We start from the raw sequence: 144,179 nt of genomic DNA on the forward strand, positions 1-144,179 counted from the left end.
TTATTTTCAGGGGAGGGTTTACTTTAGCACGTGTGCTCAAAATCCCGATTGGGCTTATTATCCAGGGAGGTCTTATATTCAGGGAAACAGGCTATTACTGTTAGTTCATATATATGGTAAAAAAGATTAATTAAAGTTTCAGTTGTCACTTAAATACTATAGTTTTAATCACTTAAGCCCACTTTGGCTTTGATGTATTGTAATGGAGACCAAAACTGAAAATATTTTTAAATGATTGTTGCTTTCCAAAGCAATTATTGATCATTCAGTTACTTTTTATGAGTTTTACAAATATGTACTGTAACTTCTCTTAATAATAGACTCAAATCATGAGTGACAAAGGATATAGTGCCACTATATAACCACTAAACATTATACTTGAAGGATGATAGTTTTATTTGCAGAAGTGTCATACATGAAGCAGAAACTTGGAGAAAGTCAGCACCCACCCCCCAGAAGAATGAAATATTTTGAGGAATATTAAAAAGGCAGAATATTATATTGCCCTAAATGAGAAATGGAGAAACATGTTTTTTTTTAGAGTCAGGAAGCAGACTCACTCTTGATAGCCCCCACCCCCAGCAGATATTTTGTGCCCATTAAGAAAGAGCCTATCTACAAAACAAAAGACCTTCAGCTTCAGGGTGATGGGATTAAGAACAGGACATGACCCTTCGGGACATAATAGGATTAACCCACTACCATTTAGCAAAAGACACAGAGCTCACAACATTGCACAATCTCCTAAGGGTACTTCAGACATTGCATCATGTCAGAGCAGTCTAAACTTCAACCAAACATTGGAGCTCAGACAAACACCTAGGATTTGCATTTCCTCTTTTGCCTATAGAGCCAGCCATGATCCCTACATAATCCATTCATGACCCCATAGGAATCTGACAACAGCCAATAGAATATAAATGGACATGTTATTGCACAGGAACAGGAAGTTCAAGAGCAAAGCCCAAAGAAAGTATTAAAACCCCATTCTCAACTCCATGTGGTCAACTGCCTAGAACCCATGTGGTTCTGCTTCATCATTAAACCATCTTTCCAGCCAGTCTCCAGGTTTCCAGTATCTTTCTCCTGGCTTGGAACTGAACCAGATGGATATTTCTTCCCACAAATTTAAAAAGTGATATAATGATGGTGAGGAATGCAATATAGCAATATAATAAAACAGAGAAGAGTTTAATGAAGCAGTTATTTTAAGTGGTTAGGGCCAGCACACTAGAGTCAAAAAAATTTATAATCTCAGGGAAGGCTTGACTGGACCATAAAACTGAACAGAAGTTTTCCTATTAAAAAATAAAAAATAAAATGTAAAACTACAAAGCAACATTTCGTTGCAATTGCTTCATTATTAATTACATCTATTATTGTTGTTAGAAATGAACTGATATACGTATTAATATGTTCCCAGTTCTAATTCAGAGCAACATGAGAAATAAACATGCCACCTTACTTTTACGTTACAAGAATAATGTGGTAAAAATAAATACAATCTGATTTTCGACCTTCCCAACAGCCTGGTTAAGATTGCAGCTGTTTTTTTCACAAGTAATTAAAGTAAACAACTGAAGCATATGCTAAAAGTATTAACAATTTCCTTTTACAGAGCATGCAGGAAAGCCAGTTTAATATTATAATATCCCTCTCTCACATTGACTTTAAGCCTATTCACTGAATGACTAAAACATTCAATCCAAAAATTAAAAAATACATTTCTAGAACACTATGCATAACTTCTATTTTTCATTATTATACAAAAGAAAAAATGGCACATCAAAATTCATGTTCAGATAGAATGATAAATAGTACAGATATAGCGAGCTCTTAGTTAAAAATTTAAAAAATCATTAATGATTTTTACATATAATAAGTGAAGTAATTTTCATCAATGTTTGCAAAGATGGTGTGTCAGTTTGTAACTGGAAAGTGAACATGTATCTATAATCCAAGATTTTAAAGTTTGGATAGTTCCGACTTTGCAATGTTGCATGATTATTTTTAGTCTTTCAAATAATTAAAAATTCATTCCTCTTATAGCTCACATGCATTTATGTGTTTTTTGATGTATGGAATTCTTTACTGAGATGTTCCTAAATACAACTTTTGCTAATTTCAAATCATTTGCAGCAGCCAATGTCGGCTAATGTACATATAAGCAGGAAACATGCTTGCTTTTCTTTCAGAAAGTTCACACACTGTGCATCATCTTACAAACCAGGTAGCAACCAGTACTGATTCGTTACTGATGTTTCCTCCGTAAGGAGAACTGAGCCAAAACCAATTCCCTGATTACAGTAGTATAATTCAGTGTTTCTCAACCTTGGCAACTTGAAGATGTCTGGACTTCAACTCCCAGAATTCCCCAGCCAGCATTCGCTGGCTGGGGAATTCTGGGAGTTGAAGTCTGGACATCTTCAAGTTGCCAAGGTTGAGAAACACTGGTATAATTGCAGCACACGTGTTGTCAAATATTTGCTAGGACTCACATTTTAGAGAGTTAGGCATACATTTTACATATGACTGTACATATATTCTTACAGTTGAAGCAATCTATATATAAGGAGGTTGATGCTGAAATGTACATTGCTTGGGGCAGGTATTTTTTTTAACACAAATCTGACACATCATTAATTTCATCATGAATTTTTTTCACTTGTGCCTTTTGACCTTCATCAGCCCATCTCCTTTTGGTCTTTGCTTATATACCTCTGTCTCCCATGTACTGTATCTCTTCACCTTCTACTATGTGCATCTTACAGTTTGGGTGTCCTGGGCAGATTCTGTTGTGCATCTCTTGTGATCTACTACCCCAAAAAAGCTCCTTTCCTATCTTGGGAATGCTCTTATATACTCTTCACAGCCTCCCTCTTGCTACAACTTCCTGCTCCTCTCAGAAACTGAATAGTGAAAGTGAAAGTAGCAACTTCCTTATAGTTCCGTGATGGCGAACCTGTGGCACGTGTGGCACGCGGAGCCCTTTTTGTGGGCACGTGAGCCGTCAGTTCAGATCCATCATGCATGGCCACGTGCCTCCTGCCAGCCAGCTGATTTTTTGGGTCTCTAGTGCCTCCGGGAGATGCACGTGAATGCACGGTGGAGTAGGGGAAGGACACACGTACATGCGCAGAGGTGAAGGGGGAGAGGGGGAAACACATGCATGCATGTGGGGGTGGCGCAGCTCCCCCACGCCCTGTTTTTGGTGCCAGGAGGCTTCAGGGAGGCCTGCTAGCAACAAAATGGGGGTCACATGTGCATGTGCGGGGGGAGCGTGTGGGGATCACACGCATACGTAGGGGGTGGGGCCTGGGGGTGCATTGGATTATGGGTGTCGGCACACATGAACGTGCTATCGTGCAGGCATGCACACTTTTGGCACCCGAGCGAAAAAAGGTTTGCCATCACTGTTAGAGTTTATAAACTTTCCTTTTGTCTACACAAACCCACAAAGCCCTCCCAAAATAAAAGCGCCCAAAATTCAAGGAGCTTTAACAAAAATTCAAACATCCACTTCACTTTTAGCACTCCTGAATCTGTCTACTGCAAGGGGCGGTGGCTGCACCTACTTTTGAAGTGGAGGACTCTAACCATTTCATTTCATGGTTAGAGTCCAAAGGAGAAAACAAGCAATAGGAAAGCCAGAGAGGCAAGTCTGCCTGACAAGCTTCCACTATCAACATCCTAGTCATGATTTTTCTCAATATATTTCCTCTGTCCCTCTTGTCTTCCAGGATCCTCTGTATTACCGTATTTTTCAGAGTGTAAGGCGCACTGGAGTATAAGACGCACCAAGATTTTGAAGAGGCAAATTTAAAAAAAAACAGTTCGGCGCGCACTCTGCAGACCTCCCCAAAACAACCTGTTTTTCACAAAAACTGGCCCATTTTCCCCACACAAAAGGGCATGAATAGCCTTTAGAAGGCTTGTAGAGTGCTCCTGGGGAGGCCAAAAATAAGCAAAAAGGGGCCCATTTTTCGCTCATTTCTGCCCTACCCAGCCCCCAGGAACACTCTGAAAGCCTTCTAAAGTCTCTGCAAGGCTATTTTGGTGAAGGGGCCAGGGTTTCTAGAGGCAGAATAATACTGTGTTCAGTGTATAAGATGCACCCAGATTTTCAGTCTCTTTTTTGAAAAATACGGTAAATCTTTCAATCTACCTGCTTTTCCACTAGTATTGATTTCCAAGTAGGTGAGCCAAATGTTGCCTTCCACACTCCTTTATTTGAAAGTGTCCTCTCTGTTTGAAGGAATATTCAAAATCTGCCTTAAAAAGGGATTCTGAATTTATCAATCAGCAATCTGAATCTTGGCAGTGAAATGAATAAACCACCTGGCCACAGTGAGCTACATTATATTTTTATTTTCATTGTAATCATCTCATCCATATCCGGAATCCCTATGTAAAACAGCGAAGCAATTTTTCATGCGCCTTTTTATTTTTTGAGACAATGATAGTTTGTTTAGTTTTGGAGGGGGGTTGTTTTTGCTCTCCTAATTTTGCCAATTCTTTTGGTATTCTCTGATTACTGTTCCAAATTTGTTCATATAAACATTGAGGTAAATCTTCAAGAGAAGGACAAATTCAAGTTAATTTGATTTATTTATACTTCATCTGTAATTATGTATACTACTACTCACTGAATAGTAGTTTAAAGCACCTCAGATAAATTGGTTGAATTCTAAAACATATGTGTTTGAATTCTCTCTCACTTATTATTTAGATATTCTATTTCTTGAATTGAATTTGAAGAACATTGCTCCCACAAGTACTGTTTCAATTACCATTGGCTGTCTCGTTATTTGGATATACTTTTTTGGGGTTTAGGATTAGGACAAAGAGATAGACAATTTTTATTTTTTATTTTATTTAAAATAGTTATAGGGATGCCCATCTTAAGCAACTTTGCAGGGCTCACAATAACTATGTTATGATAATATAATTGTTACTTTGTTGCAATTATATAAATTATTGTATGTTTATTTGTTGCTATTTAGTAGAGAAACTCTCTAACTCCAAATATGTTGCTCCAAATAACAAAAGGACCAATATAGGTCATCTCATTCAACCTTCTGCTCATCACAATAATTGACTAAATCATTAGAAATAGTGGGGAAAAACACTCCCAACATATGGCCATTCAGCTCACATTCAAAAACCTTCACTAAACAGGAATTCAGATTTTAATTATACAAAAGTTTTAAGAATGATTTTAACTGAATTAAATACAATTTAGTTAGACTTGTTCTGTATGGATGTTTAGGAATAAATAATTGTGTCTTCTTAAAGATTAGGCAGTATGAGAAATCTAGAAAAAAATATTGTATATTTCATTTTCTGTTCTTTTTTTCATTGTGAATTTTCTCTGCTCAATTAGCAGCTTTCCTTTTTTGTAAAAGATGTGGCAGGAAATTCAATCATGACTAAGATTTTTTTTTTTACAGTACTTTAGTTGCATTAAAACAGTGCAAGGTCATTCTGCTCTCTTGCTATTTCCTTCTGCATTTCCTGCAAGCTTCCTGCAGTTCTTCTATGTATTTGAAAACTTCTTTTTCATATGTGGATACAATAAACTATACAACAAGCAGTAATCTCTCTTCTATAATCTCCATAAAATAAATGTATTTTATCCATTAACTATGGATTTCCAGCTGTTAAAAGTTCTGGAACTTATTATTAAATAATTATGTATTGTAATATACTGGTCACATTTACAAAAACATGCCCTGTAGCCAGGAGGCTGGTAAATATGCATGCTAGATATAGATAAATAACAAACTATAATGTAGATAAAATATATTGTGATACCCTGGAAAATTCAACCGTTTTTTTCCCTGAAATTCTTTCATAAAACTTGCTACAGAACTCCAAATTCAGCACTTTACGTAAGCAAATTCAGTACAAATGTTATATTTGCTCCAAGTTGGACCAGGCTATTCTATGTTCTAAGAGTCAATCCATTTAATAGGCAGCTTCTAATAGTCAGAAAAAATGTTTCAAGAAACTTAAGGCAATATTTTCATATATAAGGATTAGCTCCAAAGTTCTCCAAAATCATTTAGCACTCACAAGACCCTTAACTGAGTTCACTTACCTTCAAAATTAAATAACAACAACAACAATAATCCAAGAGAGGTCAAGAGAGCTAAATCTTGAAACCACCCATGAAATGTTATAAGATGAAGGTCCTTTCAATTAATATAATTCATTTCAATAAATACATTTTATTTGTTTGTTTATGAAATACATTTAATTTTAAAATGTAATTTATATATAGTATATGGTTGCCTGCAGTAATGCATGAAATTGCATGTGATGCTTTCCACATAAAAAGACTGCTGACATAAATTTGGATATTAAATCTGAAATAATATAATTTGAAAACTCTGGATGAACATTTCCACTTAGATGTTAGTTCAATGCATGACTTATTGGCTTGTTCTGAAGGTCTTTAACGTTTATCAGAGCAGTAAACACAGCAGAGAAGACTTTGACACCTAGAAAAACACAGATTATTGTTATATGCCAGTGACTCTGGTTCTAATTATCAAACTATGGGTTGCAGTATATACTACTGGTTCCTTATGGCATGAGCTCTTACTTTTTATACAGGGTATATTACTCAGGCTAATTTGTCACTACAATCATAAATGGATTTGTAAGCTTTTGATGACTGAAGTCTACAGAGAAGGTTCTTTAGGGTGCTGTATTTCGCCCCTCCCAAAGTTTTTATTCAGAAAGATAAAATAGCTACCTTTCTGCAAATTGCTTGGCACTTTGCCTGCTTTATTCACAAAGCAAAAAGAAATGGCTTGAGGTGAGCTAGACAAGACCAGACCATTTCAGACAGCTATTTCTAAATTCTTCCATACATGAAAAACTTTATACAAATAGAAAAGTAAAACAGCCAAGGTTAGAATCTTTCTCTGCTACTCAATGTTTATTTGTGGGGAAATAGCTACTTCAGTTTTCTCTCCATGCCTAGACATAAATACTTCTGGTCAACAGAAAGCGACACCCTGAGTATATGTGAGCAAGATGAGGAGGTGGTACAAATTGATAGTATAAATTCAGATATAGATATGGGGTTTCATTGTTGAATGTTGCATGCAACAACCAGCACAGCCGGCAAAAAAGGGGATAGAATTTTTACTGAGATTTTGTTGCATTCTATACGTATGGTAGGGACGTGGTGGCTCAGTGGCTAAGACGTTGAGCTTGTCAATCAGAAAGGTTGGCCGTTCGGCGGTTTGAATCCCTAGCGTTGTGTAATGCTCCCGTTACTTGTCCCAGCTTCTGCCAACCTAGCAGTTCGAAACCATGTAAAAATGCAAGTAGAAAAATAGGAACCACCTTTGGTGGGAAGGTAACAGAGTTCCGTGCACCTTCAGCGTTTAGTCATGCCAGTCACATGACCATGGAGACGTCTTTGGATAGCGCTGGGTCTTCGGCTTTGAAACGGAGTTGGGCACCGTCCCCTAGAGTTGGGAATGACTAGCACATATGTGTTAGTATGGTTAGTATGATGTTTCTATAGAAAACTGGCATCTACCAGATATATTATGCAGCAATTTTATTCACTTAGTATGCTATTTTTCAGCCATTCTTCTGTATATGCAGCCAAATGTTTACATCTTTCTATTAAAGTGTCAAACTCGATTTCATTGAGGGCCACATCAGGATTGTGTTTGACCTTGGGGGCCAGGGTGGGCGTGGCTAGCTCAATGTCACTCGTGTCGGCACGAGCGGTATGCCAGCAAAGTACTGGCCTGGAGTGCCTCTGCCAGCTAAAATGGCCTCCCAAGCTCTGCCTCTGGCTGCGACGGTCTCCTGCAACTCTATGCCAGTGAAAACGGAGCTTAGGAGCGGCCCTCTCGAGCTCCGTTTTTCACTGGTAGAGGGTTGTAGGAGGCAGTTACAGCCAAAAACAGAGCTTGGGAGCTCATTTTAGCTGGCAGAGGCACTGCCAGTACTTCACTGTTTCCAGAATAGACCCACAGGCCAGATCTAAGTACACCATGGGTCAGATCCGGCCAGCAAGTCTTGAGTTTGACCCCTGCTATAGGTAAAGGTTAAAATTTCCCTGTCCAGTTGTGTCCGAAGACATTTTCCATGGTGCTCATCTCTGTTTTTTGGCTGAGGGAGCCTGTGTTGTCCAAAGACATTTTCCATGGTCATATGGAATGCCTACATGCATAATTCCTGAGCATGTTTCTTAAAATGGACATTTTCAAAGAATGGTTCTGTCAATTGAAGTTGGGCAAAATCAAATCACAATGAATGAATGAGTGAATGAATGAATCGGTAACCCTAAACCTAAACCTAATCCTAACCCTAACCCTTAACCTAACCCTTAACCTAACCCTAAACCTAATCCTAACCCTTAACCTAACCCTAACCCTTAACCTAACCCTAACCCTTAACCTAACCCTAACCCTTAACCTAACCCTAAAGCTAACCCTAAAGCTAACCCTAAACCTAACCCTTACCTTAAGTTGAATCGGCTTGCTTTCAAAGCGCTATTTGAAGCGCCCTTCTTTCTCCGCGCTCGCTGTTGTCGCCCTGTTGATGACGTCAGCGACGCAGTTTAATCGGGCGCGGCTTAGTCGAGCGTGGTTTTGTTGTGCCACGGAATGAATCTAGATTTAGCATTTAACTAGGGGACAAATCTTTATATTGTGAATGTAAATATATGACAATTGCCTCTTCTGTAAGTAGCTTATCATATAAATAAACATAGACATTAAGTTTACAAAGAAATCAATACCTACTTTTAACCAGCAGCTCTTCCTGCAAGCAGACCCAGTTAAAAAGCAGGCCATATTTTATGGAGATTTCTTAAGAGTGCCTTAATAACGTAACACGATTTTCCCAGATAGAAAAACCACAAGAAGCAACAAAAACAAATCATAGCTTTGTTTTATTGCCTTATTAAATATAGCACAAGGTGGAAATCTTTAGTTATCTGAATGTGCTATCTTTCTCTTGCTTTGTGTTTCCTAAGAATTCTCTGAACTAAGCCTCAACTTGAATTGGCATTTGCACTCAGAATGTGTTACAGATCACATGCGTGCATTAAAAAAACAAAAAGAACACTGTTGCCTCAGTATCAAGAGTAAGGACTAGGAGAGGAGCTTTTAACTTACAACCTTTGAGTGGTATGCAGCCCTCCAAATAGGTTGCTACTACTCACAATAATACTTAGGAAACAATACTTAGGAAACTGCAAAATTGGATGTCTTTAATGGTAAGGAATCCATAAAAGGAGAGCAGCAGTGTTTCTTCCAGGGGTGGGATTCAGCCAGTTCTGACCGGTTCGTGCGAACCAGTAGTTCCGGCGATCAGTTGGCCCCGCCCACCCACTCCTGTGCTAGTCTGTCCTATATTTCCTTTGTTTGAAGCCCAGCTGATAGGTGCAGCAGAGCAGATGGCTGCGCCTCAGCTGTTTTAATCAACGGGGCTGCAGTGGAAGGTAAGTTTTAGAGCTGTTTTGGAACAAACTGGTTGCTCAGTGAACCAGTTGTTACACCGGTTGAATCCCACCACTGGTTCCTGCACATTGCCATGAGTGTAACCAATGAGGTGAGAGCAAGCCAGACTGACAGTCAAGAAGCAGCTAAAATTTATAGCAACACCGTGGAGTTTTCCAAACTTGGCTATGCGCTACAGATCCTCTTTTGAGCCGTGGTAGCGCAGTGGTTAGGGTGCAGTACTGCAGGCCACTTCAGCTGTTATCTGCAGTTCAGCGGTTCTAATCTCACCGGCTCAAGGTTGACTCAGCCTTCCATCCTTCCGAGGTGGGTGAAATGAGGACCCAGACGGTGGGGGCGATATGCTGACTCTGTAAACCGCTTAGAGAGGGCTGAAAGCCCTATGAAGCGGTATATAAGTCTAACTGCTATTGCTATTTGGGCTGAGAAGAAGCAACTCCACATCTGCACAGGTCAGGCCAAGGAATATCTGCTGTCATGTTTAAGGCCGGGGCCTAATCTTCTGCTGCTCTTTCCACTACTGCAGGTTTTCCTTGCTCTAACTTTAGGCTACGGAGAAATCAGAAGCCTGCATCCAAATGGGTCAGGCCAAAAGATGTTTGCCCTTTGCCCTGTATCAAGGCACTGAGTTAAGACTCTAGGAGTTTTTGGTCTGGCTTGATCTGGCCAGAGCTGCATTTTCTTCAATCTAAATCATGGGTGGGTTGGCATTACTGTTGGTTCGGCATGCAAAGTTTTCCCGACTCTTGGGGGCAATCCTCATCTCAATTTCAAAGCCGAAGAGTCAGCACTTTCAAACTGTTAGGCTGGGAGAAGCTGGGACAAGTAACGGGAGGTCACTCCATTACGTGACACTAGGGATTCGACCCACCAAACTGCCAACCTTTCTGATCGATAAGCTCAGCATCTTAGCCACTGTGCCCCTTCTGGGTATATAATGGTATTCAGCTAATATAATGGCAAAACTTTTCATGTTGGGAGACAAGATGTCTCTCAAAAACTTCTTTCCAAGGATATGCACAGAAGGTGCTATTGTCACAGGTATACAGTTGCTACCTCGGAAAGGCCCTTATAGTGTTTACCTCTTACATTTTTTAAAATCGCTGAAATATTACTGTAAATTTGAAATCTTTACAAAAATCTTTTGAAACTTAATTTGAAAATCAATTTTAGATTTTGAAATTGCCAGACTACATATTGAAGACCTGAAATTTGTTCAAGACACTAAGAGGATACATTTCCAAAAACCTAATATGACTAAAGGTGTTTAAAAAATGCCTGGTGCTACATTTTTAGTCAGAAAATAGCACTTTGAAAAGACTGGCTTCTCATCCTAGAGGTATTTGCAAGATACGCTTATCTTAATCATGGTTTATTCAGCGCCATTTTGGGAAACACTAAAATCCAGATTGGATTCACTTTGGACTGTTATTATTATTAATAATATTATAACTACACCTGGTCTTACAACAGTGCCTTACATTTTATAACAAAAACTTGTTATAAGCCTCTTAATCTTTTTAACAATTTATCCTTTCATTTCAGTATTAAATAATTTTCTATACTTTACTGTCTACATAATTGGGATTACATTACAAAATCTTGGAAATCAAAACGTTGTTTGATTTCCTAATATTCTTAAATTGATTACTTATTTACGTTACTTGATTAGCAAGTACCACTGTTACTTATGTCAGTATTTATAAGAACTGGTGGCTCTCCTAACTGCAATAAACAAGCTGCTAAGGCAAAGGGAAATTATGTAGAACCAAACTTGTTTTAAAACCTAACACGGAATGACATTTTTAACTATCTGGAGAAATGTTGACTTGAGTCTTATTTCTTACCTTATATTCATAGGCTTATATTGTCTAGAAATTACCTGCTTAGTATAAATTGTAGACCCACTGAAGCAATGGGGTCATGAAACACCTTCCTTGAACATTTTATTGTATTTTTGAAGGTAATTTGTAATAATGCTAATGCACATTGATAAATATTGCTGCTCATGGAATTTCAATAGTGTAGGCATGTACTGGAGTGGTTTACATCAGTGAAAACTATTTTAAGTAAAATAACTAAATATATAAAACCTCTGTAATTATTATTTTATTAGTATCAACCAGGAAATCAGATGTTCAATATTCTCCTGAGGTTATACATAAACAAATGCAAAATTGAAGTAAGAATCTTAAGTCAAAATTGTATAACAAAACAATACTCCATCAAAAAAGTGTGTAAAATTACAAGAATGCTATTTTTTAAACACTGGCACCATTATTTCATAACTACAGAATTCTCAATCAATCCCCAGATTATTCAGCCGAGTTCATAACTGCCAGCATTTTTATTGAAAATGCAAAAAATTTAACTTTGGTTTTCAAAGCAATCTATATTTTATCAAATCAGAAGTTGTTGGAATACCATGTTATATTTCACAGCTAAATGGAAAAAAATGTACTCCCCCCCCCACTGCTATTTTAACTTACAAAATGGGCAGACATCAAAAATGTTATAAAAGATAACAGAAAAAGATACATCTCATTTTAATTTGAGACAATACAAAATTTTGAAAATGGGCTAAAACTAGTGGATTGAAAACATGAATTTATACAAATCAATCAATGGTATCACTTATAAAAAACATTAGCAAAGTAAAGTATTTTATTGTGGGAGGTTTACTACCAGGAGTATCCATGGCATAAAGCCCACAATCATCACTTGACATGGTATCCTAAAAGGATTACAGTAATTTAGTATTTAACTTTACCTGCTTAAATAGAGTACTCTCCTCTTTATTAAAGTATTTGCAAATTCAATTTACTACTAGCCAATGAAGTCATACATGTAAATTCCTTGCAGATCAAAGTGAGAATATACGTAGTGGTTGCAGAAGTATCCTAAATTATTTTTCTCCTGGAAGTACTTCATGCCACAAAAATGGTATTCTAATTCTCATCCTTCCAAAACTGGCAAATTTATACAACTCAGTAGAATATTGTACATAGCAAAAGCTGAGCAAATACAAATTGGTTAAGAACATTTTTTTTATTGTGACCAGTTACATGGGGAAAAACATGTTTTGCATATTCCGGTATATATTTATTTCCTACCCTATCATGATTATATAGGGCATGTTGCTCAAAGCTCTTGTTATCATTCTATCAACTTATTACATGAAGAGACAAAATTCTGACGTGATCCCAAATGGGCAAAAACATAAAAAGTTAAAGTTTCCAGAGGGAAAAAAAGGGGAAATGTTGACTTTACAAGGGCACCTATTAAAAGGACAACAATACTAATTTTTTTAAAAATGTATTTACTTAGAAGCAATCAGAATGTCAACAGCTACAACTTTTTTCTTTTTTTTTTTTGCAATTACAGAGTGGTATTTCGTTAACAGAACAACTATTATTTTATGAGGCAGACAACTCAAGATGAATAATAAACTACATCTGCATGTATAACTAATTTGTGCTGTGCACCAACAAGAACCTGCTTTAAACTTCCATGCCAATTTACAACCCCCATTCTGTACTAGGCAACATTAGTGGCCACTGAGATACCACTAAAGGACAAGTCTACCAAAAGACATTTTTGGTAGTTTTGAACTATACAAAAAAAGAAAAAGGAAAAAAGACACTGTACAGTTTAAAAACAAATCTTACACAGCCTTATGCTTAATTTTTTTCCTTTCTTTAAAAGGAGTGAGTTGTGTACAGGGGGGTTAAATGCTTTTATAGACAAGAAAATCTGATCTAAAAGACTTATTCATCATCTTCTTCCTCCTCGTCCTCCTCTTCTTCTTCCTCTTCTTCCTCGTCATCATCATCATCATCCTCATCATCATCTTCCTCTTCTTTCTTTTTCTTGCTTTTTTCAGGCTTAGGAGCTACCTTTTTGGCTGTATCAGGCTTTCCCTTAGCTCGGTATGCAGCAATATCCTTGGTTTGAAAAGAAAAAGAATTTTGTTTACACAACATAAGCTCTTGTTTACAATGGGATCAATATTATTCAGTTTAAATGTAAATCAGCCAAAACTGTAATTCTGAACATAAAATGTTTGGATGTCACCAAAGGCTGATTGCAGTTACACTTCAAGTTTAATGAAGAATTTAACTTTTCACACACTTCACTTAAAGAGTAGATGGTGCCACCTTCAGCATGTATAAACTATATTCCTTTGAACTGCAAAGTAAAACCTAATAAGCCAATCCTCAAGTAATTCATTTTTATTTCATTTGTTTTTAAAACTTTTTTCATTGCCCCAAGTCTGTTTTTATATTCTAATTATTATTTTATATTGAGAAATATTCTGAGTGCTCCTAAAGTGTTGATGCTCAACTCATAAATTTATCAGGCTAATACCAAGCCTCATTCATGTTATTCAGTCCTTCCCTAGTCCCTATCCACAGCTGAAACATGGGAATACACCACATGTTATAATCCTACAAACAAAAGTGGTCTTTATAATATATTTTGGCAGGACCACAAATTTACATTCCAAATTCGTAAAATTCCTATTATAGTTGTGACAATTCAATAAATACTTTTTACATTTTCTAAGATAGGATCCTAATATTTTACATTAATCAACATGCAGTAAAGCCATAACATTATGAATCTATTGAAGTTGCTTACAAGATGCAATTATTTATCAATCCAAGTTACTTTTAAAAATTACTAGAGTCTTCCTAATACTTCAGCTTCATTTAAAAATATATTTTATTTAAATTCTGCCTTCATTATTTTTATAAATAACTCAAGGTGGAAAACATACCTAATATCCTTCCTATTTTCCTCACAACAACCCTGTGAGGCGAGTTAGGCTGAGTGAGAAGAACTGACCCAAAGTCACCCAGCTGGCTTTCATGACTAAGGTGGGATATGAACTCCCATTCCACTCAAAAGCAAACAAGACTAAATGCACTGATTTGTTTTTTCACCCAAATTGGAATTTTCATATGAAAAGTATTCAATACTCCCGGAAAAAAAAATGCAGAAACATATGGCTATACTCCTGATAATAAATGCCTGGAATTTATTATTAATGTTAAAATATGGATTTGTAATTTACCTTTTCATATTTCTCCTTCAGTTTACCAGCCTTCTTTTCAAAAGGCTGTTTATCCTCAGAAGATGTATTATTCCACATCTCTCCAAGTTTCTTTGCAACATCCCCAATGGAAAGACCAGGATGTTCTCCTTTGATTTTTGGACGATACTCAGAGCAAAATAAGAAAAATGCTGAACTGAAAATAAATTTACAGAACAATTAAGGTTTAACAAATAAATTTTGCATTGCAACTTCAAAAGAATTAGTATTTTTCACAAATAGTACATTATAACAGGACACAAAATAAGTGTAGCACTGTTTTCCAATTGTTAAATCTTCTGCGTGTATCAGTGTAATACTACTACATATATACAAACTATAAAAATCTACTTACGGAGGCCTCTTTGGTGCATTTGGATCCTTGAATTTCTTTTTTGACTCTCCTTTTGGGGGTACATAGGTTTTCATTTCTCTTTCATAACGAACCTTGTCAGCTCGTGCCATATCTTCAAATTTCCCCTTTTCCTTAGCGGACATAGTCTATACATGTAAAACATGACCAAAAAGCCACCTTTAATGAGAGTATCCTCCCTTCTACTTTGAAATGGAATCTCTTATGCATAAAAATATTTTAAAATTACATTTAAATAATTAAAAATGATGTTAAAATTGTATTAATATGTGTGCTTTGTATTATTATTTTAGCAAACAGTACCTTCCACCTTTCTGAACATTTCTTTGAGAACTCTGAGAAATTCACTGAAGCATCTGGGTGTTTCTTCTTGTGCTCTTCCCGGCAGGTTTGCACAAAATAGGCATACGAGGACATTTTACCTCTTGGCTTTTTAGGATCACCTTTGCCCATTTTTGAAGATTTCTAAAAGACAAATTAAAAATTTTGACAAACTATTTTGAATTTCATAGCAAGCAATTTGATTAAGAACGGTCAAATTTACATTGAGATAAAGCTGCACTCTTATCTGACTTTCGGTACAACTATTTATATTAAAAGTTATAATCAAACCTTCTCTGATTATCATCTAGTCTAGAAATGTATTAGCTCCTTATGTATGCGTACAGCCCCCAAACCCTTCCCTTCTGACAGAAGGGTTTTTGCTGTCCACCATCTTTTGAAATGTGGCCCTGGATAACAAAGGTCAACTATAGCCCTTAGCCTAGGAAACCTCTTCTGATCTACAAATTAAATATTGTTATAGCAATATATGCAAATCTGTAGGAAATAATTGGGAAATCCTCTGGAGATCTAAGGAAAGGAGAATCTCAGAAGTCTGCATAAACTATACAACATTAGGTTCCTGGTGCTGTAGTTACCAGCATATTTGGAGATAAATAGTAAAGATATAATCAGTGACAAATGCTCTATTTACAAAAATTATGTTATAGGATGCATGTTAATTTTTAGTGATAAGAATTCAAACAGCCTGGGCTTATACAAATTATTACTAGAGTTTCAAAGTGTATTTTCCTTAACTGCAAGGAATGTGTATACGTAACACATATCTATAAATTTTATGATACATAAAATTTGGGGGAAAATATTTTCTACTAATTTGGTTAGGAATCAAGATCTACAACTTCTGAATATTTTATTTCTTTCAAACGAAATTGCCAAATATACCATTTATTATATAACCCAAAACTAACCTCTATGCAGGTATGTATATACATTTACCTGAAAAATCTGCCCCAGCTATTTTCTGTACTTTTCATTTTCTTCTTCCATGTATAAAATCAAATAAAAACCTTTTTTTAAATCATGTTCCTTTACCACCTTTAATGAGACCTGTCATGATATTCATGCAGAAACATTGTCCTTTACTCAACCTTCTAGTGCTGTGGTATTTAATCACAAATACTAACTTAGTATTAAATTATCCATTTTCATGTGCAACAACCAATTTCACCAACAGATGGAAACAGGTCACTGTCTGTGAAGGGGCATGCCACATTTTAGAATGCCAGAACATTTTTGGCAGATTAAGACCAGCCACAACATTTCTGGAGATGTTTTCAAACCAGACTGACATGCTAATACATCACTTATTCTTTGGAGTATGTGAATATAATTGAATAATATGTGAATATAATACAATATTGTGTCAGAGGGGAATGCATGTATTATGGACTTTCCAGGCACATAAGCGCACAATGAGCATATACATAGACAGGAATTTCCATGTGCCACTTTAAAACAAGCTTATAATGAATATTAAAACTGATTAGGAAAATTGTGGATTTAAAAAAAATGGTTGCGAAGAATTCTTTCATTGTTTTTACATAATAGGCAATAAAATGACAAATGTAGTTCTGCAGACTTTTATAACTGAGCCCAAAAGATAAGTCCTACTTCTTAAAAACAATTGAGTTCTGAGCTGCCATCAACAGACTCAGAAAAAGATGTTGGTAAAGCAATAAAAAACTGCCCGGGGGTGAATTAAACAAGGACTTAAAAAAATATAACTACAGTAGTTTCCTACTACATAAGACCTTAAATCTGATCTAGCAATATTCAAGTTAAAATGTATAATTTAAATTAAGTATTTTGTTTTTTTCAGGTGTTTAAATGGTATTTCTTATTTGCATTAAACATTTCTTTTAAGGAGCAAAATACTGTTTCTGAGTTTTCTCAAGTATTCAAGAAGCACTTCTGCCTTAATTTGCACAATTTCAGTATGGAAATGTACAGTTCTGTCCAGTATTGCCATAAAAGCAATTTCCTACTAGTTTGGCCTGTGGACATGAAAATATTTTTTTCTAAACAAACATGTCCAGTCTAAAGTTTCTGTTAGGTAAACAAGACTAAAAAAATCACGCCTATATGGAAATAGAGGTCAGAAAAACTCTCAGCAAAAAAATAAGGTTATCTGAATTGGACTCAATAATTTAAAAAAAATAGGAAAAAAAGAGAAACACATAAAAATATGTTGCTATATTTAACTTACCCTTATCCTAAGAAAACGTTATTTTAAATAAATTTATTTCTAAATTTACAATATGAAAAGCTTAATACATCTTAAAACTTTCTACTTGTTAATTTACATCCTTATAATAAAGCATTTTTAAAAGTACAATATAAAAATAATCACACCTTGTAAACATTTTAAACATAACTTTATTAAGTAATGGAGTCGGGTATTGTATTAAAAAAAAGCTATGGGATAAGACGAAAGTCCACATTATGGGGTAAGCGAAGTATCACGTGCCGTTTTGTTTTTTTTAAAAAGGTTAAGTGAAAATTGCCTAATAACTAACAGGCATTCTCTTTACAAGGGCGCAAACTGCGCATAGCTAAAACCGTACAACTGAGGGAAGTCTTCTCATTCCATGTGCTTCAGTATTACATGGAGGAGCGAGGCGGGTTTTTTTTTTACAATGGCGCAGGCTCCTGCTTTTAAGAAGGTCACCACCGGCAGCAGCGATTCCTCCTTCCATTTTGTGCAAACGCCTTGCTGATGAGAGAAAGTCCCCTTGAAATGCGGTTCGCGGAAGCTCCGCTATGGCAGAAAGGCTCGGCTGGCAGCGGGCGCGCGGGACCCGAGCCCTGCCCGCTTGCGTGGCGGCGGCGCCTCTTAATAAGCGAGAAGCGCTGGCCGCCGTGCATGATTTGCCTTTGCAAGGCAAGCCGTTCTGGCAGGAAGAGAGGCCGCTTCTCGGAATGGCCGCTGCTTCATAGAGAATATGGCTCCTTCCTTTCCCTTTGTGTGTGTGTGTGTGTGTGTCGGTGCGCTCTGTACTCTGGCGCACACACTCAGCCATTGCAAGCAATGCGAACGGGCGGGGGGGGGGGCAAGAGAAGTGTCTCGTTTCTCCTAAAGCCCGCCAGAACCTCTTTCAGTTTTATTATTTTTTTTATTAAAGCCCCGATTAAATCCGGGAAGGGGGAGGGGGATGCGGTGGGGGGGTGAAAAAAAAAGAGGCATTTTTTTTTTTTCACCTGCGGCCGATCTGGACTTTTAAACGGTCGCCGGCGCTCTTTCTCGCCCAGGGAGAAAAGGCGCCTTGAAAAAGTTCCCCTGAACTGCGCCCCCGCCCGCCCGTCCGCCGCGCCTCCCCCTTCCCTGCCTTGCGCGCAAAGCCAGCCCTCCTCTCGCCTTGTTTTCTCTTCTTCCTCTCTACACACGGCTCTCGTCAGCCATGTTACAGCAAGCGCAGTTCCCGAGGTGATTTATCGCCCCGAGGCCAGCAACGCCCAGAAACGCTCCTGCAATTCGGCTTCCTGCGGGCGAGGCGACCCCCACCCCACACACCGCGCCCACTCCCCATTTTTCCTCGGTTTCCCCCTTTCCTTCCCCGTTCGACCGACCACGGCGCCCGTGTGGAGAGTCCGCCGCTTTCTCTCACCCCCCCCCCCCAAACCCTTCACAGACGCTGCAGCAAATGGCTAAGAGATGGCTCTGTATATCGCCGCGCTATGTATAAGCAGCTTATTCACACTTGGACCGCTTTCCGCCGCCCCGCTTTGCCTGGCTAAAACGGATCGAGTCCTCCCGAGCCCGACATTTACACGGATTTACGGCGTCGATCCCGATCGTGACTGTGGGGATTTTGGGGGCAAGGGGGGTGTTCCAGGATTTATGGTCCCTTATCCCCCCCCACTTCTCGAAACTCCCCAGGCGGCTTTATTTTTAATGACTTAACCGCCTTCCCGCCACCCTCCTCCGCCTCCGAGGTGACGAGGGAAAGTGTGTGCTCGGTCCCAGCCCCGATTTCCCCCCTTTGTGTGTGTGGCTGTGAGGAACGAATCCTGCCCCTTCGCACCCCAAAGCCTCACCGTTGCCAGGCTGGGAGCGTTGGCCTCCTCAACTCCGGTTGGCTGCTTAGCCGAGGACCCGCAATATACTTACCCTGTGCCACACTCTCGTACACTCAAGAACCGCAGTTCAAACAAGTCGCAAACACGCTCACACTGGCCACCAAGGCTGCCTGGATCTAGTATGTAGTCCAATGCACTGCAATGGCTGTGAGCTGGATCGATACGCAGCCTCCTCACTCTTCTCGGCACTGGTAACATTACTCTCAACACAGGCTTCTTGTTATTGGCTGCCGCCGAGGCAGGAGCTAAGCGGATTGGAGGAACACCTTCCATTGTCCTGACCAGAAGACACTGCTGATTGGTCGCGGCGGGAGATACGTCACTTGGGATTGAAAGGGCGCGCAAATGTAAAAATGAGTGGAAGAGAGATGGCTGAGGCGGGATGTACGGCTCTGAGGCTGAAACTGCTGCTCTAGTACAGTGTATGAAGAGAGCGGTTCATAGGCAACGGCATAACTTTCAGTGCAGGCAAAAGGAGCCTTACTGCTTTAACCGCACCGTCACCCGCACCCTCAAATAAACCCTTTTGCAGCCTGAATAAAGGGTTCTAAAAACACTCCTAACACCAATCCAGTCCTTGTTATTAAATACAGAAAACAACAATAAGGGAATCTTTAGTGTGATGCCCTTGTGCTAACTTTAATCAAGCGGCCCATGGATTTTAAGTATACATAACTTGCCAGCTAAATATATTTGGTAGTTTACCTCATTAGATCCAAAAGAATTGATCCAATCTTACAAAATAATCCCATTTCCTATATAAATAAACTGAGGTCTAATTATAAACTGGTGGAACACATCTACACACCAAATGCATATTGTTACTATAAAATCCTGGTCTTAATACGTTTTGAAAACTACTTTTTATACAAATATTCTAAGACAAGCTTTTACATAAGCTTTATCCAGGTAGACAGCACATTACATGACCTAAATAGGAAATCTATGAAATCCTTATATTTTACAGTCATTCAAATTCTCTCTGTGGACCTGCAGCTCAGCTGTGGATTTAAAGAACTGTCTTATTCACAGAGAGTATACTGAGATTCCACTACAAATCTTATTTTAAAGTGATTAAAACTTGCTATATGAGTACTTGCTCTTATTCATAAGCACAATGAAAAGAAGTTATATTCTAATTTTATAATATAAAGACTTCCAGTTTTCAAAATTTGTGCTCAAAATGCAAAATGCAGTAGTTCTCAAATGACTTATTGTTGACGATTTGGCCTTCCACACTTCTCACTTGCTTCTAATAGCTAACATGTTTCCCCTTATGCAGAATCCAAGATCCCTATAGTAGTTTGGATAGGTAATCCAAAGCATTACATACGATTTTAACAATTTATTCTACTCTCACTTCAACCATATCCATGGCATTATGACTGAACAGATCCAATATTTTAAATATGGAAGATGGGGGAGTTTTCAATGACCCAAGCAAGAAGATAGCCGAAGTTCAAATGGAGATAACACAGAAATGTGCTTCAAGTATCTTGAATTTCTTCCAGGTAAAAAGGGAAAGCTTTGTACTTGTGACTATCTAGTTATTTGAAGCTAAATCCTACAGTATATGAAAAATTGCTAAATCTACAGTACATCCTTAATATTATCCTTAGAAAGGTTCAATGTAAATTCCTGAAGACAGTGCTCCAAATCTCCAAGTATGTCTCAAATGCCATCCTCTGGGTAGAGGCTGGTTTACTTCAAGAACCTTGTGATTGCTAGCAATTTTTTAAAATTTTTAAATAAAATATAACTTTATCCAATGTCTCCGGTCCCCTTAATAATTTCTGGCTAATTCCTATTAATCTGGAACCAGAGACTATTGATAAACTCTCCCAACACCCTACTACTAAAGATTTTCCTGTCCATGAGTTCTGATCAAATGACAATACCTCTTAAACTAGAAATCTTGTATATGGAAGGAAAAAATAAGCTTAATTTAACTCCTAACACTACTAGGCCTTGGAATTGGAATCTGAAACAAGTCTGCAGCCATCCATATATATTTTACCATTTTGGAATTACCTAACCTGGGAAGAATAATCTCTCAGACCTAAATTAACATTTTCCATCTGCATCTTTACCCTGAAAGCTCAGGGATAGTCAAAATGGTTGAGCAAAATCGCTAAATACAGTATAGTACAGTATATGTGTATATGTATATAGTCAACTGTTATACTTGGTAAACTTCCCTGGCTGCCAAGATGAATTCTTCCTTATTTGTGGACAGGCAACCTACTAAGAACTACTAAATTCAAGCACAAGTTACAGCTAAAAGAAAGGAAGACTGGGGAGACCGACATATGTGAGGCTGCTACAAGGAAGATGGGGAGAAGGACAAATGGACTGGGCAGGCATAGGGCAACTAAAGGTATGCTGCACTTGAATTCAGGTACAATAGCAACAAATGGGAGGTAAGGGAAATCAGGCTGAGACACTGGGAATGTGAAAGAGGAAGGAACTAGGAGCAGTACTACTTGCATCAGCCTTGTGCTCATCATTTTGTGCTACTCTTCCAGATTCTTTCTCAGACAAAATGATCCAGGTTTTGTTTTGGATGGACCAAAACCAATCCAGAGTGGGATGGAGACCATTAAATGGCTTGTGTGATCTGCTGTCATTGGGGTGGGAGGTAGGAGGTGGAAGGGGTGATTTTGTTATATTGTACTATATTAATTTATTTGATTCATTATGTTAGCTTTTATTGTTTTAAATGTGGTTTTATATTCTGTAAGCCACCTTGAGTCACTATGAGCGAACAGGTGGAAATATAAATTCAATAAATAAATAAATTCAATAAATTAATTAATTAAAAACATACTTTTCAGTGCATCAGTTTTTTTCTATTTCATAGACACCTATATTTAAATGATAACAATATTGGGGTCAGAGGTTGTAATATGCAGCGATAATAAGTAACCAGCAAAACTGCTGTGCTATCTTCACTTGTGGAATTTTTATGTTACTACTGGGTATAATTCATTAATATGTTTTATTTACTATAACTTTTATGACACATCCATCAAACCAAGTTACAAGATAAAGGAAATTCCAGCAAAACAATAATATTGTTTTAATATAAACTTTACAATTTAATATAAATTGTAATATAAAATTAAAATTTTCCACAAATTGTCAACCAAGAAGCTGACCTAACTGAAGCCATTTTGACCATTTCAGTGTTGCCAAACTGGAGCTGAGGGATAGAGAGGAGAAAATTGAGATAGAGGGGAACATATAGCCAAAACAACATATTTTCTCTTGAGAACCAAGGACATTCTCACACCTGGCCAGAAGGCAGAGTGATGCCAATCAGCTGCCAGTCCATTCTGTGATTGGACCATGTGACTGATTGTTTTGAGAAAGTAGGACAACTTTTACTTTTAATTAGGTGAAAACCACGGGAGAACTCAAAGTCGGTTTTCACCAGATGTGTGCTAATATGATAATTCCAAATTTAAAAAAAATAGTATTTTTTGAGGAATATACATGCCTCGGAGTCTTGCTTGTTATTGATTTATTACTTGGAATCCTGACACAAATCTTGCATTATTTCATATTTTTAGATATTTTCTATTATTTTATCATCTTTCCCAGAAGGCTCTCTGAAATAAACAACTATTTACAAGTGTCTTATCAGGGAAGGGGTCTAAATTACTATTGGACAAATTATTCCATCAGAGGAAGTGGGGTTCATAGAGAATGCTTATTTTTTAGCCCCCTTCTCACCAGAATTCCTAGTGATTGGGTATCCAAACATATCTGATTAGTGCAGATTGTTTAGATAGTCTTTAACATACGGCTGGTCACTTAGTGATCATTTGAAGTTATGACAGACCCCAAAAGGGATTTATGATACAAATTTGAAGTTCTAACATCTATCCTCCAGTGAAACCACATTTGGGTCATTTGGCAACCAGACTGCATTTACAGCCATTTGCAATGTTGCATTGTCACATCACCACAATTTACAATGTTTGCTGGAGATCAGGGTTTCCAGCAAAACACACTACATAGCGAATGTGTTCACTTAATGACTGCAGTATTCGCTTAATGACCACTGCAAAAAGGATAATAAAATCAGGTGCAGTGATGTCTGACCATAACTAATGGCCAAAACTGTGGGCTCGAGTATAGTCATAATTCGAGGATTACCTGTATTTGGAGTGTATAGCATCAAAGATACCCACGTCCCAAGCCATATAGACAATAACCAGCACCTTGAATTGCATCCAGAAATAAACTGGTAGACAAGTACAGCTTACATTAAATAGGGATTAAAAGGTTGTACATGGTTTAATCCATTAGTTACAGACAATCATATTCTGTACCATCTGAAATTTCAAGATGGGCCTCGTGTACAATGTGCTGTAGTAGTCCAATTAAAAAATGTCAAAAACACGAGTGACTGTCATTAGAATTCCCATTCCAGGAAAGACTCCTTTGCACAATCATTGACTGGCATTGCCCAGGTAGGAAGAAATGGAATCATAACTGAATAGAATCACAGCTATTTGGAAGGTTGATAATACTGAAAACTGAAGGATTCAATAGTATGAGGAGAATCATGCTTCTCAATTCTATAAGAGGGCACCCATGGTGATTTTTATCACACGCCTAGGTTTCTTGGCTCAAAAGTCTTTATATAATCCATTTCCTTCTGAATTGTTACCATACCACCTTTTAAACAACTTTCTCTAGAAAAGAAAATTTGGAGACTGGACACCAATCATTTAATAAAGCCAGGTGTAAAGACGGCCGCTTAAAGATGGGCAAATAAGTTCTTCTTTTAAAATTAATAATTGGCTTAGTGTTTCCTTCCCATCCCCACAAAGGAAAGTGGCGAGCAATACAAGCAGTGATAGAAAGAGGGTAAAGCTAATGTGATAGTAATAATCTAATTATCTGCACATTGAGTTGAGATTAGGAAACTAGAATTGGGCAGTGATCATACGTGCCAATCTCTTTTCTCCTGTAACAGCTCATCCTTAGTTCCTCCCATACCTCCCACAGCTACTCAGTAATAATTCATTACTGCTTTTCACACTTTCCTACATTCATCTAACAAAACGCCCTAAATTTTACTTCTTTTATAGCACACACCTCTAACCCATCCTTTCCATTGAATGTTCATCTCATTCCAAAGTTGGGAGCCCTCCCTGTTTTCATCTTGAGTGGGAGCCTTTCTTCTCCATTCCTCATCTCCCACCAAAGAAATGCAACTGTCATTTTCATCACTTTCTTTGCCATTCCTCCAATGTTCCATTTACTACCATATTTTTCAGACTGTAAGACGCACTGGAGTATAAGGTGCACCATGATTTTGAAGAGGTAAATTTTTTTAAAAAAGTTTTTGCACTCTGCAGGCCTCCCAAACCCTCTGCACACCTAGTTTTTTGCCAAAAAAAAAAAAAAAAAAAAAAGTTGGGGGGAGGGCATGCAGAGATTTGGGAGGCTCTTAAGAGTGCTCCTGGGGGCAGGGCAAAAAAGAGCAAAAACCGGCCCATTTTTCCCAAAAAAAGGTCCATTTTTTGCAAAAACAGATCCATTTTTTGCAAAAACAGATCCATTTTTTGCAAAAACAGACCATTTTTTGCAAAAAAAGGGGGGGGGGAATGCAGAGTCTTTGGGAGGCTTGTAGAGTGCTCCTGGGGGCTGCGGGGGCAAAAACGACTTATTATTTGCTTTTTTTTTGCCCTCCCCAGCCCTCAGGAGCACTTTGCAAGCCTACCAAACCCTCTGCACGTCCATTTTTACAAAGGAGACAGGGTTTTGATAGGCCAAAAATGCTGTATTCAGTATATAAGTATAATCTTTATTGTCATTGTACTTAAATACAGCGAAATTTGTTATATAAGATTCACCCAGATTTTCTCCCTCTTTTTTTGGGGGGGAAAAGGTGCATCTTATACTCCGAAAAATATGGTAGGTCCCTATACTTACTCACACCAAGCTATAATCCTTGAATAAAATCAGGCAGAAAGGAGTCCATTCACCTACCTATACATCTGGTACTCAGTTAATTCCCAATCATAATTTTTCATTTCTTGTTCCTTCTATCTTTCTTTGTTGTCTTCCTGCAGCACTTTATTTATTAAATTTATATGCCACCCATCTCATTGTCAAGATGTGCTGTTTGTCATTTCCACTACTGCTCATGCTGGCTTCCACTTTTCCTCATGATAGATGCCAACTAACCTCCACCCACAAATACACTTATCTTTTGGCACAGCAGTCACTGCCACTGAAAGCCCAATTTCTGGTCTCTCCAATCAGTGCTACCAGCCCACAACTTGCAAAAAATGATAAACTTTCCAGGGCATGTACCTGCCTTCTTCCTGTCAGCTTGACAGAACAGGTATACATGTTATTGATTATCCACTCTCTGAACTTTTAAATACTTGTTACTGGCCCTACTCTTATGTCTGCAGAAATTCCTAATGCTTATAGAAGCTCCTTGTATCCAAACATTAGAGATCTGTAAATATTTAACATAAAATATATTATATTGGACAGGAAAAGAAATAAAACACCATAAATATCCGTTCCTGACATTTACAAAAGAAAGGCTTGAATGAAACAATAGGTTTTAATGAACACATCTAGAATGTCAGAGGAAAAACAAGAGAGAACACAAAACTTAAACCGTGAAATATTTGATAACCCATCAAAATCTCAAATTCAGTGGTTTTAGAAAAATATCTAAAACCTATCCTGTGTATACATTGTTTTTCAAAACAGGATGTCCACATTGAGGCCATCTGTTGCCTGAGGATGTAAAGCTGTTTTCATCTTAAATTACTTCTCTAAACATGCATATTCAAAAACATGTCCCATTGTAGCCAGTGATACACATATCACTATGTCACTGTATCAGCAAAGATGACTGTAAACTGTAAAAATTTACAAAAATTTTCTGTTGCATTGATCCTGAAAGGTTTGGGCAATGTGTATAACTTTTAACCTATTACCAAAGACAAAGTAATTTGCTCTGTAACTTTTGACCTATAAAACAAGCTCTTTCAAATTATATTTAAAAGGATGATTTTCTGGGAATCACACAGCTGGTTTGCCCCGGATCAGGCGATTCAGTAGTGGCGGAGGCTCTGCCCACCCGCCCAGGCACTTCTGCGCATACGCAGAAGCATTGCGTGAGCATGCAAATGCACACACGCGAACCAGTAATAAAATAAATTGAAACCCACCCCTGGAATCACAAGTAAGCTTTTAAAAATTGTCTATCTGTCAAACTGAACAGATTTATAACAGATGATTATAAAACATTGTCATACGGTTTCCATATAATGTGTTTCTTTTTCAAGTTGTATTTTGTCGTTGAATGAAAAAAAACCCAGGCTATAATAATTTGGTTAATTTTAAAACATTTAGTTTTATTAGATTTTTATCTCATATTTATTACTTTATAAAGAAGTCAAGATGGTGTACATACATAATACTCCTTCCATTTTCTTTTTTTTTTCAGCAACAACAACCCTGTGAGGAGGACGGGTTTGAAAGAGATAACTGGCTCAAAGTCATCCAGCTGCTTTTTCATGCCTAAAGTGGGACTACAACTCAAGAGTCTTGCTGTTTCTAGGCCATCACCTTATCCACCAACCCAAACTGGCATGTAAGCATTTAGTTAATTTGATTTTGTTAAAATCCACATGCAAAAGCAAACATCAATGTCAGAATAATAACAGGGAAATTTATTTTGTCAACATGTTTGGTGAAAAATCTTTATATTGGCCAATTATTTTGTTGGCTTGAGGTTGGTTGTAATCATTAAATTCTTCAATGACTATCTGAGGGACAAAAAAAAATAGGAGAGGCTTATCACAGATCTGTTATAGATGCTTATTTTTTGGGACACACCAGAATGAGATCTCTAGCAGTATTTCTCCTGGACTGAAATGAATTCCTTTTAGAGTTGCTGTAACTCTCCATTTAGTCTACACTCAAGAAGAATATCAAGATACATCTTTTTATTTACTTTTTGGAACAATTTTAATGTTTTACTATATGGTATTATTTTGTGTTGTTACTTTGATTAAATGCAATTACATATAGTTATCATTTTTGTAATGTTTCTTGAACTTTTAATGAGTAAAAGTTCAATTTGTATTATTACTTTAATTAAATGCAGTTAAACATAGTTGTTTTGTTATTTTTATTGAGTTTTGGTTCTAAGGTAAAAGGATAGAATAAAAATTTAAATAATATTAGTTTAGACCTACACACGTATGTCTGAAGGAACCTATTCTCTGCTTTCTAACATAGCCCTTGGTTAATAGCAATAGCACTCAGACTTATATACCGCTTCCCAGTGCTTTTCAGCCCCCTCTCAGCGGTTTACAGAGTCAGCATATTGCCCCCAACAATCTGGGTCCTCAGTTTACCGACCTCGGAAGGATGGAATGATGGGAATTGGGGCTGGAATTTCCATTGCTAATAGATATAGTCATTTGTGACCTCTTGCAAGCTATCTCACTGACTTTGCTTGTAGGGAGTCAGCAAAGAAGGTTGCAAATGGTGATCACGTAATCTCAGGACACAGTGAAGAGTAGAAATGGTTGTAGGTATCACTCATTCAGGGCTGTTGAAAGTTTGAATACAAATGAAAAAGGGGTCATTAAGCCAAGACCACCTGTACTGACATTTGTAAAAATATTCAATAGCAGCCTTCTAAATAACACAGGAATTAGTATAATGAGTCCACATTGTGTATTAACTTGTTTCTTTTAACATGAATTATTGAAAAAGCTATAGGTACTAGATTCTTACATTAGTTCTACAAACCAAATTTTATAAATGATTGTATCTAGATTCACACAATGCACTTGGACAAATCCTAACAAGCTACATTCTGATTTAACACAATCTGTGTATCCAATCAGTATTACAACATATGGATAACTGTTGAAATTGTGGCAATAACACAGCAAAGGAGACCAAAAAAATTCACATTACATATATATCAATAAGCAAAAGTGGATTTAGAAGTACAACTACCTTTCAGATAGATTTATTTACTTTTATATGTATTTATTTTGGGAGTTCTTAGGTTGCTTTAGCTATAATAGACTGTGACCGTATACATACCTGATACAGCAATCAAATTAAAACAATGCATATAGTAAAAAACCAAAATATCTCTGTACTATTAACAAATATTTCACATATAGATATCCCTTTGGAGAGAAGAATAAGTTAACATATCAAATCTCAAATGCCCTGGCATTTACAACTTCTCGAAAACTCTGGACCATGGGGACATATCAAATTTCATATCCAGTACAAATCAAGTATTATATCCATGATCCCATAAGCTTCTTACAAGAGCCGAGGTGGCGCAGTGGTTAAATGCAGCACTGCAGGCTACTTCAGCTGACTGCAGTTCTGCAGTTCGGCTGTTCAAATCTCACCAGCTCAGGGTTGACTCAGCCTTCCATCCTTCCGAGGTGGGTAAAATGAGGACCCGGATTGTTGTTGGGGGCAATACGCTGACTCTGTAAACCGCTTAGAGAGGGCTGAAAGCCCTATGAAGCGGTATATAAGTCTAACTGCTATTGCTATTGCTATTATTGCTAGATCTTCTGTTTTATTTATGTTATTGCTTAGTTTATTAGCTTTATTCTATTCATTATTACTTATCTAAATGTCGGTTTGTACTATTTTTAGCATCAACTACATAATATTATGAAGCAATATATTAGATATTCATGAACTTTATGTAATTATGTGGCTATTTCATAATTTATTTTATGCAATACCAATACTGGAAATCTCACAAAACTCAAGAAGATTAATAGCAGCAATTGAAGAAAAGATTCTCAAATTAGGAAGAGAAAACATTCCAAATTATGAGAAATCTAAACTGCTTTTGGTGACATAAACCTCTGTTAGAACTTTATTCTGTTCAACTTTAAAGTTTTCCATCAAATGTATGTTTAAAGTTTCCCAGTTTTCTGATGATATAAAATCCACAAATACAACAGACCACTATACTTATTTATTTATGCAATTTACTGCCCACCCATCTTACCATTGGGTAACTCTGGGCGGCTTATATTATTGTAATATTATTGCATTATTATTGCATTATTGTACGGCAATGTTAATAGTAAGAAAAGTTGGTATTTCAAATAGTTCATTTTGCACAATTCTTAAAAGCATCTTTCTATGTAAGAATAATTGTATGTCACCATGAAAACATCAGTGAGCAGTTTTTTTGTCTGTAATCAAATTTTAATTTATTTAGATATTATTTTTAGTGAATAATACTACATTCTTACAGCCTGTGACCTTAATTGTTCCTGCTCCTAAGTTATTTTGGTCATTCTTTTTGGCATTATTTCCAGTTCTGTAATATTATTTTTGAGGTTAGTGAACTGATCTTTATATATACTTTCCAAGAAAAGCTGCACAATAAATTTATATACTATAATACAAGCAGCTTTTTTACCCTTTTCTCAGCAAGTCAAACATGAAATGTACTGTTGAACAGCAGTTATAGTTTTTAATCAAACTATGTACCAGAACCTCATTAGTCCTTTCCTGGTCAGTCATTGACAAATCAGATCCTATCTGTATACAGGGGTGGGCTTCAAAAATTGCAGCAACGGGTTCGAGCTGCCTCGTTGCTGGGTGGGCGTGGCATGGTGGGCCTCCTGCACTATAGCCGGGGGGGGGGGGACTCCCTAGGCTCTGGAAGCTTTTCTTGAGCCTCAGTGAGGACAAAAATTGCTTCCCCCTGGGCTCTGGAGGCCGGAAACAGGCCCATTTCCCCCCTCCCTGAGCTTTCATGTGGGTCCTGCACTTACCTGGCATGATGAATAGGCCGCATGGAGACTCCTGGGAGGGGCGTGGTGGATGTGGCCAGCCAGGAGTGGCATTTGGGGGTTCGCCAGCTGGGCAGAATCCTAGCTAGAGGATCACCCCAACCCGTGAGAACCCCCAACAGCCCACCCCTTTATATATTTAAATTAGGGAACAGAGAGTTTGTGTTTAAAATACACATTTCCTAAATTTTGAAAAAAAAATTTGAGAATGCTTGAATTATCTTTCACTTTTAGCTATTTTAAATAATGTGTCCTATCGCCAGAAAACCCAGAAAAAAACATTCATTCATGAATTTGAAAAGGCCTGTTACTTTTTTGTCAACTGTGGAAAACTTTCCATTATTACTTTCCGTTATTATTCGCTATTTGCTATTATTTACTACTTGCTTTCCGTTATTAATCAGGTATTAATCTGCCTCTATTTATTTATTATACACAATTCTACCACCACTAACTATGTATTTTTACTGTGATACCTTCTTGGTCCTTGACATAAAAATAATCCAACTATTTAATTTCTGTAGCCATGCATCTCAACAAGTGACTCTAAACATCCTACATCACAGAGATATATCCCACATGCTTTGGTTTTCTGTTTTACTTTTTTTTTTTAAAAATGAAGACAACTGTATAACCAGTTTGGATAGCAGGATTATTGAAAAAGAAAGCAGGAAGTAACTGAGAAGAATTTAGAAGCTCTACCTATGGCTCCTAATCCTCCTTTAGAGATTTAACACACTAGATGTATTACTGATTTCAGAATAATTGTTAAGGATTACAAAAGAAAGGGGGGAAAAGTATGCACAATTTTGTTTGCAAGATCAAGTTTTTTAAAGCAACATTAGCAGATTGGAAAGTTATAAATAATTAATCATCATCAAATAATTAAATAAATAGAGGGTTACTTTTAAAGTTATCTTCCTAGATCCATTTAGATTCCCTATTAATAAATCTGCAAAACTATAGCATCATTTTTCTTATTAATCCTTTTTGTCTTCTTAGTAAGAATGGCATAAACCCTCAGGTGGAACGGAATGTGTCATCCAATTTTTTCAGGACAAATTGACCTATTTGATGTTATTTTGGAATAAGAAATAGAAGTTAATAAATGAATACATATAAAAGTGAAGACCAAAAATATCAACGTCTGTCTGTCTGTCCGTCCATCCGTCTGTCCGTCCATCCATCCATCCATCCATCCATCCATCTATCTTTTCCTCCAAACAGTTAACTATTAATTTGGAAGGGAGGGAATGTCATCTTAAATTTACTAAGAACAACAGAGGGCAATGTTGAAAACAAGGGACTGAGGTTTGAGGTATAAATGGCTACCTGCTAAAAAGCATGGATACCTTTGAAAGTGAACTAGATCAGCTGTTCCTTGAAACAGGTATTTTGCCTGGTGAATATAACCTTTTTGTTATACTTTTGTTTTTGTTATTATCTCTATTTTCTTTCCTTTACCTTTAAAAAATTATCTCTTTATCGTAAAAGAATTACCTTTTTCTTACCTCCCATTCATCTGGCTTTACTCCTAATTTTCTTTTTCCATTTGTGTTCTATATCAAAATCTATACAGGAAAGGATGAGCAATTTATTTGTATGTATCCCAATAGAAACAAAGACATTTCAAGATATTACTTTCAAGTAAAGAGTTTTGTGACATGTTATTGACTGATCCTTGCACTACAACACACTTTCATGGATTACAGCCCATCTCACTAGACACTTGTTATGACAAAGTTATCAACTTATTAAAGAAATGTGAATCTTTAAAATAAAACAACAGATTTACATATTCACCACTTATAATACATTTGTTTACTGCACTTTGTTGCAACAAAATTTGTATCCATATAAATTGCTTATATTCAGTGATCGTATTAATTCCAATTTTCTCTTTACGAAGCAAGTAGACAATTTTGAAGAAATGTTTACATTCACCTAGTAGGGGAAAAGTCCCACTGAGGTTGTTAGAAGCTGTCAGTAATCACATATGGAATTATATTGATATTTTACGAGAATTAGCTTATTGTAATTTAATCCTGTTTTAAAATCTCATGGTCTTCTGGTTTCTAGCCTGATATCTTAACCACTATACCAAACTGGGCCTTACATACAGGTAGTCCTTAACTTATAATTATTCATTTAGTAACCATTCAAAGTTACAGCAGCACTGAAAAAAATGGTTTATAACTAGTCCTTGCACTTGCAACATTCATAGCATCTCCATGACTATGTGATCAAAATTTGGACACTTGGCAACTGGCATATATTTACAATGGGTGAAGTATCCTGGGGTCATGTGACCTTCATTTGAAACCTTCCCAGGAGCTTCCAGCAAGCAAAGTCAATTGGGGAACTGGATACACTTAACAACTGCCTGATTTACTTAATAACCAGTGATTTGCTTAATAACGACAATTTGTAAAATTGCTTAACACTCACTTAACAACTGCCTTACCAATGGAAATTCTCATCCCAAATGTGGTTGTGAATCAAGGACTAACTGTAATAATAAAACAATTCCAGAATAAATAACAAAAATACGACTCTGTCCTATTTTAGTTGGACAGATCCAAACTAAGACTATAATTGTATATTTAGGTTGAACTCAGTCGCACTTCTAAATAAAAACATGTCAGTAAATGGGGAAGATCAGAATACGCTAAATTACAGACTGATTACTTAATGTCTTTTCTAGAGGAACTAGTGAATTACTACTGAAATAAATAAACATAAATAAAGCACAAGTTGAAGGCAAATATCACAATTCACAACTTTTAAAATTACTTTATTATATATTTATTTACCGAGAAAAGTACAAATTAGCTGGTTTCATACCCTGTTTCCCTGAAAATAAGACCTCCCTGGATAATAATCCCAATTGGGCTTTTGAGCTCATGCACTAAAATAAGCCCTCCCCAAAAATATTCCAACACAGCAGCAGCCATGAGGTGACCATGATCGCTGCCTCCTGCGCCTCAAAAATTATAAGACCTCCCCAAAAATAAGGCCAAGTGCTTATTTCCAGGATCGGGAAAACACGGTACATCCTAATGGATCAATGTTTCCAAACCACTGTGGCCAGATGAAGATACACACAAAGCCATGGCTCATATAATTCCATATGAACACTGCAGTTGGGTAGCCAATACATTTAAATTAATGGTTTATTGAATAAAGCACAATTAATGGGATTTACATGATACTCTTAAGACATTTATAACTTATAAACCATAATTTCTGTAGTTACCCAATATACAAAGCTAAAACCCAAACAAATTACAATTTGGTTTAGCCCAACAAATGAACTGGGATAAGAAATAAAGAATGAGATGACTAAGTTTGCAGACAACATCAGCTTAGTAAGAATAATTAAACCAAAAGTATTAGTGAAAGAATAAATATGAAAATACCAAGCATGGTTTAGAATAAACAAACGTAAAGTGAGCATATTAGAGCAAAATTCTGACTTCACTTACATACTGCATAACTGACCACGAAAGGGTTCTTGAGTTTATGGCAGATAGATCAACAAAAAAGGTTGGTTCACTTGTGCTCCTGCTGTGGAAAAGACACAATACAAGTGCTTGGAGGTAACTGTGAAATAAAACGGAATCTGTCCATATTATAACGCTTTTCTACCAATCTATGATACATCCACACTTGGAATATATCTACAAGTTTGCTAGAAGTAGCACAAAAAGGATACCATATAACTGAAGAAGTTGCAAATTGTCCAAGAAACTGGAACAACTACCCTGTGACAATTTGACAATTAGGCATCCTCACAATCCTGTAAATATTTTCTCCTCACAATTCAAACTTTAAAATTTAAAGTTCAAAGCCCTAATAGCTTAGATGCTGTAAGCTTGATAAATAGTCTATCTTGATATGAAACTGTCTGCACATTAACAGAAGCAGGAGAGGCTCTCTTGAAAATACCTTCACTTTCTAAGGTCCATTTCTTGTACACATAAAGGAAAGCCATGCAGGTCCCAAGTTGTAGAACGTAACTCTTTTTCAGTCTGTTTTTCTAATATCAGAAAAAGCACCTGGATCATTTTCTTCAGTCAGAGCTTTACCGTTTCAATTCAGTTTGATAATGACAGTTTGGTAGTGTACATTTTAAGTGCCAGTGCCTTCACTTTTGAGTATCTAAAAAAAAGGATATATATTTATATATTGTAAAAATAAGTAACAGAATCAAAGATGATTTAGTAAAGCTGAATATGAAAGATTCAGGAGAAAAAATGAGAAATGTTTCATGGAGATCTTAATTACAATGTGAAATTTTGTTTTTTTGCGTGGGGATGGGCAAACAACTTTAGTACAGAGAAATTCGTGGAGGATAAATACTCCCAGTTGCAGAGTACATATGCTGTTAGCCTTGTTTGCTACATGCCCCGTTGCCCAAACAATTAATTTTAACATCTTATTGTTCTTAGGAATGACTGACTAGACCTAACACATTTAAGGTTCCCAAACTCTTTCTGCCAAAGAGCCCTTTAACTAAACATGTTAATGAAGAATTCATGCACAAGTCTTAAACACAAGAAATGCATAATGCCTACCTCCAGAGAGTAAAGGGATCAGTTTTAAACCACGCTATTTAAAATTCATTAGTTGTTTAAAACTAATTTGCTTGTCCAGTTCTTAAGAAAATTACATAAAATACCGAGCTGATAAAACTGTATTTAGGAATGTAGAATACCTCCGCTCCCTCTCGGCAAACATATGGAATGAACCAGTTTTGATACCGTAAAATGTCAATGAAAGAGACCCCCAAAGCAAAAGTTTAGAGGAAAATACCTCGGGAGTTACTTTGCAGTAGTAGATCATCCCCTCGGGAGACTCAACAGGATTTATTTTTAAAGAATTGCATCTAGGACTATAGTAGCCTCAAGGCAGCGTACAGTGTTTAGTAAGAGAAATCCTCCTCTGGAGGAATGAATCTGGAGCCATGGCTTAAATCGGCAGTCTTACATTTCCCACGCCCCAAAACTAAGAGGGGGGGGGGATTGTTTTTTAAATCCCACAGAATAACTTTCGCATTAGCGGCCTCTTAACTTCCCCGCGCTCTCGGTGGGCGTTTCCCAAGGAAAAAGAAAATTCAAACCGCCGTATCTTCCAGGGGGCCTTTTTTTTTAACCACCACCACCCTCCCACCACGCGCCTCGCGCGTATGCTCGGAAGAAGAGGCGGGGCAGTTCGGGACCAGGACTCTTTTTTCGCGGGGAACGGTTTCAAGAGGACTCGCCGGAAGTTGCACCAGGCCTGAGCCGGCCTGAACGCGCTGCGAGCGTCGTCAGGTAATCGCAGCGGCGGGCGGTTTCTCGAGGGAGGCTTGACCCGGCGTGGCTTTCTTCGGGCTCAGCGCGTGGAGACCCAAAAGGTGAGCTGAGCCTTTAAATCGTGCCCGGGTTATAAGTTTCCTTAAGGGAGGGGGGGGAGCCTGTGCTCCCGTTTTGCTAGTCCCGGTTTTCGCCAGGTTGCTGCGTGGTCTGGCGTCACCACGAGTATCAACGTGTTCTGTATGGTGTGAGTAATTCCCTTGCCTGCGGTCCTCCACGGGTAGAGAAACGGGGCTTGGTGCATGCTTGAACACGGGGTTCCTGGGGTTCCTGCACTTTCGTGTATGCAGGTAGCTAAGAAAACTTCATTAATTAATATTTTTTGGAGTAATGATTTTTAATGATATAAAACAACGTGCACAGGTACAGCATAGGTGGTACCTTGCTCAATAGTAGTAACTGAAAGGGATCTTGGAGTCCTAGTGGACAACTATTTAAATAGGAGCCAGCAGTGTGCAGCAGCTGCCAAAAAGGCCAACACAATTCTAGGCTGCATAAACGGGGATAAAATCAAGATCATGTGAAGTGCTAATACCACTTTATAAGGCCTTGGGAAGGCCACACTTGGAATACTGCATTCAGTTTTGGTCACCACAGTGTAAAAAAGATATGAAGACTCTAGAAAGAGGGCAGAGAAGAGCAACAAAGACGGTTGGGGGACTGGAGGCTAAAACATATGAAGAATGGTTGCAGGAACTGGGTATGTCAAGTTTAATGAAAAGAAGGACTAGGGGAGACCTGATAGCAGTGTTCCAATATCTCAGGGGTTGCCACAATGAAGAGAGAGTCAAACTATTCTCCAAAGCACATGAGGGCAGGAAAAGAAGCAATGGGTGGAAACTAATTAAGGAGAGAAGCAACTTAGAACTGAGGGGAAATTTCCTGAACAATTAATCAGTGGAACAACTTGCCTCCAGAAGTTGTGAAAGCTGTAACACGGGAAGTTTTTAAGAAGATGTTGGATAGCCCTTTGTCTGAAGTGGTGTAGGGTTTCCTGCCTAATCAGGGGGTTGGACTAGAAGACCTCCAAAGTCCCTTCCAACTCTGCTGTTCTATGCTGTGCTATTCTATTTCTTTTCTATTCTAAATTCCAAACCGAATTGCTTAGAATCATCAGCTTTGGGCATACGCAGCTAGGACAGGGTTTTCACAAGCATCAATGTTCAAGATATAATGCCCTTCAGCTCTGTCCGACTGTAACTCCAGAAGTTTCTAAGATTAGCTGCATCTGGAGTTGTAATTCTGTGCACCTGAAGTTGATCAGATGGGTGAAAACTCACCTGTCATTTTCTTCCGTATGGAAATCAGGTGTTGGGTTTGCTACACGGCATGAATCTTAATAGAGAGCCTGGAATTCCCCGAAAGTAAACTTAATTGAACTCCATAGAATTGACTTCTGCACACCTGGTTTATCCATGAGACAGAATGCCACGGTTTTGCCAATTCCACCATTGATATGCAGTATATTTTTAAACAGCAACATTATTCTGTTTAAATGTCTATGGAGAGTCTCAGTCAGCCAGGTCATGGTTGTCTCAAAAGTGCTTTTTCAAAAGGCAGCTGTCTTTGTTTTTCCTTGAAGATGTTTCGCTTTTCATCCAAGAAGCTTCATCAGTTCTAACTGAGTGGTAGTGGGATTGGAAGGATTAGCTCTGTCAGACAGATTTTACAGCATCTATCAGAACTAATCCTTCCATTCTCCCAGCACATCCAATCAGAACTGATGAAGCTTCTTAGATGAAAAGCAAAACGTCGTCAAGGAAAAATAAAGCCCAGTTGCCTTTTTGAAAAGCACCTTTGAGACTATCCTGGTTAAAATATTTTTAAATTATGTTTAGTGACCTTGCATCAGATATTTCCAGCGAAATGTCTAGTTATAAATGAAACCTGGCGGGTTTCAATTAAAAAAATGATTATGGACCTCTGTTACATGGTGCATAGACATGTTGCTTTGGTTTTAGCATATGACTGGTATGCATTGATTTTACAATACTTAATCATGATATTAGTACTTATTTTTATTCAATTCTATATCTTTTAGTTTGGAGCACCTTACTAAGGGTATATATTTTCTAAATTTTACCACTACGTATTTACTACATGTTTCTTGGTTATCGTTGTGTTAATATAACAGTAATGAGCACAGACATCATATTGCTTCAGTGATAGTTAGACAATGCTTTAAAGTGATTAAGTGGTCAATGGTGTAGCACAAAGGAAGCTGGAAATATAGTATTTTGTGCTATATGATTTTAATGGTATGAAATTGAATTATTTGAATGCTGATTTATTCAATATGCAGGTAGTCCTCAACTTACAACCACAATTGAACCAAAAATTTGTGTTGCTAAGCAAGATAGTTAAGTTTGCTCCATTTTGCAGCCTTTCTTGCAACAATTGTTAAGTGAATCACTGCAGTTGCTAAGTTAGTAATATGATTGTTAAATGAATTTGGCTTTCCCATTGACTTGCTTGTCAGAAGTTCCCAATACCCGACTGCAACATTGCAATTGTCATAAATATGAACCAGATGCCAAGTGTCCAAATTTTGATTGTGGGGATGCTGCAACAGTCGTAAGTGTAAAAAAATGGTCATAAGCTATTTTTTTTCAGTACCATTGTAACTTTGAATGGTTACTAAACAAATAGTTATAAGTCGAGGAATATCTGTAATTGCTATTTATGTGTTTATGGACAATATTCCTTTTCAGTTGCACAGTACTACTACTTAATCTGAACTGCAGAAAACTTTCAAGGAAATGTAATACCCTTCGGTATGTTTTCTATCAATGTACTTAATCTATGAAAATTTATAGCACCGTGTAGCCATATTCATTAATTCATAATACTTTCATATTGTTTAGCACAGAATAGGATTAATAGTACAGTTGTGATTCTTTGTCATCATGGACATAGGCAAACATTTTTGGTGTTTCTGTCATGTGTATGTTCTCATGGTATTTATTTGTATAAATGCTGTATTATATCAAACTGAGTGGAACCATTTCAGATAGCAACTGTAATAGTGAAATTGATTAAACGCATCTGAAAATGGCATTTCTTAACATGCATCCCAAACATCATTACATTGGAGCAGTGACATTCTAACTCATATTTGTGTATAGCTAATATTAAATTCTGTTATACTTCCCATGCCAGAAAGTGCATTAAAAGTGATTGGATTTTTAATATTTCATAGCATTCTTCATGAAAAATCGTGCTTGCTTTTCATATCCAACATCACTGTTTTTCACTTCCTTTAATTGTTCATTATGTTCCACTGTGATAGGCTGCCAACATATGTTAAGAAGCTCCAATATAGCCATGTTGTCTAACTTATTGCCAAAAACTCCCCCCCCACCTCTACAATAAACTATGATATAGTAGAAATCACTATATTGTCAATATGTACAAGATATTTGTCAGTGTGTTTCAGGTAGCTACTTTGTTTAATCTACAATGATAATGATATTGTTAGTATTTTTTGTCAGAAGTTCACAAAGAAAGAATTATAGTCTATGAGTTAGAGATAAATAATGCTAATTGTAATCAAAATGTTTTTCCTCAAACTGTAGCTTTGTATCTCAACCTTTCAGCTTCCAGAACTAGCACTGATGAAGTTACCTACTTAGGGTAATGAAACCTCTGCGAGAAAAAAAGCAAGCTCAGAGAGCACCAACGACCCCTCATTTCAACCCTGAGCTACACATATTCTCCTTTACCTTCCAGCTTTGCCCAGTTTCTATAACAACACAGTGTAGAAACAATACTCTTTTTAACATAGTAGTAGAGTTGTAACATTGGAATATAAACAGCATTGCTCTTCTAATTTGAATTCTTAAGTCAATATGGCACAGAACAATCTTTATATGAAGAATCTGACTTCTAGATTGAAGAGTCTTACCTTGTCCATTGGTTTGGATTTCTTGGAGCTGTAACCATTCCTCTGGAGAAATGGAGAAACTCTGCTCTCCCCCACAGACATAATTGCAAGGTCATGATTGCAAGGTCATAGCACCATTACATTCTGCTATGAATTATGGTATCTCTGCATAGAGTATCTTAATGACACAGTTTTTATTTGCTGTGCATTGTTTGTACTTTTTGCACTAAGGACATGTAAACACAAGGATATCGCATATACACCAATAGATGAAAGAACTATACGTCATGAGAATTAATTTACTTAACAGTAGCCATATAGGAAAGATTGATAGTTTTATACATTTGTTCAATTTACAGGATTTTTTTCTATTTCATTGAACAGCAATCCCCAGTTTCTTAAATAACTTTCATTTTTATCAAGTTGATCTTCTATATCAAGTGATGCCATTTATTTTGATCATGATTATTTTATATTTCTACATTTATGCTACTTCCTGTGTTTTTCTTCTGCAAAAAATATACATGTGTTTTTAGAACAATTATTCCTGCCCATGTTCCTGATTTATGATGAAAATCATAATGAATATGGAATCAATCACATTCCAGATGTCAGCTCTTAAAGGAAATAAGAAATAATGCACATAGATTTGGTATCCTGCTGCAGAATAGGGCAACATTGCATCTATGTCTAAGATAGTTAAGAGTTTTGCATTTTTCACATAGAAAAATGAATACTGTATAATAAAGTAATGATAATAAAGGAGCAATAGGCAGGATTTCTAATTATGGACAGCCAATCTATATTAAAGAGGTTGCTGGAGTAATCTATCTCAGTGATAAAGATACTTATTTCCATATCTGGCATTTCCACATCAATGCCTGGCCTTTTGTATACATATACTGCATTTCTGAGTGCCATAGCACCAAGAACTTCAAAATCCCAACCGCATATTTCAAGTTCATCTAGATCTGATGCTTAGTTTAATGTGTGTATTAATACATATCTTATCCTCTGTCTTTATCTTTTAAAAATATGTACAGAATTTGTAAGCTAATTTGGATAGGTCCAATGTACCTTCACGTGTATACAAATGTTCCTATTTGCATTTTTAAGTTTAATGTTTTCTTTTTAAATAGTATATTGAAATCTAAGATTTCCCTAGAAATAAAAACAAGAAAAAAAGTATGTGTTTGTATGCTTGTATATCACAATATTCAAACAGGCAAGTTCACCCTCAACCTTGGAAACTCATTTGATAAAGTCAAGCTGTTTTGAGGAAACTTTAGGGGAGAGAATGCTGTGCATGTCATTTTGAACTGAAAGAATGCATGCTATTTCAAGGATAGCCTATTAGATATTTTGTTTTGATTTGTCATTGACCATATTTATTGGAATAGAGCCCAAAATAGGTGGAGGAAGCCTGTTATTTGTCTCTACACTATCTGAACTAAATAGTTCTTAGTAAGTTCCAGTTCATATTTGATTCTTATGCACATAGTTTATATATGAAACAGGCAATAGATAAAGTTGGTTAAGGATTCTATGTACATTCTTTCATGTTTATATGCACAACATGAGTATAGATTTTATTCAAAATTGTTGAATAAAACAAATGTGGCAGTGGCATTTACACACTCTTAATGTAGCATTAATTGCAGGATATCATAGTTCTGCACGCAATTAGTGCATTTTACCAAAGACAAGTGGATTTATATAAGTAAACATTTTCATAAGAAGAACACTTACAAAATAGAGTTTTGGTAGTAGTAATAAAAGAATGAGCTCTAAAGCTTCCAAATTAATTTAGATATTTTAATTAGTTCTCTCAGTTTTACAGGACTGAGGAAAACATTACCTCTCAGGTTCCTAAATCCCCATGTTTAATTTTTGAGATACATTTGCTGTTCTCTTGATTATTTTATAGTCCTGTGTTATTCTATAGCCTCCCTATGATTATTTGTGCCCCTCTTTCTTTCACATTTCTTGTAGTTGCACTGCATTATATAATTCTTTTTAAAGTTACCTTCTAAATCAGTTGTTGAAATCCTGATCATTCTATTAGAGCTTTTGTAATACTACACCATAATTAACATTCATTAAAGCTAACAAGAAAAGGATAGGAAGCTAAAGCTGTGACCACAAACCTTCCTAAGCATAGTCCTAAAAGGCAGGTAGTATTGTGTGCCATCATGCATGATTATATCACATATTCCTGGGATAAGCAGCTACAACTGGATCAGGATCAGCTGTCACTTGATTGTTATGAGGAATGAAGATGTCAACTGTCATCAGTCTCCTGATGTAATTAAGTTTCTTGTGGAGAGAAGAACATAACTCTCTTTCTGGTTGAGACAAGAGCTCTGCATTGAACAAACTGAGGCCAGTTCTTCTTGTGATACCCTGCATGATTTTCTCTGCTTTACACAAAAAGATTATGCCAGTGATGGCTAACCTTTTTGTTGTCGCATGCTGAAAGTGTGTGTGCACGCACATCCATAATACAATGTGTGCGCCAGCCCCCAGTACCCCCATGCATGCACACACAACCACCCCGTGTGCACCCCACCTCTGCACATGTGCACACCCGCCCCCCGTGCATGCCGACACGATCCCCACATGTGCCCTTCACATGTGTAGCAGAGATTCGAAAACCAGCTGGCTAGCAGGAGGCACACGTGGTGCAACTGAGCTGGGGTGACGGCTCGCATGCCCACAGAGAGGAATCTGCGTGCCACTTGTGGCATGAGTGCCATAGGTTCGCCATCATTGATTTATGCCATCACCACCTTCCCTAGTTGGTGGAAGTGTAGGACAGCTGCACTTCCACCAACTTCTCCCCAGACTGTTCTTGATCATCAGGAATATTTTTCTGAAATAGAGTTCTCTTCGCACTTGTATTTATCTGGAGTTTGCCCCCTTGTATCTTGCTGGGGTTCTTGCAAACAGGATTGATTATAGGAGGAATGGGTCTCAAAAAAAGGAGGGTAATACTCAAGCACCTGTGAATTCGAGGAACAGGGCTATTGGGCCACACATGGAAGTCTAGCATACAATGTCTGTCTGCCTAAACCTAGCACCATTGCATTAATAGGACCAAATGTTGAAGTCATAATCTGTCATGCGTTCGGATCTGAAAAAGAGCATAGCTAGTGATTGAAACGTTCTCTCTCGTTTGTAAACACAGATCAACTGCAGTAGTATTTTAAAGAGCGTTGAGGTGATTAATTCACCTGTTTTATAAGAGATGTACATTTTTAAGTTTAGTTTGGTGGCATTATATCTCCACTGTGGTGTATATCACATTTCCCTACTCTATTCTTTGTTATTTATTTTGATATACAGTAATTAAGTGCTGTCCTCTTATCCCATTCCCACACATTTATTTCTAGACTATGCTTTCTAAGAATTGCTATGGGAAAAATGCTTATGTAACTTTTTTTCTGTCCACTTTTTATTTTTCAGAATATATGGGAAAAACTCCTTAGAACTTGAAAATGTTACAAGTGACATGGTAATTTAGCCAGTGCCTCAGAATGATGGATTCCCTGAAGATTGGAAATGGTTTGCAAGTGACTGATGTAGGGACATCTGCACTCCACATGGTGGGGTATTTGGGAAAAGTCAGTTCAGTTCTTTTGTGCAAAGTTCCTTCTCAATTTTGAGATTTTTTAAATTGATTTTACAGGTCTAATTTTAATATATGACCTCTTACTTTCTTATAAAATTATTTTTTCCACGGAAATCTTACTGAAATGGCGAAAGATTTACTATTTTCTGATCTTAGTACAAATATATGTGAAAATATTTGTTCTAGTTCATGAAATATACAGAAGTTCAGAATTATAGTAATGTGTTATTCTCTATATAAATACAAGTGAACATTCTATAAAAGTCAAATTATCAATGATATGAATTGTTCTAGTATTTATTTGCTTTAGTGTTCTTTGATGTCAAATTTAGCATTTCATTTTATAAAAATTATTTTGCAATGTTTTGATCTTTCAGCTCAATACACGTGTTGTCTGGTATTAATCTTTTCAGAATTGTAATTCTGCTGAAGAAACTCCAGATGGATGCTGCCCAGCCTGTAAAAGGATTGGTTTGATGCGACACATAAGACAATACCACATCAATTTTGAAGAATCTATTTTTCTGTGTGAAAATCCACAGGTATTTCAGTAGTTTGGGAACTTATTGACTTAAAGTTTTCTTATAACCTTTCTATATTCTGTTCTCCTTAATCTGGATACCTTTTGTGATATACCAGATTATTATTGTTCTACTTCATCACTGAGTAGTTAACAGACAAAAATATCAACTACACTATATTGCCAAAAGTATTCGCTCACCTGCCTTTACTCGCATATGAACTTACTGTAAGTGACATCCCACTCCTAATCCATAGGGTTCAATATGACACTTTGCAGCTATAACAGCTTCAACTCTTCTGGGAAGGCTGTCCACAAGGTTTAGGAGTGTGTTTATGGGAATTTGTGACCATTCTTCCAGAAGCGCATTTGTGAGGTCACACACTGATGTTGGACGAGAAGGCCTGGCTCTCAGTCTAATTCATCCCAAAGGTGTTTTATTGGGTTGAGGTCATGACTCTGTACAGACCAGTCAAGTTCATCCACACTAGACTCTGTCATCCATGTCTTTATGGACCTTGCTTTGTGCACTGGTGCACAGTCATGTTGGAAGAGGAAGGGGCCAGCTCCAAACTGTTCCCACAAAGTTGGGAGCATGGAATTGTCCAAAATGTCTTGGTATGCTGAAGCATTCAGAGTTCCTTTCACTGGAATTAAGGGGCCAAGCCCAGTTCCTGAAAAACAACCCCACACCATAATCTCCCCTCCACCAAACTTTAAACTTGGCAAAATGCAGTCAGACAAGTACCGTACTCCTGGCAACCGCCAAACCCAGACTCGTCCATCAGATTGCGAGATGGAGAAGCGCGATTCATCACTCCAGAGAACGCATCTCCACTGCTCTAGAGTTCAGTGGTGGCGTGCTTTACACCACTGCATCTGACGCTTTGCATTGCACTTGGTGATGTATGGCTTGGATGCAGCCATGGAAACCCGTTCCATGACGCTCTCTGCGCACTGTTCTTGAGCTTATCTGAAGGCCACATGACGTTTGGAGGTCTCTAGCAATTGACTGCAGAAACATGGTGACCTCTTCGCACTATGTGCCTCAGCATCTGCTGACCCCACTCCGTCACTTTACGTGGCCTACCACTTCATGGCTGAGATGCTGTCGTTCCCAAACACTTCCACGTTCTTATAATACAGCTGACAGTTGACTGGAATATTTAGGAGCTGGATTTGTTGCACAGGTGGCATCCTATCACAGTTCCAAGCTGGAATTCACTTTAAACATCTGTGATTGGAACACCTGATTCTGATTATTTGGATGGGTGAGCAAATACTTTTGGCAATATAGTGTATCTAGGTTCTATTAAGGTCAAGCATGATATATTTCAGCAAAATTGTTTTCAAGAAAATCTACATATAGTGAATTATATGATGTACAATATGAAAGAAACTCATTTGAAAGCAAAGTACTGTATATACTCGAGTATAAGCCTAGTTTTTCAGCCCACTTTTTGGGCTGAAAAAAGCCGCCTCGGCTTATACTCGAGTCAGTGAAAAATTTGCCCAAAATGGAGGAGAAAAAGGGGCGGGGCCATGCCGCTGGGTGACACTCGTGAATGGCCCAGTGCCCCTGTGAGTTTCCCCTCCCTCTGTGTCAGTTTGACGCGCAGCGCGCACCGCACCATCCCCCCTCCTCACGTTCTAATGTAATGCAGGGCTGTCTTACGATTCCCCTTCCTCCCCCTCCTGCCGCTCTGCAACGATGTCCCACCTCCTCCTTGTTATGGCAAGCAGCCACATAGCGATGTCCCACCTCCTCTGGTACAGTGATCCAATGATAGGAATCACTGTGCCGTGTGTCATAGGAGGCGGGACATCACTCCCGCGGCTGCACGGGACATCATCATCACAGCGGGACATCAGCATCATGAGGTGAGTGAAGTATTTCATTGAATACACCGCTAGTTTACTGTTTTTCTTTGAAATAAATATTCAAAAACATTATTGGTATCTATTTTTATTTTTGAAATTTACCGGTAGCTGCTGCATTTCCCACCCTAGGCTTATACTCGAGTCAATAACTTTTCCAGTTTTTGTGGTAAAATTAGGTGCCTCGGCTTATATTCGGGTCGGCCTATACTCGAGTATATACGGTACCCATTCCACTCCCATTATTTGTGGCATTCTTAAACTTCATAGATAATTTATAGAGTAATCTGCTATAGATAATTTATAGAGTAATCTGCTTAGTATACCTAAAGTTATAACGTCTCTTGATTTTTAAATGTAAAAAAGTGTAGCTAACTTTTAGACATGTTTTTATATTAATTAGCATTGGTAAATCTGTGGATTTGTGTCGTTCCCCAATCCATTTTGTGAGTTCCAGAATTACTTTCCCCAATTTTCATAGATGGTATATAAAATAAAAACTAAAACTGATATTTAAAGTCTTAAGATAAATTTAATGTGCTTTTGTGACTTTAATTTTCCTAGACCACTCATAATATAAAAAGGTTGACCCTTTTCCATAAGTGAAGGAATTCCTAGCTTCCCTCCCCCCCCCTCCCCCCCAGACTTATGCCCCTTGTGTAGTTAAACATCTCTTAATTTATGGATATTAAGAGTGTGCTTCAGTCCCTGCTTACGTCAGGTATATCTGTAAACGTGAATCCTGCCTTTTAGTATTCACACCCTAATGTTTTATAGATTTAAAAAAAGTTTACCAGAGACAGAAGAATCCTTTATGGAGTCTTCAAGGTGTTCTGAATTGTAAAGGCATGTTAGCACAAAAATAAATTGCAGGAAGAAGAAGGAAGAACCCGAAAAGAAGGACGTATTGGCTCTTTTGATATTAAACTCATTCCCATCTTTTAGTTGTCAGAGTAGGCTGGAACACTCCGTGAGAAAGAAGCAATAGGTACCACTCTAGTTGTGGATAAAGACATGAAAAACAGATTGCAGCAATGAAAGGGAAGGAAGGTTAATCAGTAGGGGGAAAAACTAAAAAAGAAAGAGTGGCTAGCTAAAGCCTGCAGTATTTAAAGTCTAACCTTGATTCAAGGAAACTAGAAATATCCTTCATTTATCTGGAATACAGGAAGGAACCAGTAGCAGAATTGTATTTCTAAGCACACAGATGTCTAGAAAAGTAACACTTAAAAATAGCCTTCAAAAACATGCTTCCCTCCCCACCTCATAAATAATTTTAAACAGACACTCCATGCAAAGGAAATACTTTTATAGATTTGTTGCTGTGCAGTATCAGGGATGCTTTTTTGAGGAAAAAAAATGTATCAGAGAACAGTACCATTTAAAATAAACTCTGATTTTAATAGTTTTTAATTGGATGCCTAATTTCTGTACAGGAAGTCCTCTACTTTTAGTAACTCTTCCAAGTTACAATGGCACTGGAAAAAGTGACTTATGACCGGTCCTCACACTTACAACTATTGTAGCATTCTCCACGATCACGTGATCAAAATTTGGGCACTTGGCAACCATATCTTTATGACAGTTGCAGTTCTCCAGGGTCATCTGATTGCCATTTGTAATCTTCCCAGCTGTCTCTGACAAGCAAATCAATGGAGGAAAGCTGGATTCATTTAATGACCATGTGATTCACTTAGCAGGCATTCCAAATAGGATCCAAAAGTAAATCAAAGTCCAAGGCAAAGTATTTCTCAAAGTTCCAATTTATTAAGAGTCATGTTGGCACATCAGGGAAAAGCCAAATCTGAAAGCTTTCTAGTTTTCCCACCCTAGTTGAAAGTTCAGGATCTTGCCCCCACACCCACAGGTCCATCACAAGGTCCAATCTCCCACTGCCATGCTGGCAGTTCCACTCCAGTTCCAGTGAGGTGCAGAGACAAAGGATGAGCTTGGTTTTCTAGAAAGAATTTTGTTATGGCTACAAAGTATGTAACTCCTCACAACCTCCCTTCCCATTTTCCCACAATAGAAAATGCATAGTGGAATAATAGAAAGTGTGGCAGGCCAAAGATCCAAAAGAAAAGATGGCTGCAGGCCAGACACTTCAGCCATTTGCTTATTTAGTGTGGCAGAAAAAGTCATAAAATCAGATGTGACTCACTTAACAACTGCCTTGCTTAGTAAAGAAAATTCTAGTCCAAATTGTGGTTGCAAATTGAGGACTATGACTGCAGTTAATATTTCTGTGACTCTTTCTCCATTTCATTCCTGAAATGTGCATCATATGCTGTTAATCTACTTGGACTAAATGTAAGTGTAATGTCTTCGTTTTGTTTTTATTTCAGTGCATTTACCCTCTAGGGTCTGCACCGCTAAGCACTATTGTAATTCCCAGTGATGCAAAAGGTTATTCATCTCAGGGCACTTGTGGGAAAAGAAAGTTATTTGGCACAAACCTATTGACCTCTTCTATTGAACCATGCTTAAAATTGATTAGGACTGATGACTTGATGGACACTGAGGAGACATCCAGATCTGATTTTATTCCCAACTGCAATGGAAATAATCCAATTAGGACTCCATCAGGTCAGTCTGATTTTTCAGAAGCCAAGCAGCCAACTTTTTCTGATGAAGCTGAATCCATCAACCAGAAAATGGGCTTGGGAGCTCAAGAACACTCACCAGAAGTGCTCAGTGTGCAAACACAGTTATTGTCAGCCCCTGAGATGGCTCCGTCAGTGTCTCAGGATCTGCAACAAAGCAAGTCATCTGTGCAGGAGCCTTTGCGGCTTCAGTGGAGAAATACACATGCTCTCTGCTGGTTAGATTGCATTCTGTCAATACTGGTACATTTGGAAACATTAAGAATGCTTACTGGACTCTCCAAAAACACGTCGGTATTCCAGAATCTGCTCACGAAATATAATGAAGCTGCTGCACTTGTGAACAATTGCCAAAGGGGTAAGCCCAATCGGAGAGGCAGGGGGTTGTTTATTTCGGAGACATGTTACTTAATATATTGTGGTATATGTAAAATGTACCATATTTTTCGGACTATAAGACACACCGGTGTATAAGATGTACCAAGATTTCTAAGAGGTAAGTAAGAAAAAAAGGTTTTTGTCCTCCCCGGTCCCCAGGAGCACTCTGCATGCTTCAGCGGGGCTGGGGGAAGGCAAAGACGCCCCTGTTTTGGTGGAAAAGGCCAGTGTTTTGCAAAAATGGGATGCAGGGGCAGGGCTTTGGGAGGCCAAAAATGGCTGTATTCGGCACCAACATTTCCATGCTTTTTTCAGGGAGGAAAGATGCGTCTTATACTCCAAAAAATATGGTATATATAAAAAGTAAAAATCATTGTGGGGCTTATGATATTCTTGTTTCGCTCTGGAATCAGATTTGTTTCTAGAATGTATAGCAGTGGTGGGTTTCAGCCGGTACGCCCCAGTATGAGCATACCAGAACCTGCCCGGAGCACTGGATATCATTCCGGTACGGTGCTACGGAAGGCCCACCCGAGCTCCCTACCTGTCTTTTAAGTCTTTGGCACTTCTGCGCACGGCACGTACAGGACCTGCACAATGCTCCTATGAGCAGCTGGAGCATTGCGGAGGCACTAAGATGCGTGTGCTGCGCACATCCATGTGGGCGCCGCCAGACCTATTCCAACCGTACCAGTTGGAACGGGATCCAGAATCCACCACTGATGTATAGCAACCTTTAATGCTGGGAAATGAAAGGTTAGTTAGGGTTCTTAAAAACCTTAGAATAATCAAATCAGGTCTAATGAAAGCTAATCAGTTAAAAAGCTGTTAAGGTTTACTTTTTTTGTGGGTCTCATTTCCACTTTCACATGCCATTCTTACCACTTCGCCATCCAGTATTAGCATCCAGATGTGACAAGATAAAATAAAAATGTAATGGTAGTTTGATATTGAAGATAATTTTCATTGAATCTTGTCATGACCTTGAATTAGTCCCAATGTAGCAAATATAATACCTGGCATATAATTTTCAGATTGATCTTTTGGAAATCCTTCCTACATTTACACTATATTGCTAAAAGTATTCGCTCACCCATCCAAATAATCAGAATCAGGTGTTCCAATCAGGTATATAAAATCAAGCACCTAGGCATGCAGACTGTTTTTACAAACATTTGTGAAAGAATGGGTCGCTCTCAGGAACTCAGTGAATTCCAGTGTGGAACTGTGATAGGATGCCACCTGTGCAACAAATCCAGTCGTGAAATTTCCTCGCTCCTAAATATTCCACAGTCAACTGTCAGCTATATTATAAGAACGTGGAAGTGTTTGGGAATGACAGCAACTCAGCCATGAAGTGGTAGGCCACGTAAACTTGTCCAACATCAGTGTATGACCTCACAAATGCACTTCTGGAAGAATGGTCAAAATTTCCCATAAATATATTCATAAACCTTGTGGACAGCCTTCCCAGAAGAGTTGAAGCTGTTATAGCTGCAAAGGGTGGACCGACGTCATATTGAACCCTATGGATTAGGAATGGGATGTCACTTACAGTAAGTTCATATGCGAGTAAAGGCAGGTGAGCGAATACTTTTGACAATATAGTGTATTTATCGGCTAAAGATCCCCTAAATGTTTGATAAGGAAATCCAGGCACATTAGAATGGATTCTGGGATATGTTTCAGGTGTCTTTGAACAAGAGTGAGGACAAAACATAGCACTTATCTCTGGCCTCCTCATCTTATAGAGAGTGATTTATTTGCAAACATTTGCAAACATTTTTCAATAATGCTGTTTTTCTAGTGGGTGACTAGGGAAATATTGGATCAATTTTTGAAAGATCCTACATTCCCTCAGAGTGCTGTTTAAAAAGCATTTCATAAGAGCAGAATACAAATTTGGCTTTGGCAAGCATATTAACTAATAGTTCTTATGCAGCTTCCAGTCAGCATATTTCCTGATGGCTGCGGGAGCCGAATTATATAGCAAATGCTTTTCCTTATAAATATCTGCAATTCTGAACTATACCTAGTTCATTGCTGAAATGAAGTGTTGGGGGATAAAAAAGGATATTGATTAGCGAACTGTTTTGTACAGATGAACTTGCTTCAGAAGTTCCTTTGGATGCTTTGGCAAGAGCTGAATCTCATTTAAATGACATCAGGAGTACCATATTTCTTCAACTTCAGCCATTGCTTGGGTGTAAATTTGGTAAGTAATGTTAAATGTGCAGGGTTTTAGTTTGTTTTTGCAAACTGGGGAGAAGAACAATTAAACAATAAACTGCATTTTTAACCACTGCAGTTTGCTTTCTTACATGTTCTCCCTTCCCCCAATTTTTTTGATAGAGTAGCAGAAACATTCTGAGTTATATATTAACATATACATGCTAAACTTGATCTATCCATTAGCTGGAAACTTGATTATATTTGTCATTAATTTCTATGGTTAATGTTTATATTATTTCTACTTTCTGAGCCAGAGTTTCCTGCGAAACTCTCAAACTCATCATGAGGACATGAGCTAATATTTTAGTACCTAGTGTCTAATATCTGAATATTTAGAGGTATACTTCCTTTGAATATAAAGAATTTTGAGTGTCAGTTTAGTACATAGGAAGCAGCCTTATATTGAGACAAAAAGTAGATTTTTCTTGCTTATCCACACACTCATTAGCAGGAGCACTCTGAGATTTTCAGATGAATCTTTCCTGGCTCTGTATAAAGATGGTAAGGATTAATTCTGAAACATTTTTAAAAGCAAACCTTGTGTTTGTACAAGGCTGAATGCGGGGGGGGGGGGAATCCTGGATAATGAAAAGAAAGTAATGAACTATGGCATTTGCCACCAATCATCACACTGCTCTCTAGACTAGATGAGTATTGACAGGTTTATGAAAAATAAAGGTGCTAGTCATGATAGCTGTATATTACCTCCACTTTCAGAAGCACTGTTCCTCTGGATATCAGTTGCTAGGGAACCTGAACAGGAAGGTGCAAAAGTCCTAATGTTTCTAGGCTTCTTGAAGGGAATAGAACTGTTTTTTTTTGTTTTTTTTTTACTCAATGCAGCATTGTTGTTTTAAGCATTGGTGAAGAGGTGAAATCATTTGAATGTAGAAATAGTAAACAGGAACGGATCCTGCCTGGCTACATAGTTTTGCACTTTAAGAGCTCAAGACACTTCATTCTTCCCAGACCCTAGATGTAAGACACACTGTAAGCAGTGTTGTTTGAGATAGTAGAGTATGGTTTCTAACGCTTCTACAAAACAGTGTTAAACTCCTCCGAGACTACCGTATTTTTCAGAGTAGAAGACGCACCTTTTCCCTCAAAAAAGAGGCTGAAAATCTGGGTGCATCTTATACACTGAAAACAGCATTTTTTGCCTCCTGAAACCCCACCCCCTTCACCAAAATGGCCATGCATAGCTTGCAGGAGGCTTTCAGAGAGCTCCTGGGGGCTGGGGAGGGCAGAAATGAGCAAAAATGGGCCGTTTTTTTGCTCAGTTTCTCCCCCCCCCAACTCCCAGGAGCACTCTATGAGCTTCCTAATGCCCTTTTTTTTTTGCCCCACCCACCCCCAGGAACACTCTACAAGCCTCCTAATAGCTATTCATGTCCTTTTTTTTTTTTTTTTTTTTTTTGAAAAAAAATGGGCCCGTTTTCGCAAAAAACGGGCCATTTTTGGGAGGTTTGCAGAGTGCAAAAACTTTTTTTAAAAAAATTACCTCTTCAAAACCTTGGTACGTCTTATACTCTGGTGCATCTTATACTCCGAAAAATACGGTAGTTTGCTACTGTGTTCAAACTGACAAAGAAGGAAAAGGAATAAGGAACTGTTCAGTGGAAGGAAAGAAAGAAAAATTATCAAACGTGAGCCCCAAGAGTCCTTTATATTTAATTCTTGTAGCACCATATCATAACTTTGGCATTAATTGTACCAGCATTGTAATAATATAAAATAAAATATATAGTTGATGAATTCCCAGAATGTTGGCTAATATTAGCAAATAATTTTCTGTTTAGTAAGCTAGTCAGTTTTTTACTTTTTATTCTGCATCAGCAATAGGGTGTATATGAACAATAGAATTAGATCTTTTAAGTATCTGGGGTTTTTTTGTTCTCTTTTTATCAGAATTCCCTGCACCCTTCTATAAAGCAAGAGACACATTTCTTACATATGCAGGTCTCCAATCCATACTTAAATCAGTATTCTTGGATAATTAAGGACAGGATTGGAGCCTCAAATATACAGTATTTGTATGTATGTACATCTGTAAAGCGGTGGGGAGCTACAACTTTATAAGAGTTTGGCAGGATTTCTTCAACTTGAGGTTTGTTTATTTAATTTATTTGCCACCCATCTTGCCATAGGGCTACTCTGGGTGGCTTACAACAATAAAACCAGGAAAGGGGAGAGGGAGATAAAATGTAAACATTTTGACAATAGCAAAGGAATAAAACAATAAAAATAAACAATGGAAGTACAATAATATGAAATTAAAAATATGGGTGGATGGAGAGCAGGAAACGGGGGAGGTGGGGTCAGTTAATTAGTCTAGTAGCCACACACACCCAGTGATATACTCCCCTATTTACATAATGTAAAGTTTATAGTGTCAGTTTCTGAAAAATATTAAATGTTATTTTAATTTTTCAACACTAGGAAACACAATGTGTAATCTGTAGTCCAAATGTATACTTACAGATTTTTCTAACTAGAGAGATTTATATTAAATATAGATGTATCAATGCCTTTGATCCTTTCATCTTTTATTCTTTCATTATATGAACTATCAGCAATATATATTATGCATGTTACAGTAATATAAACTGGTACAAAAATACTTGTTATGAAAAGAATTGGCTATTACGATTTCTTAATACTTAAAACAATTTTTTAGAAAACAGAGTATATTTAAAATTATATCCTTCGCATCTCATTTGAAATAATATTACATGAATTAAAACTACATTTTTGTCGTGTGTTTTTCTTCAAAGGGGAGGAAGAAAGTCCAGTTTTTGCTTTTCCATTACTTCTGCGGAAAGATCGTCATATAGAGAATCTCTTTCTCCATTCTTTCTCCTGGAAGTTTGAATGTTTGCAGTGTGGCTACCACAGCAACAACAGGTTGGTTTCTCTAAGTTCTGCTCTTCCTTCCTCCTTGATATAGCCATGCATTTCAATCAGTATTTTGCAAATAATACATTATACAGGCAGGAGAGGGCAGTTGTGAGCATGTGATTTGCCTACTGGGCATCTTGAGTCACAGCTCTGAAACAGCATAATCCTCTGCTATTATACTTGAGAGAGGTTGAGTTTTTATTCTTGCCATTCAGGATTTATCCTAACTGTTGTAATTGTATGCATTGAGACATAAACATATTTCTTTAAAGTGTCTTAGTATATGTTTTCTCTCAGCATAAAATAGGAAGACAATTACAAGTGGTAACAAGTCCTGAACTTCCCTTCAGTGTTAAATTTACATCTTAGTTCAGTCATTTTATTTATGATGGTCAAATCAATTCTTACTATCCCAAATTGGCATTCATATTTAGCTCCTGGATTTGTATTTACTCTGCTCTTTAAACTAAAGCAAAACATCAAGGATGAAGAAAAAATAAGGTATAAATAGCAGGCAGGAAAACAAACAAACAAGTTGAGACTACATATACATAAAAATACAGTAATTTTCAGAAAAATCAAACATCTTAAACACCCATATTCAATATTTTGATGCAGAAAACCCCAATTGGAGGAATGCATCTATTGAAGACTTAAATTTTCAAAGAGATAATTTGTACCAATTTGATTATAACTCATCTAAAATCTAAAATAGTCCTAATTGAGATTTATAACGTACTTTATCTTGATGGTTAGATTTTTTATGTGTTTCTGAAATAGAAGTAAAATAGCTTTATTTTACAAAAAAAATTCAGGTGGATTTATTGAGTTCAATCTCAAATTATCCCTCCAGAGTTTAAAATTCCAGAAGATACAACTTTTATAATATTGAATAGTATCTCATAATTTAAGTAAAGTAAATGGTAAATGTGCACCATTCTTTAAATATTAATTGTCCTAACTGATGACATCCTGTAAATATAGGAATAAATTATTAACCTTGTTTCATTTGAATATATATTCATTTTATTTTTAGTTGTCAGCAGGCAATGACAACGTTTACAAATATAATCCCAGAGTGGCACCCACTGAATGCTGTTCATGTTGCTCCCTGTAATAAGTGCAATCACACGTCTCAAAGAAGAAAAATGGTTTTAGAAAAGTAAGTGAGAATTTTATTATAATCCCCAAATGAGATAAAACTACATCGGTAGTTGGTAAGCAATAATAAGTGACAGCTAATGTAAATTTTTAAGACCTGTATTTATGGCTTCTTGATTTCATAGTTGGGAGCAGTATTGTTTGTATTCATCAAGCCAAACCATACCATATTTTACACAGAGCATTCTATATTACTCTAACTGTAGTTTATTCAGTAAATCATGGTTAACTAACATGGCTTAAAATAATGTGTGAATTCAGTTCTTGAATGATATTATATAAATACGAAGGTCAGCATCTGCTCTTTAACAATTCTGAGTTACAATAACATCCCAAATAAGATTATATAATTTGTATTCATTTATATAATCTCACTTGGGGTGTGATTGCCAAATGTTCTGCATACCTCGAGGTCTTTGTGAAAACTCATAGACGGCTTACTGATATTTAGCTTTTAATCCCACTGCATGTTTTCAGTTTTGGTGAGATAATTAACACTAGTATCAGGGATGTTTTCTGCTTCTAAAAATCACAAATTGTTATGTTTATTTGGTAGGATCTCCTCAGTTCTGATGGTGCATTTTGTTGAAGGCTTGCCACATAACAATTTGATGGCCTACTCCTTTCAGTTTCAAGAATATTCATATCAAGTAACAGCCGTGGTTCAATATCAGAAGGCAAAGCACTTCATAACCTGGATCTTGACTTCAGATGGTAAGGACACTATTCCCTGTATCTGCTTTATCCTTCCAAAATATCCGTCTATTTAAATTGGCTAGTAATACCAACAGTCCCAGTATAATACAATGGTATCTGAGGCACATTTGGAGGAGACCAAGGGTTACAGAAATACAAAAGACCTTTTAGGAGCATAAAGATCGAGGGGGGGGGGGGAATCAAAAGTGGTAAAGGGGGATGTGTGTGAATTAGCCTGAGAACATTGCCCCAAAATAATGAGTGTGAAGGTGAAGAAAGGTCAAGAGCATCCTTCAAAGAGGCTGGCTTGAAATGGAAATATTCTAGAAGTCCCTCCTGCTAGCCCCCCCTCACCACAGACACACACACAGAGTCCTTGGCTTACAACAGTTCATTTAGTGACCATTCGACGTTGCAATGACACTCAAGTGATTTATGACCCCTTTTCACATTTACAACTGTTGCAGCATCCCAGGTTCGTGTGTTCATTTTTTGCGACCTTCTCACAAGCAGTCAATGGGGAAGCCAGATTCACTTAACATCCTCGTTACTAACTTAACAATTGCAGTGATTCACTTAACAACTGTGGCAAGAAAAGTCATAAAATGAGGCAAAGCTCACTTAACAAATGACTTGCTTAGTAATGGAAATTCTGAGCTTGGTTGTGATCATAAGTCGAGAACTACCTGTCATGTCTCTTAGTATGTCAGTTCACAATTTCCTTACTGGCATTTTGGGCACAATTTTCATAAGTCGAGGACTACCTGTATGTAACTATTTATCTCTTTCATATGATAATACAATGCTTCAAAGTACATGGGAAACAACCTTCCAAATAATTCCTACATCAACATATCTTTACATGGTTTCTAGTTAGAGCCAACCTCCTGGAACTTCAAGTTCAAAGAGTTTGTAGGTGTCTAGGGACTAGTTTAGTATTTCCTTCTTGGTTTAATTGTATACAATATATAAAGACCTTTAGGGTAAATCTTCAGAGCAAACCAAATCTAATTAGATTTTAGCTTGCTTTTTCTGACTTTTGCATTCACAGAACTAGCTACCTATCTCAAAGAAGCAGAAAGTTTGCCCTACTTGAAGAAAATTAAAAGTAATAAAGTTAAAGGGACATCTTTTTTGTGTGAATTGCCTGATAACCATCTGTGCTTAATGGAGACTTACAGGAGACTTTAAATAAATTATAAGCAACAACTTTCTTGATCTCCCTTGGTGAGCACACAAACCTCCAAGCAGTCAAGCAGAGATGGCCTTGCAAAATATCAAATAATGGTGTTTTTCTTTTGAGACTCTCGATGGAATATTTGTGACTTATGTAGATGTTTGGGGTGGGAGGAAGCATTTGAAAGTGACTCAAAACTTTTGTAGGCCTATTAATAATGCTGATTTGTATGAGATACATATATTGCATAAGGAATAATGCAATGTCGATGAATAAGCCAGAAGCTTTTTTGTGAGAATCCAATAAACATTGGATATTTTGAAACCTTGGGAGTATAATGGTTTGCTAACTGATTTTCAGTTAAATCATATAAACACGGTTAGTGCTTGACTAGCTATTCCAAATTCTCTATTGAATTCTTAGAGCTGCAAGTCAATAGGTATAGAGGGAGAGTGAAAAAACAAACCAGATATATTTCAATACACGTAGTTCAAAATTATCCATTTTCAACAAACCATGCATAAATTATAGTTGAACATATACATACTCAGTGAGCATTAAAGATTCATTTATCTGAAATGAATGATAAGAAATGTACCCTAATATTCTGAATTGTTCATATTTTATTTTTAGGAATATGGCTTGAGTGTGATGACTTAAAAGGTTCATTCTCCAGAAGACACCATACTTTTGAGGTTCCTTCTGCAGAAATACATATTGTCATTTGGGAAAGGAAGCCGCCACAAATGACCAACTATTTGGATTTACAAGTTGAAGAAACAATGACGGCACCATCAAAAACTCCAGTTAAATACTCTAATGATGAAACTGCAGAGAGTGTACCTCTAACTTGTCATAAGGCAGTTGACATGCTGAACACACATATAAAGGAAGTAAAAAACTTAGCAAGCAATCAGAAAAATAATTTGCTTCATGGCTTGGGCAACCTGTCTGATGATGATGATGATGTAACACTGAATCTTGACTCAGGTGGACAACTGTTAGAAGATAGAGCTATAGAAAATAAGCAGATAGTCAGAACAGGTCCATTACAGTTGCAAGAGTTGGATCAGAAAGATATGTGCCCACCAACCCCTGAAGGAGATACTCAAAAGAAAAGTGTAGTGTTAGGAAATACCAGTGCTCCCAGGCATGAAGGACAGCCAATTAACGCAAGTAACCTAGTTACTACACCATCAGTTACTTTAAGTAATGGCAAAATAAATTTCTCATCCAAAATACTATTACCACAAGGGGCAGAAACTGCAGTCACCTTAGTTCCAGTAGAAGAGAGCAGCAATTGCCATCCAAAGAATCCTCAGAAGAAAACCAACGAAACAAAATTGGGAAACACTAAGTTGGGAACGTCTAATGTTGTAGAGTTCGGTCAAGAAATAAAAATAAATCCCCAAATTTCTGCTCCATCTCACCAAAATCCTACCTTTCACTCACCCAGTACAAATGGAATTAAGCCATCTGTAGCCAGTTGGGTAAATGGCTTACTTGGAAAATATTCTTCCTTTATGCCTAAAAGTGCGGTGGTTCCGAGTAAACCAAAAAACTGCAAAAAATCAGTGCAAAAAGAAACAAAGTCCAGTTCACTTGTTAGGCAAGCAGGCCACTTCCGTGGTTTCCAAACTAAATCTTCGCAAAAAAGTAAAGTGGCAACATTAAATTCTTCAGCTAGAACTCTTCCAACATCTCCTCTGACCACTTTTTCTCTTGCAAACATCCGTGTCAAAAATCTTGTCCCTGCTAGAAAAAGTGAAGCTGTAACTAAAAGAACAGCTTCATTGGATGCTTTTCCTAACCAAGATTTACTGAAAAATGCCCACCATGAAAACCAGAGTTTTATATCTGTTGAAAATACTGGGTCATTTATTGATAAAACTCATCAGCTACGCGTAACACTTTTACAGCAGCTTAAGGCTAAAAAAGAGAAATTAGCTTCACTAGATAAACTGGTAAAAGCTAAGGCAAGACACAAAAACTCTTGCAAAAAAACTATCAAGGACCAGACACGAAAACAGATGGAACCTTTGCAGACAAGGTTGTTATATACCCAAGAAATGCAGGCTGATGTTTGGGATAGTAAATCCATTAATTCTCAAAGCACTGACATGTCCCAATGCAGCAGTTCAAATTATGATGACATTTTATCTGAGCTGCTGTTGTCTCCAGCTACAACTGTTGGTTCTTTAGAATTTCCACAGGAAGAGGAATGTAGATACCTGGAAATGGGAGGTGACAGTTCAGACATGCCGATATCTATTGGCAAAAATAATGATGACCTTAATTACTTGAGTTCTCTAAAGGAAAATGGACTTGAAGACCACAGAAACCCATCAGCACTCAAATCGCCTTTGAAGAAATTTGATTTTGAAAGTTCTGCAAAACAGGATCTTCTGGATGATTTCTTTTCATGTTCATTGAATTCAATAATGACTGACACTGAAGATTTGCATCACTTTGATGAATCGTTGTTAGCTTGGTAAATTGTGTTTTAACAATTTCAGTATTTCCCTTTGGTTGTCTTTAAAGGAGAGTATGATTTAAAATTCAACCTAATTTGCACTTGACTATTTAAAATGATTGTTTTTTATATTTTTATTCTTAATAAATTGGGTTTGTTTTTCTGCCTCAAAACCACTATTCGCTGGAAGAGATGAGCTGATTCTTGTACAAAGTAGCAGTGATAAAGTTTTGACATTTTAAAAGCCATTGTAACCAAGTAGTATTCACCTAGGATCTTTCTAATCTATGGCTGAGCTAAAAAATGCTTCCCAAGAATGTAAAAATGTAGAATACCATGGTATAATCATGGTATGGTAATTTCATTTCTGATAAACCTCTTTCCCCCCCCCCCCCAAAAAGTAGGCCTTCAGGCTAAACTAAAATTTTTAAACGAAGCCATTTTATTGTAATTATTTTCTGTTCCAATGAAATGTCTATCTAAAATTTTTGGTCTATGTCACAGTGCGAATGAATGTTAACATATAATCTGTTCTGCCTGTTGTTGTTGTTTTGCTAAACATTAGGGCATATTGCAGATGAATTAGGTTAAGATTTAACTCAGAGATTTCTGCTAAAACCCAGGGATCTGTGAGCCCTGTAAATCCCCAATCCTTTGAAATGTGGTTTTGAAGTATTAAAGCAACTTTTGAAGTTACAACCATATTTCTTTTTCTTCTGCAGCTCTTTGGGTAAGTTTGTTAAATATTCTACCCCATCACCTGGAATATAACATGACAATTCACTGCAGTTCACACAGACCTGATATAGATAAATACAAATTAATTGGAAAAAAAATAATGGCTAAGTTTAATTACATATTCATTACAACTCTTATTGCTTAGTAGATTGTATGCAATAGGAGGTCAGAAAAGTCCACTTTTAAATGTGCCAGACTATTATTTGCAAGTTACTAACGTGAAGTTATTTGCAATACTTGGTTAACACAATTTTAACTTCATCATCTCATCCTAAAAAAATTTTTATTGCGCCGTTGTTGCCATACTGGAGGGCCGCTCATGTGTCCTTGGCCGAATTGAAAGGAAAACACCAGGCAGAATTCCTCGGGATGAGCGAGCTTCGAAGTACATTCGAAGACCTCTTTTATTAGAAAAGTTAGTTACAGCGTTATCAAAAGGAGCGTATCAAAAGGCATATATAATCACACATGGTACAAGTAAACTAATGAAAAGTTCACAGCATTCTACAAATAAACCAATAGAAAATCACAGCATCGCAAAGGGTAGGGAGAGGGGGAATAGAAAGTTACAGCACAGCATAGGGGGGAGAAGGGGCAGGTGTGGGAGTAGCTGGCTCACATAGTTCATGTTACATGAGGCTGGATAGTGAGTCCTGACCGTTAGGCTGGAAAGATGTTTCTGGTACGATGTTTCTCCATCCCTCTGTGTGCGTGTTTCAGACAGGCAAAACCCGCCCTGCACACACACACACACTGAATGGATTCTAACATTTTATTGGATGGTAAATATTGAAAATTGTAAGAGATGTAAATTATGCTTTAGTTTTTACATATTAGATTGCTCGAAAAGATGGCAGCATCTAGCAATTTGGTTAATCCTGAAAAGAAGTAAATAAACAGACACAAACGCACCTCTAGAAGTCAGTTAGCTATTTTCTCCAAAAGATGGGAATTTTGTTGCTTATCAAATATATTTAGTTAAGAGCAATCAAGCTTGACCCAGTGAAGACTGCCTTACTTTCATTACAGTTTAACTTGATGTTTTAAAAGTACTGCTACTGGATTTTAATATTTTCGTGCCAGCCAGCTGATTTTTGGCCGTCGTTTCCAAACTTCCAGTTGGCTCGTTGGGACCATTTTTTACCTTCCCAACCAAAACTGGATGCCGTATTCCAAGTGTGTTCTTACCAAGACCTTTTAAAGCAGTGTTAACACTTCACGTGATCTAGCCCTCTGTTAATGCAGCCTAGGATTGCATTGGCTTTTTTGGCAGCTGCAACACACTGCTGGCTCATATTTAAGTGGTTGTCTACTATGGTAGAACTCCTAGATCCTTCTCACAGTTGCTGCTATTGAGCCAGAGTCTACCTATTGTATTATCTGCACATTTAGCTTTTCTTGCCTAAGTGTAACCATTTCTCCCCATTGAATTTCATTTCATTAGATAGGGTCCAGATCTCAAATCTGTTGAGATCCTTCCGGGTCTTGAGCCTACTTTCTGGGGCGTTGGCTATTTCTGCCAGTTTGATGTCATCTGCAAATTTGATGAGTTGCGCTTCCATTCCTCATCTAAATCGTTTATGAAGAGATTGAAAAGTACTGGGCTAAGGCAGAACCTTGGGGGTACTCAAGACAAGACAGAATCTTGGGGTACTCAAGACTGCAACTTATAATGGAAATTGTGGCATGTGGTATAAACTGGTATATGGTACTATAATTTCCATCATAAGTCGTCATGGGTTGAGTCACCACGGTCAGAATTGTGAATCCAGATTAACCAAGAGCATTTAATGGTTAAAAAAAATGTAAATCACAATTGCACGATCATGGGATGCTGCAAGCTGATTGCAAAAGTGTCTGAATTGCAATTCTATGAACATGTTTTTTTTCCCCCCAGAGGCCATTATGCATTCCCATTATCAATAAACAAAACAGTTGTAAGTTGAGAACTGCTAGTCTTAAAATGGTGGTTCCGAAATTGGGTTGAAGAAAAAGTGCATTTATAGAGTTCAAATTACTACAATGAAAATTACAAGTTTGGGGTAAGTGGGTGTCATAGTTCAAGAGTAACCCAGCCCTAAAAATCACAAGTCGTTGCTGCACCTTAAAACAGTGGCATCCCTAGAATACTGATTTTCAGTGAAGCAGATGCACCGTTATTGGAGAAGATGGATTAAGAAGAATTTGTATTCTAAGGCAGAAAGAAATCATCACAATTCCAGCAGCTAATGGGACTGTTTCAAACACAACATTGTGTAACAATTCTAGTTGCAGATACTTTTATTTTGACCAATTGGCTATGTATAAATTGTCATAGAATGTAAGAATCGCAAGAGACTTTGAAGATTGTGTAGTCTAACTCGGGGGGGGGGGTTTCCTCCCAACCTTGACAACGTTATGACTTGGACTTCAACTCCTAGAATTTCTCATCCAGCATATGTATTGGCTGAGGAATTCTGGGAGTTGAAGTCCACAAGTCGTAAAGTTGCCAAAGTTGGAGACCCCTTTCTAACTTACTGACCAATGAAGGAATCTACTACAGATGATAGATGGCCATCAACCTCTTTAAACCTTGCCAGAGAAAGACAGTCCATCAGCTTCTGACTCATTATTCTTTTCTTTCTTGGCCAGTTTTTACAGTTAGGACATACGGTGGTTGTTGAGGGTTTTTTTTTTTATAGCCATCTGAAATCTTACAATTTACACCACTGTTTCTTGTCCTGTCTTCTGGAACAACTGAACAATTCTTCATCTCCCTCCGTATTTTTAGAATTCAATTTATTTAAGCTTTATAAAAAGGAATATAGCAAATAGGGGAAATGATCCCCCCCTAAAAAAAAACAATCCTAGCAAGGGAAGACAATACCTGGTATTTATCAAATGTCACACAACCCTGAAATGTTTCTAAACTAAAATAATGATTTGAATTATTGTTATTATTATTCAGCGGTTCGAATCTCTAGTGCCGCATAACAGAGTGAGCTCCCATTACTTGCCCCAGCTTCTACCAAACTAGCACTTTGAAAGCATGTAAGATTGCAAGTAGAAAAATAGGAACCACCTTTGATGGGAAGGTAACAGCGTTCGGTGCGCCTTCGGCATTGAGTCACACAGGGCACATGACCACGGAGAAGTCTTCGGACAGCGCTGGCTCTTTGGCTTTGAAACAGAGATGAGCACTGCCCCCTAAAGTCAGGAGCGACTAGCACATATGTGTGAGGGGAACCTTTACCTTAATGTTCAAAAAGTCATAAAATCTGTATCACGGGGAACATAATTGCTTCATTTTTTTAATTGCTCCACCTACATAAAAGCCTTTCAGATATTAAAGATCGCCATGGATTTCTTCCACCATGTTGTCCAAACTTAGCACACCATTCTCAGACTTTTCCCCATTTAATCTTGGTAGATTTTGGGACACCTCCTTCAAACATCCTATGAGAGGGCTGTAACTGAAGAGTGAGAGGGAAGGAAGATGGAAGAAATCATACAATGAAATAATGCTATTTATGCCCATACCAGTCAGGCTTGTCACTTGACTTCACTTTCTAAGGTGTGATTTCCAAAGCAACTTGTTTTTCACTAACTTGAATGAGAATTAATTGGGGAAACAGCCAGGAGAATTTAAACCAGCCTAGTTTAGTTTTAGAAGTTTCATTTGAGGGGTCCTACGTGGGCCTTGGGGGTGTTGATAATAATTCAGCATGCTTATGGTAATAAATTGTTGTTAGTTGTGAAGTTGTGTCCAACCCATCGCGACCCCATGGACAACGTTCCTCTAGGCCTTCCTGTCCTCCACGATCCTCTGGAGTCCACTCAAGCTCACACCTACTGCTTTGGTGACAACATCCAGCCACCTCATTCTCTGTCGTCCCCTTCTTCTTTTGCCCTCAGTCTTTCCCAGCATTAGGCTCTTCTCCAGTGAGTCCTTCCTTCTCATTAGGTGGCCAAAGTATTTGAGTTTAATCTTCAGGATCTGGCCTTCTAAGGAGCAGTCAGGGTTGATCTCCTCTAGGACTGAGCTGTTTAGTCATCTTGCAGTCCAAGGGACTCGCAGGAGTCTTCTCCAGCACCAGAGTTCAAAGGCCTATGTCTATTCTTATTGTCTATGGCCTATAGTAGGTATCACTAAGAGCATTTTAGCAATCTCAGATTTATTTAAACAAAATGGGAGTTCAGATCTTATTGTGGAATATAAAAAAAGAATAAGAGAATCAGTACAGGATATAATTTTTAGCAACTAAAATATGAAGTATCGGTACTGTTACTTTGGAATGAATGTGAAGTGTTGTTGATGTTAATCTATCTAAGATTAAAATCAATATACTTGATTATAAAGACATGATCAGCTGCTCTTTAGTTCAGCATCACCTAGTTTGGCTACTTGGCTGGTGGGATTTGCTCTTCACCCTGTAATGCTGGAGAAGCCCCATTTTCAACATTGACTCAAGTATCTATTTCATTCAAAGTCTCTCACTGTGCAAGGCTTATGGGGAAACACAGGCATACAGACATCTCTGTCGGTCTCTTTATTAAGCAATGAAGAATTTCATTTGCAAGGAAGGCGTAAGAGTCTACTTGGCTTCTGATATGCACGTTTCCTGTAATGTAAGATTTCAAAATGAGAGGAGTTTTTTAAAAAAATGTTTCCGCCCGGTTTCGAACCGGGGACCTTTCGCGTGTTAGGCGAACGTGATAACCACTACACTACGGAAACCTCACTGTTGCAATTCTTTCTTGAAACGGTCTTTAGAAAACCTGCTTAAAACAATTTACTGAATATTTTTCTCAGATTTTTTTTCTTTCACGTTTTAAAAATATCCTATTCGCTTTCTCAAACACAATATTAGAGGTGCTCCGGTTATTTATCCATCCAGCTTAGAAATCTTCAATTATATTTTGCCTGACATTTTGTTCTGCCGCTGGGCGCGTTTTTACTGGAGCAAAACAAGGGGATTTTCATTCAGCCTTCCACAAGCCTACAATAAAGTAGTAGAAACCGAAGACCAGGATATAATCCTCGTAGACTTCTCTCCCAACCACATGGCTTTTTATAGATTCAAAGCAGATAAAAGAAACCCGTCCCTGGGTGGGCTCGAACCACCAACCTTTCGGTTAACAGCCGAACGCGCTAACCGATTGCGCCACAGAGACTTGCTGGTTTCTGACGTCTGCCGCAGATGTACTAATACTTTGAATCCTGTAGCATTACCCTACATTTCTTCAGGGCGATTGAACAACGGGACACTGATTTCCAAAATCAGTGCCCCATTGCAATGCATGTATATTTTTTCCCCGAACAACTAAAGGAAGATTGATGCATTCCCTGCATGAAAGCCTTTAAAGTTGCGAACAAAGAGAATTGACTGAGAACACAAAACGGTCCAAGATTTCTAAGGCCTCCTTTGTGATGACAAAATTAAAATTATTTACGGCCACTCAAATCCGGCCTGGATAGATTTGCTGCCATCCAGTGATCAACCGGATTTTTTGCAGTCTTGAATTAACTGTCCCTCCACCCCACCCACGAGAGGAAAAAAAATAAAATTAAGCCAGGATTATAGGACTTTCTGCAGAGGCAACAGTACCAGGGGCATCCTGGACACAGCAAAACAAGGACAGGGTTTGAATTGCAGGGTCACAGGTGCAGGGTTCCCCCCTTTTTTACCCCCTCTACTCTCAAATATCATTCCACCAAGTGGAAGTAGGGTAAACTAGGTTGAATTGGGAATCTTTGTTGGAAGAAATGTCCATCTGACTTCAATTCCAAGTGGGGAGAAAGAGACTGGAAACATGGTGGCTGATTGGAAAGATGGTTTAATGGTGGACAGGATCACGTGCTTCAAGATCTTGAAGAAAAAAAGGGAAGAGATCCTGAGAGTCTCTGAGTTTTATGCCCTCCCTAGGCTTTTGAATTTGAGCTTGTATTCTGATTGGTTGCCAGATTCCCATGGGGCCATGCAGGGCAGGCTTGGTTAAGCCTTGCTGGGTGATATAATCTTCTCCAGGTGCCATGTGGTGTAGGCTGTCCTGAGTCCCAGCCTTGGTTGAGCTTTGCTGGATGGTGTAACCTTCCCAGGTGACATGTGGTGAGATGGGCAATTCCTCTTATGGCTCTGCCTGAAGGAGGTAGATCTTTGTTATGTAGAATAGACTGGCTCATATCTTAATGGTCCGTTGACAAAGGTGTGGTGGGGGGGGGCTGAGTTTCTGCCTCACTTTTAGCGGAAATATTATGCCCTTTTAATATTTCCTAAAATATCTCATTTTTCTAGGAGAGGGGTGGGTGCTGACTTCCTATATCTTCTAGTTCAATCTATAAATGGCATGGATCGGGGAGGGGGGGGGCAACACCCGGTCCATGGACCGGCACTGGGCCACTGCAGCATGCCAGAAACCGGGCCACCCATAAAAAGTGAAGCCCCATCTGCGGGATGCAGGAACCACACAAAACCATGCACCCTTCAGTCCCCTCTCTCCACAGAACTGGTGGAAACATTGGCCTAGATCAGTGGTCTCCAACCTTGGCAACTTTAAAACCTGTGGACTTCAACTCCCAGAGTTCCTCAGCCAGCTTTGCTTCAACTCTGGGAGTTGAAGTCCACAAGTCTTAAAGTGGCCAAGGCTGGAGACCACTGGCCTAGATGACTTGATGTCTCCCAATCCTGCCTTAATGGAATCCCTGGTTCTTTGGGAGAATATTTTTTTTCTCTTTCAAAGCATGTCTATAGAATTGTATTCAAAGCAACCCATCCCTGTAGGGACAGAGGGAAGAGCCTTGAAGAGCGGAAGGAAGACGTGCTACCAAGGGAACAGACTGATGAAACTGAGATTTAGTCTCAGCTATGAAAGCTAGTTGGATAATTTTAGACCAGTCATCTCTCTTGGCCTCATTTCATAATTGTTTGGACAGAGAGAGGGAAGAAGGGCTTGAATGATGAAACTGTGAATGACTCTTTGAAAAAGGAGGTAGTAGCAACTGCCTTGGAAAGGTCAATGGCGCACTCCCTTCACAAGAGGCTGCCCTTGATTTGCAGTTGTAGGAAGTTATCACCCAGCCCTCTCCCAGAAAAAAAATGAAATGTCCTAGGAAATAATGAAAAGGCAGAATATTTCTCTGGATGTGAAAAGGAAGAAACATGTTTTAAAAGACAAAATAGCTCCCTGTAGCTTCCTGCCCATCCCCACTTTGTCAATGGGCCATTAAGAAGGCCAAGCTAGTCCACTTTATATAATAAAGAGTTCTCCCCTTCAGCTCCAGGGGATGGGATTAAGGCATGATAATATTGGCCTTTTACCAGAGGTGGGTTCCTACCAGTTCGCACCTATTCGGTAGAACCGGTTCGTCAAATCTACCGAACCGTTTAGAAGAGATTCCATCAGTGGACCCGGAAAGCAGGCCACACCTACAGAAGAGGTTCCAAACTTTTTTGAAACCCACCACTGGTCCTTGGATATGATTATTCTACACTATCATGCTCATATTTATAAAACTCAGTGCCTCTGTGAAAGGTAAGGATGACTACTGCGTTTGTGGTGCAATCAGAACATTGCGTGTGTTGAAGTTGTTTTAACGCAAACCAAAGATGCCTTTTAAAAAACAAGTTTGCATCATATTTTTATGCATGCCAGTGCTGTGTGTGAGGTAATTTAAGGTCGTTCTGACAAGTGTCGTCGGCATCTTCATATCTGGTCACATGGGCAGCAAGCCACTCCCACAAAGGAGGCCACACCCACAGAGTAGGTTCGAACAATTTTTGAAACCCACCACTGCCTTTTACCCAACTCGCCAGATGGCATCTGAGAACTCAATTCAAAACGCAGCCTAGAGAGTTGCCCCTGCATGGCCCCATGGGAGTCTGACAACCAATCAGAATACAAGCTCAAGATCAAAGGCCAGAGAGGGCATAAAACCAGGGACTCAGCTTCTCTTCCTCCCTTCTCTTCTCCACCAACATTGAAGCATGTGATCACCTTTTCTGTTCAGGACTCAAGCCATGTGGTCCTGTCCATCATTGAAACCATCTTTCCAAGCAGCCTCCATGTCTCCAGTGTCTTTTTCCCCACTTGGAGCCGAACCCAGAAGGACATTTCTTCCAACACAGTTATGGACAAATTCCATGTAAAGAAAATAGCAACACTTAGAGAGCAAGTACACTGGCTTTCAGTAGACTCTGGGCCTTTTCCTTGGACTCATGTTGTCAATGCCACTTTAACACCTCCTCAACTCAAGCATGTATTTTCCTGAGATAGAACAGAACAGAATAACAGAGTTGGAAGGGACCTTGGAGGTCTTCTAGCCCAACCCCCTGCTCAGGCTGGAAACTGTATGCCATTTCAGACAAAACATCAGACAAAGATCATAGGGCCAAGACAGCAAAACCCATCCATGCACAATGTTTTAAAAGGAGAGCAAATGAAGAGGAATTTTTGTACTGAATTTAAATAGTCAGAATGAAGTAAGGATTCTCACATGTTTCACTTTTTCATCTCCAACTGGATGACTTCTTGAAGCATCCTAGGCTTGTTGGTATTCCAGGCTTCAGTCCAGTTGAACAGTAAATATAGATTCAACCTGCTCTCAATAGGAGTGTAATTAGAGGAGTCCCAATCAGAGTATGGGCAGCAAGTACACTGATATAAGGGCCGGTGCTTTCCCATTTGTCCTGGCTCCTTACCTCCCTCAATCTCAATGGTGGATTCCTGCTTCCTCTTTGGGTCCCCTGACTGCTCTTTAGAAGGCCAGATCCTGAAGATGAAACTCAAATACTTTGCCCACCTAATGAGAAGGCAGGACTCACTGGGGAAGAGCCGCAAAAGAAGAAGGGAAAGACAGAGAATGAGGTGGCTGGATGGAGTCACCGAAGCAGTAGGCGTGAGCTTAAATGGACTCCAGAAGATGGTAGAGGACAGGCAGGCCTGGAAGAACGTTGTCCATTGGGTTGCGATGGGTTGAACACGACTTCGCAACTAACAACAACAAAGAGACCCTAGGAATGAGGCTGCTGCAAGCTTAACAACTGGCAGCTACTCTCCCTGGGAATTAGACTTCACTTCCCCAAATTGGCATCTCCAGTTTTGGAAAATGCACATTTATTTAATAACATTTTTTTCTTTTTTCATTTTCATAACATAATCACATGTATACTATTATAACCAACATCATATTGTATTAATAAATGTTTACATCAATTCATCTTAACAACTCCCAAAAAACAATTATTGGCTCTTCTGCTCTCCATACACCATATTTGTACTTTATCCATCACTTTCTTCTCCCTCTGTCCCCCCCCCCACTCCCTACCTCCTTTCTTCCCTCTGTCATCCTTCCCTTCTCAACTTCCCCTTCCTCTCTCCTTCTCCTCCTCCTCCCCACCCCTTGCCCTCTCTCCTATCCTCTCTCCTAATGCACATTTAGGCAGTGGTGAGGACAAAAGCGAGGGAGGAACGCAAGTCACCAGTCACTGCAACTTTGAGATTGAGTCACTTGATAGATAGGTAGGTAGGTAAATAGAGTAAATGCTTAGATAAAAGATGTTAGATAGATGATGATAGATTAGATGATAGATACGTAGACAGACCGAGAGACAGACATCCAGACAGACCTACATAGTTTTATGAGCGAAAACTGAAAAGTTAAACCCTTTCTCCAACAAAGCCTGCTAAATTTAATTTCCGAAAAACAATGTGGGATGCCTTTCTGCCAAAGGACTAACCACAGGTTCTAAAGAACTACAGCTGAAATACTTGAAATAGTGAAGTCTTGCAACTGAAGGTTGCAACTGAACCAGAAATAACAAGTCCAACTTTCAAATGCGTTTAAAAGCAAAGAATTTCAGAAATCCAGATATATTTTCAAAATTGTACAGAGTTTTCAAATAGAATTGCCCTGATATTTAAACATGTTAAGTGAATACAGTATACATGCATTCTGAATTGGGAAAACTGCATTACTGTTCAATAGTTTTTTTGCTAATTACACCCTCATAAATGATCTTAAATAATTATTTAAGATCCCAGATGCCTATTAGTGATTTGCTGCTTTGAAAAATTAACATAGCCAACTTACATTAACATGTTTCCACAGATGACATAAAAAGGTAACTCTCTACTAGACTTTGTTAATTGCAACCTTTTATTCCTGAAACTCCATTGAAGTTAGAGATGGAATTCTGCTACAATGCAAAGCTTTGCCTTTTTGAACCATCACACAGTGAAAACTCAGTAATTTTTTTTGCACCTCTGAATCTTCCTAAGCACTTTCTAAGCAGTAGTAATAATGCATACTGTATTAGTGAAAACCTGCACAAAATTCATACATTCAGGAAAACAATATATAATAGCATTCCTATTTAACCAAAATATTAAACCAGTGTATATAAGCCATATTACAGACAATTGCACATATTTTGAAAAGATATGTATTAAAGTCAGAATACACCAGGGGTGTCAAACTCACGGTGTCACAACGGTGTCACATGATGTATCCTGACTTCCCCCCCCCTTCACTAAACTGGGCATAGGTGTGGCCAGCACGTGATGCATTTGGCCCGCAGGCCACAAGTTTCATGGCCCTGGTAGACACCAAAGAGAGATAAACTAAAATGGACAAATTGAAGAAAAAAAAGCTACAAAGAATGACAGGTTGTGAACACAAGATCGATTCAAATTTATTTCAATTGTACATGCCAGGATGTATTGTGATTAGTACATCCTTGGGAATGGTAACAAGACACTGTCAGATGAAAGATGCGAAAACAGAATGAGAGCTCTATTAACTTGCTGCTGCTCAATTTATTGTATTCATAAATGAAAACAGTTGAACTAAATATATTACACACTATCAAATGGCAGACTTGTGAAGCCATAAAAAAAAATCAATTATGCAAGATAAGGGAGACAATAACTTCCTCTTTGTGTGGTTTGTGTAGCTGAGTTGCCAAAGAGAACTGCACAGAAAACCTTCACAAGTCAAGCTGTCAGCATGAACCAAGACATGGTTGGATACATTGTTCTCCTGGTGATTGTCACCCTCCTAAGTGTCATCCAAAATGGTAAGACTGAAGGTTGTATATGAAACCAATAATTGTATACAAACCCAAGAAAGAAAGATATATTTTGCTTTGGGTGGGTAGATTGATGTGTTTTCATGGACTTGTTTTTGAATGCCTTCATGCCTGTTGATATTATTTGAAAATTTCCAGCTATTTGCTTTTTTTTTTTTCTTCAGTGTTGGGGGGTTTCATGGGTTAAACTCAGCAGTTTTAATAGTATGCTTTTATGTATTTAAAATGGATTAATAGTATGCACCTTCAACTAAAATTGAGAAAAAGTTGTGGAAAAGTTGGATGTGACAAATTTCAAACCGGACTAGAAATGTATTATCCAGCCCTATATTTACATGACTTAAAGCATTGACTTGGCTTAATTCCTCAGCTCTCAAATATATGATTAGCATCAGAGGGGTTTCATGAACAGTTCTGGCCCTTCCTCCCTCCCTCCCTTCCATTAAATTCACTTCCTTTTTAATGATCCATCATTTTCTTTCAATAAGCTCATTCCTTTGCTGTTGTTAAAACTAACAATAACCCCTATGTGTGTTTTCTCTTTACAACTATTTTAGTTCCTTGTGAGTGAGTTATAATAGTTTTCATTTATTTCTTGAAGCTTGCTGCTTATTTTGAGCAACATTTTTTTCAGAGGGAAAAAGGATATGTATTTCTTTCTAAAGACAGCTATAACTATAACAACCACCTGCCTTGTACTGATTCAGGCTTGTTGATACATAGAGTTAAGTATTGGCTAAACTCTACAGTGATGGGGAAAGTTCTACAGGTGTTTAGAGTGGAAATGCCAGGAATTAAGTCTAGAATTTTTGCATGTAAAACATGGAATCTACCACTCATTTGCAAGTCTTCCATTCCATTTCCTTGTTCTCTGCTTGATTGGATGAGACGATAAAAATGTCCAGGGAAGGTAAGGGGAATGAGAAGAGGAAGAAGGGTTAGGCCATTTCCTCACTCATCATGTAAAGCATCTTTTTGAATCATGCAACCATCCTTATGCAGAAATATTAGACATTTATATGCCCTAGCTAGTAAAATAATGGCCTTAATAATGCTCTCTTTTTAAGACTTTAATTTCAGTACGCAGATGTTCATGCAAGCTTCATATTCAATGAAATGGTTGTGAAAATTCCAGATAAAGAGCTGAACACATACAGACACAAAAAGAGGGGGATAGAAAGAACCCCATTGCAACATTGAAACAATTTAAGTGTATTTATGGGTACAGGAACAAAACCATACTGTACATTCCATTTTGTTTTAAATGGATTGGAAGTAACTTTACTAGCAGTCTTCTATCTTCTCTCTTTAGCTTCAACTCCTTGAAATAGTAGCATGAGATCAGTAAAAAAGTAACTGGACACAATAATTGGCAACTAACCATGACACAAATATGTCCTGGCATCATTTCTGTTAAGTTCCATGGCATTGCTTTCATCAAGTCCTCAAGCCTATGAATGGGCACTTAGTTATAGAACAGATCCATTTTTGCCTCCGACCCCCCTTTCACATTTTTGCTCTCCCCAGGCCTCCCCATGCCCTGCAGAGAGCATTCTGCAGGCCTCCCAAACCCTCTGCGCACCCCGTTTTTGCGAAAAACAAGCCTGTTTTTGGCTAAAACAGGACGCGCAGGGTGGGGTTTCCAGAGGCCACAAATGGCCGTATTCAGTGTAATAGACGCATCAACATTTCCACCCGCTTTCAGCGGGGGGAAAGTGTGTCTTATATTCCGAAGAAGTATGGTAAAAATCTTGCTGGTTTGTGAAGGGAGGTCAGACTGTTAAAGAAAACATTCTTGGGTAGAGCAGATGGATCCTGTTGGACTTCCTGATTTTTAATACATTGTCTAAGTGCACTAAGGCCACATTCATAGCCCATCAATAGGAACTCCTCCCTGCAGAAGCCTGGTATGTTGAATTTTCAGTGAAATAGTCCTAATCCAGGTTGACATATAATTATCCTCCATAAGAAGAGGGCTGAGACCTGTGGGAAAGAATAGTAATTTCAGCCAGCATGCTATAATGCAAATCTACCCAGGCATCAGTTTCGACTTTGTACAAACTGCCCCTCTTCTTACTATTGGGTTGGAAACATAGGGTGCTAAAGCCCTTAGAAATTTGGATTGCATTCTTTTTTTTCTGTTAATTTTTTTAATGTTTTCTCTCATTATTATCCTCTCACTTTTTCATATACCTCCTTCCTGCAATGTTCAAAACTAACCCGTATTTTAAATGGATGAAATATGGAAAATTATTTCCAGCATTGAAAGAGAGTTTGTGTGTGGAAAGAATTAAGTTCCATCATGATCGTGCTTCTCCCCTGAAATGTTATCCAAAACTGCCTTTCTTTTTTTTTAAAAAAAAAAAAATGGAATCCAGGCTTCATAGATATGTGCAAATAAAGTCCAGATGAGCTCAGAAGTACTCTCTGCAGGCAGAAGTAGCTGAATTTTCTGTTACCTTAAGGGTATGTCAATGCACAGGGTGGGTGGCACGTAACTCCACCACTGCTCTGGTTTTGTGAATCAATCTGAACTGGATGCAGAGATGCGAGTGCAAAACATAGACAAAGGAAGTACAACATTTGGAAAGAAAGTTGAGGTTTCTTTTCAGGAAGTTGTGATGCAACTGTGCAGATGGACTTTTGTTGTTTGGGGAGGGGGGGAAGGAGGAAAATTAAAAAAGAAGACTGATCTTTCAGATAATTGCTTAAAGTGCTTCCACTGGGCCTAAAAAGCATATCCAACGCCAACTATGCTATCCCATAGTTATCATTCTTGTGTGACAGAAATCAGGCCAGCTTTCCTTTTCCTGGGGCAAGTCATAGAAAGGAACTTGGGATTCCTCTGGTTCCATCCCATTTAAAATATGATGATCCTGGTTTAGAAGCGTTAAGCCACTTGCTTAAGGAGGGGATGAAGTAGAAGGGAGTTTTTTTTCCAAATTCAGGCTCAGGATGACTCTTCCTCCATACCAGTAGTGGGATTCAGTTATTTTTACTACCGGTTCTATGGGAGTGGCTTTGTGGGCGTGGCGTGGCGTGGTTTTGTGGGCGTGGCGTGGCTTTGTGGGCGTGGCAGGGGAAGGATACTGCAAAATCTCCATTCCCACCCCACCTAATTAACCTGCTTTCCAGCTCCATTCTCCTGTTCAGGGCAACAAAAGAAGATCAGCTGGGAGGCTGGGAGGCAGCAGGGCTAGGGGCAGCCTATTTGCCAGTTCTCCGAACTACTCAAAATTTCCGCTACCGGTTCTCCAGAACCTGTCAGAACTGGCTGAATACCACCTCAGCTCCATACCTAGGATCAGGCAATTGGGTGTTTCTGAGTATGGATTTATCATTTTACCCTACATATAAGCCTATGTTCAAAAATAGCCTGGATTACAAGTCACACATCCAGACTAGAATGTGGGATGAAGCAAAATAAGATGTTAAAAACTAACATAAACTAATATTAAGTAAAGACCAAAAAAAGCAAGCGATCAAGAAAAAAAAGCAAAAAGCGCAAGAAAAGAGCAGTCCTGTTTTGACCTCATAACCAGCAATGTTCTGGAAGTATCTGAGAAACACCCATTTAGATAGTAATAGTGATTGTGATTCATCAAAGCATAACAACAGTAATGACAAATGGCATCTTAGTATGTCAAAACCGGAACAGTGTTGAACATGCAACACTCCCCCACACACACATCCCAGTGCTTTATATTGGTCACAGTGATCATTTTAGAATTCATCCTTGACCAGGAGCAAGACGGATAGACACAGTGGTGATGGGTGAATCATGGCAGATCTGAAAAGACTAGGTCAGGGAGAAAATGTGGTCACTAGGTATAAAAAAAATGATCTAATGGCACATAATCAATCAAATAAGGAAGCAAAAAATTAAAGAACATCCATGCCAAACTCAATGTTTGCAGAAGCAGTAAAAAAGCACTTAATGATGGCAGAAATAAGAATATGCTTCTGGCAAACCTGGTTCTCTTTCCTTGTTTAAATTCACTTTCTGGGTGGCAAAGGATTAGTGCCCTCTCTTTAAATACAGGACTAGTGTTTTCTAAGCCCATCTTTATATGGTGCCCCAATTAGACTGACAATACCAGTGGAGCATTACAAGGGCAGGTGCTACTGAAGAAGCCAAGGGTGCAACCTATCCTATAGCCCCAGCTAAAATGGTCCTGAAAGGCAGATTTTAGCCATGGGAAGGGAACAGGTATGCCATTCTCAGCTGGATAGATTCAATCCAGTGATAGGTTTCAAATTTTTTTGGAATCTCTTCTGTAGGTGTGACCTGCTTTGTGGGAGTGGCTTGCCAGTCATGTGACCGGGTGGGAGTGGCTTGCTGGCCATGTGACCAGGTGGGAGTGGCTTGCTGGCCATGTGACCAGGTGGGAGTGGCTTGGCAGTCATGTGACTGGATGGGAGTGGCTTGGCAGTCATGTGAACAGGTGGGAGTGGCCAAGATAATGTCACTGAATTCTTTCCCCCAATGGATGATCTACAAAAAGATATAAAAAAGGAAATTTATTATTTTGTGTACTTACTACTTAAATAAGATTAAAATAAGTACACAAAACAATAAAAGAGCTACTTACAGAAGGAAGATGACTGTCCTTGCCAGTCTTCAATATCACTGACTTCAATGAATGGCCTGCACAAAGAAGAGACACAGAAATGAACTCTTTCATTGCATGCACTGCACACAAAATAATAGAAAAGGAAGATTACTGTCCTTTTGTGTGTTGAAGTCACCCATTGACCACCTTGCTCCAATGAATGGCCTGCACAAAGAGATACAGAAAGGAAGACACTACTATATTAAGGATGAAACAAGCACACAAAGTAATAAAACAGCTACTTACATAGGAAAGATGACTGACCTAGCGGTCATACTCTGTTGCCTCTTCATCCTGTTAAATAATACTAACTGCAGAAGAAATAAAATAATATTGGACTCGATTGTGGTTGTAAGCTGAGGACTACACTACAGGTAACAGAAGGGGCCCCTGTTTTCACCCAACAATGTACAGTCTTTTCAGGAAGGATGTCCCACAACAAACAGGAAAGATATAGTTTTTCATCTAAGAAGTTAGATCAAGAATGAATGTCATAGGTAGATTCACAGAGCAATACAGATTTCTTTTTCTGAAATTTATTCCTCAGTTCAAAAAATAGGAATATATGAATTAGGTTCAGTACTTAGGACAGACCAAGTAGCTATTCAAGAGATAGTGGTGTCATGGTTAGAAGCAATGGTAAAGCAAGATATGGATTTAAAACCAGTAATATTTGTTTAGGCATTTCAAAGGGAATACAATACATATTTAATTTTACACATGTTAACAGCTGCTGGAATTGTGTTTGCACAACAGTGGAAAAACAAAGATATGAAAATGAATAAATATTAGAATGTGCAGGAATGAATAAATTGACAATTAAAATCAAGAAGGCTTCAAATACTTTTTCATGTGAGATTTGTTTTATCAATTGCTAACTAACAGAAACAGAAATTAGAAATCTAAAAGTATGAAAGAAAACACCAATTATGTAAAGAAAGGTCACTAAAATGTATAAGGAAATATTATTAGTACTTGGCATACGCTAGCTTCCTGCTGCTGTCACACCCCTTTCGGCCACACGGCGTGCTCCAGCCTGCAGCTTTCACGCAAAAGATGCAGGCTGGCATACGCTAGCTTCCCGCTGCCGCCGCCCTCCTTTCAGCTATGTGGCGTATGCCAGTCTCCCGCCGCTGCTGCCCATGCCCCTTTTGGCCACGTGGCGTACGCCAGCCCGTGGCTTTCCCACCACCATGCCCCTTTCAGCCACACAGCATACACCAACCCGCGGCTTTCAGGAGGGAACACCTGAAGCTGCTGGAAGGCGAAGTGAAAGGAAGCGAAGGAAGGTCCCGATCAGCAAGTGTGATGCAACAGCTGCTTGGGAATGAGAAAGACTCTTTTCAAAAGAGGAATGTTGGCCATTGGCGCCACGCTTTTAAATGGGTGTTAGAGGCGGGCAGGTTGACTCCAGCCCGCTCACTGATTGACTGGACAGGGCTGGGGCAGGCGTTCCAGAACTTACTTTTGGGTCCACTGGTGGAACCTCTTCTAACCGGTATGGTAGATTTGACGAACCTCTTCTACCAAACTGGTTACAACTGACAGGAACCCACCCCTGATTCAATCCCATGACTGCACCAGCAACCATATCATCAGTAAAGCAAGCTAAACATGGCAAGAGAAGAGGGAAAATGTTACTTTAACAGGAACATAGCTAACAGTGATTTTAAGCTGCCTCAGCTCTTTGTGCTGAGGATGACACAAACGCTATTTGATGCAGACATGAAGAAGGTGGCCGCTGGGGCATTGTCATGCATCAGTTAATGGGAAGTGGCAAAATTTCTTAGTAATCATTGCTTTTTCTCAATAGAACAAATTAGTATCTCTCTTCCTTCCTTCTTCTGTTCAGTATTGTTCTTTTCATGCAGATGGATATATAATTCTGAGCTAGCAGCTTGACAGCAGTGGTTTTCAAACTTCCCTATCTGCAGAAATGTCAGCCTGGAAACTTCTCGATATAGATAGCCCTTGACTTATGACCACAGCTGAGCCCAGAATTTCAGTTGCTAAGCAAGACATTAAGTGAATTTTGTCCCATTTTATGTAATAAGCGAATGAATTGAGCAAGTGAGTTCATTCCATCTTTCATTGCTTTGAACTTTTCCATATTCAAGCTTTTTTTTTCATAAAGTTTTTTATTTTTCATTTTCATAACATATAATTGCATGTATACTATTACATAGCCAACATCATATTGTATTATTAAATGTTTATATGAATTCATCTTACCATCAACTCCTCAAAAGAAAAAGAAAAAAAACCCCAGTTATTGGGTCTTCTGCTCTCCATACACTATATTTGTGTGTTCCCTTTCTTCTCCCTCTCTCATCCTCCTCCCCATCTCCTTTCTTCTCTCTGTTCTCCTTCCCTTCTCTACTTCCCCTTCCTCTCTCCTTCTCCCCTCTCCCCTTTCCACTTCTCATTTCTCTCCTCCACTTCCCCCCTCCTACTCTCCTATCCCTCTCCCTTTCCCTTACCTCTCTCCTTTTCTTCCCAGTCTTCTTCTCATTTGCTTGGTGTATTTCAGCTTCTGAGCAAGCTCCATTTTATGTTGATGGTATTTATAATTCCTTTTCAATAGACATATTTAATTTTAAACATATATTCTCCTCCTTTTTTAAAAAAAGAAAAATAGAACAAAAAGTATACATATATAGTCATTGTACTTTTAAACACACACACACCCAAGCCTAATTTTGGACAAAATATAGATCTACAATTTCCAGCTATTCTCATAATTATCTTTATATAATTATACATCCTTACATGCCCCCAATTTGTGACTCTGTCTTTAAGTCTCAATAGTTTCCCATTGTAAGTGTTTCATGTTCCCTCTCCAGTTTTTCCATGTCTTGGATTAGATTACCTTTAGTTGTCTATGAATGGCAAACCTCGCTGTTCAATATTCATTTCAATTCCCTTAATCCGTTGTATAGTATAACAAATGGTAAGCATTTCACTTTATTCCATTGTCTTAAAAGTTCTATGTATATCCATGTTTCATATATTTTAACCCATGCTTAGTTGTCCTTCTGTTGTCGTTTCCAGTCAATTTGCCACTCAGTTTAATTATCATGTATAAAAGTGAATGGGAAACCTCTGCTTTACTACCTCCCCATGTCAGTTTCATATTTATCCACATTCCATATATTTTGGACTTTGTTTAGTTATCTTTTCATTATTATATTCAGCCAGTTAGAAACTCCATTTTATTGTCATGTTTTTCACAACCTCCCCACATCAATATCAATATCATATTTATCCATATTCCATATATTTCAACCTTTGCTTAATTATCTTTCCATTATTACATTCAATCAATTAGCAATTCCATTTTGCTGTCATATTTAGAAATAAAACTCTTATCTTAGTTTTATATTCTCCCACATTAAAATTTTTGGTTGTCTGATTTTTTCCTACTAAGTCTTTTGTCCCACTTCTCTGCTTCTGCCCTCTCCCTTCTCTTTGCTTTGGCACATCCACTTTCCCCCAACTTTCCCCAGGTCACCACCCAAAGTTTTTTTTTATTTCTCTTTGTTGGGGCAAAGCCTCCCCCTTCAATTTCCCTTATACCACTAACAGCCTCAACCTCTTTTGTCTGCCTTTTGTTTCCCTCTGTGTCTACTCCTTCATTATCCTGCCCCCCTTGCTCCTCTTCATCTTTGAATTCTTCTTTAGATATCTGCTTCTCTGGGATCAGAATTCTATTTAGGCTTGATTTTAATGCTTTTAATGATTTATGCATATTTTTTATAACTTCACGTAATTCTTCAAATTCCCAGCTTTCCATGATGTCCAGTTCCAAAGTTAGAATTAACTATACGGTTCAAAATTCTGGTTCACCTTAAATTTGTCCACTTCCACTGTTGTAGGAGAGAACAATGGGAGCCATCTTGGTCTTTTGTTCCAGTTCCAAAATTGCAGTTAGTTATAAAAAGCCTTATTTTGAGACTCTGATCCACCTTACGTTTTAGCTACTGTGGGACCGGAAGTGAAGCTGGGGCCATCTTAATCTTTGCCGTAAAATAAAAAGACGAAGGAGGGAAGGGGGAAAAAAGAGAAGAAAAAAAAACCTTAGCATTTTCCAGTTCTTACCTCTGTAATAATTCTTCCCCCTGTTACCTTCTGCTTCCGATCAGCCACAGCTACTTAAAACATATCAATTAGAACAAACTTATAAAGAGCTAGATTCGGGTACGTGTCTCTTTTGCCTCCTGCTCTTGCAACTTCTGATTTATGGTAGTTGATTAGTTAAAACTTCCCACACAGTCAAGGTTAGGTTATCCGTTATCAGAGAAAATGAGATCAACATATTTGGTTTCTATTTGATATCTGAGACCAAATTAGAGTTTATATTGAATGGGTTCAGAAGAAGAGGTGCTTTTTTCTTGATTATTTTAGCTGGAAGGAATTCAAACAAAGTAAAAATATATCATCTTCTGTTTAAGATCTAACACCAAATTTAACATTTATAATTATAGGGGTTTGTAGCTGCTCTGATTCTGTTCTTCTGTTTGAAAGTGCAGACAAAGAACTTCCAGTGGGGCTGGTGTTACAACCCTCTGCCTTCCTTTCTTGCTTTTCTTTTAGGAAAAAAAAAAGTCCCGATCTGACCATCAGTATTATTTATGTTCTCAAAATTTCTTTGCTTTTTCCAGTTTGAATTTATAGTTGTGGGTTAGATAAATTCTCTTACCAAGTCTTTTATCTCTCCCGGTCTCTGCCTGTTCCAAACTTATTTTGACAAAAAGACCAGCATCTTGTCAACCATGGAAGCTGCCGCCCAGACTCTGATTCATAGGCAAATCTCTAACCCACGAGAGATCTGTTGCTTCTCTCAGGGTCTGATGAGACGCTGCCCTTCTTCGCCCCCACCTCCATTGGGGGTTCAGATTGAAAAGAATCTTTCAAGATGGTTTGTCAGACAGGGTTCATGGAGACTCTTAGGAGCCCACATCTCCCATCTCTGTCCAGCTGGAGCACTTCCTGTTGAATCCTCCCATATTCAAGCTTCTTATATTCTACATTCACATTGTAATTCTGTCTTTTAACCTTCGGGTTTTATTTTTGTACATGGTAACCTGGACAACTAGATTTTTCAAAGGCTTTACTCTAGCTACCCCATAAACATCATTTGTTTCTAAGTGAGCTTCAGTTCTTCCTTGTTCCTTGTTAAGTGCTATCCAACCCAGTAGGTCTATTATCCAGCACTATATTACCAATCATTTTATATTCTCTATCCATGTGATTTTCTTGATAAAGTGCAGGAGTAATTTACCACTACCTTCTCCCACACAGTATGAAATGATGGCTTTGCCATTGTCCCTAAAATTATAATCTGCCTCCAGCACCTTCCTATATTGCTGTTGCCCATTATAATGCTTGCTTGCTTTAGCTGGGCAGCTGGGATGACCTTCACACCTTGAATGACCTTGCTGAGATTATATACTCTTGCAATATACTCCTCCAATAAACACCCCACCACTACACAACGAGGTGGCACAGCAGGACTTTGAGGGGATGGGAAGAAGGCTTTTAATAGGTTGGGTACATTTATTATATCTAACCATACTATTTTGAATTTTAAAAAACCTATCTGTTGCAATGCAATATTTCTGTTTCATACTGACATTTTGCTAGCTAGCTATTATATTGTCATAGAAATATTTTCACGTATTTCAACAGATTGCTATTTTAATAGAAAAACTAATAATTTTAACTGTGTGCTTAATAGAAATGTTTCACATTGCTGTTTTTGATATTATAATTATATTCAAGTATCTTAGTAACTTTGGTATTCTACATCAAGAAAAAGCAAAACCTACAATAAAAATTCATTGTGCATTTTTTTTTAAAAAAAACCTCAGCCTTTTTTGCAAGCAAAGTCGAACAAGAAAGCAAAAGCAGCACAGGCAAAACGAATCAGAAGTGCTGTCCATCTGCTTTTGAACGTGTCTTTACTGCCAAGTGAGTACTCCTTTTCGTATTAATGTTCAAAGAGAGAAAAATTTCCAGATACTTTATTTACTCTAAGTACGGCAGATATGGTTACAAGTATGGCAAAATCTAAAGAAGTATTCTGGAACTCAAGTCTGCTAAGGCTGCTAAATATATCTGCTAAAGAAGTGGCTTCCTTGAGAATTACTCGAAGCCAAGCTATACAGAATTTTGATTTTAAACAAAATTTCTATCAACCTCAACAGCCCTAGAAGGCTGGCCTTCAATTATTAAGCTATTTCTTGGTTGAGTCAATGGAGATAACAGGGTATCTCGCTTATATATTTTATATTTATTATATATTTAGCTATTTCAATATGTTTCATAAAGAAACCAAAGCCAGATTGTCAAACTTTCCAGAACCTTAGAAGAGAGGGCACCATCCTTATCCCTGGGTCAGATGCTTCTTTCAGAGTCTAGAATTTATGGTTAAAAAATTAATGTGTCATTCTATTATTAAACTTGTGTACCATATGACTCTCAACAACTCTTTGGTTTTTTTGCTTTGCCTCCTAACAAATACACCATATCCTGTTTGTTAAACTTGAGAATAATTTTACTTTCAAATATTTCAGTTGAAATTTCACTTTGAAATTGTAGTTATGTACATACGCGCACACACACACACACACCCCTTCATAAGCATAGTTTTAATAAGTTTCCTAACATATTGCACCTTATACATTATTTCCTTAATATATACACATTTGATATTTCCAGTTTTTAAATTCTGTAACTACTGGCTATTTCATTGCAAAATACAGACAAATGTATTATCATGAAAACAAGAAATTGGATAAATGCAAGCTAAACAAATCTCTTAGGCATCCTTAGCAATGGTCACACAGTGTGCTATATAAGGCAGAGCACTGAGTGAGACTTACGTTAAACTAAACTTTGTGTAAATATTATTTATCGTGAACAATTTTATTTAAGATACTTAATAGATTAAGTATTTATTTTCATTTATACACTAATTGTTAACTACTTAAAAAAAAATTTCATGGGTATGGATCAGTGGTGAAATACAATTTTTTTTACTACCGGTTCTGTGGGCGTTGCTTGGGGGCGTAGCAGGGGAAGGATTCTGCAAAATCTCCATTCCCATTCCACTTTGGGGCCAGCCAGCGGTGGCATTTGCCAGTTCTCCAAACTACTCAAAATTTCCGCTACCGGTTTCCGAACTACTCAAAATTTCTGCTACCGGTTCTCCAGAACCTCTCAGAACCTGCTGGATTTCACCCCTGGTATGAATACATTCTCTTAATCTCAGTAGAATGTGCCCTCACGCTTCCTCTTCCTAATTTTTCTTTAGCCAAAATTGCAGAGATGCGTATCCTACCTTTCTTGCTGTCCTTTGGTGTGCTGGCCTGCTGTGTAGCCAAGGTAGGTAATCAAGCTACTCTTCAGCTGCTTCATCCTGCTCTTCAGTCTAAAAAGCTCTCGGGGTCACACCTCAACTGTTTGTTTATGTAATAAAACATAACAAAAGAAAAAATGGATTGAAAAGGGAAAGGGAAATAATAGATGCTAATTCTTATCATCACATGAGCCTTATATTAAAATTTATTCCCCGAATCCCTTTTATTGTTGCTGAGAATAACAGGGTTGGAAGGGACCTTGGAGGTCTTCTAGTCCAATTTACTACTCTAGCAGGAAACTGTACCATTTCAGACAAATTGTTGTCCAATCTCTTCTTAAAAACGACCAGTGTTGAAGCACCCACAGCTTCTGAAGGCAAGTCTTTCCATTGATTAAGAACAAAATTATAATACTAAATTTTCCTTTTGAAAGATACCTGCTAGAGAGATCAAGAAAAGTAAGTGAGGTAGCTTCATTTAAAAGCTATGGGAAGAGATCTAATAATATACATATCATCCTTCATATCATACACATAGAGAGATTATAGCACGATGTTGGCATGAATGTAGGCCAACAACCTTTTTCTTGGCAGATCTTTAATTATTCTATATATAGCTAGGAAATTTTGGCAGATAAAACATGGAAAGTTTCATTCAAATGATAGTTAATTCTGACTAAAATGACTACTACTCCAAATTCAAATATATGATGATGCAAATATATTATGCTTTGGAGAATAAGTCAACTCCCTTTTCTCTATGACAGCTCCTCAGTTATCGGAAGACAACTATCATACACCTTATTTTTGTTAGGCTAGTCATACCTAGTTTCCTCAGCTGTTTATCAAATTGTTTAACTTCCAGAGCCCTTATCATCTTTGTTGCTCTTGTACTATTCCTCAGCAACTTTTTTTGTATCATGGTGACTAGACTTGGATGCAGTTATTGCAAATGTGGCCTCACTAGTGCAGTATAAAGTGGTACTATAACTTCTTGTGATCTTGATGCTATCTCTCTGTTGATGCAGCCTAGGACTACATTGGCTTTTTTTGGCAACTGCAAACACACTTAAGTAGGAGTGGTGGTCAGTTGGAACACCTAGAATTCAGGAGTGTCAAACTGGTGGCACCCGGGCCAGATGTGTCACATGCAGGCCACACCCACCCCACCTCCGCGAATGGGGAAAATATCACAAAATGTCACATGACAGCAACAGCGAGTTTGGCACCCGTGACCAGATCCTTCTGAGCATTGAGCCAGGTTCCGCCTATTTTGTACCTAAACATTTGATTTTTCCTGCCTAAGTGCAGGATCTTAGTTTTCTCATTTCTGAACTGCATCTTGTTGGCTAGACCGCTAGAGTTCAATATTCAAGACTGTCAAGATCCTTCTGAACCTTGAGTCTAAATTCCAAAGTGCTAGCAGTTTCCTCCAGCTTGATGTGATTTGCCTTTGAAACTGCAGTTTGATACTTCAAACATTTACTAGAATGTTTTCAGTGAACAGCAATGGTTTAGCTGAGTACATGAAACCAACCAGCTGTGGCAATGCATCATCATTGGCATCTGTAGAAGGACATGTGATATCATGTGCATTATGACATCATTGTGGCTTCTATCAGATGTTTATGTAAACCATAGCATATGTGACTTATAATGATGTGTGAAGCCAGCGCATTTAAAATCAGGTTCCTTCTTGCTTTATTTCAGTTGCGGCTGCCTTTGCTGGGTTGATGTATTTGTTTGTGAGACAAAAATACTTTGTTGGATACATGGGAGAAAGGACCCAGAGGTAAATCTATCATTTATCTTTTTTCCAGATCAGTCAGATGAGCATTTATGAGCATTTATTTCTCCCTTCTGCCAGTGCTACAATTACTCATCCCATATTCTGAAATTCTAACTTGCCTCTCTCCAGATGTTTTAAACCATATCTCTCATAATCAGCTGGAATTGCAAGGGTTGTAGTGCAAAACATCTGGGGGGAAACTAAGCCAGGAAAGACTGTGTCAGATTTGCCCTCTCAAGCTAATTCTGCCTGACAAATCAAAGGTGAAAAGACTGCAGTTCTACATAGCATTGGGGAATTGCCAGGCAGAGGAGGAAATGAACAGAATGAAGGAAATAGATCTACCTTCTTTTGTTCTCTGCAGTTCTTTGTGGTTTAAATCCATATGCAAACAACATTCATATATTCATTCATTTTATTAAATGTATTTGCTGCCCATCTTGCAGTTCTTGGCAACTCTGAGCATCTTATGTGCATGAGTTACATATATGCATCTATATGTCACATATAGTTATATGTGCATGAGTTACTGCATATATAAACTGGCAATTTATAGCACATCCAGGTGAACAGCTTTCTCCTTCACAAACTCTCCAACATTGTTCCTCACTATTCAGACAATTCCACACCCTTTCTGAGATCAGGATGCTAAAAATAAATTGGAACTAGGCTGAGATCAGTAACTTATTTCTAATGGTGTTAGAAATGTGCAGGGTAGTAATTGGGTTTCTTACAAAGGCAGAATGGGGGGAACAGAAGGGATGGTTATATCCTGAAACCAAGTCTTAACTCAAAATCACTTAACACATCTTAAGTATTTAAGATCCTGAGTGTGCACTTCTGCAGAGTGAATATGAAGAACATAATGGTAGATTACAAGGAAGTTGTAACCTAGAGGACTACAAAAAGTTCATCAACTTTCCTTGGGACTAGAACATATTTTTCATCCAGTTTGCCTTTCCCAATGTCAAGCACCACAGGTTTCATGGCCATTGCAATGTTTTATATACAATGTATAGCCAATGGTGGGATCCTACCGGTTTAGCACACGTGCCTGATATGCGCTGCACACACAATTTTTAGAAACAGTACCTTCCGCATTACTGCTGGGGAGGAAAACAGCTGAGGTGCAGCAATTCGCTCTGCCGTACTGAGTATAGGTGAGTTAAGCGCAGGGGCGGGCAGGCGGGCCCACTTCATCATCAGAACAAACTAGTTTGCTCCCAGCTGATGTGCGGAGCTACCATTTCGTCCGAACCTGTAGAATCCCACCCCTGCTTATAACAGTAAGCACAGGGATCAGCTAAAGCAGAGGCAAACTATATTTTTGCAACTTTTAAAAGTTTTTTTTAAAAAAAAAACCTTTAACAAGTACAATCTTTAATGAGAGGCTATGATATTAGCAGGAGGGGTGGTGTTGGAATTTTCAGCCTCCTATTGGGTAGGGATGAGTGCTCTTATAAAAACTGGTGTTTTAATAAAACTGTTTTCACAGGTTTACTGTATTCTAGTGCCAAAATTGTCAATCAGTCATCTTAAGCAGACATAAATTAAGAGGCATATTAAATCAATCCTTATATATTTTAAAATGCAGTGCATCAAATTTATGTGCTAATTTCACAACTCTGCTGTAGATAGATATGTGAGTTCATGCAAAAGCATAGTCCCAAAATGTCTAAGCTTTACTGCATTCAAATGGATTTTGCTTTGATAACAGATGGAGAGATTTTGGTATTTCCTAATCAACTTATAACATTCTTCCATTCTCGTTTAAGCACTCCTGGTTACATCTTTGGAAAACGCGTCATATTTTTTCTGTTCCTGATGTCTGTTGCTGGAGTCTTCAATTATTACCTGGTTGTTTTTTTTGGAAGTGACTTTCTAATCCCTATAAAAATTATAACCAATACTATCTCACCACTATTGCTCATCCCTTAAATCCTTGTAGAATTGAAGGTGAGATAGCACAGAAGAGATGTCTGTACTTAGCCAATCAATATTTGGAGAAAAAAGGTTGAAATAGATGCATAAATCTCCCCTTAGATTGCCATAAATCTAATGCTCCCAGACTCTTGTGGTTTTGATTTAATACAGCTTTTTTCATCCTACAAGAAAGTGATTTATTGTACCCAACCAGTAGATTTGTGGTAGGAGAAGAATAATTTCCTGCAAGTTATAGAACTTACCATGGGTTTAGTCCCTGTAGTTTCCTATTCTTTTTGGTTTAATTACTTTGCTTTTAATATAAGATAAAAAGTAATGTGTCTGCTTTTACATCAAAATGTCCACTGATTTTATATATCTATCACTTCAATCAAACTCAGGTTGTTCTTCAGAGTGTAGATTCAATCGCATGGTAATTATCCTCAGCCCAGAGAGTTTAATTTAATAATAAAGCGGAAAATATCTGTTTAGCTGAATTGTTTTGTATCATATTGGCATTTAAAATAAAGTTGTTCACAGTGATGAAATCAGTGCTTTAGCATGTATAGTGTGTTCTTATGTATTTCTCAAAACATAGTACCAGATGTAATATTGTACATATACACACAAAATAGGCAAATCACTGACATTGATGTTGTTTTTTTCAAATGCCCTACTGTACACTTTGAAATAAACTGATGCCATTATGTTTTCTACTATAAAGCTGTTCTCACATTTGCATGCCTTGCAGAATATGCCTTTGTATTTGCCTTTTCAAACGTGGTCCGTGTGTGAAACGATGAGAGTTGCAGAAGGAATCCACAAAATGTCAGCTGCAAAATAAATTACATTTCCCCCAAGATTCTGTGATTTTGGTTCTTTTTTTTTTAAATCTGAAGCAAGCGAGATCTGCGTCAATTTGCAGTGCAGAGTACTTTCCCCCAGGGATGAAGTTAAATGAGCAGCCACACTTCTTTCGAGAAGTTGAGATTTTTACATTTTTGCTTACCATAATAGAACTGGCGAGAAAGTAGGAGGTTGTAATGAGCAACAGCGATGCCATTTTGCAGGAGAGTGAGTGCAGTCTTCTGTTGAGCAGTTACTCTTCATGACCTTTGATTTAAGTGAAGGATAGTTACTGCCTTCTCTAGTAAGAGTCACAGCTGCAGGCAGATTTCATTTCATCCTAAGAGCCAGGCAAGAAAGAATACTTTGGAATTGCAGATTTAAACAATCTAATTGTTGTGCTAATGAGACACTGGCATGAATGAGCAAAGCAAGTTATGACATCCCCTGTGCTGAGAGATGCACAAACATCAGCACAATACATCAGTGGCTATAACACAATTAATTCTGCCTCGTGTCATATGGCCTTTAAAGGTCACCGTGGCGATCTGAAGGCCTCTATTAGTGGGAAGATTATGCAGCACCACAGTAAGGCCAAAATCTCAAATACATTTCAGGACTTGTGCAATTCTGGGTTATTCAAAACCGTTACAATCTGGATTAATGCCATGAAAACTGCACTTTTTTCTTTCAGCACATATATTTATTTAGTTGCTGTTTTAAGAAATGTTTTAAGTACAGTATCTTTAACAATTCAAACTTTAACCCAGCTGTCATATCAATTTCTCCCCACAAGATTTATTTTGTATAACATGCAGACACAATCTGGAAAAGGGAGGTGTTATATTAACCAATAGTTTGGTCCATTTTAATTAGATGTAAATTAAATCGAATTTGGCTTTTAATTTTGCTTTACCCACTTCAGGTCTCCCTGTTTCTGAACAGCCATCCCTGAAGTGCTACTTGGAGACCAAATGTGATCCCCAATCTCCTGTTCCTCTAAGTCACGGGTGTCAAACTCGCCCCATCATGTTGCATCACGTGACGTTTCATGATATATTTCCCATTCACGTCAACTTTAAGCTGTGTGAACATCAACTCCCAGAATTCCCTAGTGAGCATGCCAGCTGGGAAATTCTGGGAGTTGAAGTCCACACAGCTTAAAAGTTGGGGATAGCTATGGTAACAATCTTCAAGTAACTCTGAAGTTGTCAGATAGAAGATGGAGTGATTGTCGTTCTCGGTTGTCCCGGGGATGGGGCCAAAACTAAACCTGACTAAATGAGTTATCAGCCAGAGGAAGAGGCTGCAACATGAAGTGTTTAGTTCTCCTTCATAGGAGGTCTTCAAAACAGATTGATAGTGATGCCGTCAATGCTCTGATTCAGTGTTTCTCAACCTTGGCAACTTTAACTTCCAGAAGAGCTGGCTGAGGAATTCTGGGAATTGGAGTCCACATATTTAAAGTTGCCAAGATTAAGAAATACTGATCTGATCAATCCTTCACTGCGGGAAGAGTGAGCAAAATGCCACCTAAGTTCCCTCCCAACCCTACACTTTTCTGATTGGCCACTTTTCTGTCCTCAAGCATTTATGTTTTTGTTGAAAAGCCAGCAGCTTCATATTTGAATATTTTAAATATTTATCATCCTTCAACATCCTTCTCATTTGAGTCAACTCTTCAGATTCCCTTCTTGTAAATGTCAGTTCAGATATTGTATTTGCCTGCCATTTCCCCAGTAAATCTGCAATCATGTTATATTCCTTAGCCCCTCCATCAATTCTAATAATCCAAGCACTTTACAGTAAATAATGTGAAGCTACGTTATGTGTAGCTATGGACCTAGTGGTGGTGAATTCCAGCAACGTGCTCCTCAGATTCTAACCTTTCTTTCCCCATTGTCTGCCCGGAGAGCTCTTGACTTGTCACCTTGGTGTGTGTCTTCGTTCTTTCAGCAAGCTCTCTGTTCTGTGATAGAAAATTCCTTGCATCTAAAAGCTTCTCTGAGTGGGTCCATAAATCACATTGGCTTCCTTTCAGTGTGGAAATGGTTGTGCTATCTTTCTCTAGCTACAGCAAGAGTAGAAACCTAGGCAACTTTCAGACGTGGACTTCAACTCTCAAAATTCACCATTCACATGGCCAACTGGGGAAACTGAAGTCCATCCATAGGCCTTAAAGTTGCCAAGTTTGGATACACCTGATCTGCAAGATACATTCTACCCTGTTTTTTTTCCAAAATAAGACCTCCCCGGATAATAAGCCCAATCTGGCTTTTGAGCACATGCACTAAAATAAGCCCTCCCCCGAAAATAAGTCCTCCCTGAAAATATTGCAACACAGCAACAGGCATGAGGTGACCACACTCACCGCCTCCTCCACCTCAAAAATAATAAGAAACACACACACCCCCAAAAAATAAGGCCAAGTGCTTATTCCAGGGGTCAAAACAAAATAAGACCCTGTCTTATTTTTTGGGAAACACGGTAGTTAAACTTCTATTATTTTGGGTTTGAAAAGCCCAATATGTTCTGGATACATGTGTGCTCAGCCCTGAATCTTTAGTTCGCTTCTTCTACTATCTAAAAAAACCTTTGCAGATACTGCCTTTTAAAAGACTGTTAATAACTGAGGCCCCAAAATATTTTACCAGAGTTAGAAAGTGCCATCTAGAGGATGGCTTTGACATAGTAATTTCCAGACAGAAATTTAATCTGAATGTTCATCTGCAATTATCTGTAGGCCACATTCAGATGTTAATTTACCAAATGGCTCTCACCTAGCTCTAGTTCACAGAAGAAAACCCCCAAATATGTCAATAGCAAGAGACACATTTTGCCACTAGACAGAAAATAAGCAGCAGCAAATCTAGTGTTGTGTTTTTTTTTTACACAGTCTGATTGTTTTCAACTTCAGGAAGGAACTTTACTGTATTCACACAGAATCAACACTCAGTGGTCAGCACTCTTTTACACGGTCATCAATTACAAAAACTATGTATCTCTTCTCTCCCATTTTCTATTAAATTTATACACTTATACGTTGATGCATTGTGTGTATTAAAACACACCAAAAAATTGAGCATGCAAGAAGAGGCACAACAAAACTCATCCCAATCACATTATTTCCTGGATTATTATATAGCAATAGCAATAGCAATAGCAATAGCAGTTAGACTTCATAGGGCTTTCAGCCCTCTCTAAGCGGTTTACAGAGTCAGCATATTGCCCCCAACAACAATCCGGGTCCTCATTTTACCCACCTCGGAAGGATGGAAGGCTGAGTCAACCCTGAGCCGGTGAGATTTGAACAGCCGAACTGCAGAACTGCAGTCAGCTGACGTAGCCTGCAGTGCTGCATTTAACCACTGCGCCACCTCGGCTCTCTATGAACTATTATTATATGGGTTTGTTGTTCATCTGCCAAAAAAGTCTGAATTTTTTTTTAAGTTAGAAAAATGTTTAATTTTATCAGTTTGCATCTGATAAAACTGCAATTTAATTCCACATTCCAACTGAGTGTATCGTTGATGTGAAATTGCAGATTTGACTTCTTTGGTCAGAGAAAAGACAACATGTTTATTCCTGACTAGAAAACCCTTATGAACTTTTTGCATAAAACACAAAATAATGAACTTAGGATGTGAAGTTTTGATGGTTATGTAGACAGGATAAATTATAGAAAGAAGAGAGTTATCTTGTAAATACGAGAAAGAGATACATTTATTTTTGTATTTATGACGGCTGTAAAAAACATCAGAGATTATCCCTTAGCATCTTTTTTTTCTATTTTTCTTTTACTTTTTCCCCTTTCTTGCACCTTTAGCTTCCTTTTTGATTTATTTTTTTCTTTTTCAATTCTTTCTAAAAATATATTCATGGATTAGTTTTATGTTACTTTAAACATTTTTTAAATAAAAACGTTTATGGAGATTCTCAGTCATCCAGGTCATGGTTGTCCCAAAGGTGCTTTTCAAGAGGCAATTGGACTTTCTGGTTTTCTTTTGAAGATATTTCCCTTCTCATCCAAGAAGCTTCTTCAGCTCTGACTGGATGGTGAGGAATGGTAGGATTTATACTCCTTGTTTAATAAAAAATATGTAAAAAGAGTTATTGCTGATGAACTCATGAACTGAGTCTTACCTCCCACTGGGATTTCTTCTTTTAGCCATCTTATCCAATGGAATGTTATTTCACAGTGTGTACTTCAGAGGTGGGTTGCTCCCGGTTTGGCCGGGTCTGCCAAACTGGTAGTGGTGGCGGCAGGAGGCTCCAGTGCATGTGCAGAAGCGTTGCGCATGAGCACGAGCTAACTATAGTAAACCGGTTAGAAACCCACCACTGGTATATTTAGTTTTGTTATCTTGAGCTGGCCTAATAATGATATTGTATCAACATGGATATATGGAAACCAAGCTGTGCTAGCTTCTGAGTTCCAATGAAAAATAAGGCATTTCTTAATTTTAGCTTCATGAGGAGGTCTTTGTGCTACACAGGTAAGCAATATGTGATTTGATGAAGTTTGTATATTTGTTGCTTATATGCTGCCCATATCCTTGCAAATTCTCCTTTTTAATCAGCCAATAGAGTGGCCAGGAGGAAATACAGTATAGGTCTACTGTTCTGCATTTTGATTAATGCAAACATATATCACAGGAAAAACAATCAGGTGTCTACCAGAACATCATAAAATATAATCTATGAGTAGGCAACCTGAAGAGTATATGTAGGAGTCCATTGTTCCATCTATTTTTTCCATTTATCAATCAATCAGACTGACCAGCTCTGGCCAGTTAGGGGTCTATACTGATTGACCAGTTGACCCCCTTAATAAAAAAAAACAACAGGTGGAAAATGAAGGCCCTGAGAAGGGACTAGTCTTCTGTCAGTCCTCTCAACAAAGCCTAATCAAATGGACATTAAAAAAATAATGTTCTTTCAAGTTGAGCTCAACTCCAGGTAAGTAGATTGGAATGTCTGTGCATGGTTTTGTAGAAGTACCAAAGATACAGTTCCACTAGTGTCCCATGGATATATTTTTTTAATTTCCCAGTCCAGTTTCAAGCCTTGGAATAAGTTAGTGTAGACTTGATTTGGACTTGATTTGAACCAAGTATTAACTAAGTTTTGCTTCTGAGTTTAGACACAATGAGCCAATGATGAGATAGAGTTCAGTTTGATCCAGTTAAGCATCCTTCATATTCTTTCTCCTCAATTCTATTTCCAGTTTGCTCATTGCTGTCACAAATACAGACAGCAAAGTAGATTTTCATAAAACCACTAAAATAACTTTCCTTCTTCCGCTTTTTCATGTAATTGCCAGCAGTAGCTTTAACCAGCAGATGGTAGTACTAACAAATTTTTTCTCCATTTAAAACGTGAAATATCCAGGCTGGGTGATTTATTTTCAAAAGATACATAAGGGTAACAAGAAGTAACCACAGTAAACAGTACTAGAGTGGGGAAATTTTCACACAGAATACTATGCAGCTACAACATGCAGAAAGATTTCATGTGAATGCCAGGTTCTGTTAGTTCTAAACTGATATTACTAAGTCTAAAGGAACAAAATCAGGGATAAAATCTACTGGTTCAGGCTGGCTCGCCTGAACCAGTAGTAAAAAAATGCTGCTTTTTGCCTGAACCGGTAGTAAAAAAATGTTTATAAGTCAGCTGTGCAACAATCAGGTGTGCTGTGTGATCATTGGAGCTTTTAAAAACTTTTTAAAGCATTTTTTTTACTACCTATTGCACGAAGTCGTGCTGAAAAAATGCATTAAAAAGTTTTTAAAAAGGTTCTGATGATCAGCTGTGCCTGATTGTCTATGAGGCTCCTGCTTGTTGCAGGGGCCATTCTGTGTGAAGTCCAGCTGCTTTTGCATTGTGTGTGAGTCAGTTGTGTAGCTTTTGTGTTATTTTTGTGTAAAGTGTGATAGTTTGTTTTTGAGCTCTCTGTGACTCTGTCATGTTCCTGTTTGTTGCAGAGGACATTTTGTATGGAGTCCAGCTGTTTTTACATTGTGTGTGAGTCAGTTGTGCAGCCATGGCCACCCAGTCACATGACCACCAAGCCACACCCATCTCAGTCAAATGACCACTGAGCCATGACCACACAGTCACATGACCACAGAGCCACGCCCACTGAGCCACACCCACAACCGGTAAGGAAAATTTTTGAATTTCACTATTGAACAAATGAATCTTAAGCTTCCATCTGAAACCAGTAAGCATCAACAGATTCTGAACCTTGTACTGGTTTAGTCACCAAAGTGTTGCACCAGGAAGTTCAGTGGGTGACTTTAGGACAGTCCTTCTGTATGTCAGCAACTTACCTCAAACAACTGCTGTTGTGGTGAGAAAGATAGGCCTTGGGTTTAGATATAAGTGCAAACCAAGTACAAAGGCTATATTTACTGTTGTAAGAAGCCCAGAGTTGCCTTGTGGTGAGATGGATGGCAAGCCAATTTAATACATAAAAATAAACTACTACTAATACAGGTAGTCCTCGGCTTAAAACCATTTGTGACCATTTGAAGTCACAATGGCAGTGAAAAAAATGATTTATGGCTGTTTTTCACACTTACCATTTTTCAACATCCCCATGATCAGGTGATCAAAATTCGGACACTTAGCAACTAGTATGTATTTATGATGGTTGATGTGTTTATGATAGTTGCAGTGTCCCCGGGTCATGTGATCACCTTTTGTGGCCTTCGGACAAACAAAGTCAATGGGAAGCTGTATTCATTTCAGACCTCCTAGTCATTGTATAAGATTATGCTGCCTCCTCTGTGGTCACATGGCTGTATATCGAACACCTGGCAATTGGACACTTTTACAACCAATTGTGGCATTCCCCAGTCATGTGACCCATATTTGTGATGGTTTTTTTCTGGTTCCTCGCAAATCATATCCATCCAATAAAGAGGTTTGCATCTGTTGCTGAGATTAAGGACAGATCCAAACTGAAATAGGTTTCCAGATCCCTTGCTTCTACCCTGGGTCTGCCAGTTGTGTCTGTGACAGAGGTGGGTTCCTACCAGTTCGCACCTATTTGGTAGAACCGGTTCGTCAAATCTACCGAACCGGTTAGAAGAGGTTCCACCAGTGGACCCGGAAAGCATACCACACCTACAGAAGAGGTTCCAAAATTTTTTGAAACCCACCACTGGCCCTTGGATATGATTATTCTACACTATCATGCTCATATTTACAAAACTCAGTGCCTCTGTGAAAGGTAAGGATGACTACTGCATTTGTGGTGCAATCAGAACATTGCGTGTGTTGAAGTTGTTTTAACGCAAACCAAAGATGCCTTTAAAAAAAAAAGTTTACATCATATTCTTATGCATGCCAGTGCTGTGTGTGAGGTAATTTAAGGTGATTCTGACAAGTGTCGTCGGCATCTTCATATCCAGTCACATGGGCGACAAGCCACTCCCATCCGGTCACATGGGTGGCAAGCCATTCCCACAAAGGAGGCCACATCCACAGAGTAGGTTTGAACAATTTTTGAAACCCACCACTGGTCTATGAGGTCTGAAGAGTCAAAGAACCAGACCAAAAGAGGGAAAGTAAAATGTATTTTCCTAGCACAAAGAAAATAGTATTCCAAAAGAGAGGACAAAAGATGTACAGACGTAGTACGGTGAAGAAATGTACTCATTCAAAAGTTAGCACATTACTGATGCTGACTTCATACTTTTAACATTCTAAGAAACTGCAATTGCATACTCTATAGCACATTCATCAAGCCTTTCTTAACCCATCTCTTGGGTTTCTCCTTATCGCTTTTATTCAGAACATCCTTTCACATTCTTCCCTATTGTGACATCCCTGACCTTTTCAACTCACTTTTCTCAAGAACAACTCATCTCTGCTCTGGAAAATTGGAGGAACTACAAATATCCTTAATGGGAAGAATTGCCATCATTAAAATGAATGTACTACCCAAATTTTTTTTTTATTTCAAGTGGTGCCAATTAGCCTAAGGAAATTTTTTTTCATAGATTTAAATAAATTAATTGCACAGTTTATTTGGTCAGGGAAAAAAACAAGAATTAAATTAAAATTGTTACAAGACAATAGAGAAAAAGGAGGGTTCAGACTTCCCGATTGGGAGCTTTATTACCAAGCAGCAGCTGTCACCTGGATAAAGGACTAGAGCAATTTAAAAAACAGAAGATTATTAAAAATAGAAGGTTATAATTTGGAATTGGGTTGGCACACCTTTATCTGGGATGGGAAAGACAAGATTCATAGCTATTTCCAAAAACATTTAATTAGAAAAGCTCTACTACAAACATGATTAAAAATCAAAACAAAACATTATAATAAAATCCCAACCTGGCTATCCACCATGGAAGCTCTGATATACCCGAACATATTGGACATAAACAAGATATTAAGATATAAAGACATCTTATACAACCAAGTAAGGCTAAAAACAAGGCAAGAATTGAAAGACGAGGGAATAGATATTGGCTGGTAGCCCTATTTACAAATACAGGCAAGGTATAAAATTTAAACAAGGAACCAAAGAAAAATTGATTAAAAAAATATATCACTATTTATTAAAATTTAAAATGGAAGAAGAAACTGTGAAAGAAATGATGATAACATGGGCGATAAATTTGGGGTATAGTATAGAATTGGCAGAATGGGAAAAAATGTGGGAAATAAACTACAAATTAATGATGGCAACGGCTTATAGAGAGAACATGTACAAGATGTTCTACAGATGGCACCTTCCACCAGCGAGAATTGCAAAAATGTTCCCGGAGTGTTCACCTATCTGCTGGAAATGCAACAAACAACACAGAACATACTATCATATGTGGTGCACAGTACTTTTTCGTGAACAGCTGCGAAAAAGTATTGGAAAAAAATAAAAGATTGGCTAGAGGAGATTACTACACATCAAATTGCACTAAAACCCAAATTATTTTTGCTAGGGATTATAAAAGGAAATTATGAAATATTAGATACTTAATTTTACACATCGTTATGGCAGCGAGAATTATATTTGCATAAAACTGGAAAAATAATTATATACCAACAGAAGAAAATGTAATTTAAAAAATATTGGAATGTGCAGAGATGGATAGGCTCATAAAAGAACTAAAAGAGAAAGATGAATCTGAATACTACTCTGTATGGGATTTATTGTACAATTGGCTAGAGGAAAGGAGGGGAAAAGCAGGAAAGCAAAAAAGAAAGGAAGAAAGATCAACAAAACAATAGACAACTACAAAATCGGAAAAGGATTAAAAGATTGAAATATGAGATTATAGACTATAGCAAATAAACATTATACATAGACTGAAAAAAATGTATGAAATAATGTAAATGCACAAATATATAGTCATAGTTATAAAAGATGTAATATATTATATATTTTACAAAATTACATAAATGTAGTAAAAACCGCTATACATAGAACATATAGAATATTATATATAGAATGAAAAAAAATGTATGAAATAATGTAAATGCACAAATATATAGTCATAGTTATAAAAGATTTAATATATATTTTAGAAAATGACATAATGTAGTAAAAACTGCTATACATAGAACATATAGAATATTATATATAGAATAAAAAATGTATGAAATAATGTAAATGCACGAATATATGAAGTCATAGTTTAAAAATATTTATTGGTATAGAGATAACAGACACAACAGATAGGTAAAAAAATGTAATGTGTTGCAAAGATGTGAAGTTTGTACAAACAAAATAAAGTTTATAAAAAAAATAAACCTTATTATGCAAACTATAATGGCTGTTTTCAGAACCGCCTGTGATTTTCTCACTTATTTCTCATATATTTGATCCACATTCCAATAAACTGAGGACATTTGGAAAATAGTCAAAGAGAACTAGGTTATTACAGCTATTTTTAGGCTACAATAGTGTAAAAAAAATTAGCAATTTTATATCATGACATCACCATTCATACAAAAGAAGTTGTAGGCAGGAAGCAAAGAATCTTTTAGTAAGATTTGTTCTTAAGGTCAACTAAGATTTGTATGCTAAACAGGTTACACTAACTTTTACTCTTTTGTAGTACACTTTTGTACTCCATTATATTTAATGTTATCTTAAACTTGGCTAAGTCAGAATCAAAAACTGAAAAAGCAAGGCCTTTTACTTGGTTAAGCATTCCTAAATCCTAGTCATATGAACTTCCTAATTGCCAAATCATCATTCCCAACTAGTACTAGTCTTATGTAGAAAACATCCAAAGAACACTAGACAGAAAGAAAACTTTGAATTTAAAAAGAACCCCTTCAAAACTTTTACCAGCCTATTTTTAAATCCCATAAACAGGCATCGCCCAGCATTTTGTGTCACAGCTGTTCCTTGTGTAAATCCTCTTTTTCCCCATAAAGAGGCATCATTCTTGCTGAGACCCTTTTCTTGATTTGTCTTTTATGTTCCTATTTTAGAAATCTCAATTTTGTTGTCTTTACTGGATCCACAAGTCTTTTTATTTCCATTTCATTCTATACAATCACATGTTTACTGTGCAACCGAGGCATATAACATTGGGTAATAAACACAGCCCTCACTTTTATAGAAAATGTCCCCTACAATACAAACCCAATATACCGCCTTAGCCCACCATACACCCTCTTTCATCCCCCTCCAACTTTCATTCTTCCTTCTCTCATACCCCTCTACACCTACTTCCCCTCCCCCTCTATCTAACCCTAACCCTATCACTCCCTCTCCATTCCCTCCCTTCCTTCTCCTCTTCCTCTCTCTCACCCTCTCTACTCTCCTTCTTCTTTCACTCAACTCCCCCCTTCGGTATCTATTACCTTCCAATATATTCGGTTTGTTCTGTTTTGACACTAACATTAAAAAACCACAGTATACAAGTGCAATCATGCTTTAAAATTTAACACATATTATATTTCCCCCCTCCCCCTCCCCCTAGATCCCCACCTCCCTTCCCTCCCCCTGACTTCCCAGAGCCCATACATGGTATAACTTTTTGACAATCACAGTCTAATTTTGTTGTCTTCTATGCTTTCAAACTCAATAATATCTATGTCAGGTAAATAGTGTTTTTTTAAAGCTCCTAATTTCTGTCAAACCGTTTAAATTTTCTAAATGCTCAAAAATTCATAGCTTTGTTTTGCCGGTATTGACATCAAGCTGACTGATCTCTGTAGATATTTGTATCTTCTTTTATTTTTTTTAGGACACAAAACATTTTCTCTTTCCCAATCCTCTGGTCCTCTGTTATATCTCATAGATCTTAGAAAAGGATTTGAGATGTCCTTCACAATCTCCTTCAAAACTCATAAATGTAATCCATCTGATTCTGAAGGCTTATAGTTGTTATAAGTCTGGTAATCAACTACTCCTTAAATATATCTACTTATGTGCCTTGTGGCAACTGTTCTGCTTAGAAACACTGGAACAAAGGTCCCCTTTTGGGAAAAGCAAAGCAGTGAGAGAGTGTCCAGTTGCCTGCCCTCTTCTAGTCCTCTCTGGTTATTCTATCATCTCCTACTAGAAGGTCCACCCAACCCCTCTCCAGAGTTGAAGTAGGAACCACATGCCAATTTGGCTGTCTCCCATTCCTCTCTGCAGCAAAACTTTTTGGCTCGAACAGAGCTATTTCTTGGCCTGTTCCAGAAACAGCTTGTTTGAAAATGAAGCAAAACTTACGTAATGTTAACATGGCAGTATTCCTTGAGATAATAGTCACACGGCTTAAATTAAAGACAATTGAAGTCATCCACCTACTATTCTTGTCTCTTCTCTATATGCATTGCGTCCTATTGTAACTGACTGAGCATAACTACTTTATTATCTTAATAGAAATAGGATAGGATAGGATAGGATAGGATAGGATAGGATAGGATAGGATAGGATAGGATTCTTTATTGGCCAAGTGTGATTGGACACATAAGGAATTTGCTTTTGGTGCATATGCTGTCAGTGTGCATAAAAGAAAAGATACATTCATCAAGAATCATAAGGTACAACATTTAATGATAGTCAGAGGGTACAGATAAACAATCAAATCATATTAGGAAACAATCAATATAAATCGTAAGGATACAAGCAACAAAGTTAAAGTCATATAGTCATAAATGGGAGGAGATGGGTGTTAGGAATGATGAGAAGATTAATAGTAGTGCAGACCTAGTAAATAGTTTGACAGTGTGCAGATTCTATAGTGCAGATTCTATAACTCATGTGCAGATAAGAACCTTGACATCAAGGTTGGATGTCCCACAGAGAATTTTCTGAACGGTGGGTCCCGATTTAGCCCTAAATTGGTATCCAGCCAGAGCCTTGCCTTTAATGCCCATATGTACTTTATGATCCACTTATTTCTTCTCTTGACTTTCTAAAAATGTGATTATTGTTGCAAGGGGAGTTTCTAAACCATACCTTGCTCATTGGAAAAACTAGTGACCTAACCATGCAGAGAACCTCAGGGTTGAGAGAGAGATTTCTCATATTGCTAAGAGAGTTAGCAAAACAAGAGCCATGCAGTCCAGGTCTTTGCAAAAGAGGCAAATATTTCCCCCCTCTGTGCTGAACAAGTGGAACAAAACAAAGTTTTGCTGCCCTGGATTGCCTACCTAAAGCTGCCTCATTTGAAAATAGGGAGCTGTAATCAGAGGTGGTATTCAGTTGGTTCAGACCATTGTTCCCTCTAAGGTGCGTGGCTGCGCAGCCGTGCACGTGGCAAGAAAACCCTGCGCAGCAGTTTCTAACTGCCGCACAGTGATTTCTGTCAAAGCAAACGTGGGGAAGTCCTTTGCAGGCGGCTAGAACTGGCCGCCCGCAAAGGACCTCCCCAGACTTGTTTTGATGAGCACGGAGCGACTGACGGTAGTTTGTGCCGGCCGCAGCCGCTCAAACTAGTGTCAGTCGCTCCCGTGTTCAGTCGTCCCCGTGTTCAGCCCTCATGTCTTCTCAAAAGCACGGCAGAGGATGAGGCAGCGGCAGGGGTAAATGCGGTGCCCTTGCGGCGGCTCGTCCACCCCCCCACCATTCCCCCACCTGCAGCCCCCCCCGGCCTGGGGGTGGGTGGGTGGGTGTCTCTCGGGGGAGCCCGGCTTGTTTCTCGTGCGCAGGAATTGTTGGCGGGCGCGGATGTGCTTTGTTTGCAGGCAAAGGTACATGGCGGGCATGTGGCGCTCTTGCTCCGCTGGGCTCCTGGTTCCCTCCCTTCAGCCCCGTTCAGACAAGCTCTTTGGCTGCACCCGAAGATCCGCGCTTGGAGAAGGACGGCGGTGCTGCTGGGTGGCGGAGGGGCCGCGCTTAGGCATATCTGGGTGGGTGGGTGCTGATTCCCCTCCTCGTCTCTTGTTGCAACATAAAAACTCTGGCTCTTCTCTTCTCTTCCCTTCCCAACTGACCTACATTTGTGAGGATGGGGCGAGTGTGTGTGGTGGCCGTGTGTGAGGCAGCCGAGCGGAGGAGGCTCGGGAACTCGGGAGGCTTCTAGACGGAGCTTTTGAGTTGCTAAGAAGAGCGAATGGTAACAACAATGACACGTATGTGGCTCGCCTCGCCTCGGGAGAGCGATCCGAGTACTCTGAGACTCAGGGTCTTCACGACCCTTCAATCCACTATTGGCCTTGGGGTTTGCAGCCTGGGCCTGCCAGATTGTCTCTTGAGGAGGTGCAGAGACCCTCTATCCAATTATGACACACACTTAGCTTAGCAAGAGATGCAACTACTAGGAGCTACAGAAAGAGGGCCAGAAAGGGCTCTTCCCTTTCTTCTCTAAATTAAATTCTCCACCTGACCACGGAAAGTAAATAAGGAACAGGAAGTTTGTAATCCAGTGACTGGTTGGCCCAGAAAGGTTTCATCCCTCATTCCATAATGCTTGTGGCTGTTGCAAGTCAATAAAAACCTTTTAGCTTCTGCAGGGCTGGGCAAGGGAGAGGAGATCCAGTGGCTTCCCTGTAAGCAACTGGCCCCTTTCTGATTAGGAGGATTCTTGCAGATAAGTGAAGTAAGTGGAATTTGTTACGATTTTAAAATGTACAGTGGGAAGGATTGCTTAATATAGCTTGCTTATTATTTGAATGGTTAGGAAATCCTGATTCTGCTTTTCAGATGATAAAACTTGCATGCTTCAATGCCAGAGTTTCTGGGCCAACATGACTGGAGGAGGAATTCTGGGAGTTGAAGTCCACTAGTTTTAAAGCTGTCAGGTTTGAAGACCCCTGGGGTTTTTTTCTAAAGGGTTAGGGGTACGAGGGTCTTGTAACACGACAGCGTTAACACTTGCATGCTTCAATGCCAGAGTTTCTGAGCCAACATGACTGGAGGAGGAATTTTGGCAGTTGAAGTCCATAAGTCTTAAAGCTGTCAGGTTTGAAGACCCCTGGATTTTTTTTTCTAAAGGGTTAGGGGTGTGAGGGTCTTGTAACAACAGATTTAAAATTTGCGTGCTTCAAATGCCAGACTTTCTGAGGCAACATTTTGGTTGCTAAGGAGGAACGTTAAGTGATACTGATATTATATAACACTTTTAATTAAGCGGGTACCCTTGAATAAACATAACTTTGAGTTTCAAATAATACTGATTTCGTTGTCTTAGGTGACATCTGTGAAAAAAATTCAGGTGCTCAGGAATGAAAATATGCCGCTCAAACACTATACTTTTCTGCTCACACTGAAAAAAAATTAGAGGGAACATTGGTTCAGACCAGTTTATCCAAACCGCTAGCGGAAATTGCAAGTGGGCCTGCCCACCCGCCCCAGCTCTATGCCTTCCTATTTAGGCACGTTTTTGAGGCCAGGCACATGCACGGAAGGTGCGCACGCAACCAAAGCACATGTCCAGGTCAGTTGCACGCGGGTCAAACAAAATTTTAACTCACCCGCTGGCTGTAATCTTATATTTTTCTGATAAATACCAATAAGCAGAGCTCTTTGACACTTTTTTGGATTGTTCCCAGCCTAAATTGATCTAATACTAGACCAGGTGGTGCAGTTCTTGACCACAGAGAACCATCCTCTCCCAAACTCCAGTCCCTCTGCTGCAAATCTACATTTACAGCTATTCTGTTTGCACAGAAGTCAAAATGCTTGTTAATTAGATCAGTTGCCAAGGTAGGTTATGCTGTGCTCTGGCATCAACACTGGGGGTACCACAAAGTAACCTAATGGCTTTCCTCTATACAGATCCATCCTGCAATCCCACTCATAAAGGGTGAAAGACTATTGTCCACCCAGTGGTGAAATTCAATTTTTTTTACTACTGGTTCTGTGGGTGTGGCTTGGTGGGCATGGCAGGGGAAGGATATTGCAAAATCCCCATTCCCTCCCCACTCCTGGGGGAAGGATATTGCAAAATCTCCATTCCTATCCTACTCTGGGGCCAGTAAGTGATGGTATTTGCCAGTTCTCCAAACTACTCAAAATTTCTGCCACCAGTTCTCCAGAACCTGTCAGAACCTGCTGAATTTCACCCCTGAGTCAACCCCAGGACCAGATTCAGTGCCTTACTGTTGCTTTGAATGTATCCTACCTCCCGTACAAGTGGAAAGTCGTGCCTGAACACAGCCTTTACCTGTCCAGTAAGGTAAACAGTCAAAGTGGCTCTGCTTTGCTCTGACTAAATGTGGAATTTGTTTTTCATATACAGCAGGATACCTTAAGGTGGTTGACTTAATTATGGGTTTCTCCATCGTGGGTTGCATTGTCTTGAAAGAAGGAACTAGTAGCAGTGGCGATCTGGCTCTAAGTTAAGCACTCAGGTATCTATGAGTGTTTCTTGAGTATGAGGTGCAGAATGGCAGTTTAGTCTTTGCTGCCTGGGTGGGCATTTTTTTGTAGAAAATTTTAAGCAAGAATTGGATTGCCAACTGTTAAAAATGCTGCAACAGAGCATTTCCTTTTATTAGCAGGAACATTCTGTTTCTCAATCTTAGCTGCTTTAAGTTGTAGGGGCTTCAACTCCCAGAATTCCCCAGCCCAGCAATTTTTAAAGTTGCTGAGATTGAGAAACACTAAACTAGATCTTATCTTTTGTACTTCAAGTTCTATGATTCTAGGCTGGATTCACATGTTCTGCCAAGCAAAGGATCTGGGAGTGTTGTATTAAAGGCTAAATTGATTTTACAACTTAGTTTCACCCACAGCCCTGCCATCTAGGACTATTCTACAAATATGTCAAAAAAATGAAGTGAGATCATTGTCCAGCTTCATAATTTCAATTTTTCCAATGTGGTTTGTTTGGTTTATTTTGCCTTGTTTTGTTGTTGGTAAATTAGAGTTTATGGCCCAAGTTAGTGTGACAAACCTAATATCATTTCTTTTTTAAATGTTGGCTTCCTATCTGAAAGGATTTCACGAAAGAATGACTGCAGAATATTCAGGCCTGTAGAAAAAGAAAATAACAGAAACAAGAGGCAGCAGAATAATAAACAAGACGTTCTAAAACATAAAAGAGCTTTTTTTCCCTATTTTCTTTGCGATGTTGAAAGTCTGTGAGTCATTTTTCAAGGGAAAAAATATTACCCTGATGACTAATTCCTGTGCAGCGGAGAAGGGATTGAGTAAAATCAATCTGTTATTATTTCCAACCAGCCTCACCTCCTGCTTTGACAAAAGCTGATTTAGAGAACTTGTGAGCAGTTTCTCAATCTCTGTGGTTAACTATTCAGTTGCAGATAAACTAACTTCTATGCCAATATATTCTCTGACTCTTCTCTGGTCAAAAAGCCACAAGCAAGGATTTTTTTTGGTATGTCTCTCTTTAATAAAAGATCCCCAAATTGGTTAAACCAACATGCACTCCAACAGACTCACCCTTCAGAAGAATTTCTGTGGTGGAAACTCTTAGGTTCCTTAAGAAACTATCCTTAAGAAACTATTGTCTTAAACTCTTCTTCATTAAAAAAAAATGTTCTGAAACTCTTTCATGAAATTGACAAACTAAAGCAGATGGAATCCAATAGGTTGAAACATGCCAGACTTTAAGTTGAATTATATAAAAACTGTATAGAGTAAGCATAATAGTGTTTGGCTGGAGCTTAGCACAGAGGTCAGCAACCCATGGCTCCGGAGCTGCATGTGGCTCTTTCATTTCTTTGTTGCGGCTCCCTATCATCGGTTGTCACCACAATTGATAGGGCTTTCGGTTAGGACAAGTAAAGGAAAAAGGGTGCCACACTAGGAGGAGACTCTATGGTGGGGGAACCGGACTTCCAGTTGGCTCCAGAATTGAACAGTGGTCTTCTTCTTCTTCTTTTTTTTATTTACAAACATGTAAAACACACACACACAAAACTTAGATGTACACCACATTTACACAATACAATACGAACAGCAGCTTCCTGAACAGGGGTCTTCTGTTTAGGACGTTTGTGGCTCTTTCAGTGTTTAAGGTTGCCGACCCCTGTCTTAGCATATGCTGGTTTAGACCCTCAGTAAAATGTCAAACTGATCATTCACACTTCCAATTTAGAATACAGTTAGGGATAGGCAGGCAAAATGGTGAGCTACCCCTCATGCATTGCCAAAAAAGAGAAAATGCATGGAATGATTTGGATGTGCTCAATTATAATATATTGTATACCAGATGCGATCTAAAGAAATGATACAGCTGGTTTCAAACACACTGCACACTGGACCATAAAGTGATTTGTTTGACCACATTGTGTGAGGAAAGCTCTTCTGGTTTTTAAACCAGGGCTTAGAATGCAATGTGAAGCCTGCCAGTTGTTGCTTTAAAAACATGCTTATACTAAATATGACTTGGTGAATAAGTAATCCAGTCTTTATTTAAAATGCAATTCAATATATCTGACTACAATTGGGAAAACCAGAATTAGAACCTGCTTTGGGGGATTCTTTTAATGAAATACAAGTCAATGGATAGAAATATTTAGAAGTAGATAGACGTTCAAACAGAACCTTCAAAGAACAGTTAGTCTTTCGAAAATCCTCCAAATAGAGTATTGTCTTTTCTGTGTAAATTCATTGGTGCTTTTTCAGGAGGCAACTGGATTTTCTTGTTTTTTCTTTTGAAGATGTTTTGCTTCTCATCCAAGCTGAAGCTTCTACAGCATTAATTAGATGGTGGGAAATGGAAGGATTTATATTCCTTACAGAAAGCTGGTCATTTGTATTCTTTTAGAGCTGTAATGGCAAACCTATGGCATGTGTGCCAAAGGTGGCATGCAGCACCCTCTCTGATGACACGCGAGCCATTGCCCCAGTTCAGCTCCGATGTGCATGCATGCACACCTCCCGCTGGCCTGCTGGCGTTTGGGTCTCTGCTGTGCATGCACGGAGGGCAAGGTGTGGGGGGTTGCGCTCATACACGGGGACATGTGCAGGGGGGTCATGCACGCATGTGCAGGATCCTATGTGCATTCACAGGGCACATGCAAGGGGCATGGGCTCATGTGGGAGGCACATGCAGGGGTGTCGTGGGCACATGTCTGGGGGCACATGTGAAGGGGTTGTGCGTGCATGAGGCATGTGCGGGGCCCATATGCACATGCGCTGAGGGGTAGGGGGCATGCACGGGGGTATGCATTGCATTTTGGAGGTTCGGGCAGTGTGTTCGTGCTTTGGGCACTCCGTCCAGAAAAGGTTAGCCATCACTGTTTTAGAGAGTCTTTGAGGCCACTTGGGGGTTTATCTATGTCCCCAGGGTCACCTGAGTAGTGCAAATGGGTGTGGAGGCTTCTTGGTTGCAGGATGTTTTCTTCCCTGTGTCCCTTCACTGTTGAAGGCGCAGGCTGTTGGGGATGAGTCAAACTGAAGTGCAAATGGATTCTGTAGTCTGCAATTTTTCTGGAGATCCATTCACACTTCGAGGGTGTCCAACCCAAAGTGCATAGCTAAAAGTCTATGGAGGTCATTGTTGTCCCAAAAGATTCCCCACTATCCAGTCAGAGTTGAAGAAGCTTCTTGGGTGAGAACCAAACGTCTTCAAAAGAAAAAAACAAGAAAGTCCAGTTGCCTCTTGGAAGAGCACCTTTGGGCCAACCATGACCTGGATGATTAAGAACTATCTTGCCATTTTCATTAAGCATCTGGCATATACTTGAGAGACCGCCTGCTGCCAATTACCTCCACCAGACCGATTAGATCCCACAGAGTAGGCCTCCTCCGAATTCCATCCGCCGGCCAGTGTCGACTGGCGACTACCCGGAGGAGGACCTCCTCTGTGGCTGCTCCAACCCTCTGGAACAAACTCCCTGTGGAGATTCGCACCCTCACCACCCTCCAGGCCTTCCGCAAAGCCCTTAAAACATGGCTGTTCTGACAGGCATGGGGCTAAACAACCGTTGCCCCTATCTCGAATGGTATGATTGTTGCGCTTTTAAATTATGTATTGTTTTGTGTTGGTGTCAAACTGTCTGTATCCCCTTTCCCTTGCTCAACTTGTGAGCCACCCTGAGTCCCCCTCGGGGAAAAGGGTGGCATACAAATGAAATAAATGAATAAATGAAAATGAATATGGAGTTTCCCCTTTTATTTTGAACATATCTGACATATTTGATTATTCTTAGCATCCTTTGCTAACCTTTTTTTTCTTTTTCTTTTCCTGAGATCAGCTTTACAGTTTATGTCTTTTTTTTGCTCTACTTGTATGACTGAATCCTCTTTTCATTCAGCGTTTTGCAGTCCACACAGAACAACTATATTTAGGTAGACAACTTAGGCATTGTGGCTTATTCAACAAAGAAAGAGTTTAAAAGCAACATGGCTCAGTCTCATAAATGACCACAATTATGGTTTGTTTGTAACAAAGCTGGATTATAGATAAACAAGACAGATCCATTTAATGATGCTTAACAGCCAGTTTGGTATGGTGGTTAGGCACCAGACTAGAAATTTGAAGACCAGGAGTTCTAATCCCACCTTTGGCACAAAACCAGCTGGGTGGGCCTATCACTTTCTCTCAACCCTAAGAAAGAGACAGTGACAGACAAGTTGTGAAAAAACTTGCTAAGAAAACTGCAGGAACTTGTCCAGGCAACCTCTGAGAATCAGACACAATGGAATAGAAGAAGGAACAAAGATGGTATACCATTATCCCTTAACAGCACCATCCTCTATCCAACCTCTCTCTTCCCCATAGTAAAATGTAGAACTGTAACACATTCTGATTCCAGATGAATTACACTGTTCAGAAGAACACTAGTTTAGTTCTTTATACTGCTTTCTTAATTAAAATAGCACAATTGTATTTTAAAAGCATGAATGTTTCTTATTAAAAAAAACACCATTGATCTAGGATTTCATAGGTAATTACAAACTTTAGATCTGCAATACTTTATCTCAAATGAAAATGTTTATTCGTCTGCAATGTCCTATTCTATCCCATCACACATACTTGATTTGCAGAATTTGTTAATTTCCGAGTAAGTTTCATCCATCAAGAGAAGACAATCAAAAGGAGAACCATTCAACTGTAAAAATCACAAGTTACATAAAATCTGAGGCATGTGTTTCTTTTTAAAAAGCACCAAATGCTTTATTGCAATTTAAATAAACATTCATTTCATTTTCCAGTCTATTATGACAGAAATTTAGCTGAGATCACCCAAAAACATTTCCTGTTTTTCCTGTGTATAATTTTGCAATAGAATAGAATTTAGAAGAATTGTTTAAAGAAAATCTGCTAGTTCTGTAATAAGCACACATGTTGACAAATCAAATTTCTCGCAAATTCTATTTTTATTCCTCCCTTAGTCTGAGAAGTTCAAGTCAGAACACATTGTTCTCCCTTTTATTCTCAAAAGAAACTTTAAATCAGACGATAGCTTTGTGGCTAATAAAGGAACTGAATTCAAGTCTCCTTCCAACACTCCACTGGGCTGAAAGGTACTTTGCGATCTACTTCATAGCCGCGGAAGCTACCGGTCTACTGTTCTGACCTTCCGATCTACCGCTCTGACTTCCCTATCTACCGCGCACAGCTACAAGCCTGTCCGGTCTACTTCATTGTTATTGTTACAACGTTCCTTGTTATATTAAAGTGGTTACTGTTACCTTCGAGCGTCTGTCCTTCCTTGTGAAGATCTAATAGGGACCAAAGGTGAAAAATTAGCACCTCTCTGCAATTTAAATTAAACTATCTTTTCCCAGGATTGCACAGAAGTTACAAAAGGCAGCTGTGGTATTCTAGGGAAGAAAACCCTACTTTAAAGTAATGCAGACAAATGCTATGTCTTTGTGTTTCCAAAGTATCCTTTTCACATGTTTTTACTCAACTCAGATATAGACTGCATGTCTCGTTATATTGTTTTCTCATTAAAAAAATTGTTTTCTCTTTAAAAAAATGTTTTCTCATTTAAAAAATAGATTAAGAAAAGAAAGCACAAATGTTTTCTCATAAGGCAAACAGGACTAACTACCAAATTTTTCAGACTATAAGACGCACCATGATTTTGAAGAGGCATTAAAAAAAAATTTTTTTTGCACTCTGGAGGTCTCCCAAACCCTCTGTATGCCCTGTTTTTGCAAAAAAAAGAGGGGGCATGCTTTGGGAGGCTTGTAGAGTGCTCCTGGGGGCTGGGGCGCAAAAATGGCCCGTTTTTTGCTCATGTTTGCCCTTCCCCAGCCCCCAGGAGCACTTTGCAAGCCTCCCAAACCCTCTGCATGTCCATTTTTGCAAAAGGGATGGGGTTTTCGTAGACCAAAAATGCTGTATTCAGTGTCTAAGATGCACCCAGATTTTCACCCTTTTTTTGTGGGGGGGAAAGGTGCGTCTTATACTCCGAAAAATACAGTAATTACTGAACAGTTCTTTAGAAATTCACCACCTTGAGTACACACTAGGAAGTTGAAGTATAAAGTAATATGTGGGAAGGCAAAAGTATAAATATTAATGACTAGCTGTTAACCCGGCGTTGCCCGGGTATTTGTTTATCCCAATCCTGTATTAGACATTCACAAATGTCTGGACCAAATGTAATTTCTAATGCTGGATTTCCCCGCTTACCAGAGAGAGCCCACTTGTGGAGTACTGTGAAGCCATTACAATGGCAACTCCTGTGCTGTACAGTAGAAGCCATTTTAAGGCATAACAGGCTGTATCTTAACAGAACACCCACCCCCCGAGGGGTGTTAGGGGTATCTTATCCCCACAGTATTGTTTCCAGACACACACACACAGACACACACTGTTTAGATAAATAGAATAGAATAGAATAGAATAGAATAGAATAGAATAGACAGAACAGAACAGAACAGAATATAGCCTGTGCTGACATGGAAGCAACTGAATGGAACTTTTTAATAAATGAGACTCATTGCTGATTGGTATCAGTAATGTGTAGTTAATTTTTCAACTCAAAAACTATGCCAGAGGTTGAAGAGGCATAGATAACAGAGTCAATGTCAGACTACTGTACTGTGGCACTGTTCTTATGTACCTTGATTATACTTACTATGAATCTAATAAAGTGGCAGGGGTGTGCATATTTTTGAATGGGATAGGAATGAATTTTTAAAGAAAAGTGTTTTTTAAATAAGCAAAGAAATAAATTACCAAATATGATTATCCATTGGTATGAAAACTGCAGATGAATAATTCTGATGAAATCTTATAAATCTAGATAAATACAAGGTCAATTTATATTAGAGACTGCATGATTCTTATGGACTACATAAGCAGATTCCATACTGTTGTTACAGAAACAATTTTCCCCCTAGAAATGGCAAATTTAACAGTAAAGATGTCTTGGTAAAACACTGAATGTGATATATCATATGATCTTATTTTTCTTTTTTAAAACACCATTTTACTAAATTTCAAATACAAGAATAAAAATACACAGTAGAAACTAAGTCAAAGAGAAGGAATGTTAAGACAGAAATCAAAATTAAGAAAAAGGGAAAAAGTGTTCAACTTTCTTTGATACAGATAAAATACATCCAACTTCTACCATATAATTAATAATTAGATCATTTCTATAATCCCACATAATTCTAATAACCTTGTTTTTCTTAATACAATGCCTTTCTCTGGAATAGTGACCTCATCTACAGAAACTAGTTGCATAGTTATATTTAGAAGTTGTAGAAAGTTTTCATTTCGATAAACATTATTTAACACCACATGCCGTTTCTTTCCTGTTGGTACTGCTTCAAGGTTTGCACCAGCCCTTGTGCAATATGGCCAATGGCAAAATACTATGGCAGTTGTAAATTAATGCATATGGAGGTTCCCTACAGTTACTCTATTGCCCATTGCTTTGTGCAAGTTAATATGAAAAGCCAAGGATGACTCTGCTGTACATTTCAGACCCAGGACAGTGAGCTATTTGGTAATGCAAACCACATGCCACTGGAATCCTTTAGTCGTGCAATGAGAATGATCCAGGCATTCCATTCAGATCCCCTAATCCTAAAGAAAACAACGAATAGCTCATGGCTTTACTCATAGCGTCCATCCCTTTCTTGACTACCATACATCAAATGGAAGCCATGCATTCTGAAGAAAATGACCCTATGTATGCATAGTTGGCTTACATGTTTCTTGAGCTCCTTGTTTATATACACATATCCAAGGCCTCCTTCTCTAAATTCTCCTTTCCAGCAACCTATAAATCTAAAGAAGTCTTGATGCATTAGGAATGGATGAAAAGGGCTAGCATTGCAGTGTTCTGCACTATATGCTCTGAGTACACTGGCATTGTATTCTCAGAATTGAATGAACTCATCAGTTTCCATTTAACATTCCCTGGATACCATGACAGAACTTACTCTTTCCTGAGAATTTAGGTAAGCTGCTGCTGCTTTATAACTTCCAATTTCACAGTCAAATCTCAGCATCAAAAGCACTTGTGCAGGTCGTCCTCTACTTATGACCACAACTGAATCCAAAATTTCCATTGCTAAGCAAGACTGTTGTTGAATTTGGGCTCATTTTACATTTCTTGCCACAGTTGTTAAGTGAATCAGCGCAGTTGTTAAATTAGTAACCCAATTGTTAAGTGAATCTGGCTTCCTCATTGACTTTGCTTGTCAAGTGATCACATGACCCCAGGACACTGCAACAGACATAAATACCTGCCAGTTGCCAAGCATCCAAATTTTGATCACATGACTGGGATGCTGTAACAATTATAAGTGTGAAAATTAGTCATAAGTTACTTTTTTCAGCGCTGTCATAACTTCAAATAGTCATAAATGAATGGTTGTAAGTCGAGGACTTCCTGTAGTCTTGAGCATACTGTGTATGTAGCCTCTGAATGAAAATGTGTGAAAAATCAGCAAAGTTAATTTCTAAGCTAACTAATACCATTGCACAGGGCGGTCACAAACATCCTATTTAAATGTTTTTACAAATTAATAAAGCAACAATAATACCTTATAGATTTAAGCTGTATTAGTAATCCTCAATGAAGAATAATTTCAGCATAGATTAAAGCACTTCCCTTTAAATACCAATTTTTTCCTCTTTTTTTCCATAAAATTTTATTTTTTGCTTTCATATACATTCACAAATATACATTCTCTTAACATTTATCTATTAGCTATTAACATTTATCACAATCTTCTTATGAGTATCGAAAACACAGCTGGGGTCACTTTCTTGCCACTCCGTACCTCCATCTTGTTTTGCAACAATCCTACTCCTTCCATTTTCTCAATCTCCATTCTCTGCCTTCCCCTTTTCTCTTCTCCTTCCTCTTTTCTTTTTCCCTTCTCCTTCCCTCACTCCTTCTCTCTTCTTCTTACCCTTTCCTACTCTTTTTTTTGAAAAAAGTTTATTTTTCCTTTCAAATTCATTCTTAAATATACATTCTTATGATTGCCATTTAACATTTGTCAATGCCTATCATTTTTTCCGCCTGTATATTTACATTTTCATACTTTCTTATTCCCCCCCCCTGATTTAATAATGTGTCATCTGAGTTATTTCTTTTGTGCTTTGTTCCTTTCTCTATTTGTATCTTTTTTTCAAGCCAATCATAAAATCGCCCCCATGTCCTGTAGTACACTGATTCCTCTTAGTCCTTTATTCTCAATGTCAACCTATTCATTTCTGCACAATCTAATATCTTCTTTATTGTCTCTCCTTCTTTGTCTGCTTTTCAATTTTGTGCAAATACAATTCTAGCTGCTGTTAATTATTTGTACAATTAGATATGAGTTTTCTTTAGTATATTTCTTTGGTAGAATACCCAATAAGAATATATCTGGCTTAAATTCTATGGGCTGATTTATCATTTTCTCTAACCAGGATTGAATTTTAATCCAATATCCTCACTCTTACTCTTATTCCCCTCGCCCTACCTCCTCTGCTTTGCCCTTTCTTCTTTTCTCTCCTCTTCCTTCCTCCTTTCCGCTGTTGCCCTTACTTATTTTCTTCCTCTAATGGATTCTGGGGATGGCATTCCACTGGTCCCAACTTTATATTTACATTGGAAAAAAATTTTTCTTCCACATTATACTTCCCTATAATAAATCCATTTATATCATTTTTCATCTGTATATTTGTATCTTAATACTTTTTCTATTTTTCTCTCCCCCACCCTTTGCTTCATTAATGTGTTGTGTGGATTATTTATTCTGTACTCTTTTATTTCTCTTTAGTTATATCTCTATCCTAACCAATCATAAAATCGCCCCCATGTCAAGTACACGGATTCCTCTTTATCCTTTATTCTCAATGTCAACCTATTCATTTCTGCGCAATCCAATATTTTCTTTATTATCTCTCCTTCTGATGGGAAAAACTTGATACCAAATTTTTCCTTGATGCCAACTAAGTAGATCAGGGGTAGTCAACCTTTTTATACCTATCGCCCACTTTTGTGTCTCTGTTAGTAGTAAAATTTTCTAATCGCCCACCGGTTCCACAGTAATGATGATTTTATGAAAACCTAATGAAAATGTTTTTAAATAATGCTATGAATTTTTTTTAAGTCAATTAAATTTTAAAAAAAGGAAAGTCCTTCAGTATCGGACAAAGTGGGCGGTAGGGACCAGGTTGACTACCACTGAAGTAGACACAAGACTGAAGCTTGTAACATAGTTGATATTAGGTGTACATATGTAAAACATATCAACAATTTATTTGAGGGGGGCAAGGAACTCTTTTTTCTCTTAAAGACCATCTACTATCAGGAATAGTTTCCCAACAATTTGATTATTATAACATATGGGAATTATTTTATCAATAACAATTGATAACCATTTATCAATAACCAGAGAATAAATATGAAAAGTGGAAAAAAGCAGAGGAGTGAAATAGAGAAAATGTTTTAATAAAGTTAAATAAGTTAAGAAAAGGACCATTATAGTATTAGGTGTGGTATGTTAATATTAGTATTAAGTCAAGAATAGATAAAATAATAAACATGACTATAATTTGTAATTGTATAAAATATTTGTACTCAGACGACACACTGTTTAATGGAAGATGATGTTTGAATCAAAATAAAATAAAAAAATGGGGGGGGGAGGAATAGTTTCCCAAGGAGCCTGGTACTGGCAGGAGATGGAAGTGAAGAATCCAATCTGGGTCAGTCACCGGGACCGGAGGTTTTGTCTTCTGAGCTTTCGGACTTGTTCTGGACCCCTTCCTCAGGGAACTTCTCTCTAGCAGAGAGAACAGCACAATGTCTGCTAGAGAGAAGTTTCCTGAAGATTAGCTCCAGCACAAGTCCGAAAACTCAGAAGAGAAAACCTCTGGTCCTGGTGACCAACGCAGATTGGATTATGCAACATTATTCTGGGACACAAATATCCCCTTCATTTGATGGAAGCAGTGGTGAAATTCAAATTTGTTTATTACCGGTTCTGTGGGCGTGGTTTGCTGGGTTCCACCACAAAACTGTGATGCCCTTATCCGCGCCGACATAAGCGCGGAGGCAAATCCGCGGCGTCTGAAGCACTAAGAAAAAAACGACCCTACCGCCGCGACAACAGCGTGGCGACAGAAGGGCGTTCTACATGCTTCGTTCTTTGCCTCCAAAGGTAGCCCTCCTCCTCCAGCTGACAGCGGCAGCGGGCACGGGGCAAAGCGGGCTGCCCAGCAGCAGCAGCCTGCGGGAAGGGTCCAGCTCAGCCGCGGGGGGCAGCAGGAAGCCCGAGCGGGGCCGCCGACGCCGGCGGTGGAGGACGCGGTAGCGGCGGCGGCTGAGGCTCTCCCGGGGCCGGCGAAGCGGGCTTGCCCGGCAGCGGCCGCCGCCCGTCCAAGGAGATGTTGTTGAGGAAGAAGAGGGCGGCCTGCCTCCGCTGGGCAAGCCTGCTTCGCCGGCCCTGGGAGAGCCTCAGCCGCCGCCGCTGCTGCATCCTCCTCTGCCACCGGCGTCGGCGGCCCCACTCAGCCCACCCCCCGCAGGCTTCCTGCTGTCCCCCGCGGCTGTGCTGGACCCTTCCCGCAGGCTGCTGCTGCTGGGAAGCCCGCTTTGCCCCGTGCCCGCTGCCGCTGTCAGCTGGAGGAGGAGGGCTACCTTTGGAAGCAAAGAACGAAGCATGTAGAATGCCCTTCTGTCGCCGCACTGTTGTCGCGGCGGTGATGATGCGCGGTGATGACATTGCAGCTTTAGCGATGCGATTTAATCTTCCCTATTTTACGTAGCGCGGTTTTGTCGTGCCACGGGTTTGCTGGACCTGGCAGGAGAAGGATACTGCAAAATCTGCATTACCCTCTGCATTCCAGGGGAAGAATATTGCAAAATCTCCACTCCCACCCCACTCTGGGACCAGCCGGAGGTGGTATTTGCCGGTTTTCTAAACCAGTGGTCCCCAACCTTTTTATCGCCGCGGACCAGTCAGCCTTTGATAATTTTACCGTGGCCCGCTGAGCGCGCGCAGGGGTGGGGGTGGGGCAAAAATGGGGGAATACAAACATAATTTTTAAATCCACCTTCCCAATTCAACACCTGAATCATATCCCACCTTCCATTTTGTATGTAGATTTTAAGGAATAAACAGCTGAATTAATCAAGGTCAAAGATAAAAAGAGCAAGGGCAAAATTAAATAAGCCAGAGGATAGCAATGTAAAAAGAATACAGTATTAAGCCCATTCACTCTATCTAAGCCCCCCCACCTCACAAGGTTGTCGTGGGGGAAATAGGGGGTGGGAGTATTAGGTATCTTCACTACCATATATAAAAGGAGATACTATCTTAAATAACAAAGTGGGCCCCCACCTCCAAAATATACTAAAAGAAAAAAGATTCCATGTGCTCAACTAATTTTTTTTTAAATCATCACTATATTATGGACTACAGACATATATATATATATATATATATATATATATATATATATATATATATATACACATACATACATACATACATACATACATACATACATACATGCATATATACATACTGTACATATGTACGTACGTATATATATAATGTCCAAATAACAGGAAAAGCGCTTCAAGGACCAAAGTATATTCCTTTTTTGCAGCCTTAAGAGAACTCTCGTTTTTTGAGGCTCAGAACCAGGCATTCTTGTGGGCTGCAAAAAGGAAACGCGACCCGGGAGCGCAGCCTCCAAGAGTCCATATCGCCAATAGCTACGCGTGGGGGGAAAGGAAATGTGTTTTGTGAGGAAGAGAAAGAGCGCGCTTCACCGATGCCCGTTGGCGAAATTTTGGAAGAGAGGCAAGAGACTTCAGGCACCGAGCCCCCACCCCTGGCTGCGGCAACTGGAGCGGGCGGGAGGCAGGGAAGGGGTGGGCAAGACCGCCGCTTTTCCACTGTGCGCTGCAATAGCGGCAGCGGCGGCCTGAATCTGGCGCCAAAATCGCGCACCCCCATCTCCCCTCAAAAGACCCCCCCAGCCCTCGGCTGCCCGACGATCTCTCTCTCTCTCTCTCTACCTCTCCCGCCGTTCCTTCTCACAAGCCAAGGCCGGGCGGGAAAAAGAAGAGAGCGGCCTCCAAGGGCTCCGCTTCCAGCGCATGGTCCGCCCCCTCCTCGCCTCGCTTCCAGGCGAGCCGACTGAGGCGAGAAAGGAGAAAGAGGCGGAGGCGTTCACTGAGGGGACGGCTGACTCGGGGAGGGGGCGGAGGTGGTGTAGTAGTGGGGAATTCTTCCTCCTCACCTCACTTGCTCCTGTGCTTCCGCGCAGCTCCCCCCCTCCGGCGACGGCGCTGCATGAGTGAAGAGTCGGCCGTTGCATGGCCCCCGGCCGCTGCGCGGCCCGGTGCCAGGTACTCCACGGCCCGGCACCGGTCCGCGGACCGGGGGTTGGGGACCACTGTTCTAAACTACTCAAATCACTACTGATTCTCCAGAACCTGTAAGAACCTGCTGAATTTCACCCCTGCATGGAAGTGAAGTAAATACAATGATCAAGGGTTAGCTCAAAGGTGCATTTTTTTTCCTTCAAAAGGCAACTGGACTATTTTTTCTTTGAGAAAAAAAAAAGAAAACATTTCACTTGTCATTTAAGGAGTTTCATCAGTTCTGATGGGGTGGTGGTGATGGAAGGATTCCACATGCATCAAGATTTATCCCTTTTCCACTAATCAATCTTTTCTTTCTATTACTCCGTTCTCTCACTTTCCCTCTGCATTGAGGTGGTTGACAGAAAGGGCCGGAAAGATGGAAGTTAGGTTATCCATTGCATGATGTCAGGCCTGCAGTCATATTCCTTTTAGGATCTTTGGCCTGCCACACTCTCTATTATTTTACTATGCTGTTTCATTAGTGGGGTAATTGGGAGGGGGAATAGTAAGGAGTAGAATGTTGTCTAAATAAAGCATTGCTTTCTAGAAGCCCAAGGTCATTCTTTGTCTCTGCACTTCTGCACCTGACCGGAACTAGATGGGTGGAAATACCAGTTTGGCAGTGGAAGATTGGACCATGTGATGGACTTGTGGGTGTGGGGCAAGAGCTTGAACTTTCAACTGGGTGGGGGAAACCAGGAAGCTCTCAGTTTCAGGTTTTCCACAGATGTACCAACATGTCTCTCTTATTAAATTGGAACTTTGAGGAAGGCTCTGCCTTGGACTCTGATTTAATTCTGGATGATATTTGGACCGCTGACACATGATGTTCCCCAGTCCTTGAGGTCTGCAGGCTACTTCTTAAAGTTCATCATGCATATCCATCATTTCACGGGTGGAGTTTGTGCCTGACTTTTTTTGGAATAGCATCAACCAGCCTGAGCAAAGTCATTCCTCATGGGTCAAATAATGCCTGGTTGTAGAACCCAGCTGCTAATGGGTAATAAATTCCACTGAGCTTAAAAGAAGCTCAAAACCCAAAAGGAAAAAATTCCATCAGACAGTACAGTAACCAATATTGTACAAAGAAAGGATTATTTTCTTATTAAACTGGGTGTACATCGCAAATAAAAAAAAAGCCCTTGGTGCTCTCTGAGCTTGTTTTCTTGCAGACTTTACATTGCTCAAACGAGGCAACATCATTTGGAAAATAGGTTTATATTTAGTAAATATAAATCGAGTTTTTAAATAAGATTAGTTTACACAGCGTGCCTGCAACATCATGACAACGGGTACAGAAAATAGTGTGCAACCAAGAGCAACACCGTAGACTTGGCTCTATCAGAAATCAAGCTGACAAACATAAATTTTTTTTTCCACATTTCTGAACTGCCCATCTCCCTCAAAGAGGATAGCTTTCCCCCAACAAATCGCCATCAACAAAACATTTTTCATGTTCTCTCCAAACATTCCATGTTTACCTTCCTGTAATAATCAAGTTTGCCAGCATAAGGTTTGATTTTCGTTGCTCAATACTGCCAGCAGGCACAGGAGGATAATGATGGGGTACCGTTAACAGTGCCCCCCCTTCCATTGACCGCATAAGGAAAGAAGACTTTTTAAAATAGCTGTGCCCTCAGCTACATATTCTGCAATGTGATAGGATCCTTGGCTCATAACAATACAGGAATGCAGGGCTTCCCAACCTAAAGGGGAATTCCAGGCTGAAACTAGATTCTCTTAAATGCAAAAAAAACCCCACCTTTCAGGTGATTGCCAAACGCACCTTCAGAAAAGGGGAGAGCCGGATCTACAAAGCGGGTTTATAATTCTTTAGCACAACTTCACAAGATTTCCTTGCAACCGTTTAACACGTGATTAGAGTTGAGCACCAGCCCGTTTTGCCTACAATACCCTGTTCTCAAGTTTTTGTAACTTCCTAGCCTAGGCTATAGCCCTTAAATATCCTTGTCCAGTTAGCGAAAGAAGTGCGTGAGGTCAGGTGTGTGTGAATATATATATATGTTGTGTGTGATTGCACGTGTGAACGAGCCACTCTCCTTCGCGAATGCGCGTAGTAAGGTTACGAAGCCGCCCCCGCCAAGGGTAAGAGAGGCAGGGGCAAGTCTTGAAGTGTGGGGAGAAGAAGCCGGTCTTTTGAAAACTACGCCGCCATCCGCCCTCGCCAGTGCGGCAGACTTTCCTGCCCCACAGCTGCGTTTTTCCGCGAGGCTGCGCAGGGTGACAAATTGAGGGCGAGCAGTCAAAGCGGTTTGCTCCTCCGCCCTTACTCCCCGGCGGTTCAGAGGCGGAGCTATCATAGTGTGTGTGTGTGGTTTTGTGTGGTTTTTTTTTTATTTCTTCCCCGACAACCGGCAGCCAATTTCTTAGCAGCGCTTTCGATCTTGGCGCGCAAGCTGTTGGTTCTCCCTCAGCCTTCCCGCATCTTTTTCTCTCTCTCTCTCTCCGCTGCTCCCTGCGCGGAATTGCCATGGCTGTCTGGAGCGGGTCTGGTTCCGTCCCGGCAACCTTGGTCAGGCCCAGCTTGACCTCCGTCTCTTCGGGAGAGGTGCAGAGCCTTCGGACGTGCAACTGCGAGATGGCGGTGTTACCGCTGCGGCAGCTGCTCTCCCTACAGCCAGACTCCTTTCTACTGCAAGGGGACACACTGGCGGTGCTGAGTCCGCTCCACCTCCGGCCCGGAGGCGGCTTCACGGTGATAAGCGACGGGTTTTTCCAGCTGGATGGCCGGCAGCAGTGCAGGCTCACTGGCTACTTCAAGAGGTAAGCAGATGCTTTCTTAATTTTCCTTCCCCGCGCCTCGTCTTGATGCCGGGGTTGGCTTCTTTAAAACACCTCTAGTGCGGGGACAGGAATCTCATCCTACAGGTGGCGGGAAAAGTGGGCCTGCCACTTAACATTTATTTATTTATTTTGGAAACAAAATCTACCTGCTGCATGGCTACCTGCAAATGGTATTGTAACTAAAAGGTAATCCCATAAAACGGCTCCTTATTGGAGGGCCGATACCACAACGACTTAATCGCGATCTATAAACTGAAATGGCATTCTGGTATCTCTCATTTGCAGGCTATGAAACGCTAGGGCGGGTGAGTAGGTTACTGCTGCTTCACTTGGGAAAATGGAGAGGGATTTTATTAGGGAAAGTAGGCTTGGAGGAGAGAAGCTGGTGTAGCCTTTTCCTTCTCAAAAATAACTGCCCTGCGTTAAATTTAATGGCAGAAGAACACCTCCTAACCATAGTCGTAAACTAGGTGCCAGATTGAATAGACAACAGGATCTAGTATGAGATCAGACGAACAGTATTGCAAAAAGCAATAGCCATTTCCTGGTTAATAAACATAGTGCATAGGGTTGGGTAAGCTTGCCAGTGGATGCTCATTAAATGTAGGACACCTCACATTCTGCAGTTTATTTTAAAACCTGTAGTAAGTTGGAGCATTCTGAGGGACCCCGAGGCAGCCTTCTCTGACAGAGTACTTATTTACCATGGCTTGTATCAGGTTTGCAATTCACCATGTGGTTGCTGTTAGCAAGACCTGATAGCAAAAGAACAAGGATCCAATAGATCAGCTGTTCCCAACCTAAGGGGCACACCCCACAGGGGGGCAATTTGATTTTTAATGGGGGAAATTTGAACTTTGTCTAAACCAAGCCAATGGCCTTTTAGGCTTCCTCCGGGTGAGTAGAGTTCCCTTTTTGAGTAAAGTAAGAATTATATGGGGGGGGGGCATCAGGATTCTAGAGATTCTTAGGTGGGGCGTGGCCAAAAAAAGGTTGGGAACTACTGCAGTAGATAGAGAAAATATCAGCTGTGAATATAGTACTAATCTGCTCTTACAATACAGTAATTCTCCACCCTTTGTGTGTCCGTTTTGTGTCTGTCAATCAAGACTGCCACTGAAATAAAAATGGATTTATTTTCCAAAGAAGGACATTTGTGAGTGTGCTTAAAGACTACTAGTCCCACCTGAACTAGTTCTTAAGTCTTATCTGTGTTATGCATACCACCCATTCACATCTTAGTAGAACGATTGCTCCAGGGCCTGCTTTGAAGGGAGCAATCAAAGAGTAGACCTGATCAGGAGGAGGCCTTGATAAAAAGGTCTTGTCTCATCTACATAGTGTAGCCTAGAGACATGGCTACCAACAGAAGACACAAAGTGTGGTGGGTTGAATGGGACAGACTGGATGAGTGAATAGATGGGAATTCCAGTTGCTGAGAGAAAAAAATGCAATACAAGAGTCCCCTTGGGGGGGGGGGGAAGGGCGGCATATAAATGTAATAAATTGTTACCAGAGATGTTAATTGCTCAATGTGGTTCTTCCAAGGTTGGTTAGATTTTAATGGAATGTTGTGGATTCTATTTGTTAGTATGAAATGAATTGTACTAATTAAACTCTGCTTTTATTAATAATTTTAACTCCCCTCCCACCAGTAACAAGTGTGTAGTCACCAAAGCAATTAGGCTTTATTATTATTGTATAACTTCCTCTAGAACATTCTAAAAATTTCTGCTTAGGGGGTTTGTCCGTAAAACAAGTAGTCTATGCTTCTTTGTTAATTAATCCTGAATTGACAGAATTGTGTAACAGGTTATTCTTGGGTACTTTTTTCTTTGCTGTCTGGTAAGACTCATAAAACTTGGACTTTCAAAGGTAAGTAAACAGATGTGGCTTTTCCTCTGCTTTGTGAAGGTATCTCTGTAAAATACATTATTATAGCACGTATCTTAAGCGGAACTTGCTGTAGTACAGGAAAGGTACCTTTTTATTAAAGCAAATGAGTCATTGGTCCTCGTCCAACAGTACCAAGTGGTGACACCTTTCAGCTTATTCTTGGCATAATACCTACCAGTTAGCTGGAAAAATTCTTTTTTCACAAGGCAATGTAATTTAATACTGTTATTAACAATCCAAAACCAACAGACATTAAATATAATGTTTAAAATTTAAAATGCATTTAAAAATTATGTGAAAACCAAACAATCAAAATTGTGAAGGAGGCACTTATTTTCTATAAATTAAATCAGAAACTTCACTACTGAAGTGAAGTGTCATGGCATATAAGTAAACACTTGTATAGGACATGAGATAGGAATTCAACCTCTATCGGAACAAAATCCTAGAAATGTAATTTTCTAACAGGAAGTTGAATAAGATAGTTTGGCTCTATAGGGAAGAAAAAGCACTGGATGTGTCTGAAATGTTTTGCCTAAAGAGAGTTTGTATTGCAAAATAGTTGAAGGGTTTCATCTTTTTGAAGTGAGAAAGACAGACAAGCTATAGCATAAGTCCTAAAGTTAATTTGGTAGTTGTTGTTGTTTGGCTGAAGAAAACTTACTTTTTGGTTATCTTATGCAAAAACACTACGTAAATTGGAATCTTGTGTGATATCACACACATGTTGTCATTTGCTTCCATGCAGAAACCTATGAGATGAAGTCATTATGAACAAGGGCCTGTTATGGGAGCATTTTGTTGGACTCTTAACATTGTAGGCTGTTATACAGGCTTAGGTATTCCAGAAGTTTAAAAGGTACAATAAGTGTTTTTGGCTTGTTGACCTGATCATAATAATAAACCAAATAGAGATGCAGTTTATGTAGGAGAAGTAAACTAGGTAACAGGCTATAAGCATATGCTTTTATAAAGGCAAACAGGGAAAGAAGGACAGTCGTAAACATAAAACAACGATTAAAAACATTTTTCAGCTTTTGTCACTAATGGCTTTTCTTATTTTTGAGAAATTGGAGCTTGCAAATGATGATCTCAGTTTTCCATTACTTTTTCCTTTTAGAAAGCTGCACCATCTTAACTTTTTCCTCACATTTTATGCACTGCAAATGAATCATTTTCAATGGATAACCACCACCATGTCTGGATTAGCTGACTCATGGATGCCTGTTATTGCTTCTAGCTCCTTTTCAACTTTTCTTAGATCTAGCTGGCAGTATATTATTCCATCAAAGTTCCCATTAGCCCTGGTAGGAAAATGAAACATTCAGTTTTGCTGCCATATGCTTATAAAAGAACTATGGTAGTTTTATTTCTAAACAATAAAATTTTCCCTAACTAAACTGTTTCTGGAGAGGAAAAAAAACATACTGTACTCTTGTCAGCCATTATTACACGGACAATGTCAGTCAATCTGGGTGAACACATACTGTAGTATGCAATTTATAAATAACAGTACATTTGGTTCCTTTAGCAAACAAAACTACTTGGCTAGTCCACAGAACTATCCACAATTGCTGCCTAAATAAGATCAGGATCTCTTGGTTAAAATATACCTAGTTAATTAAGAAGTTTTTGCAGTTATGTATTGAGAGCTGTTCACATTTAATTTTTCTGCTTTTTTGGCCTAGACGTGGCATGTTATCCTGTTATTTGAATCTGCTGAAAACTAAGCAGAGTTAAGGAATGCTGATTTTTCTGCATTATCTTGACTATAAATTTTAAGAGTATCCATGGATCTGAGCCATAGTTTATATAAAAAGGAATTGCATCAGTTTATTAAAGTTGAACCAGAGGTTTTTAATTTTACACTAACCTGGATGTCTTACACAAGAGTGTAGTTTTTTCTTTTAAGATGAAGTATTTTTATTTCATTCAGGTACTTCTATCCAGTTCACAAATAAATATTATTCAAGTGCTTAATTATGTAAAATGTTAAGCAGATGCAGGGGCCATTAATTGAACAGAGCAAAACAGCTGCCTGCCAAAAGGAGGTCAGACAGCTACACTATGCTGGAGAAATGAACCTCAGATCTTCAGGCTGCAAGCTTCATTTCTCCAGCCCAGTGCAGGAATTATTGTTCCCTCTGTGCGTGGAAGGGAACTCCTATGATGGGCTGCAGGCATTCAGCTTGGATTCTAAAGATAAGAGCTTGATTTCTATTCCACCCCCCCTCCAAACCCCGGGGAGGGGAAATCATTCATCAGGTGGTAGCAGCTGTTTGCAACCTGCCCTGCCGCCTTCCCCATTGACTTTCTGAGGAAGCCAGCAGAGAAGATTGCAAATGGGAATCATATGAGCCAAACACCCAGCTCATAATCAGGTGACTGCAGGGGATGGGCGCGAATGACATTTTACGAGAGCCAGAAGTGTACAACGGGCCACAAAGCATCCTTTTTAAGTTATTGTAACTTCAAACAGTCATTAAACAAGCATTTCAGTGGTGGGTTGCAGGCGGTACACCCCGGTACAGGTGTACCGGAGCCTGCCCGGAGCACTGGATACCGTTCTGGTACGGTGCTCCAGAGGGCCTGCCCGAGCTCCTTACCTGTGCTTTAAACCTTTGGTGCTTCTGTGCATGGCTCGTACGGTGCCTGCACGATGCTCCGCCAAGCAGCTGGAGCGTTGCGGAGGCTTGCGGAAGCATCACAGGCAAGTACGAATAAGTCAAGGACTACCTTTATACAGAATTAGGCCAACAGCTCTGCTGTTTTTCTGCTAACATGCCCTCATCTCTGCCTCTCAATTGGAGAAGCTTGGAAATAGTTGTTGCTAATAAGTTTAGTATAAGGATGGAAAACCTATGTCTCTTCAGATATTGTTGAACTTCAGCTTCCAGCACCCTTGAACATTAGGCAATCCAGGACTGATAAAGCTGTAAGTTAACAGTATTCCCTCCTTTGTTTTGAGGCTGGTGTCATCTGAACCTGAGGTGCATGCATCCTGTCTTTGACTAATCAAGTGATAAATGATCTTCAGCTGTTAAACTTTTATGCCTTCATTCTCAAGATAGGTGCGAACAGAATCCGTGTACATTCTGTTTTGCTATATTAAGGTATAAATTATCCAAATTGGCACTTCCAAGCCACCCCGATTGGAGTGCAGGAGGGACTGTGATCTTCTATGGTCATATTTCACATTAAATCATTAGTTTGATTTACTATATTCACTAGAACTATTCAATGTTTAAGAGTTTTATTCCAAAAGGCTTCGGAGCAGATCAAAGTACAGACAAGTTCTTAAAGCTGCTCTTTTTCTGGGATCATGCAGTTGTCATTACAATCCTAGGAAAATGGTAGTTGCTTTAAGTAATTGCATGTAGGTGCTAAATTTGCATCCCAATGTGTTTCACAGCATTTCTTGGAGTGAATTTGAAGCTTTGCATAGATCATCTGTTTGTATAACAGTGAGTCTGCATTACTACCATTTCCTCTTTTTCCGGTTATTTTTTGAGAGAAAGAGGAAGACTTGTGGTCAGGACTAATGTCATCTCAGTTGTGATCAAAATGCTGCTTTTCTTAGTTGTCCTGCCACCCTCCAAAAATTATCTTTTCCCTTTTTTTTTTGCTCCTCCTGTAATTTTTAACAAATTTATTAACTCCTTTTTCTACATAGGATGGGCCATACAGTCTATATGATGGAACAGACTGTGAGATTTGAAAGAAACTAAATGAATGCTGTAATGGCTTTTAGAGTTCCTTCAAGAAGTTATCTTGAGTTCACACAACATTGCATTCTTTAATTCTACATTTCACCAATGGCTGAAATTGAATATTTGCACTTTATTTTCTTGAACAGGCACATAGAGTTGAATAGCCATCATGATTACAAAAACTACAGAGAGACTATATTGGGTCGATCATTGGTGTTTATCATTAACGTCAGAACAAAATATAATTCTTCAAAAGGTACGTACCATAAGGCTATTGAAAAATGTAGACGGACCGCCTTGCTTATAAAAAGATAATTGGATCCTTTAAAATAACATGATTGAGTTTGGATAAAAGAGCAAGTTGTGATGTCTCTGTGAAACTGGTAAGATTAGATTGCAATGGTATGAAATATTTAATTTTATAACAACATGACTCTTGCTGTAATAGAATTACGTTTTAAAATGCTAACTTCCCAAGGAGCGTGTTGCTTATGAAAGTCCTTTAACATACCTTGCGTTCTTACATATGGTTAAATAGGTTGTTTTTCTGTAAGATTCTAAGTAGAACAATAGCACTTTCAACTGAATCCAAGCCTTTCCCCAGCCAGCTGCAAGAAAATGGAGTAGTCTGTATAACTTTCAGTGACTGAGCTTGTTACATCAACAAAGGTGCCATTCATAAGATTTATAAAGAGAAACAGGATGATAGTCATTGCATCTTAGAAAGTCAGAGGACAATTCTGTTCAGTATTTAACTCTAGATCTGACAATATGTAGCCTAGAAGCAATAAAGTATAAAATAGACTTTAAGAATTCTCTGATATGGCTTATTTGTTTCGAAATTTTATTATTTCGGCTCTCCTAAGATTAAAACCATTTATAGTAGAAGGCAATAAAACAATTTAGCTGACCAAGAATTGTGAAACATTACCAACCTGTTAATAATTAAAACAGAAAAAAACCCCTAGAGGATTTATTTCTACTTATATTCCACATTCTTGTTTTAATAACAATACTAATATTTATTGTAAAGATATTTACAATTAATAACCCTTTAGAATAATTAAACAGTAATTGTAGTGCTATAGAAAGCTTTAATGTGTTTCCAATGCAACAAACCTGATTTCATCAGGATGCACCCCAAACAACAGGCAGATTGATTAAACCTAAACAGTCCAGATACAATATCATGATGTGATTTGCCTCATTTACCTTATGGCATTATTATACAAATCACAATGACTTTCATATGTATTATGTAGTTAAGAATAATGGACCTCCCCTCCCCCTAGGAATCTGTTAAAAATGGTTTCACTGTAATAAAACCACACATTTCTTGAAAAGTTGTACAACAAAGACTATCTTGCTCAAATGCACAGTTGTCCAATTAAAAGCTTTGGAGAACTGAAGTGTTCTTGGGGCCAGCATAATTGTATAGGAGGGAGTTCCAACATCATACCGTATTTTTCAGAATATAAGACGCAACAAGATTTTGAAGAAGCAATTTTTTTAAAAAAGTGCACTCTGCAGACCTCCCAAAAATGGGCAGTTTTTCACAAAAACGAGCCTGTTTTTTTTTAAAGGGCATGGATAGCCTTTAGGAGACTTATAGAGAGCTCCTGGGGACTGGGGGGGGGGGGGAATTGAACAAAAAACAGCCCATTTTCACTTATTTCTGCCCTCCCCAGCCCCCAGGAGCACTCTGGAAGCCTCCTAAAGGCTCTGCACGGCCATTTTGGTGAAGGGGGAGGGGTTTCGGGAGGCCAAAAATGCTATATTCACTGTATAAGACGCACCTAGATTTTCAGCCTCTTTTTTGAGGGAAAAGGGTGTGTGTCATATTCTGAAAAATATGGTACTTCCCTGTACTGTATGAAATTGTTTCTAAACAACACCAAGATAAGAACATATTTTAGAAAGCGATAAGGAAGTCTGCAGAAGACTGAGTTCTCCATAAGAATGCCTTCTTAGGAATGTACTGGTTCAGAAAAGATATAAAACAAAATGCTTGTTTTGTAATGAATAGAAGCACCTAGGGGCAAAATTGTATGATGTATAAGTAAGAAAATATCTGAGATCTGCAAATGATTATTATTATTGTTTACATTACCAATGTCTAATCCCATTAGAAAAAACGTACGCTTTGCTTGTGAATACTCGACACCCAAAGATGAGAAAGCAAATCGAGAACAGCATGAATAATGTAATATCATCCGTGTTTGGGGAAAGCTATAAGCTTCAGGTAAGTTGAGCAGATTTTTTTTGTTTAGCATAAGCTTGCTATCTTCAAGTTGGCATTTTGGATGAGTTTTAAGAACATTGCTCTTGAATAAAGTAGAAAGGCAAAGCCTTTCTCCTGGAGGAACAACCATAAATCCACCCAAAGACAGTGAAAAGTGAATGTGAGTTCAAGTTTTTTAATGTTTTGCTATGGGGCAGCTCAGGCCTAGTATTCAACAGTTACTAAAACCATCTTGTTCTTGGAGCTGGGGCTCAAACTTGCTCCAAAACCAGCTTTTAATTAAGCTGTAGGATTCTTTGGGATAGAACATATCCACATGTATGTTGCTATATGCATAAAATTCAGTGGATGGATGATCTGTGTAGGAATAGCGTGCTTTATTTCCCTTCCCCATTTTTTAAAATACAGTATACCCAAACAGGTGTTATTGTATGGTACTTTCTCGTGACCATTTTAAATAATGATAACAGACAAATTGCATGTCTACAATGTTTCCAGCAACTGGGGGTTGCCTTTAATTCTACTGTCACCTCTATACTGCTAAGCCCTCCCAAACTTCTGAAAGAATATATAATATTTAACAATACCATGTATAGAGAAGGGGAAGAAGCAAAACAGTCCAAGAATGAGTTCAAGCTTTATAATAACCATAAGGCCTGTTATTTAAAATCAGATTTCAAGCTGAAAAATGCTGACAAATTGCATTAATCACCTGTTAATATTACTGGTATCAGATTTTATCTACCATTCTGGAACAAAAATGTAAAAGCCAATTTTCAGTTCTAAAGATGGAAATGCTGGTTGAATCTCAAATGTTTAAGGTACTGGGATTTAATACTACTATAGTCATCCATACTAAATATCTGTTTGTTTGTTTATAAACCTGAACAATTATGTGTGTGTGGGGGGGGGGGTGTCATTTAAGTTTTTGGAGAATGAGTGGTACTATGTCATGGATAGGTATGGCTGGAATTTTGCAAGCTCTTAGAAGTTTCAGAAGCATAGTTATTTTTTAGAAGTTATGTTAAATGTAGAGTGCAAGTTTAATGCATTTCCTATTTCAAAATGGGAGGAAACCATGAAGTTGGTTTTCAGAAATTGTAGCTGTAAGGGGCTCCAACAGGAAGGGAAGGAACAGGCTTTAAGACTGCATCCATTCATGGAATCAACTGATCAATAATAATTTTTCTTTTCTCTGTACAGTTTAACTTCCAAGATGTTGTAAAGAAGTTTTTTCCTTCAAACACCTATCTGGTTCATGAAGAAAGTTTAAGTTTCTCCTATGAGTTCAAAACTGATGCCTTATTCGATTTCTTTTATTGGTTTGGGATCAGCAAGAGAACTGTTTCAATGAATGGGAAAGTACTTAATTTATCAAGCACCAATCCAGAGAAGAAAGAAATTATAACTAAGTTTCTGGATAAAATGAGTGAACCAAATTTGCGTTTAAACAGCTTTTCAGACAGGAAGTTCAGCATTATCTCTAGAGGTGAGTTGGTAGTATATTATGACATTTTAAATATTACATTCTTCATAAGTAGAACAGCTTTATTCTGTGATTAAGTTCAGTACACATTGCTATAAGGCGTTGTTTGTTGACACAATGGACTGTGTTTCTGCAATATGGTAAGACATAAGCTGGAGTTTACAAACCACTAGGTTTACACACTTTTTTCCAGTTTTTAAAAATTAAATGTGTTCAGTTCAGCCAGCAAACTGGAATGTCTGGAAATTATGAGTGTTTTGGATCAATTATGAGAGTTTTTGTCGGGATAAGGAAGTTTATATTTCTTTAGACATTTCATATGTATTTATATTATCTTTCAGTTTCAATAGATGATGTGTTTAATGGCAACTTGACATCACAATCAACTTGGATGGATTCTCCTTTAGCTCTCTGGACAGTTTCAGGGTCTCAGAAGTCTGGAGACAGGTCAAGTATCGAAGTCTGATTTTCTTAACATCGAGAAAGATATATTGAAAAAAGAAGGAAGATAACCACACTGGGATTATCTTATTGCAGAATGCAAGGAATTTCTGCCTTCTGTGGCAAATAATAGGATGTATCTGCATTCTATGTTGCTTTCGTTGATTTCAGGGCAAGACTCCTGATTACTAAAGGGTTATTTACAGACCTGGTTCTACATTTAACATTAAAGGCTGTTGAAGCCTAGAATTATTGGTATTGCAGTTATCCGTATAGGTAGAATGATTTTAAATCCTGGATTATTTCATCAGTTTCTAAATAACTGTCAGGTTTTCAGAATCATGGAAAAATACATTATTTTTGTGATTGCTCCAACATTTATCATACCCTGGCAAGTTGTTAATTCCAAACAGCTTTGAATTGTAAGTAGCTATGACAGATAGTACTATGAATTGTACTTGGGTTTGGGTTTTTTTGGTAAAATGGATGGTATAGAACTGGCAAGAGGAATACTCAAATCCATGTCCTTTGATCCAGAAGTCAACTGCTATCAGAGTTTGGTTGTATTCTGGCTTGGAAAACATTGCTGCATGGCTTTTCACTTATTGGGCATTATTTTCACCAGGGTTGTAGTGTGCTTCAGATTTAATCCAAAAGGAAAATTTAGGATACTCAACAGAACATCTGTCCAATTCTTTAAATCTTTTCCAGGATTATGTGGCTGCAAGTTGTTGTGCTCCTAGGAAAAGACAGACTGCTTTAAATAATAGCAGACAGATGCTACATTATGCACTCCATATTTCGTTGTAATTGAATCCAAAGAGGTGTGCATGCATTCATTTGTACATCTCAGAATAAACAGTCTTTACAGATTTTACAGATTTTACTTGAATATGTAAACATAACACATAGAGGTGCTTTGAATCAGAGCTGATTATGTTGGAAGGTTATAGAAAATGTTAGTGTTATGTACTCCATAGTAAATGGGAGGTGCAAGAGCTGAATGGTGGTGATTTAAGGAGTCACCTTGGGGCTACCTGATGAATATTTTTCTTTTTCTTTATGACATAGCATTAAAACACTTGTTTTGATAGATGAAGCATAATTTTTCTATCATGAAAAACTGACGTTAAATTTGAATTGCATGGTATATTTTGGGCTTATAGCAGCCTTCCTCACTGATGTCTTTTAGAGCTTCAGCTTCTAAACTTCCCACTGAATGGCCACCTGGCTGTAGGCCCACCCAATGTGGAGAGTGCCAGCAGGTTTAAAGAATGACTGAAATGAATATGCCATAAAAAGTATCTTCTTTTTTTCTTAGTATGCTTTTTTATTATCAATTTAAATGTCTACATCTTAAGGAATGCAATATTCAGTCTCTTTATATTGAAGAGACCTCATGTATAAACAATTGCCTAATCAGTGCCTTCTGTATATCATTGTTTTACAATAAACAGAGATTATATGGATCTTTTTTCTTTTTCAAGTTAGCTTTCCATGTTGCACAATGTCAAAAGTTCATCTATAAACATTAAGCCAGATTACACAGCAGGAATTTGAATAAAGGTTGGAAGTAAGTAGGGAGAAAACTGCAACATTAAAAAGCACTGAATATGTAAAATCCTGAGATATAAAATAGCTGAAATTTGCCCTAAAACTAAAGGAAGCACAACTAAAAAATGCTAAGAGCTATCTAATTTGAAAATGAAGAATAATATTGAGAGATTTAAAAATTAGAATTAAAAGGTTGAAGGAGAGGAAGGTTTATAAACATGGTTGGAATTGCAATCCTCTATTTATTTATGTGAAACCCAGGGAAACAATGGCTATTTAGGCATTGAATCTAACTGTAGGAAAGGCCACTAAGTTGAGAGCTCCTGTAATTTATAAATACAGGTAGTCCTCATTTAAAGACTGGTCACTTAGCAACTATTCAACTATTTTTTTCAACCAAACCCCCCCCCCCCTCATATAGGTGATTGCAGGATTCTGTGGTCACACGGCTCTGATTTATGTTTTTTGCCTGTTTCCAATCTTTCCAGGCCATGGGTGGCTGCTTAGCAAACATTGGCTTAGCAGCCATCGCAACAGTGGTGGGTTATGATCGGTACGCCACAGTACGGGCGTACCAGTGCCTGCCGGGAGCACCAGGTACCAGTATGGTGCTCCGGAGGGCCTGCCTGCGCTCCTTACCGGTATTTGAAGTTTTCGAGGCTTGAGCATATGGCACATACGGCACCTGCGCGATGCTCTGCTGAGCAGCTGGAGCATCACGGAAGCATCGCAGAGTGTTGTTTGCAGTAAGTACGCCATGTGGTGGGCGCCCAACTCCGTTGCAGTGTACCAGTTGCAACGGGATCCGGAACCCACCACTGCACCACAAGCAAAATAGTTAAATTGGGTCTGATAGTATGGGTTGAGCTCCATTATGGTCCTAAGTCAAGAATTACATGTATTACAATACATTTATTTAAAAGGAAATTAATAGCTGTAAACTACCATTGTTACAGGGCTGTGCAAAATTCACTTGATTGGGCATGCAGTGTTCCATACACCTTTGGAACTTCCCACTCTTCCAACAGGTAACATCAAACCGCTCTCCAGTCACACAGTTCTGGAGGCAGGTTTGGGAGTTCCCAGGAGTAAATCCTGCAATCTGGAAGCAGTTCAATGACATGTAATTCTGGACAAAACAAATGCTGTATCTGAGATACTTCAAACTGATTCCAGCTCGGAGGGTTTATTTTTGAAAATGATACACCACCCCAGAAGAGCATGATCTGGTGAGGGAATGGAATCTTCCAGATTCTCCAGAATGTTCTCATCCTAGATTGGGGCATTTTAGATAAGCCTACTTGATTGTTTTTACAAACAAAAGTGGGGAAAATCCAGTAATATATTTTTAAAAAGCAAATTTAAGAGAAACCCTCTAGAAATGGAAATAATAAGGAATTATAAACACACAAATTTTGTGCAATGCATTTTCTTTAACCATAGTGAAAACCAATCCTGGATATTTCTCTCCCATAATACACTTGTTGACAGAGGAGAGACTGATAGATGTCAGATTAGAAAAGAGTAGGGCCAGAACCACAGTAATGACAGCAATAGTACTAATAAGGCCAGTAATAATGTTGTCTACGTAAGGTATTCGGTTTAGAAGCTGTTTCGCCTCATATGCAAATACCAACTACTCAGAAACCACCCCCACACCCTACATACCCATCCTTCCAGAAGAAACAACAAAAAGAAAAATCAGGATGAAGATAAGAGCAAAGACTAACTGTGCTGGAAAGCAAAGAAAATAGAAAACTGGACAGAGATGAGAAGACCTGAAAAGGAAAGGCGAGGAAAGGAAATTAAATGATGCTTTCAAAGGGACAAAATTCACCAAACGCAAAAGTTCCTCACAAGAACAGTTAATATCCAGACCAACCTTCAAAATTCAAGCTTTGTAGCATTAGTCTATCACCGCTTACACCTCAGTTCTTCCTTGGCTTTGACCATCTACTGTCCCCAACAATTTGCCAAATTCACAGGAGGAATTAACATTCCTATTGGCAAAGCTAGCAATGGAATCCCTTGATATTTTTAACAAATGCATTATAAAATGCAAGGGTGCCATGCAGATAGTTGTGCCATAGGCCTGTTCACTGTTTCAGCCCAGTGACATTGTTTCAATGGTACTCCATTCCATGTTGGTGTGCTGTGTTTTTTTCTTCTAAACACAAGCAGGTTCTGGCTATTAAGTATGCTGTCTTTCTTTGGTTTTTCTGTGCATTTTTTTTTTAATTTCCGTTAGTTTCGAGGTTTCTTTAAGCATACAGTTAACCCTTTATTTCTCAGTGCCCTTATTGGGGCTAATAAAAAAGTTCTTTTCTAAATTTATTATTAGGAAGAGTTCCCCCATCTTTCCCCCACGCCACATTATATCAATTTTCCATTGTGGACTCTTCTATTTAAAAGTGCCCTGACTAAGAAAAATCTAAGACTGGGCAACCAGCCAACATCTGGTAATTCCCACAAGTGAAATCTTGAAAGAGTGAACTCGTATAGTAAATCTGAAAACAATTTGGCAGGATAAAAAGTTTGTATAAATGTTAATAGTTTTGAATTCAACAGATCTTGCAACTAGACAGTTATGCTGCATGAGCTTCCTAGCATATGAATAACTGAGAAAAGATTTTAATTATAACTTCATTTTCTAATGGAGCTTGTGTTCTTAGATTTTTTTTAAATCAATTTTTAGTTAAAACCTAACTACAGCATAGACTATTTTAAGGGTTCCAAACAGAGATGGACACAAAGGACCTCCACTTAAAAGGCCTTGAAATAAAACAACAAATTGTGACTTGATGGTTACTCTTGGTACAAATTTGGGTTTTATCATCACACTAGAGATAATTTTCAGCAGAGAATTTCTATGTGCTTCTTAGTATCTGCCACCTCTGTCAAAGTAGGCTGGGTGCGTATCAGTGGTCAGATAAGACCGATACGCCCTGGTACGGGCGTACTGGTGCCTTCTGGGAGCACCAGGTACCGTTCTGTTCCGGTGCTCCGGAGGGCCTCCTTGCCCGCTCTCCTTACCACTATTTGAGCTGATTGGGGCATTTGCACACATGCACGGAGCGTACAGCGCCTGCGCAATACTCCACCGAGCAGCTGAACCATCACGGGAAGTGGGTATGCATGTGCGCACTGCATGCATGCTGCGTGTGTGCACATGGTGGGCGCCAGGCCCCGTTGCACCGGGATCCAGAACCCACCATTGGTGCGTATACATCCTCACATAGCACTATCCTTAAAAAAATAACTCAAAGCAATTTACAAATAAGCTGGACAATAAAATCATAACTTAAAAAAAATCAACCTGTCCATGTAAAATAAAAGAGATGGGGGATACAAAAATATCATCCAACACATAGGAGGCTTGAATGTAGGTTAATGTGGGTATCTTTTTTTCTGCTGAAAAAGATTTTTATTTCCATTTTTTCATTTTCATACACTCACATATATACTGTGCATAGCCGGGGCCATACAACATTAAAAAATAACTGCAGCAATTCCTCTTGTCAACAATACCCCAAAAAATAGAAACTAGAAAATGTGGGTATTTTCAAATGTCAAAATTCAAAGGAGAAGTCGAGATTCTCATTCATCCAAGTCATAGTTGTCTCGGTGCTTTTTCAAAAGGCAACTGAACACTTTTCTTGAAGAAGAATTTTTGCTTCTCATCCAAGAAGCTTCATGGAACACTCACTCCACCCCTACCATCATGCCAGAACCAATGGAGTTTGGATGAGACCAAAATGTCTTCCTCAAAAGAAAAAAAATCCAGTTGCCTTTTGAAAGAGCCACCTTTGAGATTCAGGAACTTTCAGGTGGCCTGCTTATGACAACCACAAGATGGCAGACTAGATTGGATGCAGACAGGAAACAGAAAAAGGAGCATGCACCATTATCCTCTGCATCTTACAGTGCCTGTCTCTCTAAAAACTAGGATGGTTCTGTAAATGCTGGTGGCTGTCATAGCTAGAGAAGCTAGTGACTTACACAGCCATCCTATAAAAAGGGCAGGAGCCTGCATTACCTGCTCACTGAAAACTTTGTTTTGATATAGCAGAATCCTAAAAAAAAAAAAAAGCGTGCACAAATGGTCTATTGTAGAGCCGATAATCATAGCTTTAAACCGAGCTTACACATTTGGGGTTTTAAACAGCATTCACAATTAGGAGCTTGATGGGTTGATTAAGTCAAAGCATTCCTCTCTTTGAGGGGGATGGATGGTTTAAAAATATGAAATACAAATAACTTGTGTAGAACACGACAGGGGAAACCTTTATCTACACTGCTCAAAAAAAGTAAAGGGAACACTTAATCAACACAATGTAACTCCAAGTCAATCACACTTCTGTGAAATCAAACTGTCCACTTAGGTGGCAACCCTGATTGACAATCAATTTCACACGCTGTTGTGCAAATGGAATAGACAACAGGTGGAAAGCATAGGCAGTTAGCAAGACATCCCCAATAAAGGAGAGGTTCTGCAGGTGGTGACCACAGACCACTTCTCAGTTCCTATGCTTTCTGGCTGATGGTTTGGACACTTTTGAATGCTGGTGGTGCTTTCACTCTAGTGGTAGCATGAGACGGAGTCTACAACCCACACAAGTGGCTCAGGTAGTGCAGCTCATCCAGGATGGTACATCAATGCGAGCTGTGGCAAGAAGGTTTGCTGTGTCTGTCAGTGTAGTGTCCAGAGCATGGAGGCGGTATCAGGAGACCAGTACATCAGGAGACGTGGAGGAGGCTTAGGAGGGCAACAACCCAGCATCAGGACCACTAACTCCACCTTTGTGCAAGGAGGGACAGGAGGAGCATTGCCAGAGCCTGCAAAATGACCTCCAGCGGGCCACAAATGTGCATGTGGCTGCTCAAACAGTCAGAAACAGACTCCATGAGGATAGTATGAAGGCCTGACGTCCACAGGTGCGGGTTGTGCTTACAGCCCAACACCGTGCCATTTGCCAGAGAACACCAAGATTAGCAAATTCGTCACTGGTGCCCTGTGCTCTTCACAGATGAAAGCAGGTTCACACTGAGCACATGTGACAGATGTGACAAGGACTGGAGACGCCATGGAGAATGTTCTGCTGCCTGCAACATCCTCCAGCATGACCGGCTTGGCAGTGGGTCAGTAATGGTGTGGGGTGGCATTTCTTTAGGGGGCTGCACAGTCCTCCATGTGCTCGCCAGAAGTAGCCTGCCATTAGGTACCGAGATGAGATCCTCAGACTCCTTGTGAGACTATATGCTGGTGCAGTTGGCCCTGGGTTCCTCCTAATGCAAGACAATGTGGCTGGAGTGTGTCAGCAGTTCCTGCAAGACAAAGGTATTGATGCTATGGACTGGCTCACCCGTTCCCCAGACCTGAATCCAATTGAGCACATCTGGGACATCATGTCTTGCTCCATCCACCAACACCACGTTGCACCACAGACTGTCCAGGAGTTGGGGGATGCTTTAGTCCAGGTGTGGGAAGAGATCCCTCAAGAGACCTTCCGCCACCTCATCAGGAGCTTGCCCAGGCGTTGTAGGGAGGTCATACAGGCATGTGGAGGCCACACACACTACTGAGCCTCATTTTGCCTTGTTTTAAGGACATTACATCAAAGTTGGATCAGCCTGTAGTGTTGTTTTCCACTTTAATTTTGAGTGTAACTCCAAATCCAGACCTCCATGGGTTGCTAAATTTGATTTCCATTGATAATTTTTGTGTGATTTTGTTGTCAGCACATTCAACTATGTAATGAACAAAGTGCTTAATAAGAATATTTCATCCATTCAGATCTAGGATGTCTTATTTTTGTGTTCCCTTTATTTATTTTTTTGAGCAGTATATTACTCCCTAATGCAACTCCACTACTAAATTTCATATAATATACTTGAAAGGAAATTTCGAATGATACGTGTAATGACTGAAAGTGGAGAATAAACACTTATGACCATATATTTCATCTAATGTGAAGATTTGAAAGTGTCTATTAAGCACCCCCCTAACGTGATCCATTTGTATCTTCTGATGCATCTGATGAAGAAAGGGGCAGCTCAGGAAAGCTTATAACTTTTAATAAAACTTGATTGAAAAAAATCAGATTCTTGATTTTTTTGCACCACAGAACAACGTCATCTCCTACATCTTTATCTTCAATCTTGTCATAAGTCAAAAGCATATATATTAAATTCATTGCCCTAAAGGCTTGCACAAAGAGATATCTTTGTAAGTCCAAGCTAGTTCATTGCTGTTTCCATACTTCCACAAAACTTTTAATCAGAAACGTCGTCTGTAAATGAACTTTTCTATTACTGTGTTTGCATGCCAAGAAGATCTGCATTACCTATTTTCCCCCTAACATGTAGTTATTAAAGAATAAGGATCTTTCTTTTAAAAAGGTGGCAGCCTTAGCTTGCTAACCATACTATTACTGTATTAGATTCAATGAAGGGCTAAACTCCTTATAATTATTGTTTTCTTAGAGAAGGGGGGATTTTGGCAGAGCCTTCCATGTGACCCACTGGCTTCTATTCTAAATTCCTTCACTCACCACCTAAAGGCTCAAATTCCAGAAAAGTCAGCATGTTCTTCTTTTAAAGTATCATTGAACAATTACAAAAGAAAGAAAAAAAGAACCCAGTGGAATCTCACATAACCAAGGCATTGCAAACTTAAAACATTCTCCGTATAAAGTGCTACCTCCTTGCCCCTTTCCATAGTTAAATAATCCCCCTTTCCCAGACAACACTCCATTCTATTTCAAACTGTCAAATGAATCTTTGTACTTTTATCAGAGTGCTCAGACTAGGCCAGATTATGTTTGGCTACTTTTGTTATGGGATCTACATAAAGATAAGCTCCAAAGAGTGCTTATCTGATCATAAGAAAAGGACAATTGTTAGCTACTACCCATCCCTTGTTTTGGTCCTTGGGGGTCAAGCCTCTGAATGTCTACTACTATTTCTGACTATAAGTGGCTGAAAACCTGGAAGCAGAGTTTTCTGCCAGTTTTGCTAGACAGTGAAAACTAGAGCGTATCATTGAAATTGGCAAAACGCCAGCACATATCTGAGCTATAAAAATCCACTCTCTAGAACGAACGAAATGCAGAAGACTCCTTGAAGCCATGCAATGATTAACCTGATATTGCAGCTTATAAATAGCAGCTGTTCATCACAGATAAGGGGGGGACCCAACCACGTTTGAGGGGTGCCCCCTGTACTGCCCTCTGCCCCCCAATTTTAAAGGAGATCCTTTGTCACTAATAGGCTGCCAATCCTTCAAGGATCCATGCATTAGTGTGTTGAAAGAAATGTCCTTCTGGGTTCGGCTCCAAGTGGGGAAAAAGACACTGGAGACATGGAGGCTGCTTGGAAAGATGGTTTATTGGTGGACAGGACCATATGGCTTGAGTTCCTGAGCAGAAAAGGTGATCACATGGTTCAATGTTGGTGGAGAAAAGAGAAGGGAGGACTGAGATGCTGAGTCCCTGGTTTTATGCCCTCTCTGGCCTTTGATCTTGATCTTGTATTCTGATTGGTTGTCAGACTCCCATGGGGCCATGCAGGGGCAACTCTCTAGGCTGCTTTTTGAATCCAGGTTTGGTTGAGCGCTCAGATGCCATGTGGTGAGTTGGGTAAAGTGCCAATATTATCATGCCTTAATCCCATCCCCTGGAGCTGAAGTGGAGAACTCTTTATTATGTAAAGGGACTAGCTTGGCCTTCTTAATGGCCCATTGACAAACGGGCGGGGGTGGGGGGTGGGGGGTGGGAGGCAGGAAGCTGCAGGAAATTTCTCTTTAAAACGTTTCTCCCTTTCACATCCAGGGAAATATAATATTCTGCCTTTTCAACATTTCCTAGGATATTTCACTTCTCTGGGAGAGGGCTGGGTGATAACTTTCCACAAGTGTCTATTACATTTCTTTCAGCATAAAGCCCATTCCTTGGTTTTTATTCCCCCCCCCCCCCACCATCCTCTCTGGAGTCAGTCTGGAACTACCCAAATGTCAGGCAGGGGGCACACACGAGTGGGGAAGAAGGTGCCCCCCATCCCCTTGGTTGGAATCCTGGAACCCAGTCGTCTTAGTTTAAATAACATGCTGCCTAAAACGCACAGCTCAGTTTTGCTTTGCTTCAACCATCCCCATCGCGGTCAATCCCCGGCGCCTTGCCCAAGCCGGCGGGAGAAAGGTGCAGCCTACTGGCTCCCTGGGTCACAATCGCAAAACTGGTGCCTGGGCAACAGGCAGGTCTGGGCGCAGGCAAGCAGGCAGCGGCGTTTATTGCGTCTCTCGCTTTGCGGCTTGGTGACAGGACAAGCTTCCCCCCGCCGTCTCCATTCCCAATTGTTCCCTGCTCCAGAGCTATTGCTTTGCGATCGGAGAGCCAGGAAGAGGCTGAGTTGGACTAACCCACCTGCATGCAGTTGCCGGAGCGCGACAAGAGCGCTCTCCTTCCCCCGATTAATGGGGCCGCCCCAGCGCCTCCCCCGTTGCTCCCCGACACACCACCATGGAGACCCAGGTCTGCGCGCACGGCAGCGCCACCGCCGCCGCCTGCTGGTGAGAATCCCACTCTGGCCTGTTTGGAGGGAGGGAAGAAACGGGGACTACGGAGACCCGAGCTTCTCTATCTGAAGCTGGAAGGCGCGCCCTTAAACTCTTGAGACGGGGAAATATTGCGAAGACGACGAAGGCTGGACGCGGGGGTCGGAATGGAACGGAGTGAAATGAGGCCAAGCCCCCCCCCCCCCATTTGTGTTTACGTTCTGCCTGGGTATAGTCTTTTGTAATATAGTTTAACAGAGTTGGGAGGGACTTTATAGGTCATCAAGTCCAACCCCCCCTCCCCCCAAGCAGGAGACCCTACACCATTTCTGACAAATGGCAGTCCAATCTCTTCTTGAAAGTGTCAAATGATGAAACTCCCACAACTTCCAAAGGCAACTTCTGTTCCATTGGTTGATTGTTCTCACGGACAGAAAGCTCCTCCTTATTTCTAGGTTGAATCTCTCCTTGATCAGTTTCTATCCATTATTCCTTGTCTGACCTTTGGGTGCTTTGGAAAATAGCTTGACCCCCTCCTCTCCATGGCAGCCCCTCAAATATTGGAACACTGCTATCACGTCTCCCCTGGTCCTTCTCTTCAGTAGACTAGCCATGCCCAGTTCCTGCACTTGGATTTTAAAATAGTGACAAAACTAAATCCACAATCTTCCAATGTTCAGATGGTTCCACCACAAATCTGCGGTAGACTAAAGCGCGCTCCATGAAAGCGCGTACGTGACATCATCACAGCGCGACGAAAACGGCACGCTGTGAGCGGTAAATTTAAAATTAATGCGAAAACCTTACCCTAACCCCCCCAAACCTAACCCTAAACCTAACCCTAAGCCTAACCCTTAACCTAACCCTAAACCTAACCCTAAACCTAACCCTTAACCTAACGCTAAACCTAACGCTAACCCTTAACCTAACCCTAAACCTAACCCTAACGCTTAACGTAACCCTAAACCTAACCCTAACCCTTAACCTAACCCTAACCCTAACCCTAACCCTTACCTTTATGTGAATCGGCTTGCTTTAATTTTATTTTAATTTTAATTTAATTTATTTTTAATTTTATTTGTCGCGCTGCTGCTGATGTCACGTACGCGCTTTGATCGGGCGCGCTTTAGTGGACCGCGGTTTTGACGGGTCACGGTTCAGATACTCGGGCGGCTCTGCCCTATCTCTCAGGGCAGCATTTCTCCAACTTAGCAATTTTAATTTCCCCAAATTCTGGAAGATGGTCGTCCACCCATCTTAAAATGGTCACGTTGGAGAAACGCTGTCCAAGTGAAAGCAAAATGATGCCACTCAACTGCTTGTTTCACAACATGTTGTGTCACAATAAGGCTGGGGTATTCGGGGTTATTCTGCTGCTTCCAGCAAACTAATTGGGATTTCATTCAATAAATCGTGGCTAAAGCAAAGCCCAGAACAATGTGTGACCACCTCTCAGTGTGGTTATACAATAGTCTTCGATTTGCAACCACAATTGAGCCCCAGGTTTCTGTTGCTGAACGAGATAGTTCTTAAATGAATTGGGTCCCGTTTTGCAACCTTTCTTGCCACAGTTGTTAATTAAATCATTGCAGTTGTTAAATTAGTAACGTGGTTGTAAAGTGAATCTGACTTTCCCATTGACTTTGCGCCAGAAGGTAGCAAAAGGGGATCACATGACCCCAGGACACTGCAACTCTCATAAATATGAACCAGTTGCCAAGCATCCAAATTTTGATGGCATGACTGGGGAAGTTGCAAATGTGAAAAACGATGATAAGTCACTTTTTTTCAGTGCCATTGTAACATTGAACAGTCACTAAACAAATGATTGTAAGTTGACTACCTGTAGTGCAGGGATGCCAGCTCACGCCCCGTGGGCTGGATTCATCGCACTCTGGCCATGCCCACCCCCAATTTAGCGAAGGGAAAACTTATGATGTGTCAAGGGATGGCAATGTAGCGTCACTAGTTTGACACCCCTGCTGTGCTGTAACAGGCAAGAACTAATTCAATGTTGCCCAGCTCACCTGTGAAGCTCCCCAGATGACTTTTGAGCTATTGTTCCTCAGAGATACCTGATGTATGTATGTATTTTATTGTATGCCGCCCTTCTCCGGGAGGACTCAGGGCGGCAAACAATTCAAGGGGGGAAAAAAGGGGAACATAAAAAGACAAAATACAAATAATAAAAGTAGACAACAGTCGCACAACCATACATGTCGAGAGGGGAGGGAACTCATCACCCCCAGGCCTGCCGGCAAAGCCAGGTTTTGACGGCTTTTCGGAAGGCCTGGAGAGAGGTGAGGGTCCGAATCCCTGCGGGGAGTTCATTCCAGAGGGCCGGAGCTGCCACAGAGAAGGCCCTCCCCCAGGTAATAGCCAGGTGGCATTGGCTGGTAGATGGCACCCGGAGGAGGCCAACCCTGTGAGATCTAATGGGTCTGTGGGAGGTAATTGGCAGCAATAGGGAATGCCTCTCTATATGCTCTTTTGAAAGGAAAGATGGAATAGATTCTTCAGTGATTTAAAACAGATATTTTAGGGGCTATTCGAAACAGCAAGAAAAAGCTGCATATTGCTGTCCATGATTGAAGAAGAAACCCAGAAGTCTCTTAGCAGAAGATCCTTTTAAAAATAAAAAGTTCGGGAAATGGGATTTTTGAGTTCAGTACAGTGGTTGTATAATATGGACTGCAGTTGAGTACAGTACAGTGGTTGTATTTATTGCATTACATTTAGAAGGAGGAGCTACCCTGTTTCCCTGAAAATAAGACCTCCCCAGATAATAAGCCCAATTGGGCTTTTGAGCACATGCGCTAAAAAAATAAGCCCTTCCCAAAAATATTGCAACACAGCAGCAGCCATGAGGTGAGCACGCTCGCCGCCTCCTGCACCTCAAAAATAAGAAGACCTTCCTGAAAATAGGGCCAAGTGCTTATTTCGGGGGTCAAAAGAAAATTGTCTTATTTTCAGGGAAACACGGTATGTAAGTGTTCCTCAATTCCTCCTGTAGGAAATGATTATAAGTCTGGACAGCTCCCTGAGCAGTTGATCATTTGTGCATTTTGGTTCCTGAATAACTATGGTAGGTACAAAAACAAGGTTTGCTTTTGTCTTATGACTCAGGCTTACTAAGACACAAAAAACTTGCTCTATTGCACTGACTGGATACATACATTGGACTAAGTTAATAGTGTTTAACTTTTCCAGACATTTGTCCTTCAGAAGCATGCTGAGTGGGGCCAAGAAAAATATAATTTCATTTAATTCTATATAAAATTAATAATTATTACAGTAATATGATTGCTCCTCTGTGAAAATTTAATAATTTTCTCCTTGTGTTGCATGAACACATACAATTTTATAAGAATTGTTAAAGGTCTTTGGGTACTATTTTGAAGGCTTTGAGGATTCCAATGCAAACTCTATGCATTCAGATTGTGCACCTTTGTATAAAGTTACAATGTGATTTGTTGTGTTGAAATTAAATTATTGGGGGAATTCACCTAAGCATTGGGAGTGTCCAAATCTTGTTGATGGTTCTGAATATAATTATGTTCTAACCGAGTGTGGCTTCACAAAGAATGGCATAGTGCAATATTTGAACCAAAATATATTATCTCGCAGTGGAGTTGAGATAGTCAACTATGAGGCCTCCATTTTAACAAGAACCTCTGGGCCCGAGTAATGCTTACAATGGAGCAAAGGTGCAAAATCTGCCTTTGCCTTGTGTTTGCCTTTGGCCTGAAGTGCCAGGCGAGTGCAGGGGAAGAGAATAAGCAAAACAGAACAAAAGGACCATATTCCAAATGGGGATCAAAAGGGTGTTCTGGAATTGGAGAGGTTACTGGTTTAAGGATGTTTGGTCACTGCAGTTCCATTGGAAGATCCCAGGTTAGAGAAGGAAAACTTAGAGGTCTACCTGTTACAACAACAACAATTTATTACAGTCTTAGACCAGAGACTAGAACAAATAAAAGCACTCAATATATATACACTTAAAATTCAACTAAAATCTATAATAAAATCCAGTGTCAATTATACATGGTCTGACTATACAATAGTTGCAATCCCTAAACTGTGTGGCCCATTGTAGGTTCAATGCTAAAAGGAAAAAGACTAAGCAGTGCAAAGGATTTGCCACAATTGTTATATAACATCACTATGGTGGAGAAGACATGGGTTTGCGATGAATCTCCAGTGCTAGGTCTACCTGTTTTAGATTACTCTTACAAAAGCAATCATGATATGTGTGGCACTTTAAGAGGAACATTGTGGCCTCCTATGAGCCATTTTCATAGTTTTTTTCCTATCCCCCTCCATTTCTGGGTACAGTTGAGGAAATAAAGTTAGGCATGAAAATCAGCTGGGTGACTTTGGGCCAGTCATTCTCTCTCAGTCCATATAATGTGAGCTCTGACAACAAGCCAGTCAGTCAATTTCTAATGCAACCAATGGGTCAATACTCAATTGATCCTCCCCCAAAGTGGACCCTGCATTTGTGAAAAAAATGCTAGAAAGAAATATATATGAATGAATGAATGAATGAATGAATGAATGAGTTTCTATCACTTTGATGAAGAGAGGAAAGCCTCTGTGGTACCGTTACTTTAAAACAGGTCAGGCAAGAAGCCTGAATGTTATGTGGTAAAGGTTCTATAATTGCCAGTTGACTATATAGAAACAGAAAAAGAAATGCAGAAAAGAGATCTTCTTCAATTCGCTAAAGTGTAAGTGTTTTCCTTTTTTTTTAGAGGTGATAGATATGTTCTCACTGTTATAAGACGTTGTTGAATTATTAGTAGTAGTAAGATAAAAGTAAATAGTACCTTTGGGTGGGAGAGAAATGAACTGAATGAAAACAAT

At 39.0% G+C, this 144,179-nt stretch overlaps 5 protein-coding genes, 1 long non-coding RNA gene and 2 other non-coding genes across 18 annotated transcripts in view; 4 read left to right on the forward strand and 4 right to left on the reverse strand.

Moving 5' to 3' along the window:
* Window positions 1-11,590: 11,590 nt before the first annotated feature.
* On the reverse strand, window positions 11,591-19,582 carry HMGB1 (high mobility group box 1). Its single transcript, XM_032219810.1, has 5 exons — window positions 19,419-19,582; window positions 15,269-15,430; window positions 14,948-15,093; window positions 14,575-14,749; window positions 11,591-13,441 (listed from the first exon to the last, which is right to left on the reverse strand). The coding sequence occupies exons 2-5, from the start codon at window positions 15,416-15,418 to the stop codon at window positions 13,265-13,267; spliced, it is 648 nt and encodes a 215-aa protein (XP_032075701.1). The 5' UTR covers window positions 15,419-15,430; window positions 19,419-19,582; the 3' UTR covers window positions 11,591-13,264.
* An 8,190-nt stretch (window positions 19,583-27,772) lies between these two features.
* On the reverse strand, window positions 27,773-35,422 carry LOC116510111. Of its 3 annotated transcripts, none has more exons than XR_004255619.1 (5): window positions 35,050-35,421; window positions 34,183-34,395; window positions 33,720-33,801; window positions 31,746-31,805; window positions 27,773-27,989 (listed from the first exon to the last, which is right to left on the reverse strand). It is a non-coding gene; the product is annotated as an uncharacterized LOC116510111 (long non-coding RNA). The 3 variants fall into 3 exon arrangements; XR_004255620.1 differs by lacking the exon at window positions 27,773-27,989 and adding an exon at window positions 30,261-31,301 and having other exon boundaries at window positions 35,050-35,422; XR_004255621.1 differs by lacking the exon at window positions 27,773-27,989 and adding an exon at window positions 31,425-31,465 and having other exon boundaries at window positions 35,050-35,422.
* A 91-nt stretch (window positions 35,423-35,513) lies between these two features.
* USPL1 (ubiquitin specific peptidase like 1) lies at window positions 35,514-59,447 on the forward strand. 9 transcript variants are annotated; one of them, XM_032219505.1, is made up of 10 exons: window positions 35,521-35,632; window positions 38,303-38,365; window positions 42,940-43,097; window positions 43,519-43,647; window positions 47,849-48,464; window positions 50,586-50,699; window positions 53,491-53,620; window positions 54,651-54,776; window positions 55,332-55,489; window positions 57,282-59,447. In XM_032219505.1, exons 3-10 carry the CDS (start codon window positions 43,011-43,013, stop codon window positions 59,141-59,143), a joined length of 3,222 nt encoding a protein of 1,073 aa, XP_032075396.1. In that variant the 5' UTR covers window positions 35,521-35,632; window positions 38,303-38,365; window positions 42,940-43,010; the 3' UTR covers window positions 59,144-59,447. The 9 variants fall into 9 exon arrangements, with proteins under 9 accessions (XP_032075397.1, XP_032075398.1, XP_032075400.1 ...); XM_032219511.1 differs by having other exon boundaries at window positions 35,612-35,632; window positions 42,940-42,988; XM_032219506.1 differs by lacking the exon at window positions 38,303-38,365 and having other exon boundaries at window positions 35,514-35,632.
* Window positions 59,448-64,503: 5,056 nt separating this feature from the next.
* Window positions 64,504-64,576, reverse strand: TRNAV-AAC. The gene has a single exon. It is a non-coding gene; the product is annotated as a tRNA-Val (tRNA).
* Window positions 64,577-64,939: 363 nt separating this feature from the next.
* Window positions 64,940-65,013, reverse strand: TRNAN-GUU. The gene has a single exon. It is a non-coding gene; the product is annotated as a tRNA-Asn (tRNA).
* A 5,805-nt stretch (window positions 65,014-70,818) lies between these two features.
* On the forward strand, window positions 70,819-87,460 carry ALOX5AP (arachidonate 5-lipoxygenase activating protein). Its single transcript, XM_032219977.1, has 5 exons — window positions 70,819-70,913; window positions 81,409-81,508; window positions 82,854-82,924; window positions 84,609-84,690; window positions 86,463-87,460. Exons 1-5 carry the CDS (start codon window positions 70,844-70,846, stop codon window positions 86,623-86,625), a joined length of 486 nt encoding a protein of 161 aa, XP_032075868.1. The 5' UTR covers window positions 70,819-70,843; the 3' UTR covers window positions 86,626-87,460.
* Window positions 87,461-118,927: 31,467 nt separating this feature from the next.
* Window positions 118,928-129,846, forward strand: MEDAG (mesenteric estrogen dependent adipogenesis). The gene is made up of 5 exons (XM_032219135.1): window positions 118,928-119,412; window positions 125,186-125,295; window positions 127,169-127,281; window positions 128,485-128,770; window positions 129,109-129,846. Exons 1-5 carry the CDS (start codon window positions 119,120-119,122, stop codon window positions 129,231-129,233), a joined length of 927 nt encoding a protein of 308 aa, XP_032075026.1. The 5' UTR covers window positions 118,928-119,119; the 3' UTR covers window positions 129,234-129,846.
* Window positions 129,847-139,086: 9,240 nt separating this feature from the next.
* TEX26 (testis expressed 26) overlaps window positions 139,087-144,179 on the forward strand; it is an 18,172-nt gene continuing 13,079 nt past the window's right edge. The window contains exon 1 of the mRNA XM_032220330.1: window positions 139,087-139,328. Within this exon, the coding sequence (XP_032076221.1) occupies window positions 139,187-139,328 (142 nt within the window). The 5' untranslated portion in view covers window positions 139,087-139,186. The remainder of the gene's footprint in view (window positions 139,329-144,179) is intronic.

Source organism: Thamnophis elegans, chromosome 6, assembly GCF_009769535.1.
Source record: "Thamnophis elegans isolate rThaEle1 chromosome 6, rThaEle1.pri, whole genome shotgun sequence".
Lineage (NCBI taxonomy): Eukaryota > Metazoa > Chordata > Lepidosauria > Squamata > Colubridae > Thamnophis > Thamnophis elegans.

Excerpts from the sequence above, each read along its gene's own strand:
- HMGB1 (XM_032219810.1), bottom strand. The coding sequence starts at position 15,418 with ATGGGCAAAGGTGATCCTAAAAAGCCAAGAGGTAAAATGTCCTCGTAT. Across the intron at positions 15,094-15,268 it reads AATGTTCAGAAAGGTGGAAG|ACTATGTCCGCTAAGGAAAA; the intron begins GTACTGTTTGCT and ends TTACATGTATAG. Across the intron at positions 13,442-14,574 it reads TGAAGGAGAAATATGAAAAG|GATATTGCTGCATACCGAGC; the intron begins GTAAATTACAAA and ends TTTCAAACCAAG.
- USPL1 (XM_032219503.1), top strand. The coding sequence starts at position 38,274 with ATGTGTTTATGGACAATATTCCTTTTCAGTTGCACAGTACTACTACTT. Across the intron at positions 54,777-55,331 it reads AGAAAAATGGTTTTAGAAAA|GATCTCCTCAGTTCTGATGG; the intron begins GTAAGTGAGAAT and ends TTTATTTGGTAG. Across the intron at positions 55,490-57,281 it reads CTGGATCTTGACTTCAGATG|GAATATGGCTTGAGTGTGAT; the intron begins GTAAGGACACTA and ends TTTTATTTTTAG.
- ALOX5AP (XM_032219977.1), top strand. The coding sequence starts at position 70,844 with ATGAACCAAGACATGGTTGGATACATTGTTCTCCTGGTGATTGTCACC. Across the intron at positions 81,509-82,853 it reads GAACGTGTCTTTACTGCCAA|CCAAAATTGCAGAGATGCGT; the intron begins GTGAGTACTCCT and ends ATTTTTCTTTAG. Across the intron at positions 84,691-86,462 it reads ATGGGAGAAAGGACCCAGAG|CACTCCTGGTTACATCTTTG; the intron begins GTAAATCTATCA and ends TTCTCGTTTAAG.
- MEDAG (XM_032219135.1), top strand. The coding sequence starts at position 119,120 with ATGGCTGTCTGGAGCGGGTCTGGTTCCGTCCCGGCAACCTTGGTCAGG. Across the intron at positions 127,282-128,484 it reads GGGAAAGCTATAAGCTTCAG|TTTAACTTCCAAGATGTTGT; the intron begins GTAAGTTGAGCA and ends TTCTCTGTACAG. Across the intron at positions 128,771-129,108 it reads GTTCAGCATTATCTCTAGAG|TTTCAATAGATGATGTGTTT; the intron begins GTGAGTTGGTAG and ends ATTATCTTTCAG.